Genomic DNA, 144179 nt, shown 5'->3' with positions numbered 1-144179 from the left:
CTCAGACGCTCCTTGCACTGGAGTTAAAATCACAAATACAGAGGCAAACATCTTAACTTATAAACGCAAACTTGTCACGAATTGGAATATAAACCGAAATACAGAAGTTAATTCAGAACAAGGGAAGACAAACTGATCACATGTCGATAAATAAAAAAAATAAAACTCTAACAATACAAGAACGAAGAAGTATAAAGCTATTGCAGGTAGATTTATTAAAGACCAACACAGATTGAGAAGTTTAAAACACAATATTTTCACTATTTGATATATAAAATGAAGAAAATACTCTCCGACAAAAGCTGAAATGTCATAGGCAAAGGTATAAAAAGGATAAACATTAGACTGAAACAGTCGGAGCTGTATGAATTGCTAATAAACGGAATAAGGACATGTTAGTACCGCCCACTATATATCCCTCCCCCGCCACCATGTTTGGATTCGAAGTGATATCAAGTAGCAAGTATCACGAACAGGAAGATGGAAATCTTTTAAAATGTCGATCTTGTAGGATTTCTTACATGGTTAATATGTCTCACTGGGAGGATGAGAAATTTAAATACAATAATGATAACCCAATCCGTAATATTGACAGTAAAGTTTGTGAAGTCTTACACCCTGTCGCCCTTCTACACAATCTTCCTGCATCAGGATTTGCGTTCATATGATACATCTGTTAGTTAAATCGCCATTAAAAGCAGATGTCGACATATCAATATCATTGCTGTTCGGTGTGAGTCAAGGCTCCGTTTTGAGGCCGTATTTTGATCTATAATTGTTAACTTTTAATACATTGTGACTCGGATGGAGAGTTGTCTCATTGGCACTCATACCACATCTTCTTATTTATATAGGTACGAAATAGATATTTCTGTCTCTGGAGTATTCTTAATATAAACATCACATAGATGACACACAAAAAGAGAATATGATAAGAGAAAGAGGCAACTCAAATCAAAGCATTATAGATAAATATATAATCCTTTAGAAATTCAGATACTAATTTCAGACGCTTCAATACAGAACTATCATAGGTAGTTAAATAAACGTACAGAAATACAAAAGTCAACCTGAAAATGCCAACAGTAATTATTGATGAAACTATATTAAATCAACCAAATTGAGCGGCCGCTAATAGTGTTTGCTTAAAACAAAGTGCGATACTAATTCCTAATTAACGTAAAAGAAAGAAATTTCTTGACTCTGGTTAACAAGACATTGACATTTTAATTGCCGTGTTTGTGAATATTGTTTACCAGCCATTATGCTGTAATTTTATTCTTTCCAAACTGAAATCAGAATAATATCCGTGTGACAATTGTGTTATTTTTATCGTATGTTTAAAATATATCACAAAATAATAGACAAACAATGCAACGGAAATTAAATATGAAAGTATAAAAATAAATGTGATATGATTGCCAATGAGACAACTCTCCACAAGAGACCAAATGAGACATACCGCACAGTCAGCTATAAAAGGCCCCGAAATGACAAATGTAAAACAATTCAAACTAACGGCCCAATTTATGTACAGTATAATTAACGAAAAACAAATATGTAAATAAAGGCAACAGTAGTATACCGGTGTTCAAAAGTCATACATCGATTAAGAGAAAACAAATCCGGGTTACAAACTAAAACCGAGGGAAACACATCAACTATAAAAGGAAAACAAAGGAACAACAGGAACACTGAAGTGCAACAAAAACAAACGCCAACATACATAGAAACGAACTATTTGATAACAACCGCCATATTCCTGACTTGGTACAGGATATTTTAAGAAAAAAAAAACCACAGCAACAAACGACAACCACTGAATTACAGGCTTCTGACTTGGGACAGGTACATACAGAATGTGGCGGGGTTAAACTAGTTTAGAGGCGCCAAACCCTCCCCCTTTCCTGGGACAGTGATGTAACAGTATAACATAAGAACAAACTATAAAAATCAGTTGAAAAGGCTTAACTCATCAGATACAAATAGAAATACATCTAACAAAAACACAGAGTGGACGTGGACGGATACTTGTACATCCCAACAACAAGAAGAAACTAAGTACAGATATGAGAGTACTCGCAGTTACTGACAGCTAGTTCAAAGCCAATAACAACTAATAATACAAAATCATGCATCTAAGACTAAATTATCAATCAGTACACATCCAACATTTATTTCAAATTTTAAGTGAAATTAAAACATTGAATAAGCGTGAAGTTAATGTAAAAACAGAGTTAAACCCCAAATGGTAAAAACGATTCGTGGATACTGATCCCAATTTTTGTTTTACCTTTCTTTCCGTGAAATATATTTTCGCATAAAAATTCACCTTTGTACGAATATACAAAATCAAAAATGTGGTGTATGCGAACAGATAAAATGGTTTGGTTTGGTTTTTTCTTTGCAAAACATTTATCATTGATATATATTCAGTTGTTTACCATGTTCGTTTAATTTACTTTAATCCAATTTAAAAGTTTGAAAAGATTGATTTTTCAGTTGTGCATCAGTTGTGTTTATCTTTGTGATGTATGTTTACACAGTTTTGAAGGAGGGATCCCAATAACTGTCACGTTTACTAATTATGTCTATTTGGGTTGCTCACCCAATTTTGTTAATTTTAACGGAATTATATAAAACTGTCATACAAGTGGGAGATTTAGCTAGCTATAAAAACAAGGTTTAACCCACCAGAAAATGTGTTTACCTTGTCAGGAATATGACGACTGTTTTCCATTAGTTTCGTTGGTTGATATATTTTAACGTTTGATTTTGACAGATTTTATATATGGACTTTCCTTTTATGGAATTTACCTTGGAGTTCGGTATTTTTGTTAATACTTTTCTACTGATATCTGATCACATATGGAATTAGTTTCCTTTTGATTTTTGTTATTTTTATTTGCCATCAACGGGATTCAAACTCCCTCCTTGAAATATGTAACGTGTAACAGATGTCTAGCACATCGACAGAACCACTCGCCTACCGATTGTTTGAAATCCAAAATATGTAAAGGTGTGAGACAATAAAAATTTAAATGACCTAGACTAAACAGAGAAGCGATAACAGTATGTTAGAAATATGTTAAAGTAAAATTGAGAATGGAAATGGGGAATGTGTCAAAGAGACAACTACCCGACCAAAGAGCAGAAAACAGTCGAAGGCCACCAATGAGTCTTCAACACAGCGAGAAAATCCCGCACCCGGAGGCGGGTTTCAGCTGGCCCCTAAACAAAAATATGTACTAGTTCAATGAAAATGGACGTCACACTAAACTAAAAAACATATAAATAAACTAAAATTAAAAAACATACAAGACTAACGAAGGTCAGAGGCTCCTGACTTGGGACAGGCGCAAAAATGCGGCGGGATTAAACATGTTTTGTGAGATCTCAACCCTCCCCCTGTACCTCTAGCCAATGTAGAATAAACAAACGCACAGCAATACGCACAATAAAAAAAATGTTTTAAACAGATTAACATTTTACACGTTATAATCTGCGTTATAACCTCATTGAAATGAGTTAAAAGAACTCGCTTACCATTAACCGAATGACAGATATCGTGTTAGTCTGCATATAATTTAAAGATAATCGCTTGCCTTTTATTCCATTTAATTGTATTATTTAAGTTGCAATCTGTATCTAAATTATATATTAAGTTCCAAAGACTTATATTTTGCAGGGCGACATGAGAATTCGGTAACACAAAGGTGAAACAATAATCATCGAACAACAAAGACTAAGCCGAAAAATTTTTTGGAACTCTTCATATCGAAGACATCAACTTTACTCCTGATACGTTGTGTGTTTCTGTATTCACCTGCAATAGTTGTTTTATTACCAGAAATGTTCAAATAATGAATGGCGGATAATCTATAAAAAATGGTTGCATCAATCCAAATTAGAAAATCTAAATTATTGAAATTCGCATATCTGTTTACCAGTAAGACAGGTATATTAAAAAAAATAATCCTAGAAACGCTATAAACGCATCTAGTCTTGTGCTGTATACCCTATACCTGGAATCATGGATTAAGAATAAGAAAACTTCAACGGATGTTATCGAAAAGATTTTATCTTATTTGTGGTATTTTACCGATAAGTTATTGGTAATGAAACTATCCCCAAGAAACAAAAATGAATAGAAAGAGAAGCAAATAGAACGTTTCATGATTTAAATATATGCATGTATGTTCAAAGAGTATTTCCACCACTGGAACGATGTCACTGCTGGTGGATGTTTTATAGCCAAGGGTATTAACAGCCCAATAGTCAACACTTCTGTTCTGACATAAAATATTATAAATGCAGTCATCCTCACATACATACAAATTTGTATCTGACAAACTTTAAATGCCAAAGACCGTTGTTCAAAAATGAATCGAGGATATTTAATTAAGGCTATCTTTTCTGGTATTCCATTGCAAATTTAATTCAATTTAGGTTTTTCAAGAACCTAAAAATAATTAACTTCTGTTGAACCAGCTATATGTCATTCATAACAAATAAAGTATATAACGTTTCTCTATTTCAGTACTCTTATAATAACACTCTACGATGAAGGGGTACATTGGTTTTACCTCTGTCCGTCCGTCCGTCTCATGGGTTTTACCTCTGTCCGTCCTTCCGTCTCATTGGTTTTACCTCTGTCCGTCCTTCCGTCTCATTGGTTTTACCTCTGTCCGTCCTTCCGTCTCATTGGTTTTACCCCTGTCCGTCCTTCCGTCTCATTGGTTTTACCTCTGTCCGTCCGTCCGTCTCATGGGTTTTACCTCTGTCCGTCCTTCCGTCTCATGGGTTTTACCTCTGTCCGTCCTTCCGTCTCATGGGTTTTACCTCTGTCCGTCCTTCCTTCCGTCTCATGAAATCTTAGTTGGATTTTTCTCAGAGACTTTATGTAAGCATGCTTAATCGTGTGCTGCTTTTTCCTAATCATCTCTCATCATCTTCTTGTATCGATAATACTTATAGCGGGGGTACTTTTGGATTGCAGTAGCTCACAGTTCGACATGATTTAACTGTTTGATTAACTTTTTGCATATAAAGATTTTATGCTGCAAATGAACGTTGAATTTATATTCATCGCTTCTAATCTATACCTCAGGAATAGATTACCTTAGCTGTATTTGGCAAAACTTTTTGGAATGTTTGGTCCTCAATGCTCTTCAACTTCGTACTTTATTTGGCCTTTTTAACTTTTTTAGATTCGAGCGTCACTGATGAGTCTTTTGTAGACGAAACGCGCGTCTGGCGCAAACACAAAATTTCAATCCTGGTATCTATGATGAGTTTATTGTATAATAGTGATACGAAATGATATAGGATTTTATGTGAAATATCTGCGTATTGACTCCAAATTTTATCGGGAACTTCCACTTGATAACTTGCTTCTTAATCCTCCTAAAATGTCTGAATTCTACTTTGCATGCATGCCATTGCTGTTGGGAGATTGACTGCTGGAGTGATGAGGTGAGTGCTAAGCAAGAAACAAATTACTGTTTCTTTCAGGATTTTAAGCCTTCAAATAAATATTCGTGAATGATATCGAAAAATATATAACATCTAAGAGAGAGTCGAAAAATACCAAAGGAATATTCAAACTCATAAGTCGAAAACAAACTGACAATGCCATGACAAAAAACGAAACACGATCAAAAGATCAACAACAGTACTAGTTTTTAAAACACACCATAGAGAACTAAAGACTGAGCGACACGAACCCCTACAAAACAGGGGGTGATCTAAAGTTTGAAGCTTCGCATGTTCTTTCTACAAAATAATGGCACAAGTCTTAGTGCATTTCGGAGTGTTCTTTACAACTTCTTCTATCATTGAATATATCTTTATTATAATTTAAACTTTAAATCAGCTGAAGAGGAAAATATTCTAACAAACTAATAAAGTATTGCTTACATCTCGTCTTGTTATAAATGTTAGCTTTCAAAGAGATCCCGGTGTAATCTATTTTTGATGTGATAATGCAGACAGAGATATACCAATATAACGGACTGTATGAAGATGATGTATGAAGTTTTAAACACATTACAGCATATAAGCGGAGTAAATATGTTATGTTGAAAGATGATAGCCATGGAATGATACATGTTTTAACGAGGGATAGTATCAAGTTATGTCTATGAGAATAGTAATGAATTCCTTTTCGATTTGCTGCCTTATATGTGATACATCTATGCATCTGAAAACGTTATGGTGCCAATAAAAATGAAAGGAAATACATTTCTATTAATCAACATTCGTCATGTATACAGCCACGTATTACGATAAGAAATAACAAACATTCTCATGAAATATTATCAACAATAACATTAATTTTCAAATTTTGTATACAAAAATGCAGCTTTTAACGGCAATATTGTTTATAAAGCAAAAAACATTTAGAAATTGTCCACAAGGCCCTTCATTTGGGGTTTATAGACTTATCATAATAGATAATCATGATAAATATGCTGCTATTTATTTATGAGTCTCATTTTCGACACATCTTATTTCTTTTATCTTTGTTTGAAACATGACAAAATATTTCATTCGTTTTTCTACATTTTACTTCAGCTTTACAAAAGACAATCTATTCACGCAAAGTTTATAATGCTGGTCTATCAAATGTGCTCCGAATTATAGCAGTCGATAAAAGGGCGTAGCATGAAATTATTTCATATCAGCATGTTAAGTACTCTCAGTTTAATCAAGCTGGATTCAAGTAACAGGAAAACAGGAGGATACTATGTATAATTAATTGCCGTTAAATACACAATCGCCTTGACAAAAGAATCTTCGGTATTTATAGATATCGCTATTATTACCATTTCTGAACTAGTAACTGGATTTGGTTTTTATACGGTATTAGATAGCTAAAAGCTTTACCTGATTTATTTTTTGTTACTTTTGTTATCCAATAGCATTGAGAGGGATGTTACTAAATAAATTAATGTTTTAAGATTTATTATTCGTTTATAGGTGCCAGATGAAAATGAAAGTACCCAAAGCAAATCCGGAAATATACTGAACTTTATCATCAGGAGACAATCGTGTTTTTATCGATTTAAAACAGTGGATACTAGTTTAAACTGGTACCTGGCCGTTATTTGAAAAGTTTGACATATTCCGAAGGCATACTGAATATTTTACGGAGGGAACCAACCTAATACTAATTAGACCTGTAAAACGTAGTGAACAAATTTTACTTACAACGGTTTTTAAGGACATGGATGACTGCTTTATATTTAACACATATAGGGTTAATAGTTTATGCATGACAAAATCGGACGAATAAACCAAAGGGACAATCAAAACTCATAAGTCGAAGAGAATCTGACAAAATCATAACGCACAACGAAAAATGACCAAAAAAAATCAACAGTCTACATATCATAACATGGAAAACTTAAGATCCAGCAATCCCCAACCATGGAGTTATGTTTACAATTTTCAAGATATTTATCGAATTGTCAACCTTTTCCCAGAGTTATATTTTCCTGATGATAAATAATAGGGTGTTTTTTTAATTTAAAACTTGAAACTGATAAACTTTTAACTATGCATATAAACGGAATAGAGTTTAAATTCATTGATATGCATTGATACACAAATATAATCTTCTATCTATGATACTAAATGAGGAGACTTTTATATGTGAAGCTTCGAATTCTCCAACTTATTATATGTATAATTGATGTGACTCGACGTCAAGAATCTTGCATGCACAGTATAATTTATGATTACCATCTTTTATTATTTAGTTTGGAATATGCATGGTATTGCTTGAATTTTTTTTATCTAAATATCCTTCCCGTCAACAAATTTCGGATTAATGTCAGTATTTTCTTTTCACATGAAATGAAAGAAAAATGAAAACAACACTTTATAAATTTCGTGCGTCCGAAGCGCTTTTCTGGATTTACCTTCATCAGGAACGTTCAAAGCCGAATATTTAAAAGCCAAGGATGTATATGGAATTATTAATTCAATTTCACAGGCAACAGTTTCACGCAAAGACGGTACACATAATAAAATTGTGTTCGACTTCTGATTGGATGAAATTATTTCTTCATGAAATAATTTCCATTTAGGTTTGAAAATTCCATGAAATTAAATTCAAATTTTATAAATTGTAGAACATAACATATATCAAATGCATATTTGTATAAAAATAAGCAGATGTGGTATGGTTGAATGAAAAAACAATGATCCAGAGCTAAAATGAAGTTGATATAAGCAATTAGGTCATTGTTTTGCCACATGATCATATATTTTTGTCGTTGTGATACACGCTGGCATTTCTGGTAAAAGGAACTGCTATCCACTCTTTCTCCTTTGTTTTATCTTCGCAAAATTAATTATGGAACACCACTGGTACCCTATAGAAAATGCATTACAAACAATTGCGCTCTTGTAACCTTCATAATAACTGGATATGCCATATACAAACAGCAAAGAACCCCAATGCACATTGATTTAACAAGATAAGAAATTAAATTAATCACTTATGATACAACAGACATCTATTATCCGGATGAAACAAGTTTAAACATAAAACAAACAACGAAATTTTCACACATAAACCGCACCACAATATATAATTATTGGAATAAACAAGATTGAACCTAAAGTCAACCAAAAGTTACAAAAGACAACGCCCCACAATGTTCCTCCGTGAAAACAGACTCGGCTGAACACCAAATTAAAGCGTTCTTAAATGAAAATGAAATTGACCGAAGACCAACAATAGTACAGCCATTAAAAACGGAAAAAAAGCAATTCAATTTGATGAAAAAAAGTTCCATCCGTCTACAAATTTCAGTAATTTCTCATATGTAAATGTTATAGGACACTGTAATTGTTGAATAAAACATGATAATTTAATAAACATATCCGTATCTTCAACCTTGTATCTTTATTTGAAGGATTTGCAGTAAAGTTTTTATCATTTTCAAACTTCTTTCTTTATTAACAAACAAATATTTATTAAGAACCCATTGATGCGATTAGTTCGAATGTAAAGCATATTCAATTGTTTAATAATGAATTTGGCTATTCTGTTATGTCCCGTTGTCATATAGCTTGTTAAGGTACTTATACAGTGTCGGCTTTCCATTCTTTATATGAGAGTTTACGGACGCCATCACGAGTTGGTTGACCGTTATGGAATAACCGTTTCACAGATGATATCGGATATGTTCCTTATGTCGTAACTACAATACCCTTCCCTTTTCACGAATGTGACTTACCGAATTAGACTATTTACCGGATTTGTAATAACATAAGCAACACGACGGGTGCCACATGTGGAGTAGGATCTGCTTACCCTTCCGGAGCACCTGAGATCACCCCCAGTTTTTGGTGGGGTTCGTGTTGCTTAGTCTTTAGTTTTCTATGTTGTGTCATCTGTACTATTATTTGTCTGCTTGTCTTTTTATTTTTGGCCATGGCGTTGTCGGTTTGTTTTCGATCTATGAGTTTGACTGTCCCTCTGGTATCTTTCGTCCCTCTTCCTGATGAAGAAAAAATCCGAAAAAAAAGCACTTCAGATGGAGCATATTTAAAAATTGTTATTTCCATTTTTTAATACAGATCTATAACAGATGAATTGAAGCCATGGGACATGTCAAGTACAATTAGGTTAATATATCAACTGAAGTAAATTATGTCCGGCAATGACCAATTTCTATTTTTGGACATACTTGTCATTTGATTCATGCTGAATAATTTGTGACGATAATCAAAACATCTGATTATTTATCTTTTTTACTTCATCTCATTACAGCAGGATTGATTAAATTGGACATGCAATTTACACATTATGTATTAATACGAGAACATAATTGAATATTATATCAGTTGATATATATGTTTTCAGATCCACTTTTATAGTCAAACAATTATTGAGATAAAAACAATCTCTACTTCAATATTCATCATTCAATTTAAAGGCAAACCTGATAAAACTTCACTTAGATAGAAACAGTATCAAATAACTTCAAATAGCAATGCTTGTATTCAATGAGTACTTTCTGTACATTGTACAATGAAAGTACATTTTAAAATCTGTTTTCCTTAATAAATGGTGCCCAATATTTACGGAAAAACATATAAATTCCGATTTATAGATCTTTACATAACATTTTTCACGAAGGCCCTTTTATCATTCCTTATATCGAACTAAAGCATTTATTCAAGAATGTATAATGACTTTTTCTGGTTTTCATATTTTCGTATATAAGTAAACATGTCTACATAATTCTTATATGATTTGCATATCTATAAATACTTGAATTGGATTGGTCAATTAGAATTTTTCTGTTGGTTTACACTTCGATAAACCATGTTCCCGAAACTACTTTCGTAATCTATTCATGCGCGATACACATGTTTGCAGGGATCCCGGGAATTTAAGAAAATTGAGATTAAAAAAACAAATGCATAACAGTTGTTTCTATTCTAATGTATTTATAACAAGAAATGAATAAAATAAATGCACTAAAGCTTCGAAAATGTATAAAATTAAAATTTAAATAAAATTCCGCGAAATTTCATGAATGATTTGGCGAATTTACGTCATGGCAAAACACGACGTCATACGAATGAAAACTTTCAAGGGAAAGATTATTTCGCTACTTGTACGCTTTCAATTCGGATAATATCTAAATAAAATGAAGTTTTGGAGGTAGGTGCTATTTCATTTTAGATTCCGTTGCATTTATCGAACATTTATGGATTTTAGAAAGTCAATATGGCGGCCAACTCCTTAGTTACGACCTGCCAATTGTTCATTTGATGGTAATTATAGTAGCCTTTACACAAAAAAATGTTAATTAAAAATATTTGGCTTAAGAATTATAAGGATTAAACACATTTTTTCTAGAGGTTATTGATGTGTAAACCGGGTCTCTAACTCACAAACTTTACATAAAAGTCCTTCGGACTTTTATTCAGTTTGTGAGTTAATCGCCCCGGTTTACACATCAATAACCTTTAGAAAAAACGTGTTTAATCCTATAATATTTTTACCTACCAAAACATTTACTGAAAAGATCTGGGGACATATATATATATACGTTTAAATATGTGACAACTTTACGACATATGTTCTCCGTCGGATAACCTATAGTTATACAGGGATAACACTATATATTTTTTGCTGGTTTGGCATTGTTTTTGGTCCTTTTTGGTTACATCACCTTTTCTACGTTTGTATAAGGATTTAGACTTTCAAATATTTTGGCCTTGAGCATCACTGAAGAAAATTATTTGTCGACATGCTAATGTTGTGAAGTAAAATGGGTACCATTAATGTTATCATATAAACTTCGTTTGAAATGTTGCCCAACAATGTTCAATTTTCAAATTTGTGTTAGTAAATGTCTTTTATTCCCTTAGCGGGATTCAAACCCTTGTTTCTGTTACATCGTGACAACACCGCCTGCACGGGTCCAGCGCCCTAGACTACTCGGCCAATTAGACTATGTAAAAATATAGTTATCGTTATTCTAGTGATGCCTGCCACGTCAACTTTAGCTAGGGTTGTAACACTGTACATGATGTATAGTGACAAATAGATGGTACTTACTATACATAAGCATGAAGTATGCAGTCATCACACCGATTTAGTAACTGAATATTAGAATAGGGATAAGTTTGTTTGAGTTATAATAAAAAAATTAGTTAGTGAAAAATGCAGATTATTTGGCATACTTATTACTTTACTTGTCAAAACTGGCACGTTGTACAAATATTTAGAGATAAAAAAAAAGGTTAATACTCCATTTGCATGTTTGAAATGCAATAAAAGATATAACATTACACCAAAAATCGATTGATAAGTAAAATATGTTCCCGAATACCACTGCTTCCATTATCCCGTTGAATTTTGGATACCAGTTTCAAAATGCATTTCATTAGACATGGTCATACAAACATGTTGGTTCTGTGTCTTTGTCTGTTTTGTTTGTCTTCTGCTTATCAAATTATAGTCTCAGGTAAAGATGGCGAAACCGATCTTTGTAAGAGCGTTACAAATGATATTAAAAATTTGGAAAGAAAGATGAATAAAAAACTTGAGCAAATGGTGACGACACTTCAACAGAGTATAGAAAATAAATGTAGTAATGGTATGTATATATGTGTAACAATTATATGATTATATGTCAATCATAATTCATTTCAGTATAAAGTCAAAGCTGAGACATTTGGCAAGGGTAATTAAGTTTTTTCTTGTAAATCCTAGACAAAAAAAAATCTTCCGAAGAAGGAGTTTTTAGTTGCACCAGTCTTTTAAAATGTCTTATTACCTTATATATTAGTGGATTTTAAAAATTATCTTAGATTAAGGAATATATCTCCCTCATGCAAAGCTCCGATTTCTTGCTTTGTTTTTGGCTATACATTTTGTCCGTTTTTAATTAAAAGCCCTTCATTTTTTTTTATAATTTTTGGGTTTTCCAATAATTTAGCACCGCGCATCACTGACAAGCATTCATTGTCGAAATGTGCATCTGGTGCAAAAAATCGGTACCATTGATGGAATTGTGTACATGAATTTGTATTTATATAACGTGTAACATTTTATTGTCCGAATATGCGTCCCGCTTGACGTTAGTCATCCTTCATTGCCATTTGTGATTTCCATCTTTTAAAAAGTAAATAACTTTTCGCGCCATATATTTATAGATTAAAGTCTCTGTACCTTCTGATACTCATTTTCAGTAGCTCTTTCCTTAGTCTAATGTAAACGGAAAAGATCGATCTTCAGTCGGACTTCAAGAGTTCATCTCCATAGGTGGTTTTAAAAAGATTGATCATGTTGTATTATGAAATGAAAATAAATTATAATGCATGTTCGACGGCAAAAATACAGGTGTTTACAAACGATAGATGGGAAAAGAGGAGATACATGGAGTCAGGATGAGGCTGTTCTCTTAATTTTACTCTAGGGAGACTAACATATTCTGCATAAGCTTTGTAATACACCAAGTAGAAACCAGGATATTTTCAAACGGATATGCACGGATATCAAAGTCGGTTTAAATACTTGTGACATGTGAATCTAAAGGATGAGCTATAACTGCCTATGATTCCAATGAACATACTACAAGCTTTTGCAGTGTGTGGTATTCCGTGCGATATTCTATTTTTACGATTTTTGTTTATAAAATGTGATGTAATTAGGTCAAACAGATCATTTTTATATTGCAGTGTTAACGCAATAAATTAAGTAAGATCGATCGAGCTTGCGCAAACTTGATCGCGACCTGGTCTTTTTGAAGATCGATTCAAACAACGATAGGTTCAATTTCGATCAAGTGTAAACTGGGTCTTAGTAAAACAATTTGCCATCTTCATTTTTTAGAATATTTTATTATAATTGTTGTTAATTTGATTTGATTTTTTTTTTCCACTTTAATATTGAAGTTTATTGATATCTATGTCATTTTCATTGTTTAAAAACAATAACACACGTTTTACACACGACATGTCGTACACGGGCAGTTTCTTTTCAATATATTATTCATATCTAATTGGAATATTATTTTATGGATTGACCTTCAGGAAATATCTTGAAACTATAAAGGAAATAAAAAAAAAATGTATCGGACATGTTTTGCGGTTTTAGATTTCTCACAACTACTTAATAGTCGTCTGATCTGAAAATTTACTATCATATTTCATCATTCGTGACATTTTTTATTGATATTGAGTTCGAATACCCTGTGTACGCACATGGTCTCGCTTTCCTTTGCATTTGAGATTTCTTCATGGTTTTCTTTTGGTTTGTATATTGAATATGGATAAACAAGGTTTGGACATAGATACATTACTTTTGCCTCTTATATTCCATTGGATTGCCTCTTGACACAAATTATGTCTTAATACATTGAATTTGAAAACAAACTTAATTATAAAATCCAGATCCTTTTTTTTTAACATCTGTCTTATCCAAAGTTTGTATATTTACATTATACAGAAATATTAGAACCCTTATATGAAGTAGCAAAAGGAAAAGCAGCAAAGCAAAGTTCATTATATCAGGGGAAATATTATCCTGCTGGTTGGGCCGTTGATGGTAATACTGGTACTTTTTCTCACACTAATGGCGAAAAAAAATCCGTATTGGTGGGTAGATCTAGGAAGACTGTACAGAGTAACACGGATTGAAGTGCATAGCCGAAAAGGCTGTTGTGGTAAGCTCCCATTATAAAGAAAATAAATGAAAGACGGCAATGCTTTTGTGGACGTTAAGCTTTGAACAAAATTAACTTTCAAATTTCACGAGAATATGTTCCGCAAAATATCAAAAGGTTGAAATATCAATGACGTCTTTACTATAATAGCGAATAGTTTGGTTTGATTGTTAATGGTCATTATTTACTTACACGGATCAAATGGCAATTTTACAGCATTATGCTTATACAATGAATTTAGCAAATTTTTTTGTTGATTAAGATATGTTTCACTGAATAACATTTTACGTCAATAATTATAGAAGTAAGTTTTCAACTAAGGTCATGAATACTAATGATTTAGCATGTTATCTTTGTTTTGGGAAAAATCTTGAATTTTGATCTTCTAGATATATACAGTAAAATTACTTAAACGGTTTGAGACAAAATGCAATCTTATAAACCGTTCTATCCATTAGAAATACAAATTTGCTTAACGTAATAAAAGATCTAGACCTCTATACTCATCTTTGGTTTTATTGTGTGTTAGGTGAATGATAATGACATATAACCCAATAGTCTTTTATAAGTATTACCAGACTTCGATTAAATAAGAATTAGCTGTAAAATAAAATAGAAGTAACTGACATTTCATGCAATCTCCAATTAATAACTAATATTTACTTGTATGTATTTTAGGTTCCTATCTGCATGACATGGACGTTACTGTGGGACCTTCTCTTAACGAGATGTCTTTATGCACCCACTATAAAGGTCCTGCAAGAACAGGAGAACATTTCGTCTTGGACTGTAAAGCAACGTTGGTTGGGCGGTTTGTCAAACTGTCTATTACCAGTGATAAAAAAGAAATTGTGCAGATGGCAGAATTGAAAGTGTTTGCGTATCGAAACAAACAATAAAATGTTAAATAGGAATACTGATGTATTGTTAAATTACTACATATGCCTTTTCTTGAGTCTGAAATGATGTTAGTAAATGCCTTTGTTTCGTTATCATTTTTCTATTTAGGAAATTTAGTGTTGAATTCAGATCTTCGGTTATCTCTGTTAAATTCATATTGACGGCTTGACTAGACCAATTTGCTATTGTCATATTGATTAAGCACAATGTCATGCTTTTCTTTTTTGTAACCTGTGTTGCATGTTTATTTTTTAGTTTACTAGGGAAAATAACGTGTTCTTAACTATCAAATAAAGAGCAAAACATTAGTATAAACAATACAAATGTTTTGAACTAAACTATACCTGCAAAGAAACAAAATAAGGTTGATTATTTTTTCAGTAATGCATATCAAAAGTTCATACAATAAGATGAAAATAAAAGTAATAAGTTTGGTGCTAAAAAAAAAGATTAAGCATAGATCTTAATACCGAACCAATGTTTTTTAAATATATATCTTGCTGATTCTTTGTCTGGATTTAGGTGTTTTTTTATTTTTTCATCTCATCAACGTTTGCAATTTTGTAGTTTTGGATTTTCAAAAGTTAAAATGGTGAAATGTAATTCCTTTTTTTGTGTATCCATGGCAACATTCTGCATTTATTTACCCTAAAATATTGTTAAAAGGGGCATGGCAATGTCACATATTCCCCCAAAATTTGGTTCAAACTAGATATTCAATCCGTTTGAGTGATACTTTTCCTGAAACTATTGACTTTAATCTACCAAATGATCAAATAAAAATTGGGTGTCTTTTGCCTCATTTTTTCGTAAAATTGAATCACAAAGTTCGTGCGACAAAAGTTGGAAAAAACATTACAATAATTTCTGAACCAATATCTGGTATGGATATTAAAATACAGACTGTCGTACAGAAAACAGTCCATAATGCATACATTAAACAATAACTAGAAATGTATTGCTACACAGTTATGAACGTATAATGTGTTCCATATCATGTCGATAATTATATTTTGGCATTGAACATATTCCTGCATTTCGAAGAGTGTATATGAACGTCCTTTCACTAAATTCGTTGGGTGTGCAGTGTTTGATATTTTGGTCTGAATAACATGATACATACATATATTAGTTGTAATTGGATTTGAAATAGCTTTCATCAACTGCAAGTACTCTTCGATTGGTACTTTGTGTTCTTCGTCATGTTGTTAGTTGTGTTTTGTGCGTCTTGCCAATATGAGGAGTAAAGCCCTTTCCAACTGATTTTTTACAATGTTTTTTATGTTGTGCTGTGACGTAGCTGTCCCAGGTAAGGGAGAGGATTGAGCGCTCACACACATGTTAAACCCCGCCACAATTTGTATATGCCTGTCCAAATTCAGGACCCTGTTATTCAGTTGTTGTCTTTTGATGTTGTTTGCAATATTGGTTTTTCAGGTTTATTTCTTGCATAGAACATCCTATTGGCTTTTTCGTTTAAATTGTTTCACATGTCATGCTTGGTTACTTTACGGTATGGGTATTTCTCATTGTTGAAGGCTATGGTTGCTTACATCCACGTCTTATGGTATCTGAAAGACAGTTTAAGTTAATACCGCACCTCATTATATGCATTTAGCCAGGTTAGGCACAATGTTTTTGGAATTTTTGATCTCAATGCTCTTCAACTTAATAAATTGTTGGCTTTCGAAATAAATTGTTTCAAGTGTTGTAAGTTTTATTCATACGAAATGTGCATAAGACGTATTCAAAAACGTATTAAACGTATTAAACTATAAGCCTGACATCATTGATAGCTCTATTATTATACCTACTGTAAATAAATTTAATATCAACTATATATATATATATATATATATACATCTTTTGAGCAGTAGAAAAAACTAAATAGGCTGATAACATGCACTTGTATCCATTATACAACGAGAGGAACTAGCTTCATATCAATTTCGATTTGTACAGACCAAGTCGTTTTAATGATTGTAGAAATAATAACAATGGTTCAAACACTCAAAAACACACAAAAGTATACAGGGTTATTCATTTGTTGAGTCAAGAAGAACCTTTTCAATATGTCGTACATTGCTGGTTTTTAAAAAGTGTTAAAAATATTTAGACCAAGTATTATATAGAATAAACACGACATGCATGTATACTTAATGTGCAAATCATTTAAACACCACACGATCAGTAATCAAATTAGGTACCCGATATCCTTTAGAATTCATATCTTTTTAAACCATTTAATCAGAATGCACAACAAGTACTAATTTCCAACATTGAAAATTGATTTTCAAATATCTTTATTGTTTGTACATCATAATGAAATGGTTTATATAAGATATGAATAACAAATGATATCAGGTACTGATCATCATCATGTGGTGTTTGAAATAATTGCAAGTGAAGTTAACATGTACGTCGTGCTTATTTTATTTTATCAAGGTAACAAACAAAACCGGGAGAATCGAAAAGGAGCAAAGGAAGTGAATAAATCACCAAAACCAACATTCCCGCAGCACCTGTATATGGAATATACCTCTTTTGTGTTAAAACGATGAGGTTCTGCGTTTTCTGAAATCCTTAACAAAGGATTGCCTCTTATAACCAAGGAAAATAGCATTCATTAATTGTAATTATCTCTTCGAAAGATTTGTTTCATCGTTTTGGAATATCAGTGTCATAGATTACCCTTGTTATATTTCACTTGTCGATTTCAGTCAATAAGGTGTTGTGCCGAGGATAATTATGCCTACTTATATGTACCTGCTATTTTTTGTGTAGACGTATTGGGATAGTGTTAACAAAACTATCTCAAAATGTGTACCCGTGTACTGGCATATGTTTTTATTAGAGCTGTTGCAGAACTCGTGTATCGGGGACGTATCCGTATATGACGGAACGTATATGAAGTATTTGTGAATATGATAAAATAAGTATTACATGTATTCGTAATATACACGATTTTTCATTCCATTGTCCTTACATGAAGGATTGAAGTTATGTAAAAATAAGACGTGCCACTCGATAAGTGTAGTAACTGTTAAAGTGTTTTAAAGTATATCGTCGACCTTTTTCACGATTAAAGCGATCATTGAAAATTTCCTGAATAGGCCGTTTTAATTCTATATCTTCTATAATGAATTATCGTAAGTCAGATTTGTAACTACATTGCTTATTTAATTTTTGCAGTTTATATATATCTATGTTGTGTAACAATTAAACGCAGAATGTTTGCCTGAGTGTTTGAATCGTCCGGTATTAGGTCTTATGTATGACAAGGTAAATAAACAGTAATTGAGAAAACGAGTTGACCGGAAACTGGTTCGATGTTCTATTCTTAATTCTAAACGGCATAATTTAAATATGAATAGAGATTATCTTGGTCAAGGGTATTCCATTCGTATTTTAGCGAATTGTATAGCTAAGAATAAACGAATGGCTGTTGTGGTAAGACTGTTAAGTATGAATTCACGACAGAGACCTAAATTAAATAAATAGACAAAATCTTATGAAAAGAAATCACAGTTCGTATGACAATCAGAAAAAATGGAATATAAAATTTAGCTACATGTTCCATATATGAAAATCGGGATTTTTTATTGCTTATTTTGAAGATTGATAGAACTCAAGTGGACCATAAAAATAAATGATTATGAAATTAGAACACAACAATCCCTTTATACAAGAGGCGGAAGAAACCAAAGCGACATTCATAAGTCAAAGTTAAACGGAATGGTTCCTTGTCTAGTATAGCTCCAGTTTTGTGTGATACTTATTTATGAAATAAATATACTACATTGTATCATGACAGCTTATTATATATATTTAGATATTTAAGAACTTGTTTATATTAAGGAATTAAAGAATTTCGTACAAGTATCCAATGGTTTAGCGTCAAAGAATTTTAACAATGTGACAATGTTAGATTTTGTAATTTAAAAGAATTTGTCTTTTGGGTTTCGTAGCTTCCATTTGATTTTTTTGGGGAGGGGGCAGGGCTAGGATGCAATTTGAAAAAAAAAGACAGAACAGGAGTATTGAGTAAAAAAAAAGGCAGGATGACCAACTTAGCAAAAAAAAAGGCAGGATGACAATTTATGTAAAAAAAGTCAGGATAAACTATTAATAAAAAGTCTGGAACTAATAGAGTGAAAAATAAAAAGGCAGAACAGAGATTACAACTTGAAAAAGAATACAGGACAAAGTTTTTCATCCTAGCCCCCATAAAAATCAAATGGTAGTGTAAGTGATAAATTTGTCCTGGTAAAATATGTCCGGGTGGACACATATTACTAGTATAAAAGTCTGGCGGACAAATTTTACTACCGGACCAAATTTACTGTTACAGTAGCTCCCTTACATTTAAAGGGGAGGGCGAATTTTTATGTTAAATACACGCAGGTTGTTATATTCACTGATGGTAAATCATATTTTTACATAGATATCGTGTATGTGAGAGTCAAACCTAAAAGGATAAATTTGACCACTGAAATCGACAGTTCGTGAATTGAGATTTTAAGTCGATGATTAATGTCCATAGAAAAAAATAACATATTTATCATGTGAAATCCTGAGCAAAAAAGAAGTATATCACTTCCTAGATACTTGAAATAAAAAAAAAGAAAAAGTTTCTGAAAGCCACTATATGTATAGATTAATCAAAAAGATGAGTACAAGTAGTTAACGTCGATCTAGGTCCACTTGATGAGCACGACAAATACACAATGGACTTTCCTAAGAAGCTTCTATACGTATCTAACAGCCAATGAAATAACAGCATCAACAATGGAATGTTCCTCCGACGTATCCATAAGGTATTATAAAAGGTGTGTTCAACTTTCCGAACTTGAAGATTGAGGCGTGTTTGAGTACAATGTTAATCCAACATATAGATACTTGTTTTTCTCTCACTTTTTGTGACGTTTAATTTCGATTTTATTACATAAAAAAAAATATCAAGTGAAACATAAACCAAGACACTCCATAGAAAATTAAAACAGAATATTCCAGAAAATTTTCTCTAAACCAATATACGTATAGCTGAACTAATCAGATGACGAGTACACTGAAGTTTGAGCAAGGTCCGCTTGATTAGCACGACAAGTAAAATGGAACCGTCCTGTGAAGTTTCTGTCGTATTGAACAGCCAATGAAATAAAAGCATAACAAATGGAATATTCCTCCAACGTATCCGATGTATCTACAAAGTTTGATGTTTAACTCAACCAATCATACAATTATGTTGTACATCTCAAGTAGAGTAAAATGGAATGTTCCCCCAACATATCCGATGTATCTACGAAGTTTTGCTGTTTAACTCAACCAATCAAATGTTGTACATCGAACGATGAGTAAAATGGAATATTCCCAAGACGTATTTGACGTATAAACCAATCTCTGAAGTGAGTGTAACTAGGGGCTGTTAAAATCATCATAAACCGTTTTAAAGGGAGGGTTATATTTTAATTAATATAAGAACACAGACAACAGAACATAGGGGTGGTGTTTCAGGTATGTTACATTCAACACTCTCAATGATAAGAAGAAGAGCAAAAAATAGTTGCTCCTTTTCAGCACATCCTTTAAAAAAAAAGCGCAAACAGTGAAGTTAGCAGCAAGTATATATGTACATTTATTAACGAACCTTTAAAATTCAGTAAATCCCACTGTGTGCATGATTAATAACTGTTTGTTTAATGTCTTGCCAAATATTTCATGTTCAGGTCGAACAAAAATTATCAATAAATACAATAGATATGTATTTTAAAGGTATGGGTAAACTTGTATAAAGACATTGTTGCACTTGTGAATTATAGAGCGAAAAAAAATTTACGATAAAATTGACGTAAATCAGTTTTGTTTTGAAACATATACACACAATCTGTCATCTGAAAGGCTATTACATTAAAATATTTGCACAAGTATTTCATCATTGTTCTAAAAATATAAAAACAAAAATTATCCCCCCCTTCGATTCTTTTATTTAAATCATTGTAGAGTCCGCAATTTTTGTACTTTTATATTCCTGTATGTAAAGAATATATGTGTTATGAACTTGAACAAAATTCTTCGGTAAATAAAAAAAAAAAAAAAATACAGTATAGGAAGTCGTATTTGTCTTAGTTTTCTCCATCAAGAAAACGGTAGATCATGTAGAGATTACTATTCACATTGCTTCATTACGTATATTAGTGAAAGTTATATTCGACAGATGAAGGTTTCTGCATATAACATATGTGTGTGTCTTTATAAATATAATATGATTGTATAATTGCTTGTCACGACGAATTTTTGAAAGTTCAATAAAACACTATTATTCGGCTCAAAAATTGTATGAAAATATTTCTTGCAAGGGTAAACAAGAAAATTTCAGAAGTTGAAGGCTATAAGTTACTGAAAATATCTATAAACAAGGATTTTTTTTAACTTATGCTATTTAAAAATCCAGAAGTAAAAGCTCGCCAAGTTTCTTGGCATAAAAAGGGAATCCGACTTCTATTTTAAAGATCACATTCAATAAGATAGTTAGTATGCAATAATCTTATTCTAATAATTGGTCATATTAAATTAAATGCAAGCACTATGTTATTTTTATATTCAAACACGCCTGCCCTGTTATGATGACGCATTACAAAGATAGTTGACCCATATATTTTGTTTTCTAGTTATATGAAATTTAAATGTATATATATACATATACTGGGGAACTTACATTAGTCATACTGCATATCTTAACAAATGATCTGAAAACAAAAGACCCAGCCACCTGTTTAAAGGAAATTCAACTGCTCATTGCAGATATCCAGAAGAAATGGGAAAAGGTGCTCTGCATCATTTCGCTTGCAACACCACGAATTGATGATGTAGTACATCACACTAATGGGCAAATCGTCAATGCAATGCTTAGACAAGCATTTGCTAAATCATTAGAGGTCTATCTTGTTGATCATAGTTATATGTGCCATGAAGGTATGCCCATATCCGAGTTCCTTGCCGATGATGGATTTCATCTGAATGAAAAAGGTACCTCTCAATTGGCTGCAAACCTGAAAAGAATGATTCATGCCACCCTTAACATTCCGTTTCCGTATAGAGAGAGATCAGACAGGAGTAGTCACACAACAGACGAGGCCGAGGACAAGGTCGTGGGCGATAATAACTTATACATTACACTTAATTTTGAGTAACAATAGTAAACGTTGATTATTGTAAACTTACATAGCTCAATTTGAAACTCTCACTACATTTTTGATTTTTGATATATAATTTTTGAAGTGTGAAGAACTAACTTCACTAATATAAATCATTGACCAGTGAAGGTATTCACTGAAGCATAATTTGTTTAGCTAACATATTGAATTTTTTATTTCTAGTCTTGAAAAAAGTCATTTGTTTATTGTGATATTGTATATCTATTAATTTGTAAGTTCAAGACTTTTAATCAGGTACAATTATGAAAATCACAAGACATAGATCACTGAATATGTGTTTTTGGAATGTTGGAGGTTTAATATCCAAAAATTTAGACAAATACAAGATCCCTATTTTTTAAAAGAAATAGAAAAATTTGACATAGTCTTTCTAGCAGAGACACATATTGGTCCAGAGGTAAATATAGGGCATATTGGGCCTTTCAGATTTCATACAGTATGTAGAAAAATAACTGAAGGTAATCAGAGATATTTTGGTGGTCTTGCAATTTTATATAAAAAAAAACATAAAAAAATATGTTAAAATTTTACCAAACTCAAATCCTGATTATCAATGGGTAAAATTGGAGAAGGCATATTTTGGTTTTGAGCAAAATTTATTTATTTGTCTTGTTTATTTCCCACCCACTGTATCATCATATACCCAAAATTTGCAGACTGATATATTTGATTGTTTAGAAAGGGATATACTCAACTTTAAAAATGATGGTAATAACTTTCTTTGTGGGGATTTTAATGCCCGAGTTGGATCTGAATGTGATTTCATAGTTGATGATGACAGCAATTATGTTCCCATTTTTGACACATATCAATCGGATAGACAGATTTTACTTAGAAAAAGTTATATGAGACTGAAGTTAACACAAGAGGAAAAGATCTAATTGATTTGTGTATTAGTCATCAATTAAGATTTTTAAATGGTAGAATTATTGGTGATTTATTTGGTAAATATACATGTTACAAACCAGTAGGTGCAAGTGTCGTTGACTATGCAATCATGTCTGAGAGTGCTCTCAGCCAGGTGTTATATTTTAAAGTTAATGATTTTATACCTACATTGTCAGATTGTCATTCAAAAATTGAATGAAAAATGTCAGCTCATTTTACAACAACTCATGAAGAGGTAAATGATAATATTTTGCCTTTATCATGCAACTATGTATGGTCAGATGATTCTTCATACAAATTTCAAGCTGCGTTGTCTTCTATTGATATTCAAAATATTATTTTTGACTTTGAAAAAAGTACTATTCAAAATTCACCAGACTCTTTAAATGCTGCTGCAATTAAATTATCTAACATCTTCATTAATGCTGCAGATAAATCTCTTCGAAAACCTAGACCCTAAAAAAATAACAAAAAACAACAGCCACAAAATAACTGGTTTGATAATGATCTAAACAAAATGATAATTAATCTTTTTAATTATATATATATAGTAAGGTATATTCCAAATTTCCAACAGATCCATATGTAAGAAATCATTTTTATAAATTAAACCGTGAATATACAAGAGCAAGAAAAATTAAAAAGAAAGAATTTTAAAAATCTATACTTTTAGAGTTAGAAGGATTACATGACAATAACCCAAAATTGTATTGGAAGCTTATAAACGATCTTCAGAATAAAAGTACATGTAATCTACAGAATAACATAACTCCGACTCAATGGATAAAGCATTTTCAGGACCTCAACTCTTTCAGTTTAGAATTTACAGATCGTTTAAAAGAACTTGATAAAAAGCTAGAAGATGCTGAAAAAAATAAATGTTTCAATGAACTAGACTTTCCAATAAAGGACTCAGAAATATAATCTGCTATTGGTAGATTAAAAAGGGATAAAGCTCCTGGGTTGGATCATATTAGCAACAACATGTTGAAAAGTGGTCAAAGTTTCTTAACAAAATGTTTAATTAAATTGTTCAATACCAGTTTATTATATGGTTTATATCCTAAATCATGGGCGGAAGGATATATAAAACCTCTGCATAAAGGTGGTGATAAAGATGAGCCAAGTAACTATAGAGGCCTGACAATCACCAGCTGTGTTGGTAAATTATTCAATTGCATATTAAACTCTAGATTGGATAATTTTTTAATAAAGCATAATCTAATAGATGACTCTCAGATTGGTTTCACAAAAAAGGCTAGAACATCTGACCATATGTTTATCTTAAAATGTATTATTGATAAATATAGTTCACATAAGGATGGTAGAGTGTTTGCCTGCTTTGTTGATCTAAGAAAGGCTTTTGACACTGTAATTCATACAGGATTACGACTTAAACTCTTAGAAATAGGGGTTGGTACTAAATTTTATAATGTTATTAAGAATATGTATTCTGTAAGTAAATCTTGTATAAAAACAAGTAACACTGCTCGCACTGAACTGTTTGAAAGTAAATTGGGAGTCAAGCAAGGCGACAATCTAAGTCCTAACTTGTTCAAAATTTTTATTAATGCCCTTCCATTATTACTGAAACAAACATCGGATCCGCTTATACTAAACTCTCGGCCTATACATTGTTTGATGTATGCAGATGATATTTTTCTGCTCTCTTCCTCATCGCATGGTCTTCAACAAAAACAAGATATTTTAGATAAGTTTTGCAAACAGTGGTGTCTTACTGTAAATTTATCTAAAACAAAAGTACTTATATTCAATTAGGCAGGCAGGCATCTCAAATATAATTTCAAATACAATGGAAAAATTGCTGAATGTGTAACAGAATGTAAATATCTTGGCATTACTTTCTGTTCATCTGGATCTTTCTCCTACGCTCAAAATGAACTTTATCAGAAGGGCCTAAAAGCTTATTTTAAACTGTGCAAGGAATTTATTTCTCATTGTCCTTCACCCAAAATCTCATTACATGTATTCGATCACACAATTATGCCAATATTATTATACGTTTGGGGTTACTTTAATCCCTTTACGACAAGATTGAAAAAAACCCTGATTTGTCGTTTGATGAAATTTATAAAAGATTAAATGCGAAGATTTGCATGTTAAATTATGTAAATTTGTTTTGGGTTGTGGGAAAAAGAGTTCAAATTTTGCCTCCTTGTCAGAGCTTGGCAGATTACCCACACAGTTTAATGTTGTCACTGCAATGCTTAAATATTGGCACCGCTTAGAAAATTTAGATAATCAATTTCCTATTTTAAAAGATGCCTATTTAACTTCCATAGAGTTGTACGAAAATAAACATCCTTCTTGGTATGGCTCTTTGAATATACAGAAAAAACTAATTTTTGACAATCAAACTGACTTAAAGTCAATGAAAACAAATAGTTTTAAGAAGACATGTAAAAAATATATGAAAACTCATTATATTAATCTTTGGCAAAAGCAAAAAACATCATTATCAGATGGCAAACTGTGTACATACTTCAAGTTTAAACAAAACTTTGGATTTGAAAATTATTTAAATATTATAAAAGATTTTGGGCAGAGGAGAATTTTCACCAGATTCAGAATATCAGCTCATATACTTCAAATAGAGTTAGGAAGATATCAAGGTATTATCAGGCAAAATAGATTGTGTACTCATTGCTCATCTGGCGAGGTAGAAGATGAGAACCATTTTTTACTGACTTGTACAAAGTATAAAGTTGAGCGTTGTGATCTGATTAATGCTATTAGTATGCAATGTCCTAATTTTACCCGATTACAAAATCCTGAAAAATTTATTTGGGTGATGAGTAATGAAGAAAATGAAATTTTATGTAAAATTTGTTGCCTGATAGCCAAACATGAACATCCTAATTAGGGAGCATTGGGACTTCACTTGCACCTGCTACTGTTATGTGAGAGTGTTGAATATGTATATATATGCATATGAATATATAAATATATACGGTTTACAGCTATATGTTAATGTTTTGATCTCAATGAAGATTTTATTTCGGTCAGTTAAAAGTTTTTAACATTATATCTAAAAATATTCAATAAATTTTGTGGATTGCTGCCACTGCTGAATGCAGAAACCACTTCCTTGAATGCTTTATAACAAACTGTTATCACAGAGATATGTCTCGCCTTTTTGTAATTTTGATAATGCAAATGTTGAAATTAAAATAGCAATACTTTAACATTTTAGTTATGCAAATATTCAAAGTCGATGAACCATGACTGAAGGTACATGGATAAACAATCTCCATGGAATGAGATGTGCCAATGCTAATACAACTGCATACCAAATACCATTGACTTATTATAAGTCGTTCCCTTTAAACAAACCTAAACACAAACATTAACTTGCAAACTATGTAAAAGTTTCAAAGTCAATGAACCATGATCAGGGGTGGGGCTATATAATCTCCATGGAAAAAATACTTGCAAATGCCAATAAATTTGCATACCAAATATCATTGACTTAACATAAGTAGTTCATCTTCAACTGATCTAATCACAAACTAATACATGTAAACTAAGCAAAAGTTTCAAAGTCAATAGACCATGACTGAGGGGGCGGGGCCAAATATTCTCCATGGAAATGAGATGTGCTAATGCTTATACAACTGAACACCAATTAACATTGGCCTACCACTAATGGTTCCCCTTGAACTTACCTAATCACAAACTAATACATGTTAACTTAGCAAAATTTTCAAAGTCTATAGACCATGACTAAGGGGGCGGAGCCAAATAATCTCCATGGAAATGAGATATGCTAATGCTTATACAACTGCATACCAAATATCATTGACCTACCACTAGTGGTTCCCCATAAATTGACCTAATCACAAACTAATACATGTAATAGACCTTGACTGAGGGGGCAGGGCCAAATAATCTCCATGGTAATGAGATGTGCCAATGCTAATTCAACTGCATATCAAATATCATTGACCTACCACTAGTGGTTCACCATGAATTAGACCTAATCACAAACTAATACATTGTTGACGCCGTCGCCGACGCCGGAAACAGCATACCTATGTCTCGCTTTTTGAATCCGTCAAGGCGAGACAAAAAGTGTGTTGTTAAAAGTAATCATTATATTTAGACAAATAGATGCCTTAACCTTTTGGTATCATCCCTTGGTGATTTTTGCATTAAAGTGATAAAAAAAAATTACTTTTGTGCACTAGTCACGAGGAGGTTAAGACGGTATCTAAAATCACACTTGCTAACATGTCCAAGTGCATTTGCCCTTGGTCTATTTTCCATTATAGTGACTTGTATTATTTATTCCTTCAACTTGCTTTTCTGGATAAGAGACAAGGTGGACCTCTGTTAGCAAACTATATGATGAAATTATTAAATTATTTGTATTTGCACTCTGGCATGGCAGTTAAATCTAAGATATGAAATTTTGAAAGATCTAAACTAACTTATAAATAATAACAATAACAATTGTTTTATGTTGTGATATTTGATATGATATATTCTATGATAATCTCATCTACTTCATGTGAATTTTAATTTTATCTTCATTTATATGTTTATGTGTTATGAATGAGAATGTATTGTGTATTGTTGTCATTATGTCCCGTCAGGGGCCCTTAATTGGAAAATAAAGAACTTTGAACTTTATAGCATTAAAATATATCAATAATGAAATTTGAAGCGTGATGATATACTCTTTGTTACTGTATTAAACATTTAATGGACAAAACAGGCGACCCAAACAAGCTTGAATAGAAAAAGGTGTACCTGACTTTCTTAACATGATAAGATTGTTAGAAATTTTATGGATTTTTTTTCAAAATACTGTTACCGGTCAATGCTTTTTACATAGCAATCTCTTACGTTTATGTGGAAACTCATGTAAATTTATGCATGAATCTGCATGATTCAAAAACGATATAACCTACCAAAATCAGTAGTTTTGTGAAATGTGTATTTAGTTAAAGCTATTTTAATTTTTTTATGAAATCCGTCGAAGTCAAATTACCATTTAGGGATAAGAAATAAGCAAATAAACATACTCAGTGACACACATTGTTTAACGAACATAAAGATGTATCGTAGAATCGCAGAGCACTGCAAAATGTAAAATGCTCAAACTTGCATGCCTGCATGAATTATAAATAGCCAACTACTAGTATAATAATTTAATTTACTTCGACAGGGTTTTTTTGGGGTAAAAATACATATGGGAACGACCATTTAACTTCAAGGGGGAGGAGGGTTATTTTTTTTTTTATGAACAAAAAATATTCTGACCCCAATTTGATGCATCAAGATGTTTAATATTGAAAAAAAATCATTTGATTACTGAAAAACTGAATAAAACTAATTGCGAAAAATTTTGTAACTCAGACAAAAAACCATACCCCCATTTTTAAGTTAAATGGTTGCTCCTTAAATGACATTGTTCTCCAAATCCTGCTTAATATATTAATACATAAGTAAAACGGAAGATATTTTATTTACACAAGTTTTGAGTCATTTTTTAGTAGTTAGAGAGCACTCGAAAGAAGTAAGGTGCACTCGAATCTTGAAGTTACAATTTGATCTGATATATATCTTTAAATATCCTTTTTCAGTATCTCAATGTTTTGTTTATGAATAAAGCATTCAATAGAAACCTAGTACACATGACAATATTCCACTTTGTCATTTAGTCAATATATTAATTGATTCATCGGATCAGAAAAAACTTACTCGTTTTATCTGTATCGCACGTATATGAATACTTCGATACGTATATGTATCCAAATACTTCAGTTCTGCAACATCTCTATTATCAACGAATAAATACACTGTTACATCGCCTGTATAAAATACCTTCACATGCTTACATGTTTACATCGTTCAAAATTTAAGATGATACCAAAAGGGCTATAAAACTTACTATAATCTTTGCAGACACCCTATCACCGGGATTAATGTAAATAAAACAAAATAAAATAAAATCGCACGAAAGTTCACTTTGCATTCTACGGAAGAAAATCATAACAATTGTATATATTTAGTTGCTTCGGGTATTTGCCTTGTCGAATTATGGTTGTTGTGCTCTAATTCTGTGAGATATAACCAATCATGGGTTACTTTATGCACCAAAAAATGTCAGAACTCTAAGAGACTTGAGCATAATATGATGACTTGTCAGTGGCTCTCACCTAATTGTGTTTTTATTGAAATGTACTATTTATTCCCGTAATCATACAGTGGAGACACAATCTCTTTTGATTAGCAAACCTCAAGACAGATGATCCTTGAAGATAATTAGATAATTAAAATACTTCCAAACTTTATAGACGCCGTCGGTTTTCTGACCGTTGTGTAACATCTGTATCACGACGATGATCCCTGATATGTTACATAATCATTTCAACAACCATCATGGCCTCCTTTCCTCCTTAATGACTTGTAATCAAATCCGATTAATCACCAGGTGTTTGTTTATCACTGAGAATAACACGGGTGCCAATAAGGACAGTCGACAGTCTGTCTATCTTTCTAGTATCTGCTTTAACTCCGGAATACAGTGTACTAGTATGTTGATTTTTTGGTACGTATGACGTATGTGCATAGTACTATACAAGTAATAAATATTTCAATTATAAACACACTTAGACAAAACTTGAGAATGCATATATACAGGTTCATTTAATAGGCGTCTGGCATTAATCAAATGCAATTACATCTAAATAAACAAGCTTATTTAAAAACCTTATGGTTCATGCCTGTACAGCATCCATTCTGTTACTTTGTTAAACAAACGACATGGTAAGCTTTATTCCAAAGTTGTACACCGATATACTAACATGGTGATCCTTACAGAGCGTTTTACAAGTTTTCTTGTTTGCTTCACATTTACAATTCATGTGTTTGATGCAAAGTCTTGCAAAGGGCGATCATGTGCTGTACGGATGCCATTAATAGACAATATGAAGGCTCCACTTGTAGCAGAACTTGACGTCTCCGAAGTTAATAGAGAATTGAAACAGTACATCGAGATAAGTATTAATTCAACGTACAATGAGAATATTGAGGAAATGATTATTAAAAACTTAGGGGTGCTCAAGTCTATGATGTTAAAGGAATATTCAGACGAAAAAAATAGGACAAAACACATGTATGATATTCAAATTGTTAATATGATTGATAGTCTTCAAGCAAGACATGACTATCTACAAACGGAATTAAAGGAGTATTCCTCTAATTTATCTATTTCTGCGGAACACTTTGAGCAAAAATTGATAGATTTGGTACGTGATGTCGAGGGAAAATTCGATGCAATGTTTCTTAATATGACCAGCCATTACAAACAAAAAATCAATATACTTTCCGAACGTTTGAAGAAAGAATTCGTCGATTTTCAAAACAGTACAGATGAATGGAAATATAACGTCACTCGAACATTATTAGGTAAGCCGATGTTACTAACTTGAATAACATTAATTTTCGATTAAAATAAGATGTGGAATTTACGTTAATGAGACAGCAATCCGAAGACACACAAAACAAAGATATTTTGAGGGTAACATACGGTTTATAACATTTAGCAAATATCTATACAACTTGTAAAGCTCTAAAAATTGTCCTGCCTGTAAAAAGCTTTGAACGAATTTAACAGAGACAATAACAAAAAAAAGGACGCCAACACCGATTTTTCCAAAGACAAAAAACAAAATCCATAAAATTTTTTTAATTATTTGTATCATGCTTATTTCAAAAATATAATAAAAATTATGGGTCACCGGGCTTTTTTTCACGCTGCAGATTGTGCAATATTGTCAGATTTTGTATAGATTATGTATGGGAAACCCAATATTTTGTGATAAAAAGAAAATCACACCATAGAATTTTAAGATAAAATATGAGAAGATAGCTCTAATAATATGCTTTCACATAAGAAAAAGAAAAAATTTGGTCACCGGAATCGTTTTCTTGCTACATAATAAAATATGTAAATTCACAACACATTATATAAGTTACTTTATCTGAGTTATCTCCCCTTATGTGGAAAGTTAAAAAAAATGAATCAAACAAAAATAGTCTGTTTTTTTGTAAAATACAGCCGTAAAATATGGTAAAACACATAATTTTCTATGTGAACATGAAAAGTTTTACACATGAATAACAAACTACTCTCGAAATTTGCACATTTCATTAAAGAACTATACCGATTGTTATCTGCTATTTCCAAATCCAAGATGGAGGAAGACACCCCAGCTACCTTAACTTAGTTTTTTAGATCACAAAAATTGACTTGTCAATTGCTACTGATTTTTCTCATTGTTGAAGGTCGTACTGTTGCATATAACTGCTTACATTCACTTCATTTGAACTCTGGTGAATAGTTGTCTCATTGGAAATCATATCACATCTCCTTATTTATATGTTAATAAAAAATACAAGAATTAACAATAAAAAGAAGTATATGAAAAGCATTTGGCAAAATATACAAAAAACGGACAAATCTATAAAACAAAAGTTTTAAATAAAAACAATACGTTACCAATACCAGAATTTTATTTATCAAATTTGTTTAATCTTTTTGGTAATTGCAATTATTCATTCTCTTTGTATCCAAACATTATCTAAAATTATACCAAAGAATATATATGATGTCCCATTTCAATAAACATAACAATTTTTGTAGAGACACAGTGTCAGTTTACATTCAAAACTTATAACTCTGGAGTATCACAATTGTACATTCAACTTGATGTCATAAACTATTTTGAGAGATATTTTTTAAGCACGAAATTCTTCCGTCCACTTTAAAGTTGGGTGTATATACAACAATGGAAAAACGTAAAGATCTATGCAGATTTTGTTATTGCACAATGAAATCTTGAATTATATTATCATCACACAACACGAATGAAAAGCTTTACAATGTCATGTTTACCCTCAGTTGAAAGACCATTATGTCACCTGTTTGATTATAACACTTTTTACACCAACAAAACCAAACGGGTGAGTAAAGCAAAATGATAGAGTCTACCAAAGATCTCCTGTTTGTTCCTTTCAAAGACTACAATAATTAATACTCGATTTGTGAAATAATAGTTAATCTAGATATTTCACCTTTCCCGTGTATGTAATTGATGTTTGCTATTAATATATATTGACTGATCGTGATACTTCAATCCTACAAAAAGCTTTCAGCGTTGTCCAATGGTATCATTTTCTAATTCTAGTATATTTCTTAACTTACTGTACATGTATTATTGTTTTTAGAACATGAAATTATTGAAGTGTCTTTAAATGGCAGACACACAGAGCAAAGTTCAGAATATAACTCCAGGTATCCTGCACGTAATGCCGTTGATGGTGATCTTTCAACATTCTCACATACTTCATCACAAACAAATCCATTCTGGTTTGTTGACATTGAAACAGTGTATACAGTGAAAAGAATAGAAGTTTTTGTTCGTATAGACTGTTGTGGTAAGTTTAAAGAAAAACTGTACAAAAATTATTATTGTGAAAAATGTTGAAAGGTATCATGATAATTTCTTTCTATACCATTTAAAGACATACGTTTATCCACCTGTTGTAGGTTATATATACAATTATTATTCACTTTGTCAGTAACTTAAACTTTTTTCTATTTGAGTGGTAAATTGACGCTCATCGTTGCAATGCAAGAAGCTGTTGATTTTAAAGTCTAAAATTTTTGATATTTTCTCATATATGTAGCACTCAGAAACGTTAACAATCCTCCAAACGTGTCAGTGAACTCACAGACATGTCTAGTAGCTGAAAGACGTCAAAACGAGTCCACCTTAATTAACAAGTGTTTCGTTATAAAATAGGGTTTCTTTTAGATAAAAAAAAATCCAGGCGCACATTATTAAATGTATTTGTTTTATATATATATCAAATTCAATACATAACTGATAACAAAAATATGCTCATCCAGTTATTCATAGTAAGACATACACAAATTTAATGTTGTAAAGTCAAAATATTTATGAAACATCTTTAACCTTAAAGCTTTCGTCGTAAAGCATCGGGTAAAATATTACCAACTTCGCTTTTATCATTCTAAGGGAATTTTCTTTAAAACCCTTGATTTTTCTCCCCGCCTACAATCTACATTTCAGACATTTCTACAGATAGAACTTAGTCATAAAACAAGCGAAACATCTTATTTCTTGCAGCTGCTACTCAGACTTTATAAAACGTCACCAGTGTCTGAGCAGAAAATTGATGAACCAGGGTTATGTCAGAGAACGTCTCGTCCATTTTCTAAAAAAAGTTCATCGGAAGATACCAAGACCTTGTTGATAAATATTCCGTATCAACTTCACAAATAATACATGATAGTCTTGAAGTATAGATTTTAGGTACTGACGTTGTTTATCATCTTAATTACGTGTAATAGCTTTCTTTTTATTTGTCTTTGTATATTTTCATTCTTTTCTGTTTAGTCCATTTTTCGTAATATACTTTTGGCGTGGCTCAGAATTTATACATCCAGCCATTGTGTTATTGTGCTCTGGTCATTTTTTGTATTCTTGTCTTTCGTTTTTGCTTATGTACTTTGTCTGTAGAGTATCTATATGCTTTTTTGCTATTTTGCTATATGCTATTTTGTTTTTCTTTGTTGAAATAGTTATTTGGTTTTTTTTAGTGATTAAGATTATAACCCAATGTTGGCTGCTGTACCTCATTTTTTGACAATTTTACCTATTATGTCTGTTTGTTTTGCTCAAACATTGTTGTCAATAAAATGGAATTCTATGCGACTGTCATACAAGTGAGAGGTTATTCTTGCCATAAAACTAGGTTTAATCCACCATTTTCTACATAATGAGATGCCTTTACCAAGTCAAGAATATGACAGTTGTTTTCCATTCGTTTGATGTGTTTGAGATTTGATAAAGGATTTTCTGTTTTAAAATATCCTAAGAGTTCGGTATTTTTGCTATTTTACTTTTTGTTAGCTTAATAGTGACAGATAAATCTGTGAGTTGCCGTCTGTGGATAAATGTTTCACTTATTTTTTTTGGAAAAAGCCAAAAAATTCACCGTTATATGTCTTCGTGCTAGTATGTGTCTTTTGGTCGTATGACTCGGTATTTATTCATCCCGCTATTAGGTTTTTTACTTTAAATTTGGGCATTCCTGGTGGGTCCTGTGGTACGATTCGGATACAAAGGGTTTTTACTGTGTTGTTTCTATTTTGTTTACTCTTGTATTTATATCTACCGAATTTTTACTTTATCGAGAAAGTGTATACTATATACGGTATGTACTTTCAACGTCAAAAACTTTTTTTTGTTGACGTCATTTTCAAATTTATTATCTACTACACCTTTGTTGTTCGCGTCTTTGTAAGATTAATTTGTATGTTTGTTTGAATTCTTTAGTCAGTTGTGTTGTATGTCTGTGGGAGTATGTTGAAGACCCATTAGTGCCCTTGGGCTATTTTCTGCTCTTTGGTCGGTTTGTTGACTCTTTGACACATTCCCCGTTTCCAGTCTCAATTCTATTACACAGTTTTGCTTGCTGGATCCCAATTCATGTCACATTAATCTATAATGTATGTTGGTTGCACATCTAATTTTGTCAAAATAACAGAACTATAAAAAAAAGTTAAATCACAAAAATATTGAACTCCGAGGAAAATTCAAAACGGAAAGTTCCTAATCAAATGGCAAAATCAAAAGCTCAAACACATCAAACGAATGGACAACAACTGTCATATTCCTGACTTGGTACAGGCATTTTCTTATGTAGAAAATGGTGGATTGAACCTGGTTTTATAGCGCTGTTACAGAATAAACAATTGTCATACGAGTGGAAAGTTCAGCTAGCTACAAAACCAGGTTTAACCCACCATTTTCTTCGGAGAATGCCTGTTCCAAGTCAGGAATATGGCACTTGTTTTTCACTTGTTCCGTTGATTGATACCGTTTGATTTTGTCAGTTTTAATGGACTTTCCGTTTTTTGAAATTTTATGTATTTTGTTATCCTGTTTTAGATATAATATTGTATTTTATTCATTCATACAGTATAATTAGTAACTACAGATAACATATGCGTTTCGCGATTGATTTACAAATTCTATATAAGGTTAGCGTACTTTTAATTAAACACACGTGTAGTCTTGTGGATCAACTTTAGTTTGACTTTTATTCAGATATTGAGCTGATATTTTGTATGAATTGAGTTGTGTTTCGGACACACCAAACTTATATCGTGTTATTTTCATTTTGAAGCACTTGGTAGATACCGCTGTTGGTGGACTGTAGTCCACATTTGTATCATCGGCTAGGTAGTGGGTGCTTCTGTGTTGACATGATTAATAACATACATTTCTTAAATTCTCTGTTGATAAATGCATAAGAAAGATTTGGCTATTCTTTGTAATTCCGTTTTGGTTGTAAAGTCCTAGCGAGTTCAAGTAGTTAAAATGTTGGGTTTTAGCGTTAGTTAAGTCAGTAAAGATATTGTTGAAATCTTAAATTGCCAAATTAAAAAAATTTATCTCAAAAAGATCAAGATAGCATGTGCGTTTTACAAAGAAAGAATACATCTTTGCAACACCAGCAGTTTCTTCTTTTGCATTGTTAATAACAATCCATAGCTCGAGTTGATTGTTTTGTTATTAAAAATGTTTTTAGTTCTCGAATGTGTGTGGTCTACCTAAGGCGTTGTTTCTGGATAAGGAGTGAAACATTTATGTTTTCTGGATTTCTTCGCACAAAGATTCACTATCATTGTTCTTTCTGGGAAAATGTTTGTTTTCTCTAGATAAAATGTGAAATATTTTGGGAAATTGCTTCTTCCGTTGATGCTGCTTTTTTTTAAAATGTTGAAATGATGAAATATCTTAAAGAAGCCTGATAGGCATATGCAGACACAGCGTACAATGAGGAAGACATCATTGACTTCATGAAATCTGATATAAAATCAAGTATCTAAAAAATTAATGATATGATGTGTGCATAGCGGGGAGAAGGTTACCCTGTCGACGCTCTCGGTCTCGCTCTTTTTAGGGTTTAGGCGATTCCATTATTTTTCGTTTGTGACCTTTATTTGTATTCTTAATCGATACACAAGGTTTAAACATCGATTTACTGTTGCCTATATTCATCTACCATCCTATTTAAAAATTGTATCTTACTTGTTCAAAAATTTAGATATTAAAGAGTATGATCAGTATGCCATAAACAAATTAAGACATATTGGTAACAGTTTTAGTAACAAAGCAACTCACTCCACTAACAGGTTGCTTTAAAGAATTTTGAAAATGTATATTATCTATTTTTATATAAAATATCAAGCAACTTTTAGCAGCATTATGACAAAGCAAAGTTATACCATCTACGTGAATTCAGAGGATAACACAGGGAATGTAATTTAAATGTAATTTATATGTTAACATGAAATACTTGGTAATCATATGTGATACAACGAACCAATTCATTTTCGTTTAAATACTAGTAATCGATTTTGTTACAAAGAAAGAAAACCCAGACTTACACGATAGCTAATTCGAAGAAACTTCAAAATGAAACCAGAGTGGGATGGAGAAAGAGGACTTTTATGTAAAATAACTACATACATTGTTACCTGGTTGTTCAAATAAATAAAAAATTACAAAAAATCTAATTAAAAGGTGATATCACCCAAACAGAACCCTTAAATGTTTGAACACCAAACTCAATTGACAATACTATAGTATCAATAGAAAATTAAAGAGAACCACATAAATTCTCTTATTTACCACATTAGTTGTGTATGAAACTGCATAGAATCATATGCCTGAATATGGGACTTCATTCCCATTTAAATATAATTTAAGTTGTCATTATTTCGTTAATATTATTTTCATTTTAATACAAAATAGTGTGTTGAAATTACTCTGTAAGGCAATAGTGTAATTTTATTTTATATTTTATATTTTATTTTGACTAATCCACACCGACATAGATTTGTGTGCTTTTACAGATACTTATGTCAATTATTTTCTGTTTATTTCTTTAAAAGGAGACTACATTCATGATATGGATATCACAGTTGGGCAAACGACTAATAATATGACAATGTGCACACATTATAAAGGACCTGCTAGTACCAAGGAACAACTCATGTTAAAATGCAAGAAACCTGTAAATGGTCGATTTGTCAAACTATCAATATTTGGAGAAAACTCTGTGATGGCACTCGCAGAAGTCAAAGTATTTGCTTTTGTTTGAATATTTGATAAACGTGTAAAGATAAACTGCATCCGAATGAACAATTTCAAACTGTCTACATCAATGTCATAATATATTTATATACCTGTATTGAAGAAATTGTAAAGTAGTGATGCATTTTTATTCCTTGTAGTTCTTTTATAGTGATTGGAAATTCCTTTTTTGTGGAAACTAATTCCCCAAAGTTGGTATCCAACGATTAAACTTGATATGTAGATATGTATGACATACATGTCTACCTAGAAAAATAAATTTAATAAACAGTAAAAGAAAAATAGTTGATTAGAATCTCATTGAGAAGCTGAAGTTTATAACTACACATCATTAGTACAAGCAAAAGTATAACACAAATACGTCTTAAACTTGCAGCGAGGTGAGATTTTTTTTTTTTATCCGTGTTGAAGGCACCACTGTGACTTTGAGATGTAAAACAGCAATAAAAGCGCTGGTTTTTTTTTTTGCTATGCATCTACTGATTTTGTGTCATGGATGGATACCCCTTATCCTTTGTTTTTTCTAATTAAAAAAAAACACAAAAAACGATCATATGACAAATAACAGTATTCAAAATACAACATAGAAAACTATATACTGAGAAACACGAACCGCACAAAAAAAACCGGGGGTGATGTAAAGTGCCCCGGAAGGGAAAGCAGATCTTGCTCCACAAGTGACACCCGTCCTCTAAAATATGCTGAGTTATATAAAGAGATTTGGCATCACGCAATGGCGGATTGGTAATTGACTCTTATCTTACCCTAAGACATCATCATATTCATAAACCATCGCTCACGTAAACTTTCAAGTCCTGAAACTTGACCGAATGCGAAAATTCAAAATTGAATCAATTTTTTTATGGCAAAGTATAGCCAAGACTGTAACCGGTATAAACATCACAGATATTCAAACCATAAAAAATACAAAGAACAAAAATCTAAAGACAGAGCAACACGAACCCCTTTTTAACAAAACTAGAGTTGATCTCATGTACTCAGGGATAAGCAGATTCTGTTCCATATGTGGCAACCGTCGTATATCTTAAATGCTAGTAAATAATTCATAGTTTTTAGGCATTGGATCATTACATTAAAACATGAATATATTATTCTGGACATTTTCACTTTTATTTATTTTATGTATAAATACTCACCAAAAGGGTATCCTTAGTAACAATGTCGAATACTGTATCAATAACAGAAATATGAGAGCATTTAATCTCAAAGATATAATACAATGCTTCTCTCCATAAAAAGGGTACCAAACGCTACAAAATTATTGTTTTAGGAATCAATTCGGCATCTTTTGTTAAAAATAAACCCGCGGATGGAACATGCTGCCCCGAAGAGCAAGTGATCAGCATGTTGGAGTTCCTCTTTGACAACATATTAGTTCAACTTGGGGGTTGAATTTTCCAGCAAGTTGTCGGCATTCCTATGGGATCGAACTTTGCGCCTCTCCTTGTCGTCCTTTTCTTATTTTTTTATTTTCATATGAATTGGAGTTCCTTCTCGCATTTGTAAAGACAAGAAGATAAAAGAAGCTAGATCATTTAATTTCACATACACGTATTTTGATGATGCTCTCTCCATTAACAATCCAAACATTTTGATTGGGTCCCATAAATATATCCTCCTAAACTAGAGTTTAAAATCCACAGACAAAGCTTTCTCTGCAATATTTTTAGATATATACCTCGAATTTGAAACCAACGGTTACATTAGTGGCAGAGTCTGTGAAATTATAAATTGTCCTCACCTTAGCAGGAAATTCTAACTTCTACTGCGTATGGAATATACATATCTCATCTCATATGATATTCAAGAACTTGCAGCTGCTACTCAGACTTTGTAAAACGGTGTCTGATCAAAAACAATAATGAGCCAGGATTTACATTTTGTCAAAGAACGTTTCGTCCTTTTTTTGTTGACCTCTTTCTTAAGTCGCTTGATTAATTCTTCCAGTCGGATGTTATCCGTCTCTATATCCATAAAAATATCATACATAGAATCACAACGCCTTGACTTCCTGGATTCTATATGATCGGTGTCTGATCAAAAACAATAATGAGCCAGGATTTACATTTTGTCAAAGAACGTTTCGTCCTTTTTTTCAAAACGTTTATCGAAAGGTCCCAAGACCTAATAGATAAATATTCTGTGTCAACTTCACAAATAATACAGGATGGTCTTGAGTTTTATATTCCAGGTGCTGACGTTGTGTATCATTTTATTTACTTTGTAGTGCTCCCTTTATTTGTCTTTGTACTATTCTGTTCTTTTTGGTCGTATGACTAATGACGTGGATCGGTATTTGTGTATTCAGCTTTCGGATTTTGGCTTTGGGCGTTCCTGATGCGTGTTGTTCCAGAGGTGCGATTCGGACGCATAAAATATTCATAGTGTTATTTTCATCTGGTTACCCTTGTATTTATATTTTACTTAATTTGAAATTCACCAAGAAAGTGTGTATATGTCATTATGTTTAATTCACTGTACTAACAACTACAAAAACCTTTTTGGTTTTTGGTTCTCTTTGTGAGATTTATTTGTATGTTTGTTTGAAGATTTTTTATGTCATTCGTGTTGTTTATCTTTGACGTATGTCTACAAAATTTTGGCTGATGAGTCCGAATTACTGTCACGTCAACCAACTATGTCTGTTTTGGTTGCTCCCACAATGTATCAATACGATGGAACTATAAACATCCGCCATATTTGTGAGAGGTTTAGCTAACTATAAAACCATGTTGAACCCACCATTTTGTTCGGAAAATACCCATACCAAGTCAAGAATATGACAGTTGTTCTCCAGCTGTTCCGTTGGGAAATATAGTCGTTTGGTTTTGTCAGGTGTTATTGACTTCCCACTTTTTGAATGTACATTGGAGTTCGGTATTTTTGTTAATACATTTTTTGTTAACAGTTTGGTTAGAATGCTTGTAGAATATTCACTTACGAGCTGTATAGAACTTATATTGGAAGAAAAATAAAGCTTATGAAATAGTTTTAGGAGGGATTTTATATAATCCTAAGACAATGTAAATCTCCAGAAGAAAAACAACACAAGACAAAAACTGAGTTAGTTAGAATTAAATGATAAGCATCGAAACAAGTAGGTATATTATATGTCTAAATATGCGTCAGCTTTACGACAGACGTTATCCATCGATAACGTGTGGGTATATAGAGCTAACACAATAATTTAAAAAGTAAAATAACAAAAATACCAAATTCCAAGGAAAATTCAAAACCGAAAGTCCCTTGTTAAATGACAAAATCAAAAGCTCAACACATCAAACGAATGGAAAACAACTGTCATATTCCTTTCTTGGTACAGACATTTCCATATGTAAAAAAATGATGGATTAAACATGGTGAGATTTATTTGTATGTTTGTTTGAAGATTTTTTTTGTCATTCGTGTTGTTTATCTTTGATGTATGTTTACACAATTTTGGCTGCTGGGTCCGAATTACTGTCACGTCAACCAACTATGCCTGTTTGGGTTGCTCCCACAATGTATCAATACGATGGAACTATAAACAACCGCCATATAAGTGAGAGGTTTAGCTAGCTATAAAAAAAAATGATGGATTAAACCTGGTGAGATTTATTTGTATGTTTGTTTGTATGTTTGTTTGAAGATTTTTTATGTCATTCGTGTTGTTTATCTTTGATGTATGTTTACACAATTTTGGCTGCTGGGTCCGAATTACTGTCACGTCAACCAACTATGCCTGTTTGGGTTGCTCCCACAATGTATCAATACGATGGAACTATAAACAACCGCCATATAAGTGAGAGGTTTAGCTAGCTATAAATACATGTTGAACCCACCATTTTGTTCGGAAAATGCCCATACAAAGTCAAGAATATGACAGTTGTTGTCCAGCTGTTCCGTTGGGAAATATAGTCGTTTGGTTTTGTCAGGTGTTATTGACTTCCCACTTTTTGAATGTACATTGGAGTTCGGTATGTTTGTTATTACATTTTTTGTTAACAGTTTGGTTAGAAAGCTTGTAGAATATTCACTTACGAGCTCGATAGAACTTATATTGGAAGAAAAAAAAGCTTATGAAATAGTTTTTGGAGGAATTCTATATAATCCTACAGACAATGTAGATCTCCAGAAGAAAAGCAACACAAGAAAAAGCTGAGTTAGTTAGAATTAAAAGATATGTATCGAAACAAGTAAGCATATTATATATGTCTTAATATGCAACAACTTTACGACAGACGTTATCCATCGATAACGTGTGGGTATATAGAGCTAACACAACAATTTAAAAATTAAAATAACAAAAATACCGAACTCCAAGGAAATTTAAAACCGAAAGTCCCTTATAAAATGACAAAATCAAAAGCTCAACACATCAAACGAATGGAAAACAACTGTCATATTCCTTACTTGGTACAGGCATTTCCTTATGCAGAAAATGGTGCATTAAACCTGGTTTTATAACTAGCTAAACCTATCACTTGTATGACAATAATTTAGATTTCCATTACATTTAGAACAATGTGTGAGCAAGACATAATAGGGAAACATTTCAAAAATTGGGGTACAGGTCAACATTGTGTTATAATCTTAATCATTATAAATACAAATAACTATTTCAACAAAGAAAAACAAAATGGCATATAGGCACTCTATAGACAAAGTACATAATCAAATATTAAAGACAAGAATACAAAAATGACAATAGCACAATAACACAACAACAACGTCAGTACCTAGAATCTATACTTCAAGACCATCATGTATTATTTGTGAAGATGATACGGGAATATTTATCATCAAGGTCTTTGGTATCTTCCGATGAACTTTTTTAGAAAAAGGACGAGACGTTCTTTTACATAACCCTGGTTCATCAACTTTCTGCCCAGACACTGGTGACTTTTTATAAAGTCTGAACAGCAGCTGCAAGCTCTTGAATACCGAATGAGTTGGGAAATGTATATCCCATATGCAGGCGAAGTTGAAATCTTGCTGCTAAGGTGGGGTAATTTATAATTTCAAAATTAAAACCGTCTCGTTTGTCATTGATTCTGGTACTGAGATGACCACTTATGTTAAATTCGAGGTATAAGTCTAAAAATGAGGAGGAGGAAGCCGTGTCTGTTGTTTCTTTAATTTCTAGTCCTTGAGGATATATTAATGGAACCCTATCAGAAAAGTTTGGATTGTTAATGGAAGGAACATCATCAATATATCTGAATGTGAAATTAAATGAGCTTCTTGTTTTTGATAAGTGTCTGAAGGAACTCCGATCATATGAAAATAAGGAGAGGCGCACAGTTCGTTCCCATAGGAATGCCGACAATTTGTTGAAAAAGTCTACCTCCAATTTCAACAAATATGTTGTCAATAAGAAACTCCAGCATACTGATTACTTGTTCCTCTGTGTAGCATGTTTTACTTTTTTGTTCACGATTAACAAAATATGCCGTATGGTATTCCAAAGCAATACATTATACCGTATACATCGTATACATTATATATATACTTCGTCTCAAATGTAGCCCAACAATGTTAGATTTGCAAATGTTACCCTGACATATGAGTCCACGTACAAACAGTCTTTTGACATGAAGAACTATATCTTTCCATTTACTCAAGTAATGAAATTAACTCACAGTACTCATATACTTTAATGAAAACGCCTTTATTGCAACAACCATATCATTTTAAATATTGTATGTATATAATTCACTGTATGTTAAACTAACAGATGTCTTCATTGCTTTCATTGTGTAATTTACCAATTTTCAAAAAATGATAAATAATTCAAAACAACTTTGAAGAAGTTTCTGGAACAGTTGTTTTTGTTCCGGTTTACTATATTTTATATATTTTATGTAGAAAAGGATTTTGAGGTCACTGAATTTGAGACTTCCAATCTACTGCATGTTTTCCGAATTGTATTTTTCTCTAACAGAACACAATTATTGTTTTCTGGTTGATCTCCAACGACATTTGTGCCTACTACAATCTATGTTATGAATTTTTCATTTGTAAAGGTAATAAAACAAAACTAAAGAATGAATATGTAGATTAATTTGATGGGCGTCTGACATTAATTAAATTAATCAAATGCAATTAAATATAAACAATCTTGGTTTAAAACCTTATGGATCATGCCCGTACAACATTCATTCTGTTATAGTTTTAAACAAACTACAGGGTAAACTTTATTTCAGAGTTGTACACCAATATACTAACATGGTGACAGTTAGAAAGCGTTTTACAATTTTACTGTTTTGCCTTATATTTACAATTCATAGGTTTGATGCAAAGTCTTGCAAAGGGCGACCATGTGCTGTACGGATGCCGTTAATGGACGATATGAAGGCTCCACTTGTAGCAGAACTTGACGTCTCCGAAGTTAATAGAGAACTGAAACAGTTCATAGAAATAAGTATTAATTCAACTTTCAATGAGAATATTGAAGAAATGATTGTTAACAACTTAGGGGTGCTCAAGTCTTTGATGTTAAAGGAATATTCAGACGAAAAAAATAGGACGAAACACATGTATGATACAAAAATTGTTAATATGATTGATAGTTTTAAAGCAAGACAGGACTATTTAGAAACGGAATTAAAGGAGTATTCCTCTAATTTATCTATTTCTGGGGAACACTTTGAGCAAAAATTGATAGATTTGGTACGTGATGTTGAGGGAAAATTCGATGCAATGTTTCTTAATATGACCAGCCATTACAAGCTAAAAATCAGTATACTTTCCGAAAGTTTGAAGAAGGAGTTAATCGATTTTCAGGAGAATACAGATGAATGGAAAAATAACATTACTCAAACATTATTAGGTAAGCCGATGTTACTAACTTGAATAATATTCATATGCGAATAAAAGGAGACGTGTAATTTACGTCAAAGATACAGCAATCAAACGACACACAAGAAAAAGATATTTTGACGGTAACATATGGTCTTAAGGAATAATCAAATGTCTCTAAAATTTTCAAAGCTCGTCCTGCCTGTCTTAAATTGTGAACGAATTTAACAGATACAATAACAAAAATAGGACGCCAACAGTTTAAATTCAATACTGATAAATCTCGGGTAATCACATTCTACATTCAATTCGATTTCAGCAACTGTTTTGAGAAAGATTTCTAAAGCACGAAATCCTTCTGTCCACTTTAAAATCTTTTTATATAAACTTATGTAAAAATGTCAAATTTCTTTGCAGATATTTTTTTTACACAATTGCACTTTTGTATGAAAATATGGATGTTGTGTGTTATTAAAAGTTGCTGTTGCAAAAGTTTGGAAATTATTTTGCATTAAGGAATGTATTTCCCTCATGCAAAGCTATTGTCGCACTTAACGCTCTTCATCTTTTTGTAAGCTTTGGATTATCAAATATTTTGACCTCGAGCATCACTTGAAATTGATACTCGAAATGAGCATCTGGTGCAGAAAAAATGGTACCGTTTATGTTATTTATTTTGTAAACATTGTAATCCGTACACAACACACATTGAAAGCTCTACAATGTCATGTTCACTCACAGGTGCACAAACCATTATGTCACCTTTTGAATGAAATAAAACATTTAAAGAATAAAGAAAAACGGGTAAGCAAAGTCATAGACGTGTACAAAAGATCTCCTGTTTGTTCCATACAAAGTCTACAATAATTATTATAAGATTTATGATATCATAACACAAGCTTATCTAGATATTTTCCTATATACGCGGATTTAAACGATGTTTCAAAAACTATTTTCTTACGCTTTGCTATTCCTATATTTTCTGATATGTATTCCTAAGAAAATCTTTCAACGTTGTCTAAGGGCGTCATTTTCTAACTCGAGTATTTCTAAACTTTATGTTCATGTAAAATTTTGATTTTAGAACACGTAATCATTGAAGTGGCTAATGGCAAAAACACAGAACAAAGTTCAGAATATCCACTCTCTTCGTTTCCTGCACGTAATGCAGTTGATGGTAGTCTTTCATCATTCTCACATACTTCATCACAAACTAATCCATACTGGTTTGTTGACCTTGGAACAGTGTATGCAGTGAAAAGAATAGAAGTCTTCGCTCGTATAGACTGTTGTGGTAAGTTCAAAGAAAAACTGTAATACACAAAATATCATAATAGCTTCTATCTATACTATTTAAAAATATGTTTCTACACCTGTTGTGTGATGTGTTTAGAACTATGTATTTTTTTCATTTTGTCATTTGCGTTGACGATCAAGATGATTTTAAAGTCTCAAAATTTGGATATTTCTCATATATATGTATCCATATATTTCCTTTTCTTTATATATGACCCTGTTGTCATTGTAAGCGTTCCTCACAACTTTGTCCAGGCTGTCCATAGCAAAGCATCGGGTTAAATATGACAAAATTTCGCTTTTATTATTCTAAGGGGATTTACTTTAAATCCCTTAATTTAGTCCCCGCCAACAATCTACATTGCAGATATTTCTATAGAAAAAACATAGGCATAAAACAAGCTAAATATCTTCATTCAGATAATCAGGACAGATAATCTGTGAGTTGCATTTCTAACGACATATTTTGCATTTAATTTCGGACATGTGAAAAAACATGAAATTTAATGTTAGATAAAATATCAATATTTTATGCATACTTATATTATAATTAGTAACTACAGATAACATTTGAGTTTCGGTATTGCTTTACAAATTTAATATATAACTACCGTCCTTACAATAAGAAAAATGAAAAAAAAATGTCTTGTGGATTAACATTTTACACAGTGTCCCATTCAATCAGAATTTGGAATCGGGAGAGAATGTTCATAAAAAATAAACAAAATGCAAGACATGGACAATTACGTATGTAGTACTGTAAACCAACTTATTTTCGCGAGTTGAAAACTAACGCAAAATTAAATCGTCGCTCCGATGTAAAACTTAGATATTTCCTTATAAAAATACATTTAAAAAATACAAAATCACGAAACTTAATCGTCGTGATGTAGGGTAAAAAGGCTAAATAAACTCATCAGTGATACCAGGATTAAAATTTTGTACGCCAGAAATAAAGTATCCGCGAAAATAAATTGGTTTACAGTATATTTGTTAACATGAAATACTTGTGGAACTCATATGAGATATCACGGATCAATTTAACTTTCGTTGGAATAACCGATGTTGTTACAAAGCAAAGCAAATCCACTTACAAGTCGGCTTCTCCGAAGAAACTTCACGTTCCCAATTAAAGAAGTGAAAACTAGAAAGAGGACTTTTCCTGTAAAGTTTGAAAACCGGACGTTGCAAACTTAATTGACAATAATATTGTATCAATATAAAATTAAAGAGAACCACATAAATTCTTTTATTTACCACATCAGTTGCGTTTAAAACTTTAGCTTTACATGAAGAGAATTCATTTCCGTTTAAGTAAATTTAATTTGTCAACATTTCGTTAATATTATTTTCATTTTCATACAAAATAGTGTCTTGAAATTACTCTTGTCAGGCGATCGTTTAATTGTACTTTTTTGACTCATCCGCACCTATACAGATTTGTATGTTTTTATAGATACTTATGTCAATCATTTTCTGTTTATTTCTTTTTACAAGGATACTACATTCATGATATGGATATCACAGTTGGGTCAACGACTAACAATATGAAATTGTGCACACATTATAAAGGTCCTGCTAGTACCAAGGAACGAATTGTGTTAACCTGCAATAAAACAGTAGATGGTCGATTTGTCAAACTATCAATATTTGGAGAAAAATCTATAATGGCACTTGCAGAAGTGAAAGTATTTGCTTTTGTTTGAATTTTTTATAAACGTGTAAAGATAAACTGCATCCGAATGAACAATTTCAAACTGTCTACATCAATGTCATAATATATTTATATAGCTGTATTGTAGAAATTGTAAATTAGTGGTGCATTTTTATTCCTTGTAGTTCTTTTATAGTGGTTGAAAATTCCTTTTTTGTGGAAACTGATTCACCAAAGTTGTTATCCAACGTTTAAACTTGATATGTAAATATGTATGACATACATGTCTGCCTACAAAAATAAATTTAATAATCTGTAAAAGAAAACTAGTTGATTAGAATCTCATTGAGAATCTGAAGTTTATAATTACACATCATAAGTACAAGCAAAACTTAAACTTGCAGTGAGGTGAGAGTTTTTTTTTTTTGTCCCGTGTTGAAGGCATCATTGTGACTTTGAGATGTAGAACAGCAATAAAAGCTCTGTTTATTACTGTGCATGTACTGATTTTGTGTCATGGATAGATACCCCATATCCTTTGATTTTTCTGATAAAAAAAACACAAAAAAACGATCATATGAAAAATAACAGTATTCAAAACACAACATAGAAAACTAAATACTGAGAAACACGAACCACACGAAAAAACAGGGGGGATCTAAGGTGCACCGGAAGGGAAAGCAGATCTTGCTCCACAAGTGACACCCGTCCTCTAAAATATGTTGATAAGTTATATAAAGAGATTAGGCATCACTCAATGGCGGATTGTTAATTGCCTCTAATCTTACCCTAAGACATCATCAAATTCATAACCCATCCTTCACGTAAACTTTCAAGTCCTGAAACTTGACCGAATGTGAAAATTCAAATTTGAAACAATTTTTTTATGGCAAAGTATAGCCAAGACTGTAACCGGTATAAACATGACAGATATTCAAACCATAAAAAATACAAACAACTAAAATCTAAAGACAGAGCAATACGAAACGCTTTTTAACAAAACTTGGGGTGATCTCAGGTACTCCGGAGGGATAAGCAGACCATGTTTCACATGTGGCAACCGTCGTATATATTATAAATGCTAGTAAATAATTCATAGTTTTTAGGCATTGGATCATTACATTAAAACATGAATATATCATTGTGGACATTCTCACTTTTATGTATTGTATGTATAAATACTCAACAATACTAGAACCAAAAAGTTCATCGGAAGGTCCCAAGACCTAATAGATACATATTCAGTGTCAGCTTCACAAATGATACAGGATGGTCTTGAGTTATATATTCTAGGTGCTGACGTTGTGTATTATTTTATTTACTTTGTAGTGCTCCCTTTATTTGTCTTTGTACTATTCTGTTACTTTTGGTCGTATGGCTAATGACGTGGCTCGGTATTTGTGTATCCAGCTTTCGGGTTTTGGCGTTCCTAATGCTTGTTGTTCCAGAGGTGCGATTCGGACGAATTAACTATTCATAGTGTTATTTTCATCTTTTACCTTGTATTTATATTTTACTTAATTTGCAATTCACCAAGAAAGTGTGTATATGTCATTATGTTTAACTCACTGTACTATCAACTCCCAAAACGTTTTTGGTTCTCTTTGTGAGCTTTATTTGTATGTTTGTTGGAAGTTTTTTTTATGTCATTCGTGTTGTTTATCTTTGATGTATGTTTACAAAATTTTGGCTGCTGGGTCCGAATTACTGTCACGTCAACCAACTATGTCTGTTTGGGTTGCTCCCACAATATATCAATATGATGGAACTATAAACAACCGCCATACAAGTGAGAGGTTTAGCTAGCTATAAAACTAGGTTGTATCCACCATTTTGTTCGGAAAATGCCCATACAAAGTCAAGAATATGACAGTTGTTCACCAGCTGTTCCGTTGGGAAATATGGTTTTGTCAGGTGTTATTGACTTCCCACTTTTTGAATGTACATTGGAGTTCGGTATTTTTGGTTAATACATTTTTTGTTAACAGTTTGTTTAGAAAGCTTGTAGAATATTCACTTACGAACTGGATTGAACTTATATTGGGAGAAGAATAAAGCTTATGAAATAGTTTTAGGAGGGATTCTATATAATCATATAGACAATGTAGATCTGAAGAAAGACAGAAGAAAAACAACACAAGAAAAAAACTGAGTTAGTTAGAAATAAAAGATATGTATCGAAACAGTAGGTATATTATATGTCTAAATATGCGACAACTTTACGACAGACGTTATCCATCGATAACGTGTGGTTATATAGAGCTAACACAACAATTAAAAAGTAAAATAACAAAAATACCAAACTCCAAGGAAAATTCAAAACCGAAAGTCTCTTATCAAATGACAAAATCAAAAGCTCAACACATCAAACGAATGCAAAACAACTGTCATATTCCTTACTTGGTACAGGCGTTTTCTTATGTAGAAAATGGTGAATTAAACCTGATTTTTTTAGCTAGCTAAACATCTCACTTGTATGACAGTCATATGGAATATAGAATTCCATTATATTGACAACAATGTGTGAGCAAGACATAATAGGTAAAAATGTCAAAAATTGGGGTACAGCAGTCAACATTGTGTTATAATCTTAATCACTATAAATACAAATAACTATTTCAACAAAGAAAAACAAAATGGCATATCGACACTCTATAGACAAAGTACATAAGCAAAAATGAAAGACAAGAATACAAAATGACCATAGCTCAATAACACAATGGCGGGATGTATAAATACCTAGCTACGCCAAAAGTATATATACCAAAAATGGACTAAACAGTAAAGGTTAAAAATATACCAAGAAAAATAAAACACTATAACACGTAATTAAGATGATAAACAACGTCAGTACCTAAAATCCATACTTCAAGACCATCATGTATTATTTGTGAAGATGATAACGAATATTTATCAACAAGGCCTTGGTATCTTCCAATGAACTTTTTTTTAGAAAAATGGACGAGACGTTCTTTGACATAACACTGGTTCATCAACTTTCTGCTCAGACACTGGTGACTTTTTATAAAGTTTGAGTAGCAGCTACAAGCTTTTGAATACCGAATGAGTTGGGAAATGTATATCCCATATGCAGGCGAAGTTGGAATATTGTTGCTAAGGTGGGGTAATTTATAATTTCAAAATTAAAACCGTCTCGTTTGTCAAAGATTCTGGTACTGAGATGACCACTTATGTTAAATTCGAGGTATAAGTCTAAAAATTAGGCGGAGGAAGCCGTGTCTGTTTTTTTTTTTTAATTTCTAGTCCTGGAGGATATATTAATGGAACCGAATCAGAAAAGTTTGGATTGTAAATGTAAAGAACATCATCAATATATCTGAATGTTCTGGCTTGTTTGATCTTCTTGTTTTTGATAAGTGTCTGAAGGAACTCCGATCATATGAAAATAAGAAGAGGTCGGCAAGGAGAGGCGCACACTTTGTACCCATAGGAATGCATACAATTTGCTGAAAAAGTCTACCTCCAATTTCAACAAATATGTTGTCAATAAGAAACTCCGGCATACTGATCACTTGTTCTTCTGTGTAGCATGTTTTATTTTTTTGTTCACTATTAACAAAATATGCCGTATGGTATCCCACAACAATAAATTATAGCGTATACATCGTATACATTATAAATACTTCGTCTCAAATGTAGTCCAACAATGTTAGATTTGCAAATGTTACCCTGACATATGAGTGCACGTACAAACAGTCTGCTGACTTGAGGAACTATATCTTTCCATTTACTCAAGTTATGAAATTAACTCACAGTATCTAACGAATAAAATGACAACATCCAACGGTAAGTTTTTGCAGTCACATTTTAATATGAATCCCAGAATTGCTGGAATGAGAGTTAATGGAACATCTTGGTGACTCTCCACGAGAAAATTCACTACAAGTTGATAGACTTGGACCACGAAAATAGGGTTGTCTTAGATGGCCGTTCAGTAGCCCTTCTTTTTCCTGGTCTTCAACACTCTCTAAAAATATAATCATTATGTGAAATTTTGAATTATGATGTAAGAGATAAAATTATTTATAAAAGAGTCTTTGAAAACAGCAATTGAGAAAAATAATAGGCATAGTTTTGCAATCAGGAAAAAATTATTCAAATCTTATTTTTTTGCAGCGCAACCTATAAAAAAATATACTAGAAACAGATAGAATTATGACGTAAAGCAAACGCACAACAAATTGTCTCCGTCAGGGCCGGTCTTTTTGTTCCTAGAAAATAGTCTCCTGAGTACATGAGGGTAGAAAACCCTCCGTTTTACAAATGATTTCAACATTTTATGAACAATAAATTTTACAGAAACTGAGCGCATCAAAGATTGTTCGTGTCAGTACAGGAGTGCAAATACCAGTTGCATCTTATCAAAGAGAAAAAGATAAAGAATAATCAATATAGAAGTATTCGTATATCTTTCCTTCGATAAGTTGACGTTACACTTTAAACTGTAAATTAAACATGTCATATGCAAAATGCAGAAATATGTCAAAACTTATCTTAAACGGTTCAGTTTTTGTTCTAGTAACATGACAAGGTCTAATGTCCAATCCGTTGTTCTAGTAATGACTGAAATATTTACTTCATTTCAATTTTGTGTCAAATTTTGATTAAGGTTGAATCAATGTTTTATATAAAACCGCATCCAATCAAACATTGTTTTTCAGTGGTATTTTTGAATAATAATATATAAACTAAATGTTTATAGTTAGGGATCACTACATTACTTACCCTTCATTTGCCGGGGTTCTCATGTCACTGAATGTATTTTTGGCCAAATATTTATTACAAATTTAAGAGCACAAAATAAAAAAAGAAGCTGGAGACAATATTCATACACTTATCATTTATGTTATCTCATGTTTACAGTTTTTAAACCTTAATATTCATGTCAAAAATATTTGAAAAGTCACTGTAGTTAATAAATCAAAAACTTTCCACAGGAAATCGTGTTCTCGTATTGTAAAAAAACTTATGATAGTCTTGAAAAATCAAGAATCTATAATTAACAATTTTAATCAATTTGTGTTGAAAAAAAAATGAAAACAACACGTTAAATAATTTCATGCGTCCGAAACGCTTTTCTGGATTTACCTTCATCAGGAACGTTCTAATTTTGATCTGACGTCACTGATGAGTCTTTTGTAGACGAAACGCGCGTCTGACGTATCAAATTATAAGCCTGGTACCTTTGATAACTATCAAAACCGAATATTTGAAAGCCGAATATGTGTAAGAACCGAAACAGTTGAAGGGCTATATAACAAAAAAAATACCTAAAAAGCTCATGAAAATTCTATTAATAGGTTTAGACAACTATCATTTTTTGTATTAATGAACACGTACCATCTATATACACGTCATCATCTCCTGTATCATCAATGATAGTATGTGGAGTGTGAGACGGACTTTCATCTCCAACACCAGCTACTGTTTTACGTAAATCCTGTATCGCTTTTAGAGAAGATGAAACACTTGGTAGTCTGATGTCAACTCGTGATCCTTTTCTTAATGCTACCTACAGAATTGTAGAACAACTTTTGATACTCTTTTCTAAACAATGGCTTAAATTTATCTCGATATTTTAATATTGACAGAGCTTTTGTTTAAGGAATATTTCAGTAATGTTTTGTTTTAGATTTGTTTCAAGTATTGACATTAAAATAAATATCTAATGAAATTCGATACAAAAAATGTGTCAAGTAAACAACGTTCAGTGTATCCTTTACTCTTTTGTTCCACTGCTGATGAACTTTTATTCCAAGCATAAAACACAACTGACAAGACCAGTTTTACGCTTGCAATATCTATGTCTTTGTTCCAAATAACATATCTTTTCAAATCTAAATACAAAAACATGTAACGCATGCTACGATTATATTTTCATTTGTTTCGAGGGAACCAAACTTGCCTTTTGTTGTAATTTCAATAATTAAGACATTTTAAGAAATAAACGCAAACACAAAGCATTTGTATAACCTTCGAAAAATTTTCAAAATCGTGTAAGTATAGCTAAAAGCCACTGTTACCTTTTCATTTAAAGCATACAGTTTGTTGGTGATATCTCGACCTAATATAATGTTGAATACGTTAGCAAGGTAAGATTCCTTTATCAACAAATATTCCAAACTGTGTCTTGACCAAAATATATATCGACACATAGATCCGGCAAAGATTGATACCTACAAAGCGAAACATTGCATTCAATCATATAATCTTACTGTGCAAGGTTTCCAATATATATATATATATATATATAAAAGGATATTGTTGATGTTGAATTTCTGTGGTCATATTTTTATGAAATGTTATTCTGTGTGAAGTGTAAAAATATAACAAAATACAAATTGACTGGGAAAAACGCTAGACGGCTAATATATGTCCTACGAATATGTATGTGTATCTGCGGACTATTATAGGTTACCTACTGTGCGAGACATGTCTGTATGGAACGACTATGAAATAGATGACTACAGACCTATTCCGCGCCATTGGAGATTTATCTAACACGACGGGTGCCAAACGTGGGGCAGAATTGGTTTACCCTTCTGGAGCAACTGAGATTATCCCGGTTTTGTGCGGGTTCGTGTTGCTTAGTCTTTAGTTTCTATGTTGTGTTTTGTGTGCTGTTGTTTGTCTTTTTTCTTTTTTTGTCATGATGTTGTCAGTTTATTTTCGACTTATGAGTTTGAATGTCCGTTTGGTATCTTTTGCCTCTCTTGTTTAACTGTCAGACTATTTGCTGTGTTTACCATTTTATCTTTACTTTTGGTCATGGTGTTTCTGACATTCTTTCCCTTATCGTTTTTTATTATTTCGTTGGTATTATTTTGTTTGACTAAACCTAAACCTTGTCTCAAAACTATTGAAACCTACTATCGATTATCAACAAAGTGTAACATACACAACTGTAACTTTTATCCTCGTTTGGATAACTTGGAATTTATCATATTGTTAACCATATCTTTCTTTTAGTTAATAGTATTATTAAATGACTTGATTATTACCTGGTATTTCTCGTCGCCACCAACACCAGATTCAAATTCAGGTGAGTCAATAAATTCCTTTTCGTGTATTTGGTGAAGGAGGTTGTTATGACTGTAAACATTCATTCTGTAAACAAAAAAATGAAACATGACACTGTGACTTGTTATGAATAAAAATGGACGTGGAGTAGACTTAAATGCTATGAACCTTTAGTCAGTAGCAACAAGCTTTGTTACGGTAGCAAGAAAACTGGGATGTCTTCAGGAAGGCAGTGTACCTTCGGTCAGTAAAAGACAAACATACAAAATCATGGAAACTACAACATTAACTGGTAAATTACCAACCTTTTAACATTAACAAACAAACTTTATTTTATAACTAAAGCAACAGCAGTGCCTACAGGTAAATGACCAACCTCTGGTAAGTAATAGATAAACTCTCATATAATAATTAAAACCGAAGTGCGTACGGATAAATAGCTTTTATATATTTATATATTTATATATTTAAGTATACTAAAGTGCTTAGTAGTACATGTAGTAATAAAAAAAAACACCGACACAAAATTTAATTTGACAAAGCCTTTTGCTGAAATAATATATATAATATTTTAAGAACACCAAATACTGAAAGTTTGAAGTCCAGGTATGCTTGAATCATTTTTTAAAGTTTAAAATACCTCAAATGAAGGCTTGACATAACACTAATGTAAAATTTTAAGTCATCTCTAATTCAAAGTGAATATGCAATGTAAAGTTTAATTCTTGTAGTAGATTTATCAAATTAATGCGGACTAAGACATTTCACTTCTTTAATGACAACTTACTTTCCAGACATCAAAAGACCAAGTCTGTCCGTCTTACTAATCCCTTGTGTAGCATAAGCCTCACCTTCATGGAGCGATGTCAGAGTACAATAATCCGTAGAAACCAGTTTCTTGAACAAATGTCTGAAACATGAGTTAATTGATTATTAGTCATTCAATGCCTAGTGGCAGATATTACATTCATATTATTCGCAAAAACAAGTTAACAATAGTTCAGTTAGTATCATCTGAAAAAGTATTCGACCTTGAAATTGTTTGACTCCACTTGAGAACAAGGGTGTATTTGTAGAAGTTAGAACTTCAATATTACCACAGATAACTTAAGGTCCTCATCGACAATTCGTTCTCCATGTTCTTCATCGCACTGAGAGCTTAGTATAGGCACACACAGAATGTGGTGGAATAAAAACTGTAAAAATCAATTGCAAAGGGCTTGACTCATCAGTTCGGTACTAAATACAAAAAAAAAAAAAAAAATAAAAACTACACACAAAACAATCAAGGACAACCGATCTAAGAGTACTCGCAGTTACTATAAGCTAATTTAAGGCCTAATTTCAACTAATGAATAATAAACTACGTTCGCCCAGACTAACATGTTAATCTGGGTTTTACGTTAGTAAACCATTAATACATGGTACACCGATTATAAGATTTTTGTATTGGCTAATATCCAATTGAGGCCTCACTAAATGTTTAACAAATAAAAAAATGAAATATTAAGTGTATACTGTGTATTCCGTAGGGGATGATAGTCCCAAAATGAAAATATACCTATCTTGGCGTATGCCTAGTTATCTCAAAGGTGTAACTTTTATGAGTGTTAATACTCGGGAACCGTTCCTGGATTGTCGGGCTTTCTCTTTTAGGGGTTAAGGTGTAAGTGCGATCACCCTTATGACCACAATGGTAGCTCTTCATATACTGTCGAATAGATATCTTGCAAATATACCTAAGGACAACCTGATATACGATTCACCAGATTGTATAATTCGAAACAATAGTTTTATAAGCTAACTGGAAGTCAAACATTATGACGTAGGTGATTTTTCAAGGTCTTAGTTATTAAGGTCAGGACAAACATTGATATCGGAACAGAGCAGGAATATACAGGTGAAGGGGAGACCGATAAAAATAACTTTCATTTCAAAACAAAAATTCAGAGTATTGTTCCAATATTCTACTTTAACGCGATCCCGATCATATGATGAGCAACCCACCATATGCTTTATGTGCCTGTCCCAAGTCCGGAGCCTGTAGTTAAGTGGTTTTCGTTAGTTCATGTCTTTCATATTTTCTTTTCGTAAATTGTTTGTTCTAAATTAGGCCGTTACTTTTCTCATTTGAATTGTTTCATATTTTTCATGACGGGGCCTTTTAAAGCCGATTATACGGTATGGGTTTTTCTCATTGTTGAAGGCCGTACGGTTGCCTATAATTACTAACATCCACTTCATTTGAACTTTGGTGGATAGTTGTCTCATTGGCAATCATACCACATCTCCTTATTTTTATATCATATCACTTTCGAACAATTTATATGTTTTTCAAACATTTATCGCAAAGAAGATTAAATCGGACATCGTCTTCTATTTTATACAGATCAACAGTTTATTCTATACATACCTTGGTATTTTCATGGGTTGAAAGAGAGCCACATAAACTTGTTCTAATTCATCACAAAACTTCACTGGTCTGATGTGGTACATCAGGAATAATGTCTGAATTGCATTTAGGACCATAAAAGAAAAATTCCAGGAAAAGAAATCAGGAGCACAAAGTACAACCCATGACCATACCGATAACAGTAAAAATCCTGTAAAAGATATATGAATTGAATACACAGTATGAACATGTAAAAACACTTCTGATATTTTCTCTGCATACAATAATAATTTCAGGGTTGGATTTGGACATTTTGCCATAAACTTTAAAAAAAAACTGTAACAGAGTAATAAATCCTTGAAGAAAATTTCATCAAATGTGTATTTCTTGCTTTGCTATTGCATAACATTAATTGACGATATACTGTAAAAGAGAGGCGAAAGATACCAATGGGACATTCAAACTCGTAAGTCGAAAATAAACCGACAACGCCATGGCAAAAAAGAATAAAAAAATAAAATACAAACAACAGTACACAAAACACATACTATAAGCATACTATTAAAATGAATGTAATGAATTTTTTAAATTTAAAAAGGAACTGTTAGCGAGTAATATTTTGGTAGTCGAATTAAAGAAGATAACGATGGGGATATTACCCAAAACAAAGAATCCATGCATGAAGAGTATTCCTTTCTTTCCATCTGGGGCAAACAGAGCTATTAATAGAACACAGTTTGCTAGCTGAAAAAGAAAATGATTGGGTGATGTCCAGGTGGAACAGCCAATCACAGGGTTTGTCCAATTTCTGAAGATGACGGTTCTGTTTTCAATATGTGATATATTGTCCCATGCCATTGTTGTATGATTTTCTCCTGTCCCCATGCTGAACATCCTGGGTTCTATTCTGAAATAGATTTGTAAAATAATAAACAAATAACTTCGTGTGCTTGATGTCTACGTTTTGTTCTTGTCCAGTTTTTGCAAAATAACTTTAAAGAGATGTGAAACAAAATGTAAAAGGCACACATTTTGCTAATTGGTTGTCCTTAAAAGTTAGTAAAATGTTCATTTTTATGATAAGGATATTTCATACACAGTTAAGCCATTTCAATTGATATTTCATAGTGTGTCTTTCTATGTTGTGATGTTACACTATTGTTTCAGATAAGGGTGAAGGTTGGTACCTATTAAAACGTTTAAACCCGCTGCATTTGTTTGCAGCTGTCCTAAGATAGGAATCTGATGTTCAGTAGTTGTTGTTTGTTGATGTGGTTCATAAGTGTTTCTCGCTTCTCGTTTTTTATGTAGATTAGACTGTTGGTTTTCCCGTTTGAATGGTTTTACACTAGTCATTTTTGGGGCCTTTTATAGCTTGATGTTCGGTGTGAGCCAAGGCTACGTGTTGAAGACCGTACTTTGACCAATAATGGTTTACTTTTACAAATTGTGACTTGGATGGAGAGTTGTCTCATTGGCACTCATACCACATCTTCTTATATCTACATCTAAGAACACCATTAGCAGTAGACTACGTCGATATAAAGGGCGAGATTGACTTCAGAATTATGGAGTGTGGTGAGGATCATTTATCCAAGATTATGTTTTTTTTGTAAACTTTCGAGTTTTCTTATTTAAATTAAATAATACTTTTAAAAAATCTAATTGCGTTTTTATTTGATGCAACTCATATTAAGCTTTCTTCTGTAATGAAATACAGATAAATATCCAAGATATACTTAGCGAAACTTTGATGAGATGACTTAAGTAGTAAATTTTTCAGCTTGACTAAAACTATTTATGTTCAGGCAATATAGTTTATCGACAGGTTCTGTGTTTTCCTATGGGCAACAATTATGCCATTTTAATAGCAGACTTGTTTTTGTATTGTCATGAATCACAGTTTCTGGTCAAACTCAATAAAGATCCGTTTTTATTCCATTTAATTGATGAATTTAATAACACTTAGATTTACCTTGATGGTATTTGTAGCTTAAAGTAATCAAGAATTCTCTAAATATACAGCGGAATTCACCCACAGGAACTGACTTTAAACAAAACTAATACTAAATACAAAAAAACGTCCTTTTCTAGATATAAGTATTTCAGTTCCACACGGGAAACTCCATACAAAAAGTGACAAAAGAGTCGATTTTCGTTTCATCATGCTAATTTTTCTTGCTTGCACAGTGATGTTCCGTGGCTCATTCTAACGGTGTATAATATGCTCTTGTCTGTAGTTACGTTTTAGATTTTATCGAACGTAATATTTGTATAACACGTTAAGTATAAAGTTAAGGATTTCGTTACCACAAATGAATGAATATAAAAATAAGGAGATGATGTATGATTGCCAATGAGACAACCAACCACCAGAGACCTAATGACGCAAATGTAAGCAACTTTGTGTCAACGTATGGCCTTCAACGAGGTGCAAAACCTATACCGTATATTAAGCTATGAAAGGCCACGAAATGACAAAATGTAAAACAATAATTCAAAACCAAACGGACGGATTTATGTACAAAACAATATAACGAAAAACAAATATGATTGACAGCTACCAACAACAAACACAGAACTACAAGCTCCTGACTTGGGAAAGGAACATACAGAATATTGCAGATTTAAACATGTAATACCCCCCATCACACTAGGACCACGATCCCGCTACGACCTCAGAAATTATAAAAAAAATTTGGAAGTCGTAGTAAGATTGTGGTGCTCGTGGTAAGGACGTGCCAAGGTCTTCATGATCGTGGAGGTCCACGACCAACTTTGAACACGCTCAAAACATTCGTAGTGCAGTTGTGGTCAAAACTAGTCGTAGTAGAAGCGTAGGAAGGTCGTAGTAAGGACGTAGTAAGATCGGAATGGGCGTAGAAGCATCGTATTGAAAATCGTGGTGCAATCGGGAAGCCAACGGATTCGACCTTACTACGATTTCACTGCGACTATCTCGATTTCACTACGTCTTTATTACGCTTCTACTACGATATTGATACGAGTATACTACGATGAAGAAGACAATAGTACGCTGCTACAAGGCGCTTGCCGTCCTTAGTACGACCTTACTACGATACTACTACGTCCCAAACACGATAATTGCATGACCTCTGTTGATATAAAAAACAGATGCAATAAATTCTACCTGTAGTTCAACCATTGACACACATGAGCAAAACCTACTTCTGCAATCTTTAATTCAGCTGCACTGTATCGATTTGGCTGATCGGGCTACACATTTTTTGTTATAAGAAGAAGGAGAAGACATACTAGACAACGTAGGTCCTGTTGGGTGCGCCCTTGGCTTTCTGTTAAAAGAAGACTCCAATTTGGGCATTACGACTGACTTATGAAAGAATTAAGGATGGCGGATCAACAGTCATTCTTTATTTTTTCAAGGATGCCTCCAGAAATGTTTTATGAATTTTTGAACAGAGTAAGAACATAGACACCTGATTCAGAAAGGCACTAGATCCCGGTCTGAAAGTTGCTATTACCTTAAGGTACTTAGCTCCTGAGGTTTGCCAGGCAAGTGTACAGGAATATAAAGATGAAGTAATATCATATCCAACAGAACCAAATGAATGGCGAGCTATTGCCAAAGAATTTCAGAGAAGATGGAACGTGCCACACGCTTTTGGCGCACTCGATGGAAAGCATGTTGCTATTAGAAGCCGGGCCAAAAAGCGGATCATTGTTTCATAACTGTAAAGTTTTTTTTTTCATTAGTGCTCCTTGCCTTGGTGGATGCAGACTACACATTTTTATGGATAGATGTAGGTGGATATGGATTCATGTCGGACGCCCAGATTTACAACGCGTCAGAATTAAATGATTGTTTGTAAGATACGACTATTGGATTTCCAGAGTCAGATCCCTTACCTAATGAAGACCCAAACATGACATACTTCATCTTGGGTGACGACGCATTTGGGTTGAGAACTTATTTGATGAAGCCATATTCTAGAGCGCAGTGACAACAGAGTGGAAACGTAGTGAAGTCGTGGTTTGGTCGTAGTAGACTCGTATTGAGATCGCAATGCGATCGGGAAGGTCTTGGTAGAAACGTACAGATGTCATGTAAGTTGTGGTAAGGTCTTATTAGACGTAGCAAGAGCGTGACAAGATCGTAACTACAACGTGTTACTATCGTAGCGGAATCGTAGCAGGATCATAGCAAGGTCGTGGAATGAACTTGAAAACTATGAAATATTGATTATTCAAGCCGACCAAACTACGATCATACAGCGATCTTTTTTTTTATAGATCGTAGTGGGATCTTCATGGTCTTGGTCTAGTGTGACGGGGGCTTTAGCGAGCGCTCAACCTAACAAATAAACTTAACACTGTAGTATGATGATGATAATGGATTGGTGTTTAACGTCCAGTGACAATCATTACATGCATATAATAACAAGAACATGTTAATATGATATGAATGTAAACCCTGAATTGTAATGGATTGATACGCTTAGAAGGTTTTCAACGTGCTTGTTCATAATGTAACTGTCCTTAGTAAACATGTCACCTTATCCTGACACGTTATTCTGAATCCAGGCCGACCAACCTTTGATCTTACTCATTAATGCCGCGTGCTGAGAGGAGGAACAGCAAATGCTTATTATCATGCCATCATTTTCACTTGGCCAGTGATCAAACCAACGACATCTCTTACTCAAGGCGAGTTAATACCACGAGACCACCTAGGTGGTTGACACTGTAGTAGGATCTTTGACTCTTTTTCTTTATCAGTACTGATTTTGTTTTAGATTTTGTTTATAAATTAGAATGTAACAAAATAATTATTGTTATACAGTCATGAACACTTATGACCCTATATCCTGTACTTATATCCAAAAAAAATCTCAAAATTTCGCAGAGTCAAAAATATGTTCATTCATAACAGGTCATATATAACGTTCTGTTAACAATTATGTTTAATCCTTTTTTTAGTATTGTGTTTATGAGTGAATATTTGTCTATCAACGCATGCAATGATTTATATGCAAACGTATAGCATTGTAATAGTATCGAATCGCGTAAAATCGATGGAAACCTCAATATAGCTTTCAACTCGTTGTTTTTGATAATTATCTGACAATTTATGAATTGCAGAAAACATTTCAGAAGCTCAATAATTCGTTTTATATTAAATATAACGTAGCACATACCTTTATCAATGGGTATTTACTCCATCAGCAACCTGTCGTCTGGTGTGTCTGAAAATGTCCGCAAGTCTGTAGGTAAGGAAAGACAACCATACTTTTTGATTGATAATAATATGCGACAGCTAAAAATATATTGGAACAAAACAAATATATTAAATATTACTAGTTTTATCATACGTGAAATAAACAGATTTGTCTGTTAATGTCGTTAATGCATTCAATACCAGCAGTGGCGTCTTTTATAGCTTTATTTTTTTTCCTGGAGACCTATATATAAAAAAATATTGCTTTGTTTTGATTTTATCATAAGTCTGTTTGAAGTTTATTTGTTTTTTTCATGTTTAGATTGAGTTAAAATTCAAGTTACCATATAGCTCTCAAGAAAATCCTAACCTATACTACGCATTTATGTTCATTAAATTCATTGACAACATGTTGAGGGCGAATTAGAATCAAAATTTTACCTTTGGAGGTTGTATGGGGCCTCTTGATGCAACAAGATATGTCTCTCCTTGTCTAAAGTTGTGTGATTAGCCATTGTGTTAAACATCCTTTACCATTCTTGACTTTGAAACAAAGACTTACGGAAACTTAATGATTCGTTTGTATTTTAAGTTGATATGGTTTAGCAATATATTGAGTCAATTCTGGCTATTTTTATTATCATTATATCATATTTTTTGTAATGCCCTACTGTCCTAAAGATTTGCTAAAAAATGAAAGAACAGTGTCAAAAGAGAAGATAACGCGGTATATGTAATGGGTTAGGTATGACAATTAATGATGTTTCCTTCCTATGGATAACGACAAGATTGAATAGCAATATTAAAAAATCAGAGTCCTTATAAATCATAAGGTTTTTATTTCTGAAACAAGCAGTTTAACAGTATGGTGTTGCGATGAAAGATATGTTTTATTTATGCTTATCTGACTTTCAAATTGAATTTTCCAAGACCTGCATGTCTTAGAAATAGAACACTATAAATGAATATGGTATTTAACGTCCAGTGGCAATTACTTCATGGATATCATGGCGAGATACGAATATGAACCCTTTGTACTAAACAGACACGCTGAACCGGACATTAAAATTGGTAGTTCACAAGGTAACAGTCCCCATTAAGACATGACTCCGAGTCAACCAATCTTTGCTATAACTCCTATCTGCCGCATGCTTAGTGGAGAAACAGAAAATACCAATTTCCAAGTCTTTGGTTCGAACTCACGACCTCCAACACTCAAGCCGAGAACGTTACCATAAAATGTCAAACTGTTAAGTCTAGAAAGTTGTGAAGAAATTTAACATAGAAACAACAAAAAATCTGCTATCTAAAGACTATCATTTTGTTTTTCAAATATAAATAAGATGTGGTATGAGTGCCAATGAGACAACTATCCATCCAAGTCACAATGTGTAAAAAGTAAACAATTATAGGTCAAAGTACGGCCTTCAACACGGAGCCTTGGCTCACACCGAACAGCAATCTATAAAGGGCCCCAAAAAGACTAGTGTAAAACAATCCAACAGGAAAACCAACGGTCTAATCTATATAAGAAACGAGAAACACTTATGAACCACACCAACAAACGACAACCACTGAAAAACAGTCTCCTGACTTAGGGCAGGTGCATAAAAATGCAGCGGGTTTAAACGTTTTAACAGGCGCCAACCTTCACCCTAACCTGAAACAGCGGTATAACATTACAACATAAAAAGACGCACAATAAATTATCAATTGAAATGGCTTAATTCGATCAAAAAGACAATACACAAAAACAAGTAAATATACACTGAATGAATAAGTTCGAACTATGACACAATATAAATAAAAAAAGATGTTTCAATGTCAAAAAGACAACTTTAACTTAGGACAAAATGGCGTTAAATAAAGTAACGTACAAAGGTAAATTTAAATATAATAATTTTGTTTTTACAAAATAAATTTGTTATTCATAGTACGAGTACAGAAGTAAAATTTTGTTCGTCATACTAAATACTTATCAAAGGTGGTACATATTAAAAATAGTAAGTCGAGATATAACACAAAATAAGTAAACATTGAATAACAGAAATGCATTACAAATTGTGTCAGCAGGTCAAATTAACATTAAAGTACGATTTGAGAGTACTCGCAGTTACTGAAAGCTAGTATCATTTTGTTTTTCAAAGTATTCATGTCCTTTTCTTACCTAATAAATAAGTAAAACGATACTTTACAAGATTGATGCGTCCGAAGCGGTTTATGGACTAACCTTCATCAGGAACGCTCCCAAATCAAAAGTTTGAAAGCCAGTCATTGGAAAAACTTGAAAAGCTATAGGACCAAAAGGAACCTGAAAATAATAGACAAAATCATTCATGATCAACTTTGCCTCTTAGTTTATTAAAAAATACAAAATTTTTCAATCGGAAATTTAAGGAATGTATGCTTATAACATGCCTTTTATTTGTCAATGAAAAATGTGATAATTCTTAACCGTTTTGCTTTTGTATAATTAAATACCTTAGTAATGGATCTTAGATAATTGAGCTGCATCGGATAGAAATCGACATTATGCAAATGAATGTCAATACATCTGTTATCCTATCTCGGGTTAAAAAAAATCTCTATGCAAAGTCTGTAACTGTTTGAAAATTGAGTTGTTATAAGAACCAAACAAAACAGACCAAAATTCATCTTTCATTTCGTATTTTAATGTTCCAAAATCAATCAAAGTCTTATACATGTACATGTATATGTGCACTTACATAAGGTCGATTTCTATCCGACGCAGTTCAATTATAGCTCAATTAAAGTTCGATGTAATTGTCAAGAACAGCGACAGTTCGTTTGAGTACAGTTTAGAATATGTTTCTGTACTTGATGCTTATTATTTTATCTACATATCAACAGTTCCCTTAACATGTACGTCAGAATAGTTGACCCCTACATGTACATGTATGGTGTTCACGACCAGACCTTTTGTTGAACAAACAAACTTTACAATATATGTCAATATGTCTTGAGTTCAATAAAGGTAAAATTAGGGCATAATTGATAACAATTCAATGTCACACCTCTCCTTAGATGTTAATTCTAACAACGGCGAAATTCGTACGTTAAAATGGACGGATTGACACACAGGTCGTGTTTGTCATGGGAGATCTTGCTCGGTGAGGGTACTTCAGTTACAAATTTTATCAAAATATGATTTGTACTAATTCCACTACAATTCCATACCAAACGCAGTAAATTGAAGAAGAGGCCTTAAATTGGGGTTGATTGGATTAAGTTCTGTCCAATTGTTTAATGGAAAACATCAAATCCATTAGTTTATGATTGAATGAAAGCAAATTACTTCCAACATGGAGATGCTACTAATTTATAACTACAGTAACGTAAATTCATAATACAGACCCTTATGGTCACTATTTTCTTTAATCTTTGTTTATTGGTTATAAAAGATCGATGCACTATCTTTCAAATTAGTACAGTTCATGATCCCAATACAGAACGGTGCAGTTCCTCCAATATAAGGTTTCTGTAAGCAGCTCTTGGTTCATGGTTTAAAATGTTTTCGATTATTTTAGTATTGCTTGCAGTGATAACGTTAGTAAATGGAGCTACTTTAGGTGTTTCGGATGCTACTACTGAAATGTACGCTAGTACTATGCCAGGTTTGTATAGATATGATTATATACCATGATCAGTTCATGGAACCCATGCAGCTGAAAAATATAGTGTATGTTTTCACTGTATTTTTTTGCTCACAGAATCAAAATCTAAAAGTTTTTAGAAGGAATTTCCCGTCGATAATTGTAGAAATTATTTAGAAACTTAGGTTCCAACTTCCTCGGGCAAGGTTGACCTTACAATTGGCTATTATATGTAGGCCCCTTTTTGGTCATATAGCTCCTGACGTTTCAACGATTTTTTTTACATCCCTGGCTTTCGAATGTTAAGATTTGGGTGTTCAGATAAAGTGCTATTTACATTTTGAACCCTCAAATGGATTTAAATATCAAGAATCTATATCATATACTTAACAAACATTCAACAGTTTTAGATACTTCAGGTTAATCAAAAGATTATTCAGCGCTCAAGACATTCTGATCATAATTTGCAAATTTTATATGTTTTGGTAAAATTTTGCATCGACGGATATCTTTTTTCAAAATTTATTAATCTATATACGAAAGACAATATATGGTTTTACTTCCTGTAGATTTTTGGTTTTGGTAACGAATGTCTTTCTTATATATTTTTGGATAAATACTCAAAATTTGCCAAAGACGCGGTTTTTGGTTAACTCCAGGCGTTTATAATTTGGGCATTTGTTTAGAAATAAGCCATAATATTATACGAAACTCAAAGAATGCATGCATATGGATTTGTGATGCTGAAAATATGTTAGTAAAAATTGAAAGCCCTGGTGGCAAGCGAAATTGGACCTACCGATATGTTTGCGTTCAATCTATTTATGTTTTGATGTCTTTAACCTTCAACAGTTGCTATGACATAATTTATGTTTTTTTTTGTCTTCAGAATGCAGCGACAAATTAGATCATTGCTTCGATTTTAGCGACGAATCGTGTGTGGGCAGATATGCACCATGGGCCAAAGAAAATTGTGCTTACAGATGTGGCTATTGTCCAGGTATAAAATTATGTGAAAGAAAATATTTGTTTTGTTTGATATAGTTGTTGAATAAATATTGGTATTCTATTTCTATTATCTTTATAATATATGATATAAGTAGCCACTGACATCATAAAATATGAATTCCAGAGACAACTATTGTATTTTCCCTATTGTTTCCCTGAGGTTACCATCCAGTAAGTAGCCAATGTTTCGGTATTTATTTGATTTAAAAGATACATTTTGTCTGTAAATTTCCAGTTCATAATACCACTGTTTGTGTACCGCTGATTCTATCAGTCCGGACTATCAGTCTCTAAAGCTACATAAAGGTACAATCTGCCTAATAACAAGTTCTTGTAAATTTCCAGTTCATAAATTATATAATTGTGCTTAAATGAGGTCACAACTCCCTCAGGCAAATTTGACCTAAGATAAAAATGAGTTCTGTTGTTGCCTGTTTGGTTTTTGTGATTTCTAAAATTATATTTTGGCCTTCATATTTTGTGGTCTTAAGCTTATTTATGAAGAAATAGTGTATGCAAGAACATCATGCAGTCATACTTTTATCACTAAGTATATTTTTCTATGAACAAAGGGCAAAAGAGATCTCTTGTTGACTTTTCCATTACATTTTGACACGAGATTAAGTTTGATATCCACTATCTAAATATGCAAAGAAAAGGATATCTTCATGACTTATTTTTCGAGATATTTCGGTTTCATTTTGGTCTGTCTGAGGTAAAAACATTTTTTTTTATATTTCTATACCTCGCCGAAAATATAGCAAATCTTTCACTTTTTTCTTTAATAACGAAAAGATATATTTTCACCCGTTTATGTTTTTTTTTTCCTTAACGGCTTCTTAAGGTAGTTTTCTAGTTAAAAGTAAATGAGACAAAAATTGACAAGAAATAATGCAATTTTCGGTGACAGAGAGCCGTTGACAACTGTGTTGCCTATATAAATACATGCATGCATGTAGAGAAAAATCTACCTTTGATTTTTTTCTTGCAATTATGACAAAACATTATTTAAGTAGTACACAGTCGATCGCAATGAAAAACAAATGGGGGTCCAGGTGCTTGTTTTTGGCTAAATAGAAAAACCCTCATTGGTTAATGATATAGATGGCATTATTGTTCTTGCCCCCCCCCCCCAAAAAAAAAAAAACAAAAAAAAAAAACAACGTCGCGATGTTTTGCCACATCACATCGTCGTGTAAGCATTACCGCCGTATACCACAACGCCAACGAATCTCTAAATTTATTGAATAATTTTGGTTACAAAAAATAACCAGTGGTTTATTGTAAATTAGCTTTATTTCCCACAGTAGATTTTACGTAATAATTTGGATTAAGCTTTTCCGGAATAATAAACCAAGTTGATAGGGGATAAATTATATCAATCAGAGGGGAAGATTGCCTGTATGTTCATATTCTGGAGCATCAACGTTTTCTCAGCGTAGATCATACTCATTCAGTATTCACCAAAACATTTTTTTACGAGGAGCATCCATTTCTATTCATACCTGGCTATACCGCTCTTTAGATATTTGATTTGGTTAGTGGCGTGCAAAGTAAAATAATCGAACGGACACTCTCAACGTTATTATGTTTTATATTTAAAAACAGGCAATTATCCACCCTGCCAAGATCAGATTACTTATTGTAAAGAACTTGGGAGTGAAGTTTGTAACCAGAAGCTGTATAGTGGATACATTCGTCTCAACTGCAGAGAAACATGTAATAAATGTGAAGGCAAGTCTTAAATACGGACGATACTACTTATAAGAATAAAGTTTAACATACAAAGAAATCATATCATCACCTGTTACAACAAAGGTCAGTTATATTATTTGAAAACGTCTCGTTAGCTGAAGCAAACAAAATGAAATCTCACTTAAGTTGTAGTTAAAAAAAACATAAATGCATCATATCCACTTAAACAATATTATGAAGGGTAATTTTGTATAAGTTATACCCTGGTATAACCTGAGGGTATATCTTATTGACACCATGATATTACAGTTGATGTAAAATTATAGCTTTTAATGATTTAGAAGGTCTTTATTTTTGGAATCTGACCTTATTTTAAGATAAATCATGACATATTACATTTAATAACACCATGGTGTATATATCTCAAAAAATTCAATATAATGTATAACCTAATCAACTGTAACAATCTTAGGATAGAAAAAAATATATAAACATGAATTGTCTTGTCAACTAGAACAGTTGTCCCTAAAACTATACGGTATGGGTTTTTTGCTCATAGTTGAAGGCCGTACGGTTGCCTATAATTGCTTACATCCACTTCATTTAAACTTTGGTGGATAGTTGTCTCATTGGCAATCATACCACGTCTCCTTATTTTTATATGAATTGTCTTGTCAACTAGAACCGCTACAGCTCCTACATTTGAGAATGTAAAAGGGACAATGATGATAAGTTTGAATGTTTGCTTAGTGAATCATGAAATCCTTATCTATAGAGATTGCTTTACATTATCAGACCTTATAGCAAATATTGATAAGAATCCAGTGTTTTTGATATATCATTGTTGCCATCAACATTTATACTGAAATTATCTTGTAATTATCTTTTAGTTCCTGCTTTAACCTACGTGCCTGGAAACAACACTGAAGTTCTTCCAACAGGTTTGTTTAAAAAGATCTTTAGAAATTTGTTATCAAATGACATAGGACTAAGAAAAGCTATAGAAGCAAAATTCTCGATAGCACGGCCTGATAAAAACTGCAGTACTTAAGCTACATCTGTTGAACTGCCAAAAGTTTCCGAATAGTTAGTAGTGCACACAATTTGTCTTTATATTTAGTTTATAAACTAATTGGTTGTTGTCAGTTAGTTCTAATTGTTTTACGTCTAAATTATATTATATTCAATATAGTCCTTAAAGTTTCCAATGTATTTACATATCTCTGGGTTTCAAAGGTTTAAGTTTGAATGTTCCTGACGTTGATAAATGCAGAAAAAGCGTCTCAGACACACAAAATGTATAAAGTGTTATTTTAATTTGGAAGACAAGTAGACAATATAGTAATCACTTTGTCGGACTTGAAATTAATATGGGGTGGAAGAAAGAGGCAGGGAATAAACAGGCGAGAGCATTTTGCAGGAACGATTTAAAACACAAATAAGACCGTTTAAAACTGATGTTAGTGAAGGTCCCTAATGATATGTAAAGAGATTAATTATCCCAATAAATGCTTTGAATTTAAAAATGGACAAGACTGCTCATGTAAACAACCCACACATCCTGCAGATGTCACACAGTAAGGAGATTAATGTTGTACGGAGAAAATCAGCAATATCTCTACACTCATTACATTTCTATCAAAGTAATAAAAAATAAAACGAATGAATAAAAAATTGAGATAAAAAAATGTTTTACTTTGATATTGAAAGCAAAATTTTAATTGTCACTGGATTTGTTTTTCACAAGACAAGTTTAGACGTTTTCTTTACGTATAAGTATTTATTTATTTTTTGTAGTTATTTTTATTGATGTGTTTGTATTGCATTGTAATACACTTTTGAATTCCTTTATAAGAAGATTAGATAATTCTAATTAGCTGATTCGAAATGTAGAACTTTGTCAGTCAGTCTGTCACAAACATACATGATACATATGTAACTTTTTGTAGATCTGGTTCCTACAAAGCCAACAGGGATCAAGCCTACGGTAGTTCTAACAAACGAAACATCGAATGAAACAACAGGGGAACAGACAGATCTGACAACAATGAGGAATACTAACCAAACAGGTATGCATTAGGGTGAATTGAGTTGCTTACATCTATGTCATTTGGTCTCTGTTGGATTGTTGTTTCATTGGCAATCATGCCATATTATCTTATTCTTTTATTAGTTATAAACGTGGAATAATGAAAGTCAAAAACAGACAAACAGCAGACTTGAACTATTTAAAAAGAAAAACGAAATGTATTTCAGTGTTATTAACAATTTACATGTATATGTTGTTATATCGTAGAAAAACACGGAAAAAATAAGACATTATTATTTTTAAAAGATACACGTCAGCTCATTAAACCATCATTGTTATTGTTAAGTGGTTCATTTCATGCAATTGTACATATAGAGGATTTATGCTAATTTTCTGTTATGTTTTTTTCTTGCATACAACACGTTTGCTTACAACTACGTCCTTATGTCTCTGTTGGATGGTTGTTTCATTGGCAGTCATACCAAATTTTCTTATACTTATATTAGTTATAAAATGGGGATAATGAAAGACAAAACAGACAAACGACAGACATGAACTATATTAAAAAAAGAAAAACGAACTGTATAGAAGTATTTACACTTTTGAGTATTAAGCTGAATTGCTCCGAATTACCTTAGATCTGTCTCCGAATTACCCTAGATCTGTCTCCGAATAACAATCTGGCTGCATGCAACAATAATCATCTATCAATTAAGACGTCGAATGTCTTAAATTGACTATATAAAAACGTCTACATTTAATAGTTATTAACAATCTACAGGTATATGGTGGTATATCATAGAAATAGAAGGAAAACATAATACATATTTAAAAGATACACCTCAGGTCATTTAACCAGCATTGGTATGGTCAAGTGGCTCAATCAAGGCAATTACACATGGAGTATTTATGTCTAATTCCTGTAATGTTTTTTTTTTACTTGCATAAAACACGTTAGTCTTGTATGTGCCATCTGATTAAGTCATTGAAGCACGATATTTTCCTTTCCTCAGTTACGATGAAAGTTGATTGCTAATTGTTTGAATAATTAAAATTATTTTTTACTCCATTCTTTTTTCAGAATGTGGTGATAAACGTGATAACTGTTTTAACTATGGTGATGAACAATGTATAGGCAGATATGCACCATGGGCCAAAGATAACTGTGCTTTTAGATGTGGTTATTGCCCAGGTATACATTTATCTTTCCTTAAAGATGTGGTTATTGCCCAGGTATACATTAATCTTACCTTACAGAGTTGGTAATTGCCCAGATTAATCTTTCCATACAGATGTGGTTATTGCTCAGATATACATTAATATTGCCTTACAAAACATGTTAGTTTGATATTTTCATATACAACTTTAGTTAAATGCATTCAATGCAAAAGTTTATGAGAAGGCTTACAACTTGAGTATAAAACACATGACTAGTGTGTATTTTTTTTTAGCTAAGAATACCTTCTGTGAAATTTTTGATTCATTTACAACGGTCTTTTCGTGATGAAAATGAATGCAGTAAGAGTTACGTTCTACATTTTAGATCACCCTCTGTATCTAGATCAGATATAGTTTTAAGCGTCATGATTATATGATTAAGTTCTCTATTAGTTATACTTATATTTCTTATCGTGTCTCGCCTTAATTAAACGAACATTTAGACTACAAAATGTATTATATAACACCAAATGCCATTGCGGCTACAACAAAAAGCTTTATGATTTGTAAAAGAGCGGCGAAAGATACCAAAGGGACATTCAAACTCATAAGTCAAAAATTTACTGACAACGCCATGGCTAAAAAAGAAAAAGACAAACAGACAAACAACAGTACACAAAACACAACATAGAAAACTGGGGGTGATCTCAAGTGCTCCGGAAGGTTAAGCAGATCCTGCTCCACATGTGGCACCTCGGTCGTGTTGCTCATGTAAGTACAAAACCGGAGATAAGTCTAATTTGGTAGGTCACATTTGGGGAAATGGGGACGGGATTGTAGTTACGACAATTGAAATATACGCTTTAAACTTTTTAATTGTCAATAGTCATATATGTGTTTTCTTAACGTTTACTTTCAAACGATTTTAGATAATCAGTAATCTGTTCCCGTTTTTGTGAAAATTGTGAACTACGATCTCTTTAAAAACATGATTTTTTTTTGCAAGTGAACCAAATATTTTGAATTGCGCCGAGTCAAGACTTCAAAGTGAGAGGTTGCGTTTCTCTAGTCAAACCTTACTTGATCTTTTTTTGGTAGGACATTATCCACCTTGTGAAGACAAGATAGATTATTGTAAACAGCTCGGGAGCGGTGCCTGCTCCGAACATCAGTATGCTGGGTTTGTCCGTCTTAATTGTAGAAAGACTTGCGATAAATGCACAGGTATGTACCAGGTAAAACAACACCTAACTTACGATAACAGAAATGTAAGGTGGGTGTATAATCAAATAATTAAATTGAATATGATCATTTAACGCCGTTAAACAAATATTTTTAATATATCATTTCTGTCTACTCCTAGTTGCAAACATACAAATACAGCATATCTGAAAAGTACTAATTTATTAAAACAGGTAAAATCCTAAGTTATCCAACATGCCTATACAGTAATGAGATAGTCCTTGATTTGATACATTATTGTAATTCGTATTTTGAGATTTAGGAATGTGTTTTATTATCTGTTAAATTTTGTCACACCTTGTCTTGATTTGGTATGATTTAGAGCATGAAACAGTATACTTTTTTTTATTGTTTTTAATGTTTTATTATGATAACTGTCTCATTGACATTTGGCCCTAAATATTTAATTATTCATTTATATCTGAATTTTCTCTCGTGAACGATTTTTTTTATAAACGCTTTAGCAATTATATCTCATCTCCTTATTTATATTTCATTTTCATATTATATTTTTCAGTTCCTGCCTTGAACTATGTAACTCCAAATAACACAGTACTACAATCAACAGGTTTGTAAAAGTCAATGTAGCAATATTCCATATTTTAAATAATCTCATACATGGCAAGGAATATGATCGCTTAAAAACATTTTAAAATCTCGAAAATTTCGTGCACGTTGGATAAATTCAGCCGATGACGCCCAGACTAATCAAAACGTCCGAAGCAGTATCGTAATGAAACAAAATTTCTTATTAGTTCACCCATACATAGATTATAAAAAAGTTTAGACAATCAAAGACATTTAAGTATCTTTGTTTTATAGTGTTGTTGTGTTGTGTTCCATTGAATTTTACACCACATCTCGTAGTATCCTATTGAATATTATAAAACATCTTTAGTCCAGTTGTTCCAGTTAAATACTAGAAAATATTTAAAACTTATTTTGCTTCATGCCACGCCTTTTATGTACTGTTATTTAAATTAAACAAGTCTTGAAGAAATAACCGTGTTAAACGTAGTAGTGTCTTTACTTCACTTCCATCCATATGACGAGCAGATAACTATGAGGAGCGGTGAAATGTCATTATCATCCAGATAAAATAATGTTTTGTTCAAAACTTTGAATTGAACCACGGTTCGAAAATTAATAGCAATAGAAGTGTGGATGCAGGATTGGTTTCAGTTAAAACGTGTAAAACCATAACGTATGTAGATTCCATTAATAATTTTAATTTAACTAACGAATAGTCCATAAATACAGGCTTTGTTAGTGAGCCTAGGCAAGACTTTGGGGTTAAATTCTATCAGTAAGAATCATTAGACATTTTATCATTACAGCATTGGTTCCAACAAAGCCAAATGAGACTAAACCAACAGTAGCACAGACTAATGTAACAGGTATAGTAATACTGTATGTAACAAAAGTCAGTTTCATGGATTTTATTTCATAGATGTTATGCTTAAACCAACACTAAGTGACTAAAGGCAGATAAAATAAAACCACTACAACGAAGAGAAATCACTGAAATTGCATTACATCAATTCTTTTCACAGTTAATGTTAATTTTGTATTTCAAAAGACCATTTCTACAATGGGTATCCCGATCCGAAACCGTGGAGACATCCAAATCTCGACGAGTAATCAATGAAAAGTGTGAAACTGTAGGAAAGTAAAACCTGGATCTAATTCCCACGGAGGAATTATGCTCCGTGGGAATCGGATCCAGAATTTACCTACACACCGTTACAAACTTTTCATTAATTGCTCCTTGGGATTCGGATTGACCAGGATACCCTATGTGATTTCGGACATACATAAATAAGAATAATAAGTGAGGGAAATCAATTTGAAAAAATAGAAACACGTCAAACAAAGCAATAGTTAGTAAAATTCCTTAATATTCTTGGATATATTATAATATCAACAAAGTACACTTTAATCCTATTTCAGGGTGTGTGGATATAAAAGAAAACTGTTGGAACTATGATGACAAGAAATGCTTGGGGATCTATGCGCCTTGGGCAAAAGTTAACTGTCCATATAGATGTGGCTATTGTCCTGGTATGTGCATATTGACAACTCTTACCTTTAAATCCAAAAAACTCAAAACTTTAGTTGTTTCTTGTGTTATTTGAAATAACATGATAAACCTTCATACTCCAATTATTTTAAAACATTGTTACACGAGATCTCATTTTCGTTTGTTTTAACCAATATGCATGTAACTTATTCTGTGAAAATTCAAAATAACAATCCATAATTTCTCCTTGACCATCGGATTTCTTCTTTTTTATTTTAATCGTTTGGTATAGTTTATTCACGAATTGCGCAGATGGCCAACGTAACAGTAATTTCGTTTTCATGCTGTATTGAAAATGTCAGACTAAGAAGAAATGTGTATAAGATTTCGGTTAGGTGGTACCTGTCTTCAGTACACAATAAACCGCCTCGGTGGTCTCGTGGTAGCGTGTTCGCCCCAGCCGGGGCAAATACTGGTCAGCTGGGAGCCAGAATAATGTGTCCGGGTAGGGTGACATGTCTTCATATAGACTGTTACCTTGTGAACTAGCACGTTAAAAATCCGTTTCAGCGTGTCGGTCTATAGTACAAAGCAGGGTTCATATTTATATATCGTACTAACATATTCTCGTCCTAGATATGTATTTAATTTGCCTCTGGCCGTAACAGCCATCATTCCATCAGTAAACAATATGTAAATCCCTATGCTGGAGTAGTTTAAAGCAGGGGATTTCGTATTATTCACTACACTGTATCCTGAAGACAGGTGCATGGAGGCATATTTCTGATTTTCTTCACATATGTTTATGATTCATTGATTTTTTTCGTTTGCTCTTCATCCAGTGACAAATATTTCATGCATATTCAGGATGAGCTCGACATCTTGCATAGACATTCAAACCGGACGTGGCTTCGTATTTATACATCACACACAGCCAAAAGGACACAAATATGTTTACAAGTTTACAAGTGGTTGTTTTAATTCCAATGTCATTCGTCTGATCCACTCATTTTTCAGAAGCTACGCAATTACTCGTTCTGTTGCAGAGTATGCATGTAGCTTTGTATTTAGTGATTAAGCAATAAATGAGGTGTGGACGAAAATGAGAATCCTCACACCTAGTATGAAATACTAGAAATATGTATGGTTTATAACGACATCTGTAAGTTCTATATGTTGTAAGAATTTTGGAAGAAACAAAATGACATCCAGTGTTAGTTAACAATCCAAATTGACAAATAATCTACCCAGCAACATTGCTACAGTGCGATCTTACTTTTACTAATTCATAGATAATATGTTCCTTCCTTGAACAAAGCCTTATCTCTCTCTCTCTCTTAGATACACCACCATGTGTAGACAAGCTTCCTAATTGTGACGAGTATGGAGACAATGTTTGTACTGACTCGTTTTATGCTGGCTGGTCTAGGACTAACTGTAGAAAATACTGTAATAAATGTGAAGGTATGTTACATCTAAGATGAAAAATAACTCTGATAAATCCGGGGGTACGTATAATATCTGAAACTACGAGGATTCACTCTGATAATTGTAGGGATATGTTTAAATAATTTAACGGGATGAGGGATAACTCAGTAATGGTGAGACATAATTAATGTCATGGTTTGTATTATATATTTCTTAGGTTGGCTAAGAATCAAAGGATACGGTTGCCATTGATAAGACAAGTTGAGATGCATTTGATTAATTACACTTGATTTGAAGGTTGGCTGTCAATTCAGTTTGATATTCACCCCTTGACTATTTTTTTTTTGGAGGGGGGGGGGTAGGGGGGATAACATATCTATATATAACCTAAGACTACATAATATTACATGCAGGTTATCTGTGTGATACACGAGAAGTGAAAGTTATTAATTGTAAAATTTCTCATTCACTTTTAACTTCATTTATTGAATGCATATTAATTCGAAATCCACAGCTAAGACATTTGGGTAGGTTTACCAAAGCAAGGATTCAACAACATCTTGTTGCTTTAATCTTACAGGTACCACTAGTGAAGATTGAACTTTTACCAGTGCTAATTGTATATGAGTAATTATTTTCGTATATGTCTATTTCGATTAAAAAGAGAATGCAAGCATATATTTGATTGTTATTTATCTTGACGACTTTCACATTATTTTATTTTATTGGACATCGTTTTATCTATATGCACTTCAATTATAACTTTACCATATGTATGACTTTCAATTTCGAAATCTTTGAATTGTAGTGCCATACCACGCTAACATAACAGAGTCGACAATACCAACAATACAGGGAATCACTACACAGGGGATAGGAAACGGTACCCGGATGACATCGTTATCAACAAAACATGTTACACCTCCGACAGTCCACACAGAGGAGCCAAATACACTCAATACCACAACGGTACCAGTGCTTCCTACTGGTGATGGTAGGCATAGAGTATAATGTTCTCTAATAATTTGTTTTATAAATGTAAATAAACAACTGAAGTTTAAAAAACTGTATTAGGAAACACGAATTATTGTTTTGAGGTCTGGGACAATGAGTTGCTTGAAAGGAACCAAAATAAGAATATGACAAAAAAAAAACATTGTAAAGATTTCCAGCTTATCAATGTTTGAAACCATTTGCAACACTTGACTAAATCAAAATGTGTATTTTCGTTTCTCCGCTAAGCACGTGGCATTTAGAAATAAGAGAAAAGAATAGTCTGGTCGGAATTATAATAATGCGTCCTTGTGGTGTGGAGTGTCTTCCTTGGGAACTAACATGTTAAAACAACTCAGTGTCGACTAGTACAAAACACGACATGCATTCATGTCCTCGTCCTGATCTGTGTGTAACTTTTATCATTGAACGTTAAACCCCAATCCTTCCATCAATCATTCGATCCAAATAATTTATGAATACTTCTCATTAGTAGAATATTCTCATATTTGAATACTCTTTATTAAAACAGCATGCAAGGATAAAAGAGATGATTGTGCAAACTATGACGACGAGGCCTGCAGTGGGGTTTTTACAACATGGGCAATAACCAACTGTGCCCGCAGATGTGGATATTGTACAAGTAAGCTTAGAAATTTGAATACTTTAGTATTACATCATTATGATTACAATAACCCTTTCAACTGATAATATAAGAATGAACGCTTTTGAGAATTCACATAAGATTGATGTAGATTGGTAGTCAGTTAATTTCAGTTATTTCTTTTTATCATTTGTGAATATATGTACAGCATTGTGCTTACATTTTAGTACAAAAATGTAAATTTTTTAAGTTTTCAGAGACGAAAATAAACGGTTACTTCTGGCTGAGGGGTGATTTTGTTTTGCGAGTGATGCATGTATGAAAAAATGTGCTAACTATGTGGATGCACCTGATCTCGCTCCATTTGGAGTGCATGTATTTCCCTCAAGTTTTCCCTTGATTTATGTATTTATCACTTATAATTAAAAAAAACAGGAATTTATGAGGTTTTACCATAGATAGATTATTGTTTCCTCATATTAGTTTAAGTATATCAGTCAATGAAAACAGGAATATACATGCAAAGGTATGTACCAAAAGCATTATAAACCTTGAACCTTAAACAAAAGTATAGGATGAAAATGCTTTCAGTATTTTGGAATTACAATGTACTCTTCGGAAGACTAAGATATTTTTAGGTTGAATATATTTAATAAAAACATTTTTTTTTTTTCAAATTTACAATCGATTGAAGATTCAGAATATTTGAGCACACTTATCAAGCTACAGTTACAATTATGAAAGAATATTGAATACATTTCAGATGAGCTGATGTGTAAAGATTCCGTGAAGTGTGGCAATTTACCAAACAATTTATGTACAGCTGAAGAATTTAAATGCATAGCCACAACATCCTGTCGTAAATTCTGTGGACTTTGTACAGGTTGTATTTTCATTTTCATGTTTTCAAAGTATGTTCAAACATTTACCAAAAAAATGTTAATAAAAGTAAATTTTAAGTTGTTTACAAGTTCGTTCTCTTCAATTACGTTTTCACACTGGATCGAAATATTAAAAAAAATATATAATTGATTATTACATTATTTTCGGTATATGTAAATCAGAAGGATGTTTTATCCTAAATATTTTACAAGCTTACTTCTCAATCATTTATCTGCCAGAATATTTGGATAACTGTTCTTATTCCTGATTTTTTTCAAGAAAGTCAACCATGAATTACCTCCCATGAATTTTTGTTAATGTAAAATCTATAGAAACAATTCTTTCAAACCAAAAAAATCTAATGATTCAAATGCTGATAACAAACTCGCTATTTTTCTCCCATAGTTTTTATATATTATACATTTTCTTTTGATAATAGATTTCATTTATGAAAATGTTTTTATTTTGAATTTAGCAGCAAACACATCCTTATAAACAAATAATACATTGCGGAATCTTTATAGATGTATATATGTTTTGGTTGAGTTCAATGTATCTATGTCATTTTCTTTAACATTCATTCATCTAACTGTGTGGTGAATACAAATTACAACGAATTATATATCTAAATATATATATCGTGTTTAATCGAGACGTGATATTCCGTTGTAACAATTTTGTCATATTGGGGTTTATAAAGAGGAAGTACATGTTCTAGGAATGCCATTCATTACCTTAAGGCCTTAATCGTCGCACTTCTACCGAATACGTATGGAGTCGCAGATGACATGGATAGATATAGTAGCGTCCTTTTAAAATAAGAAATGGTAAGATATTCTAGATTTTTCATTATAATTCATTTTTTAACTTTTATTTATGCATATGTCTCTTAATCTATTTACTAATTTGAAATGCAATTATAAAAATAACAACACACAGTAATAATAATACTAATAATAATTTTAAAAAAATATTATGATAGTACTAATAATAAAATAATAATGATAATAATAAAAAAAACAATTATCATGATAGTACTAATAAAATAATAATAATCATCACTGATGTATGAATGGCACTAATTAACATTTACATAATAAAAACTCGATCTTGTTGCAGAACTTAGAATCCAGAACATAAATGACAAAGAGCTATGCTGTGTTTGTATCTTTCCATACTTGCAATATGGAAGGGAATTTTGTGTATTCGAAGAAGGAGACGCTCCAAAAATGATATCGAGTTAAAAACTATCTGCGAAAAGGATGTCATTGAAAACGACGAAAAACGAGAAAAGAAAAAATGTTCCGGAAAACATTTTATGCTCGGTCTTGTACAGTTCATCCTTATCTCTGGAACTATGACCTTTTTTATTTACATGATCAACGAGCGAACGGAAAAGTCCTGTGGACAACTTGAAATTCCAGATAAATGGAAGTGTCAGTTTAACCATTTTTTCAATACTAACCACGACGAGAAAGTAAATCAACATTTCAACTGCCAAAGCGTGACCAATAAAACATATGAAGAAAACTTGAATGTTATTCATGGATACGCTAGTAATATGTCGGACAAAATTAAAAAAGTGTTAAACGTAAAAAAATCTCATTCTCCTTTGCTTGCTCTTTTCGAAAATAAGACTAAAACTACATTGGAACTGAATTCTACAATATCTAAAAACGAATCGAACGTAGACGACAAATCACATTTACCAAAAATGATCCAAAACGAGGTTAAGAGTTTCCTGTATATCATCCATAAAATTGGCAACTCTCCACGTAAGTCTGACTTTGGAAAACAATCGAATAAACCGACATCACCGGCTATTGTTACCGCCATGTCTGATGAAAACATAAGCGAGGGGAAAGCATTTTTGAAGAACGTAGTACGTAAAATATATCCTTTGCAAGACATACAGAGATTAGTGATCTACGATTTTGGACTGTCCAAAGATCACATTGATTATCTTACAACCAAGTGTTCCTTCTGTGAAATAAGAGTATTTCCTTTTAAAAAATTTGGAAATCTGACTATTCACTATGCGTTAAAGCCTCTGATGATAGGACTTTCACTTGAGGAATTTAAGACCGTTATTTGGGCCGATCCCTATATTCGTTTCCAACCCGTGTATTTGAGTAATGTTGTAAAATCTGCACAGAAATATGGTATCCAAGCTGCTAAGAACTATGAAAATGTACGAATTACTAATCACGATGTCCGGCGCAACGTTATAAAATATTTGGAAGAGGAAACATGCATGGATACTTTTGATGAAATACAGTCAAAATTCTTAGTTTTCAGTGAGGACAGATCGGCGTATGATATCGTATTGCCATGGATACAATCTTCAGTTGGATATGGAGAAATGTTGAAAGAAAATGTAAATCAACATGCAAAGTCTATTTATAATCCCGTGGAAGAAACTATTTTAGATATAATACTCAACCGTTTATACAACAGAAATATGTCCAGTATCTTAATGGATATGAATGATTATGTTTATATTGATAAACATGTTATCTACAATGCCGTTATTCATTAAAACAGTAATGTTTACCTTCTTTGATTTTGTCATTTGATTTGTTTGGAAGGAGAGTAATATAATGAGTTAAACATTGCCATACGTTCATTTTTTTTACTTAGGACAAAAATCCTTCATTTTTTATTCGAGCGTCATTGGTGAGTCTTTTGTAGACGAAACGCGCGTCTATCGTACACAATTTAAACTTGGTATCTATGGTGACTTTATTCACCAAAATATGATACTAATAGTCGAGTCTTCCCTTTTCTTATGTTCCATGAAACAATAGAGACGCTTTTAATCGTTTAATGCACACGGGTAATTTATCTTATCTTCATTTGGAATTTCAAGCAGCTTTATTTTATAATGTACTAAACGTCAAGTGATAATAATTATTTAAAAAGTAAAACAACAAAAATACCGAACTCCAAGGAAAATTCAAAACGGAAAGTCCCTTATCAAATGGCAAAATCAATTGTCACAAACGTTTAAAGGGATTCGCAAGAAGACTTGTTTTCGGTTATTTTCTTTGGATAAGCTCGAGTTTTAACCACGAAGACAAATGACTACCCATTTTCTGTCGATACACATCAGTTAAAACAATTAATACTTGCATTGTTTTTGCTGTTTTAAGAAGCAACAAGTCCCATAAATAGTTTAACAACAATGATTCTTATTTAAATTGCTTACTTTCTGTAATGTGTTAATATAAATGTCAATTTTTTTCAAATGATGTACTGTAATGACACAACTAAACCTAAATTTAACAAATATATTCTTTCAATTGGTCGAAATCGTAGTTCAGTTAAAGCATATTTTATTTGCTCCAAATGAAATGGACTTGGTTCAAGGAAAGCATGGTTAGATAACATTCTCTAATAACAATATACATTACTATAAAATATTGAGCATCCATTATATCGTATTTATGTAATTACGTTGATAATACGAAATAAAATTAAAGCACTAAACAGACAAATAGAAAACAAATCCTAAAAATTACGAAAACGATTCGTGTATTCACTTACATGTGTTAAACTGAATATCAAAAGAAACCTTTGATCTATTTATTAAGTTTAAACGTTAGATATTGACTGTTTGCACGTTTTGACTATGGTATATTGTCTTATTTTTACTGTTCAACATCAAAACCTCCAGAACGTTCATCCTTTAAATATTGAATATATCTTGATCAAGTTTTAATGTACAAGTCAGATTTGGAGAAATTCTACATTTTACCTGAAAAGATTCATGAATATATTTGGATATGATATTATTCAAATTGATGATTTGTTACCAAATAAACTCTATACATTTATTTCACCTAGTACGAAGTTCATAACCTACAAAATATTTTATTTTACAGTACGTACTATATGTCTTAAATATACATTCAATGTAGATGTATAAAGCTTCGACATTAGGCAAATATGAGAGCATTGGTCGCATAGTTGCCCTAAGCGGTGTTTTTATTGAAATTATATTACATTACAACGTTGTTGCTTGTTTTTAACGTTAATAAGTCTCTTTGGTTAATTGTCCTAACGATACTTGTTTTTTTTTAAATATAACATAGCTTTGCTGTATTTCATATGCTATTCTATTCGTTTCACAAATTATGTAGGCACTCTTATATCAATCAAATTTTTGAATTGTTTTCAACCATGTTTTACTCTATTTTGGAACAATGCTCTTCAAATCCGTACTTTATTTGGCCAATTGAACCTTTTTATTTGAGCGTCTGAGTCTTTTGTAGACGAAACGCGCGTCTGGCGTACACATTTTTAATTCACTGCTGGTAGATGTTGTCTCACCGAATCTTTCACCAACCCAGTAGTCAGCACTTATGTGTTGACATGAATAATCATTGATATGGACATAATTATAAATCAACTGCTTACAAAACTTAAAATATTTCGTAATTCTAAGGATTTTTTACCCCTGGGGGGGGGGGGGGGGGGGGGGGGGGGGGGGTTGGCGTCTTAATCTTTCTGTAAGACTACAGCATATATTATTTCTTTTATTATCTTTTTTTAATATTAGTTTCTGATAAAAAGATCAATGGAAATGATTGATCTGCAAATTGTTTAAGGATGTTCGCTCCTCTTGTTTTTGAATGTTTGCCAGATATTCGGATTCCTCTGGGATTAACCATGTAGTGCCATTAAAAAAAAATTCCCACTAACCCTACTTTTCTTTTCATAATTTGATTAAATATATTTTGAAATGCCATCTTTGAAAATTTTATTAAATCCTTGTTATTTTTTCATACTTTTAGACATAAAAAAGGTGCCAATGTTAAATGTATGGAAAATCTAGAGAGAATCATTTCCCGCCAAATTTTCAATGGCTTCTATCTCGAAAACAAGCACACGGACCCTTCATTTTTTTCTGCTTTTTTAGTTCCTTTATTTATATACTATCAATCTATAACAGTCTTTTAAAAAGCTTGTTATTTTAACACAGAGGAGCGAACATCCTTAAATAACGTTTTGGTAATGTAAATACATATGACTTCAAGTCGTTGTTAAAAGTCGTTCATGTGATTCAAAATGGAACAGAGAGGGCTCCAGAAATGAAACTAGACGGACTTAGACATGGTATATAAGATGTGTATTAACCAAAAAAAAACACAAATATGTATATAAAGATATTTTTTTCTTTAGAAAAGACAACCAGCTACACAACACAAAAGCTGACAGAGGCGTCCTCTGTGTCAATATTTCCAACAGAAGCCCCGACTTCCTCCGTCCAAGCATCAACTGTTTCAAGTTCGGAATTGCCTACAACAATGCAACCGAAAACTCCACAGCCGACAATTTCAACAACGTTAGCAACCATCCAATCAACGAAATCTTCGACTCAAGCTGTTACAAAATCAGTTTCAACGACTGAGCAGATCACGCTATCTACCGCAATGCGAATCCCAACTAAGCCTGTCACATCAGATTCGTCATCTATTCAAACAACACCACCAACCTCATCAGTGAAACAAACATTGTCAACAAATCCACCAACCAGTCCCCCAACACCAGAACCTACCAGTGAACCAACAAAAGTATCTACAACTGACCAAAAAACACCAGAACCAACCAAACCATCTAGACAAGTAACAACAAAACTATCAACGTCAGAACCAACTAAGCCATCAACATCAAAACCATCTAAGCCATCAACACCAGAACCAACCAAACTATCTACACCAGAACCTACTAAATTGTCTACTCCAGAACCTACTAAACCATCGACACCAGAACCAACTAAACCATCAACACCAGAACCATCTAAGCCATCCACACCAGAACCTACAAAACTATCTACACCAGAACAGACTAAATTATCTACTCCAGAACCTACCAAACAATCCACACCAGAACCAACAAAACTATCGACACTGCAACCTACAAAATCATCCACACTGGAACCAAAAAAACCTTCAACACCAGAACCAACAAAATCATCTACATCTGAACAAACAACACCAGAACAAGCTGCCCAGTCTACTATAGAACAAGCTACACAAGAACCTACCAAACTATCAACTCAAGAATCAATTAAACCTTCGACCCCAGAACCAACTAAACAATCAACTTCGGAGCCATCCCCGCCATCAACACCAGAACCTACAAAACCATCTACATCATCAACGCCAGAACCAACTATGTCATCAACACTCGAACCAACAAAAGTATCTACACCAGAACAAACCAAACCATCCACCCAAGAACCAACTAAAGCATCCACACCAGAACCAAAAACACTTTCTACACCAGAACCAACAAAACCTACCATGTCATCAGTATCTACACCTGAACCCACAAAACCATCTACACCTGAACCAACCAATGCATCTACTCCTGAACCTACTAGACCATCTACACCAGAACCAACAAAACCATCAACACCAGAACCAACAAAACCATCTACATCTGAACCAACCAATGCATCTACTCCTGAACCTACTAGACCATCTACACCAGAACCAACAAAACCATCAACACCAGAACCAACAAAACCATCTACATCTGAACCAACCAATACATCTACTCCTGAACCTACCAGACCATCTACACCAGAACCAACAAAACCATCAACACCAGAACCAACTAAACCATCTACATCTGAAGCATCCAATACATCTACTCCTGAACCTACTAGACCATCTACACCAGAACCAACAAAACCATCAACACCAGAACCAACAAAACCATCTACATCTGAACCAACCAATACATCTACTCCTGAACCTACTAGACCATCTACACCAGAACCAACAAAACCATCAACACCAGAACCAACAAAACCATCTACATCTGAACCAACCAATACATCTACTCCTGAACCTACTAGACCATCTACACCAGAACCAACAAAACCATCAACACCAGAACCAACTAAATCATCAACACCACAACCAACAGAACCATCTACATCTGAATCAACCAATACTTCTACTCCTGAACCTACTAGACCATCTACACCAGAACCAACAAAACCATCAACACTAGAACCAACAAAACCATCAACACCAGAACCAACAAAACCATCTACTCCTGAACCAACAAAACCGCCCATGTCATCAGTATCTACACCAAAACCAACAAGACAATCTACACCTGAACCAACAACACCAGAACCAAAGAAACCCACGCCATCACCAATAAATCCAGATTACTCAAAAGAACAACCAACACCATCCCCAACACTTCCATCATTAAGTTTGTCATCGTCTGGTCCAAAAGGTAAACAAATTATATGATTTTAATTTGAAGTAGCTGCCCTTTTTGTCTGATATGATATGAATCACAATATATGCAAAACAATATTAGCACATTACACTTCAAAATAACCTTAAATAACTTAAGATATAACACAATATGTTCGTCTGATATAACCCAAATATGCCATGATATTTAGAAAATGCATATGATTAATAGTCAGCTGTAAAGAAAAGTATAACACATATGAATAAAATGAAATGCGGGGTTTTAGGACACACAATTTATAAAATAAAAAATTATACAAAACACGAATTGATGTTGAGCAGATATTAATCAAACACAATATTTCAGCAAACTAGACTTCGTTCCATGTCTGTAAATGTCTATGGTAACAATAGAAAAATGTCTATCAAATTAGTGAGGCACAAAATACTAATAAAAAATGAAACAAAACACTAATTTATTAATGTTGGTGAGAAGTTATTAATCAACACAACATTTCTGGACTTCGTTCAATGTATCATTAATATTCAAACACCAAATACATATAGTCCTATTTGAATTAATTTTTAAAAATCGTGTTGACGGTCAAACAGATAATAACTCAGTTGGTATATAACAGTTTCTATATACTAAATCTAATTTATTGACTTCTTTACAGTTTGTAGTACAAATTTTGCGGAACCTGTTCCAACGTGTTGTAAAGTGTGCGCATGTCCAGGTGCACAAGTGTTTGGACGAGTAATAAATGAACTCGGTGAACCCATTTCTAATGCTGAAATCTCCTTCTCGGGTTGTGAATGTGTACGATATTTAACAGATCCATCTGGAAATTATGAAATCCTTAACATTTGTGTTGAAGGCCATGAAATGTTATATGAACATCCGGGATATATGGCCTCAAAAGTTTTACCAGTTCCAGTAGTACCGGGTGGAAAATTCTGGAAGGCAGATAACATTCTAAAAACCAAACCGATTGTTCCGGGACTTAATGTAACAAAAACATCTACTGGTTGAAATATGTATGGACAAATCTAAACCTGTAGAAAATAATTGATGTAGCGATATCTGTGATAACAAACTGGTCGTTTTGTTAAGTGAATGTCGTTTTTTCATCTGTAGTATCATGTAGACATTTTCATTTTAAGATGTTCATTAGATTGAGGACCTATTGCTGTTACACTAGAAAATTCATTCCTTGTCTTATAGTGGATAGTTGTCCCATTAGAAAGCATACCTATAACGTTATTTTATACTAAAAAGATTACGGTCGTTTAATACGGTCATAATATGACACAATGTTTGATTGAATTAAAAGTATATTCCCCTTTACTTTTTGACGTATAGAATTTGATCCTATAATGAACGGATGTCAAGTGTTATTGTGGGTTGGAGACAAGTAGAATGAAATTGTTAGCAAAAGAAAACTCGGCAAGTAATAGTCAAGTAAGGCATGCCGTCAAATAAATGCCATCCAACTATCGTCATTTTATTGATTTTATGGTTCTATGTATATGTTCTGAACAGTTATTTGATTCTCAAAATTGGTTTGATTAATTCTATAATGTGTTTGTTCCCATTTCAAACTCTCCCAGGGTAACCAACTGTGCTCCTCTTCTTGTCTACTTATTCCATTATTCGCATGAGGAAGACTTCATAGAGGAAAGTTCAAGAATAATGAAAACAAGTTATCATTTTCCTTTAATTTAACGTTCCAATATAATAATGATGTCCTCTCACTGAATATGTTAACATTTATTGACGATTTGGCTATCCTATTGCACTTGAAATAAAAAATACCATACCTGCAATCTGTTCGATATCTTGACTTTCAATAAGATAATTGACAACGAGGGTCGATAAAGAACTATACTTTACAACAAATGATTTCAATTGTCCTAATGTTTTTTTCATTTCTGTGTAGCATAGAGAAGCGAAGGATACCAAATGGATATTCAAACTCATAAGTCGAAAACAAACTGGCAATGCCATAGCAAAAAACAAAAAAAATACGAAAAGACAAATAACAGTACACAAAACACAACTAAATACTAAGACCGACGAATCCTACAAAAAAAACCGGGGGTGATTTCAGGTGCTGCGGAAGAATAAGCAGATACTGCCCCACATGTAGCACCCGTTGTGTTGCTCATGAACGTTTTATGGACGTCATGTTTTTATTGACCGTTATGGAACGTATGTGACACAGATGACCACTGATACGTTGCCCTTGTCGTCGCCACAGTCCCTGCTCTTTTCCTTGATTGTGACTCCATCGAATTTTTACTTGTAATGAGCAACACGATAGGTGCCATTACTGAATGAGGAACCGCTTATCCCCCCAAAACACTCCCGGCATTTAGTGCAATATTTAGTTTCCTGTGTTTTGTGAGTGGTTTGTCTTTTTGTCGCCTATATATTGGTCATGGTCTAAACGTCTTCCATGAACGAAAGACAAATATACCAGATAGCAACCAACCACAACCACTGGTTCTGCTTGGGACAGACACATATTCGTTTACAGATTACCACAAATATGGAAATCCTGTGCAAGTATGAAACATGGAATCTTCTGTCATGTGTTGCTTTTATATGTTTAACGGTTCTGGAGTATAAATTAAAGGAGATGCTGGGTATACGCTAATAAGACAGCACCCTATTGCCACAATAAATCAAAAGCATCTCACGATAGATATAAACGGTCTTCGAAATAGACACATGTCTATACAATATGTCAAGCTCTTAATTACCTCAGAGTTTTAACAAATTCTGAATATAGTTAACAGAGACGACCAAATTTGAATTAAGATTAGTGGCAATTAATGACTTGATAAACTGTCTATTGGATATTTTGTTGTTGCTATCTCATTGTTGCATATCCCTAATACATCATAAACTTTTCGCCATTTTGTTAATTAGTTTGAGGACTTCAGTTATTTACCTCTATCCCACATCTCTTTTAATTCAGATGTATAGACTTTCTTTTGAGAACAGTATGATGAATTCTAGATGCCTTTTGGTTTTGTGTACCTTAAAATAAATTTTCTGACCCAAATAATGATAAGATAGTAATTTCAAACTACATCAACATGGTCTATCCCGGTTTGAATACAAAATTCAACAGACCTTGTAACAATGCTTGTATTCTCAGTACCAATAATTGATGGAGGTGAAATGGACAAAGTTGACTACTGACAAAACTAGTTTAGTGACCGTCTTAAGTCTAGGACTTAAGTACATCTCTAGTAAAATATAACACTGGAGTTCAAAACTGTAAACCAAATCAGTCTTGTTGTATACATAAAGGCAACAGTAGTATACCGCTGTTCGAAACTCATAAATCGATAGAGATAAAAACAAATCCGGGTTACAAACTAAAACTGAGGGAAACGCATCAAATATAAGAGGAGAACAACGACACAACAAAAACACAACATTAAAATGTAACACAAACAGAAACGAACTATAATATAACAATGGCCATTTTCCTGACTTGGTACAGGACATTTTAAGAAAAAAATGGTGGTTTGAACCTGGTTTTGTGGCATGCCAAACCTCCCGCTTTTATGGCAATGTTAAATATAACATTGAAATGACAACATTACATGACATGACTACAATACAAATAAATGGGAGAACATATAGGACAAAGAAACACACGAATAATAGCTAACAAAAGGTACTAGGTTTAGAATTTAATACGCCAGACGTGCGTCTCGTCCACACAAGACTAACCAGTGATGCTCAGATGAAAAAAGTTTGAAAGCCAAAACAAGTACAGAGCTGAAGAGCACCGAGGACCAAAACTTCCAAAAAGTTGCGCCTAACACGGCCAGGGTTTTCCGCCTGGGACAAGAACATCCTTATTATTTAGAATAATATATACTTTTGCAAACAGTAAATTTTATAAAATGACTATAATAGATATGCATGATAAAACCGAAGTGGGGATTAACTACAGAATAAAAACGGATACATTACATAAAACAACTTAATCCAACACATAAAAATACACAGCCGAGTTAGCCAAAGCCTCAACGCACAAAGTGACGTCACATTTGAAATTCTAAAAAAACACACAAAGTGACGTCACATTTGAATTTGTAAAAATATTTCCCAAAAATAAGATAGAATTAGGATTGATTCAAGATTAGATCTGTAATACTGACATTACATTTATTAATAACAATGAAAATAACAATACTATTAATATCAAATTGTGGTAGTAATTAGATAATTAATTGTATTATCTAGCTATGTTGGTGTTTCTTCTGAATCAAACTGTAAACCAAATATATCGTATAAATTTCGTTGAACCAAACTAAAATCTAATAAATGAAGGGGGTGATTAATTACATTTACCATAACACACGAATATAACAGAAAAGACGTTAAGACATTTGACAAAATCCGACGAGAATAACAAATATAACATCAAAATTAAATACATGAATTTGGGATAGAAAAGTACCATGACACGTCTTACAGCAATGCGGTTTCACACTCAGCAAAACAGTCACAATCGGGAATAAGTCACGTTCGGTAATTAAAAGATCAGACGACGTAATGACAAACCACAATCTAACACGTGGTAAAAATGTCCTTAGTTAGTTTGGACAAAGACACATCGTATGGATCAACCATTTCGTGAGTGTCATTTTTAATCTGTCCTCCTCATAACTTTGTTGGAGCAGTTTCTGCGTAAGAAGCACACTCCTGTATATGAAGTCCGTATAGTGTGAACAAGCACTAGAATAACGTATCAATTGAGATATGTAAACACCATACGAAGGGGCAGAGGGTATGTTACTGCTGAGAAATGGGAAATTGATAATTGGGAAGTTGAAATCGTCCCGTTTATCATAGATTTTCGTGTGAAGTCGTCTATCTGTGTCAATATTGAGGAAAAGATCAAGGTATGAAGCAGTCCTTCTAGTATCAGTAGTATCCTTAATTTCAAGTTCACTGGGATATATGAGATGTAAGTATTGGCTGAAATATGGGTTATTCAATGATAGAACATCATCAATATATCGGAAAGTAAAATTAAAGAATTTCGCAAGCTGCTTTTTCTTTTTGTCTTTTAGAAGGTTCTGAATGAATTCTGCTTCATACGAGTACAAAAACAAATTGGCCAGTAGGGGTGCACAATTAGTTCCCATTTGAATACCGACTGTCTTTTGAAATATAAATCCTCCAAACTCAACAAATATCTTGTCGATCAAAAAGTCCAGCATTTTGATAATATCATCTTCAGTATATTTTCTGGTAGATTCAGTGTGGTTTTTCACAAAATATGAATTATTGTAACCCAAAACAAGAAATTTGTATCTACGATTCCCATTTTTATAGAAAAAGCTCTGTTTAATGAGATGGTGAAGTCGATCTTTCAACTGAGCATGGGCAATTGTAGTGTAAAGCGTAGAAAAATCAAAAGTCTTTATGTTGCTGCAAAATTGCAAAGATTGTGATCGAAGATTAAGCAGTATATCTTTCGAATTTTTGAGAATCCACATCTGGTTAACACCACTGGTAGAATATATCTCATCACAGTATTTTTTAAGCCCATCTTTAACTGTAGAAAGAATAGTAGTCAGTGCTTTAGAAAGATGTTTAGTCGAACATTTTGATGACCCAGCTATGTATCGTTCTTTATATGGATTTTTGTGTAGTTTTGGTATCCAGTATAATGATGCTAAATTTTCTTCGTTTTCTTTGATGTTGATACCAAAAGAAATAAGGACAGATTTGTGATTTTGTAAAATTTCGTCCTTGGTAAATGATGTTAAAGAATATGCACCATTGATATACATTATTCTTCCTGGCCTCTTTGGTTTTTAACTGATTGACTAATTTTTCTTACATTCCGAAAATTATTCAAGAAAAATAAAACCCCAACCATATTATTTAAGTGATCAACATTAATGTAGTACTCATTAAAACATAAATTTCAAGAATTACATTTTCCATTGCTGATCTTTTCCTGGGTACTTTATTCCATTACTATCTATCCCCTTTTCCATACTTCAATTTTATAAAGTATGATATGACCACAAATTATAAGTTTGCTTATCATTTATTATAAAAGGTAGCTTTTTTGTTTACTGTACATAATCTACATATTATACATTTGTACAATTATTTACATTTCATTCATACCTACATGTACTACTGGTCCTTTTCCTCCATTCTAACTTATATAGTAAAATCTAACTTTACATGAGTTATAAATATTATCGGTTTTAAAATGTCAATAAATAATCTGAATAACTCTACAAAAGAACAAGTTGTTAAATATACGTCAAAATGCATACTGTGGATTTACTTAATTTCTTGGGTATCAATTTTGGTTGTGCCAAAGTCTGCATACAAGCCCATAGAAAATTTGTAGACTTAAATTTGTTCTTCAGCTATACCATCAAAATACACGAAAATTGGTACTCCATGAATAATGATGAATTGCTGAATACTTGATGTTTAAGATTAAATGTGAATAATAAGAGATGCGGGGATATGTTAATGAAATAGAATTAAGAGGTCAACAAAGTCTTTCAGCTATTGACAGGTCACCTAAAAAGCCCTCAGTAGCTGTGAGAAAGTTTATTAAGAGGCTATCCAAGTCATGCCATCTTTATTTAATAAAAGCTCATTTTTTGGGGGTAATATATCCACATGAACAGAGATAATGATATATATATATATATAAGCTGTCATATATATGAAAAATTTCACATCAAAATGAACCTCTGTACATGCATGTGTTAAGTTTGAAGTAAATGTGACAATAAATTTATCCTTAACAATGTTAAACCAAAACTTTAACCTGATACAGGACAGATGAAGGGACAGAATAATGGAATGATAGACTTACAGACCAAAAAACATCAAAATAAGGACATACTAATGAAATGACAGACTCACAGACCAAAAAACATCAAACCAGGGACGGACTAATGGAATGAAGGACTCACAGACCAAAAAAAAATCAAACCAGGGACATAAATTCTTATTTTGCTACTGGTTAAGAGCAATTTAATAAGGAAATGTCCTTTCAGTTAAACCTATACACATCTGATGTAAAAACAAATTACAAATTCTAAATCCAACCTAATTCATCTGGACAACTGTGAATTCTAATAAAAGAAGGGAATTGAATAATTCACCAATTCATTCAATGCAGGGTCTTCAATAAACTGTTATAAACCCATTATCTATTTCTCAAGTTATTAAAACAAAATTAATAACAAGTATCACTAACAAATGTTCAAATAAAAATAATAAAACTCACTGTCTTTTTCCTGAAGAACTTATATGTAAATGCAATGTATACTTCAAACATGTACCAGTTAAGATTAAATAATACCTATAAACATATTGGAAATATCTGACTGGCAAATATGCAAACATTCAAATGAAATAATTGCAAAGTTGTAATGAAAAAATTACTGCTAGGAATAATAATATAAATTTTAGTAATTTAAATTTTGTCTTGTTGATACATAAAACATCTAACTAATGTTGAAGTAGTAGATATTAGTTTACATGATGATCAAACATGCTTTTTAATGTTCAACAAAACTGATATAGCCTGCTTTTAAATTTCTAATGAAAAAAGACCACTCTTCATTATAGTAACATAAAAAAAAGCTATTATTATAACCTTTAAAAAAATGTAAATGTACTTAAATTAATGTTGTTGTTTGATTAAATTTGATAATCAACAGCAAAATTGTGAATTTCCTATTAATTAATTTGATGTTGACATTGATGATAAAGCACACATAATTTTGCACCCTGTATGTCTTAATACCTGAAAATGAATATCTTACACTATAATGACTAAATGCACTATCAGTATCATGTACAGAGCTATATAATTTTGTCATTATTTTTTTATAGACCTTGTATCTTCTATTGTCAAATTATTTGATGTTTTAACAGAATTTGTGAATAACAAGATTAAAATAAGTTTAAGTCAGTATGAGACTGTAAACAAAAACAACAGAATTTTGCTTCTAATTTTGAAAATTTATATCATGTTGTTTCTTAAATTTTGATAAAAAAATGTCACTGGGCTTCTTTTTGCACCACAAGATGAACAAAATTCATATATTCTAAAAAAAAATCGAAACAAATATATGGTGGAAACATAAGTTTGTGAACAAAAACAGAAAACATAACTCTTTCAAGTCTTCTCAGAAAATCAACTAGATTTGAATGCACAAATTAATGGCATCATTTGACAAAAGAATTCCATAATTTTGTCAAAAGAAAGTCATCTATCATATAACTCATAATTATACACTTATAAAATCAGTTTCTTATCTTAGGTTTAACGAAAAAAAATTTGCACAAAAGGAAATCTAGACAACAATTTGATTTAGAATGATATTGGCAGACATGTGCAATACTATATGCTCTGGCATCTAATTTGAAAAAATGATGTCGCTGCCCTAATTTTCTTGCTACATATTGAAAATATGTTGATCATCATAGAATGACAAAATTTTACACATCATCCTTAATAACTAAATTCTACATGTATTTTGAATACTGCAAAAGTTTCCTATATACGTTAAAAAATCATGAGATAAAATAATATAATATATTATAATAAATCTTTAAATCAAATTGCGTGCAAAATTATCACATTCCTATAATAAAAGTATTAAACTGTACCAAGTTTACTGCAAAAAGGCATATTTTAGTAAAAAAAACTATATCACTCATTTGAGGGGAAAAAATGGCCAACCTGTGAGAGTCATATTTTTTTAAATAGTGCATAAAATTTATAATTTTGAATTTATCATTAAAATCATAGAAAAAAATATCTATTACATAACCTTCACTATCCTTACTGATATCAATTTTATATTTCAATCAACACATGGTCTTAGAAAACATAATTCTTCAAATTGGTTGCAAATAACGAAATAGACCCATCTACTTTTAAAGCATGATTACAAAATACTGAAATTACTTTTTGTTACATTTGACACTAAACTTTGCACTTCATTGACCTTACAAGTACAAAACATAAATATCACATGGGATAAAAATTAACCATGGTGACAGATTATAAATATTTAACAATATACTTAGTACTAAAATATGGACGGAAACAACAAGCACTAACAACAAACAATTAATCACAGATAAATAGGCTGCCATAGTTTTATAAAGGATTTCTAGTCTGTTCTCCTGGGTTATCATCCTCTAGTCTTTGGAGAGCGGCAACAGTTGTTCATTTACAACACATTCTCTCCTTGTATCACAATATCGTACATGAAAATGACTGAAAAATATATATACATTTTACTGATTAATATGTAGAGACATTTCCGTACCAATTTATTTTGGATACATTTATATTTGTACACAACTTCAATTTTACTATAAATATATAAAACATTAAAAAGGGGGAGGCATTGATCTCTGAAAATAAAACTAGTTTAATACCACCATATATTCATGTGCCTGTCCCTAATCTTGAACCAATTCAGTAGCTGGGTTGTTTTTTATTATCATTTTAAAAGGTTTTTTTTTAATTTGGGGTTTTCAGTATCGATGGCAGATTTTTAATTGTGCTTGTTAAATTTATTCACAACTTTTTCTTTAGCAATTAAGAGTTTGACTTCTTGTAGAGATTCCTGGCTATTGTTGAATACCATGTGTTGATCTCTGGATGTCTTTTACTTATTTGTATTGTTGTGTTGTTGTCTCATTGGTGTATACCCTACACATATCTTATTTCTATTATAAAATAACAGGTATCTACATCATAAATATTATTCTAATGCAGCACATTGACATCTGAATGGTACTAAATTAAATGTGTCATGAAGCTAAATCCTGATCAATGAATTTTTTTTTTATCAATATGTTTATATGGCCATGCACAGATTTACTTTCAACATCTTCAATATATAAGTGAATCAAAATATATATTGATTCTCCTCTAAACATTTATCTTTTCCTTTTTTTTTTTTTAGTTAAATCTCTTCATTTGGCTATCTAGTAATTAAAATAAAATACCTTTTTCTGATTTGAAGGCTTTGGGTCCTCTTTTTTGTCTTCTTTCTTTTCTCCATCTTTTTCTCCTTCCTCTCCAGCTTCCTTTTCATCATCTTTGTCACCTTTCTTGTCTTTATCCTTCTTTTTATCTTTTTTGTCCTTTTCCTTCTTCTTATCTTTTTTCTTGTCTTTTTTCTGGAATCCAAATGACAAAACACATGAATAGGTGCAACCAAAATATAGTTTTCCTATTCCTCATTGTAACTGAGATAATTCAGTCACTGTACAATAAAAATGAAGTCAAGGATAAAGCATATGTGACAGATGAAAATTTAGGAGCATTAGAAATGTGTTTATAAGCTATTGATTATCAAGCCTTCTTCTGCCTTTTGATATTCTAAACTTTTATAGGATCCGTGTTGAAGACCGTACTTTGACCTATAATGGTTTACTTTTATAAATTTTGCCTTGGATGGAGAGTTGTCTCATTGGCACTCATACCACATCTTCTTATATCTATTTATACAAATATTAGCTGTCAGATTAAAATCTTCTGTGTCTTGCATTTTACGAAATTACTCATAAGTGAGACAAAAAAATCAAATCTACAGGCCTTTCAGATTTCATTCAATTACCTCATCATCTTCTTCCTCATCATCTTTTTCATCTTCATCTTCATCCTTATCTTTTTTCTTGTCTTTCTTTTTATCTTTTTTATCTTTCTTCTTGCTCTTGTCTTTTTTGTCTTTACCCTAACATTTTATAACATTTATAATATTATTCTAAAGTTTTAATGTACAAGTCACATGATATTACAAACTTAGTAAGTAAACTGATCACAGGCAAAGTTTTAAACCACCGAGTAGTATCCCCTCCAAAGGAAACCATATACAACTATACAACTGTATAAGATAAACTTATTTATTTCAAGTTATCAACATACAGAATGGAAAATTTAAAGGATACTAATGCTATAGCATACCATTTATCAATGATGTTATATAAATACTTCAATAAATATTAAAAATGTTAAGTCACTGAAGCGTAACCAAAGGGCAGGCATGGCCTTATATATTGCAATTGAGATGCAAGGATGTTGAAGCAACTGTTTGCTATACATCCATGATTTTTTTTAAACACTGATTATGAAATGAATCAATCAGAAAACATCACACTATTGTTGATATTGGATAGCCTCAAGTTGACAGGCTAAAGAAACAGTAGTGAAACTACTAAAATCACTCTGTGATCGAGACCCCCCCCCCCCAAAAAAAAAATTTAAATAAATTAATTAATCAACATAAATTAAAGTGAAGTTTATAAAGAAGATTGGGCTTATTATCTGATTAAGACGTTGAAGAAAATTTAGGTTGTATTGTGTATTTTTCAATTGCTTAATTTAATAAACAATACCTTTTCTTCTTTTTCTGATTTTACTCCTTCATCTTCTTCTTTGTCTTCATCCTCTTCTTCATCTTCATCATTTTTCTTCCCTTTTTTCTTCTTCTTATCCTTATCTTTTTTATCTAAAAAAGTCCATTTGTTTATAAAGTACAAAGCGACAAAAGAAAGGATAAACTTAAATTTAATGAATTATATCTGTTGATCATACTTTAAGCTAAAGAATATTCAAAAGTTAAATAGTAAATCTTGGTCACTTAAAAGCAAATGGACTTATTTGTATAGCTTCTACTTATGACTTACACAACAAAATTAAAAGACATTGACATTTTGCTTAATTAATCTTTAAAAAAAGAAAATTCAAAGGAAACGTATGAAAAAGAATTCAAACTGTCAATTACTGTGCAAAAACTAAGTGTAAATTGGTCATTTTATGTCATAAGTTAATCTTGACAGGCTCATTAACATCACAACATGCACTTAAGGTACCTTAGTACTCACTTATCAATACAAATAAGAAGGGATTTACAAAAGAAATTATAATTTCAGGTATCAAATAACAGTTTTAGCCATATCTCCTCTCTTCATCTAAATCATTCAATACTGATCTGTTCAACCAAAAATCCTAAAAACTCAAAAATACCATTCCACAAAGGTTCAAATGGCTACCTTTCTTTTTATCTTTTTTTCCCTTCTTGTCTTCTTTATCTTTTCCTTTCTTTTTGTCTTTCTTCTTCTTTCCGTCATCTTCTTCCTCTGACATCTCTTTTTTCTTTGTTTCTTCAACATCATCTTCTTCATCCTCATCATCTCCTTCATCCTCATCTGACAAACCAGTTGTTGTACCAAAAATCTTAGTTTTGGATTTCTTTCCTTTCTTTTTATCTATAATAGAAAAATGCTTTGAAGTAATATGTCTATTTCTAACTTCAAAGTTACTACCTGTGAAAATTTCCACGAGTGAAGATACTTGCACAATACATGAAAAGTGTAATGAATATAAATGCCAAAAGTTCATCTAAAAATTTATCATATACATGACAATGTTGAGTTTCAAGTTCTGTTGACATTTCACAAAAAATAATTAAGATCCAAAGCAACTTGCACAATCTCACTCTGGTGTCATCAACATTCTTATATGTGATTTAAAATCTGTTTTTTTTTTTAATGATATAATTAATTTTATAATCATGAACCTCATTGCATTCCAAACCACCCAAACACTGTACATTTGAGACTGACCAACCTGAGGAATGATTAAACAGCATATGCCGTAACAAAGACTCTGAAAGCAAGGAATATGCATATTCAATACGAAACATGTTGGTCAAAATTACAAAGTTTAGCCTGTAGAAAATTCTGCATAACAATATTGACAATTTAGGATATTCTTCTTCTCACAGTATTATCCCTAATTGTATTGTTTTGGCAGACAAACTTGTTAAGTCTTGTCTCTGTATTTTCTTTATAAGACTTCGAAGAGATTTGGGGTAAAAATTGAAACCTGATTATCTTCACCAAAATAGACCACTAGACTTTTAGTGAAACAAATAGAAAAAATATATTATAAAAAAATTATTCTTAATAGTATCAATCTAACCTTTCTTATGTTTTTCGTCTTTCTCTTCATCTGATTCATCCTCCTCATCTTTTTCTTGTTTACCTTTTCTGGGCTGAGGAACAGGTACTGTTGGCAAGGTCTGTAGACATAAATTCTTATTAAATAAACTATTTTTTCTAATTGTAATTTGACTGGTACAGGTGTTTTGCAAATAGCCATAACTTAAAGATAGTCTCACCTACTTTAAAGCCAATCTTAGACAAACTTTTTATGCCATAAAATTCTACTACTATGACAACTCTCATATTTCACTGCAAAATACTATAAATAAAATGCTTTGCTGAGCGCAGTCTGATACGACCGCAGAGGTCGAACCCTGAACAGTTGGGGCAAATTTGGACACAATATTCAAGCTTGATACTGTCTGAATTTGGATTGTAATTAAATTTTTGACACAATATATGTTTCTAACACAAAATAAATGTGGTCAAAGATCTTACAAATATATTGCGCAATACTGTGCAATTTAAGGTTTCTTCTTTCTTCCTGAAACTTTTCAAAAATTTGAAATTTGTAAAAATTTTGAAAACAAAATATGAAGCCCTTAAAAAAATTGGAACCCCCACCATTTTTGAATCCCTCCTTGAAGCAATTACCTCCAAACTCAATCCCAGCATTTCCTTTGTAGTATGGAACCTTGTGGTACAATGTCAGAGAGATGCATACACTCACACACAAGTTATTATCTTGAAACTACAAAAATGCTTGTTTTTGGCCCCTTTGTTCCTAAACTGTTGACACCATAACCCCCAAAATGAATCCCAACCTTCTACTTGTGGTATTAAACATTGTGGTACAATTTGAGAGCAATCAAAATACTTATACACAAGTTATTATCCTGAAACTAGAAAAATGCTTGTTTTGGGCCCCTTTTGGGCCCGTAATTCCTAAACGTTGGGGACCATCATCCCCAAAATCAATCCCAACCTCCCTATTATGGTATTGAACCTTCTTAAAAAATTTCATAGAGATCCATTCACTTAAACTAAAATTATTGTCCGGAAACCAAATATGTCTTCGGACGACGACGCAGACATCATACGATCACAAAAAATTTTTTGCGGTCGTATAAAAATGGCCAAAACTTGAAACTTCAGCTGATATTTGATGATAAAGATATGTAATGAATAATATCTTTTTTAAATTTAGCAGTATATTACTAAGGAGTTAGACCTCAGAGTCTTCTTGAAATAGAATTTTCAGATAATATCACAATATTCCAAATGTCAATAGTCCATCAAAAACATCTTTATGTATACAACTGAATCAGAAAACCTACATTAGTGCAATATGAAAATTCAAAAATCCATAAATTTTTTGAAACCATGACGAATAGTATCAAATGTATCAGCATATTAAATATCAAAAGTCTATCATATGAATAGTATCCTATGTATCAGCATACCAAATATCAAAAGTCTATCAAATGCATTTCTTTAACTAAACTTTTATTTATATTTAGTCATGTTAGTTGCAATCTTATTGAGATTTACATTATATTTTTTTTTCCTTTTGAACAATGTGAAAATTCCAGAATCACTGATGGAATAGTATGCCTAACCTACAGTTTGTTTCAGGAGATATATGAATGCTAATGTAAGAATTTACCCAAATTTCAATAGTTTAAAAATGCAATGTTGTAATATCAGAGGCATGATGTGTGTATATACACTTTTGTCTTCTGAAACTTATCAATTATTCAATTACTATGGATTAAAATATTTTCATGGGTATCCATTTTAGTGGATTGAGGAATAAACTGCTTCGCTGAGCGCAGCTGGATACGCCCGCAGAGGTCCAACCCTGAACAGTTGGGGCAAAATTGGACACAATATTCAAGCTTGATACAGGTCTGAATTTAGATTGTAATTAAATATTTGACATATTATAGGTTTCTGAATAAATGTAGTCAAAGAACTTGAAATTGGTTATATAAATTGAATTTATATTTAATTAAAGATTTCTTGCTGTTGTGCAATACACTGTGCTGTTGCGCAATACTTAGTAAATCTGTTGTCAGACTATAAACAAATAAAGTTCAATTAATTCTCAATGTCATATCAGAAATTTATGAAAATGTAAAGGGAGCTTACATCAATAGATATAAAAAATTCACTAAAGTTTCATAAGAACTGCTGAAGTTATTGTCCGAAAACTGGAAAATCCCCCCTTTTTTAATGAATAAAACCCCATAACTCAGAAATGATAAATGAAAAATTTATAAAATTCTAAACGGAGCTTACATCAATAGATATAAACAATTCACCAAAGTTTCATAAGAACTGCTGAAAGCATTTTTGATTTTTAGTGTGAAAACTGGAAAATCCCCCTTTTTTTATGAATAAAACCCTGTAACTCGGAAACGCAAAATCTAAAATATATAAAAATCGAAATGGAGCTCATGTCAATAGATATAAACAATTCACCACAATTTCTTGCAAGTTGGTGAAAGCATTCTTGAGTTATTGTCCGAAAACTGAAAAATCCCCCTTTTTTTAATGAATAAAACCCAATAACTCGGAAATGTAAAATCTAAAAATTATAAAAATCGAAAGGGAGCTCATGTCAATTAATATAAACAATTCACCACAATTTCTTGCAAGTTGGTGAAAGCATTCTTGAGTTATTGTCCGAAAACTGGAAAATCCCCCTTTTTTTAATGAATAAAACCCCATAACTCGGAAACGTAAGATCTAAAATTTATAAAAAATGAAAGGGAGCTCACGTCAATAGATATAAACAATTCACCAAAGTTTTATGCAAATTAGTTAAAGCGTTTTTGAGTTAATGTCCGACATGTTGAAGACGGACGGACGGACAGACAGAGGTATACCATAATACGTCCCGTAAAAAACCATATTTTTGTGGATATTTGATTTTGCGGTTTTGCTGAAGTCTGCATACAAGCCTGTAGAAAATTTCTACTTAATTGAACATTTGTGAATTTTTGGTTCACCTATACCCACGAACTCCACAAAAATTAGTATCCCACGAATAATAGTGAATCCACAGAACTTTTAAATTCTAATTTCTTCCTATATATCATATGATCTTTTTTTAAAACTAATATGGCTGTAAGACATGATAAAAACCTTTCTAACAAACATATTTACCCTTAATGTTGATGATGTTGATGCTTTAACTTCTTCCTCTTCTGAGTCTGCAGATTTATCTTCTCCCATCTTTGGTAAAGATCTTTTCTGTAAATTATAACATAAACTATGATTTTTGTTTAAAAAACTGTGTTTGTCCAACACATTTTTTAATATAAGAGATACACTTTTTCCCTACATAAGATTGAAACAATACTTACGGTATATTACTTTAACTCGAAACCTTAACTTGACCAAAAACAATGCAAATATTAAAAGCTAGTAAAAGTAAATGCAACTTCATATATGAAATACCATTCCCTTAGGACAAGCTTTTAACATTTGGTAACATAGTGTAGGTTAAGACATACGGTTGGAGTAGGTTTAGACATATACCATTGGTGTAGGTTTAGACATATCCTTAGTGTAGGTTAAGACATACCGTTGGTGTAGGTTTAGACATACTTTGGTGCAGGTTTAAACATTCCGTTGGTGTAGGTTAAGACATACTGTTGGTGTAGGTTTAGACATACCGTTGGTGTAGGTTTGGACATATCATTAGTGTAGGTTTAGACATACCGTTGGTGTAGGCTAAGACATACTGTTGGTGAAGGTTTAGACATATCATTAGTGTAGGTTTAGACATACCGTTAGTGTAGATTTAGACATACCATTGGTGTAGGTTTAGACGCATCATTAGTGTAGGTTTAGACATACCATTGGTGTAGGTTTAGACATATCATTAGTGTAGGTTTAGACATACCGTTGGTGTAGGTTTAGACATATCATTAGCGTAGGTTTAGACATACCATTGGTGTAGGTTTAGACATACCATTGGTGTAGGTTTAGACATATCATTAGTGTAGGTTTAGACATACCATTGGTGTAGGTTTAGACATACCATTGGTGTAGGTTTAGACATATCATTAGTGTAGTTTTAGACATACCATTGGTGTAGGTTTAGACATATAATAAGGGTAGTTTTAGACATACCATTGGTGTAGGTTTAGACATATCATAAGTGTAGGTTTAGACATACCGTTGGTGTAGGTTCAGACATATCATTAGTGTAGGTTTAGACATACCGTTGGTGTAGGTTTAGACATATCGTTGGTGAAAGTTTAAACATACCGTTGGTGTAGGTTTAGACATACCGTTGGTGTAGGTTTAGACATATCATTAGTGTAGGTTTAGACACACCGTTGGTGTAGGTTTAGACATATCATTAGTGTAGGTTTAGACATACCGTTGGTGTAGGTTTAGACATATCATTAGTGTAGGTTTAGACATACCGTTGGTGTAGGTTAAGACATACATGTTTAGACATACTGTTGGTGTAGGGTTAGACATATCATTGGTGTAGGTTTAGACATACCGTTGGTGTAGGTTTAGACATACCGTTGGTGTAGGTTTACCATATCATTAGTGTAGATTTAGACAAACAGTTGGTGTAGGTTTAGACATACTGTTGGTGTAGGTTTAGACATATCATTAGTGTAGGTTTAGACATACAGTTGGTGTAGGTTTAGACATACCGTTGGTGTAGGTTTAGACACATATCATTAGTGTAGGTTTAGACATACCGTTGGTGTAGGTTAAGACATACTGTTGGTGTAGGTTTAGACATACCGTTGGTGTAGGTTTAGACTTTGTCTCCTCCTCTGAGTCTTCTTCCTCTTCCTCTGATTCAGTTGGTTTGGATAATTTTGATTCAGACTGTTTCTAAAATAAAATTTTTACATTCAGTTTAAATAAAAAAAATCTTCAGAACAAACTAGAGTGAAATAAATTTCAATTCATTATGTAAGTCAATATTTTTTTATGTAAAAATGAAGAATGTCATTGTGATTATAAGCATTGTGTATAAGTTTCATAACATTTATTTGAGGCAAACTAAAGTTAGAGAATGGAAACGACAGATTTAGCAATTTTTCCATTTATAAAGGGGCATAACTCTTGAACGGTAAAAGTGACACCACCCAATTTCAAACTTGATCTGTGTTTTGTGGTAATAAGCATTGTGTATAAGTTTCATAACATTTATTTGAGGCAAACTAAAGTTAGAGAACGGAAATGAAAAATTCAGCAATTTTTATGTGTATAAAGGGGCATGACTCATGATCTGTAAAAGTGACGCCACCCAATTTCGAACTTGATCTGTGAATTGTGAATTGTGTATAAGTTTTATAACATTTGGTCGAGGCAAACTGAAGTTAGAGAACGGAAACCAATTTGGGGGACGTACGCGACAGACGTGACAGAAGGGACAGATGGACAAACGGGAAGGACAAGGGTTTTACTTAATGCCCCCTCCGCTACGGCGGGGACATAAAAATACAAGAGCGATTTGAAAAATGTATATTTATAAAAACAAAAAATGTTTCAGCAAACCTCAAGTAAATCTTGGGAAAAGTCATATAAACAAAGCACATTTAGTGATGCAGTTTTGTTCATTAACTCTCAAACTTTTACAAACTAATGTTTGCAATTAAAATGTATGTGATAACATACAAAATAAACTGCTTCGCTGAGCGCAGCTGGATACGCCCACAGAGGTCCAACCCTGAACAGTTGGGGCCAAAATGGACACAATATTCAAGCTTGATACAGGTCTGAATTTGGATTGTAATTAAATATTTGACATATTATAGGTTTCTGAATAAATGTAGTCAAAGAACTTGAAATTGGTTATATGAATTGAATTCATATTCAATTAAAGATTTCTTGCTGTTGTGCAATACACTGTGCCGTTGCGCAATACTTAGTAAATCTGTTGTCAAGACTATAAACAAATAAAGTTCAATTAATTCTCAATGTCATATGAAATTTATGAAAATGTAAAGGGAGCTTACATCAATAGATATAAACAATTCACCAAAGTTTCATGAGAATTGCTGACAGCATTTTTGAGTTATTGTCTGAAAACTGGAAAATCCCCCCCCCCCCCCCCCCCCCTTTTTTAATGAATAAAACCCCATAACTCAGAAATGATAAATGAAAAATTTATAAAATTCTAAACGGAGCTTACATCAATAGATATATAAAGAACTGCTGAAAGCATTTTTGATTTTTTGTCAGAAAACTGGAATATCCCCCTTTTTTTATGAATAAAACCCTGTAACTCGGAAACGTCAAATCTAAAATATATAAAAACTAGAAGGGAGCTCATGTCAATAGATATAAACAATTCACCACAATTTCTTGCAAGTTGGTGAAAGCATTCTTGAGTTATTGTCGGAAAACTGGAAAATCCCCCTTTTTTTAATGAATAAAACCCCATAACTGGGAAACATAAAATCTAAAATTTATAAAAATTGACAGGGAGCTCATGTCAATAGATATAAACAATTCACCACAATTTCTTGCAAGTTGGTGAAAGCATTCTTGAGTTATTGTCCGAAAACTGGAAAATCCCCCTTTTTTTTAATGAATAAAACCCCATAACTCGGAAACGTAAAATCTAAAATTTATAAAAAATGAAAGGGAGCTCACATCAATAGATATAAACAATTCACCAAAGTTCTATGCAAATTGGTAAAATCGTTTTTGAGTTAATGTCCGACATGTTGACGACGGACGGACAGACAGACAGACGGACAGACGGACAACGGTATACCATAATACGTCCCGTAAACGGGCATATAAAAACTAGTCAATATAAAATGGTTTTTGATTTTGCACAACTTGAATTATTGTAGGAAATTGACCCTTGATTATAAACAAAACATAGGAATACGTACTGTGGGAGTTGGTTTATCTTCTTCTTCTGATGACTCTTCATCTGATTCATCTTCTTTTTCCTTCTTGTCTTCTTTTTTCTATTTTCAAAGTAATAATTTGTCATATGTTTGGTTAATTAACAGCAACAAATATATATTTTTCCAAATTCTCACTTTTTGTTCAGAAGCTTGTGGAAAAATTTGAGACCATAATTTTTGCACTACTCAGGTTTGTTTACATTCTTGTTGCTCATATACTGTTCATAAGGATCTTCTTATTTACACATTTTCTCCAAATATCATATTTGTTGTCAAATTAAAATTTCTATCAAATATCTGGGGGTTTTTCCAACTTATGTTGTCAAATTAAATTTCTACCCAATACCTGTCTTCTTAAATTTTAACAGTTTTTGCCAAATAGATTTTTTTATCCATTTCCATTCTGATGATACTTCTTATCATATCACTTTATTACAGTTTATAGTTTTTTTCAGGACTCTTGAAATTATATAAACAAACAAATAATTATTCTTTCACCACTGTGCTATAATGTTAAAAACGATGACTACCTTCGTTCTAAAATAGCTTCTTGGAAAATCTGAGAAATTATATTTCTGAACTGAAAAGAGTGGAAGAATTTTTACAAACTTCAATATTCAGAAAGACATTGAAAATAAGACTGCAGCTTTAATACTGAAACAAAAGGTTGGAATCAAAACAAGTCTTTATAATAAAAACAGAAGTTTGAAGTAATTGGTTTAAAGCAGAAAAAAAAACACTTTTAATATTGGTAAAACTTTAACTGAATGTCTTCTGTTTTGTATTAATTAATGAGTAGCAAAGTTAGCATAAGAATTACAAAGCATGTTGACTATAAGTCAGAAGTAGAGATTTCAATAAAACATAAAAAGACAAACAAAGTATAGACTTTTCTCTATAATACATATTTTCTTGCAATTATTTGTTACAAGAAATGATAAGTGTTGAAATTAACATGTTTAAGAAAAACTCTGTAAAGAATAAGGTAAACTCATCTGAGTCATGCAGATTAACTTAAGAAATTTGGGTTTTAGAAGAGTTTTGTGATAATTTGAAAACTGTTGACTACTGTACAGCAAACTTCATGCAGAGATCAAGTTTAACATGCAAATAACCTGATATATATACCAGATTTGTCAGAACTACACAAATACACTAACCAGCAGCAATTAAGATGTGGATTAGACCTAATTCCTTTAGATTAAAACCAGAACTAACATAAATTCAGTCTGTAACTTATTTCTGTATACAATGAGACATTCAAGCTAAGAACTTAGAGGGACAGCAACTTTAATAGGATTTTCTGATCATATTTAGTTTTAAAATTCTACAATTTAGTTTTCTTTTTAAATCATATAAAAACTTTTCATGTATATTTATCATCTGAAGGTAACTGAAGGTAGTTTTTACAATAATATTTAAAATTGCAAACCACATTATCACAAAATATTTGTAGGAAAACTTTGACTTTTAACAGCCAGTAACAATTAGAATGATATAATTTAAACATCATAAGATGATTACTATGAACTTTTTTGCAGCAAAGAATGTTAGAAATGAAAGAAAATTTAGAAAAAAGTATATAATGCCATGAAAAAAGAACCTTTTTATTCAAACAACACACAAATGTGATATTAGCGTAAATATTAAACAGACACCCAACAACTTCATGCATTGTAATAAACATTAAAATTCATGCAGTAATACCTGTACATCTTCTAATGGTTTCTGTGTAGAGGGGCGGGGCATTGGGCGTGGTACTGACTGAACCCTGTTTGTTTTGACTTCCTGTTTATATAGGCATTGTGTACAATTAATATTCAGTTAGAACGTTCATTAGCATTTGTTTTGAATTGTAGCACGACTTGAAACATGTTCAAATACACAACACATGTAAATATAATAATACATCTCAATACAAAAAATGTTATTGCTAAAGTTTTGATAATTATATGCTGCAAAAACCCACAACCAAAAGCAGCATACAAAGTAATGCAAGAAAGAAATGATGTATATCTGCTTTTTCAAATATGTTACCATAATTAATCACCTTCAAGCCAATTTTCTCCTCTGTACAAATAAGGACTACAGTTCTTGAAGGGTGTTTCTCTGATTTTTAATTGATTAAAATCTTTCCTTTCCTACTCTTACTTTGTACCAAAAAAAATCAAGTTTAAACAATATTCACTGTCTGAATAATTTGATATATAAATTCTTCACCTGTCCCACACAGAAAATCCCAAGTGGAAAATGTCCTATCAGACTAAAAACAATAGTTATATGTACCTCTATATGTTTATTTACATGGGAATCTTCCTCCTCCTCGTCCTCCTCGGATTCTTCCTCACTGTCCTCATCTTTTTTATGTTTAGATTTATCTCGCTGGTCGACTGTGTTGTGTAGTACTGTAAACATGAACAAATTTCAATAACCATCTAAGAGTGTATTGTTATGTAGATATGTTATTTTTTTGTCCTTGCTTAATAAGCAAAAACTTTTTTGTATTTCGTTCATTTTTTTTTTTTTACATAAATCAGGTAGATAGGTTTTCTCATATGAATTGTTGTACATTTGTTATTTAAGGGCCTTTTATAGCTGACTATGCAGTATGGGTTTTGCTCATTGTTGAAGGCTGTACGGTGACCTATAGTTGTTAGCTTCTATGTCATTTGGTCTCTGGTGGAGAGTTGTCTCATTGGCAATTATACCACATCTTCTTAATTTTATAATTAATGGGCTCTCTTTTCAGTTTATGTTTTTATTGTTTATACTTATGTCCCTGTCACAAAAGACGCTTTCCAATTATTGTTGTAATCTATGAAAACCTATTAACATTAACCTTCAGATTACAGAAAACCTTAAGGAATAAAATTGAGAATGGAAATGGGAAATGTGTCAAAGAGACAGCAACCCGACCAAAGAGCAGAAAACACTTAAAAAATATTTATTATTTTAATTTATGAAAATTTGTCTGAATATGTATCTTCAAAAGAGATATATGAATATTTCTATATGGTATCATATTCTATATTCACTTTTGCCAATGATTATTGAAGTGTACAAGAAATCTGTTTAGTTTTGCAAAAAATCAGTTTAAGACATACTAAATATTAATTACACAAAGCTATGACTGCAACAAATAACTTAAAAACATAACAGTACAAAGCATTTTTTTTTTTACAGCATATTACTTCATGATTTCCTATTTTTTTACAGAATAATTACTTTTGTTTTCACTCTGTACACCATGTATTCTTTCCTTAGCAAGAGGAGTTTCATTGGGTGGCAATGTGGCACTTAATGGTGGTGGCTTGTTGTTATTCAATTCTGGCAACTGCCTCTTGATTATAGATGGACTCTGAAATGATAATTGACATACATGTCATTATGATATTTTCTTTATACAAGTTTTCACATGTGGTAGAATCATAACAGTTCCTAGTGTTTTGGCATTTTGATTTTTACCAATATTTACTTTATTATATAACAAAGTTTATGATTATAGTTTAACCTCCTTCTTCAGCTGAAACGAGTGATCTAAGTAGTTCATCTACTGTATCACTAGCCTGGCAACACTCAGGTTGTCGTATCACCAGAGTAGCATTTCCTTTTAGTATTCTAAATTCTTCAATAAATTTAAAATTCTCTACTTGGTTATATTAAAAGAATATAACTATAAGATATACAAGAAATCTGTGGAACTTGATCACAGATTTAACAACACATGAACTATACACTATAGACTATAGATGTCATATAACAATCACTTATGCATTTTGGTGTCTTCTCTAGTGGCTACAAATTTAACAGGAATATCCATGATTTTTTTTGGTGTCAGATATTTTCACTAGTATTGAGAAAATTTAACAGGAATATCCGTGATGCCCAGTTATGGTGGACAAATAGCGCTGCTCATTTCATTTAGAATCTAGAGTAAAATGTACAGAGAGCTTTTGGATTTTTTGAGAAATAAGGATATTCATGACCACCATCTGAAAATTTTTTATCCAAGAATTGCCCCAGTATTATTCACTGAGCTTTATTTATGACTTCTACCTTACATAACATTACTTACTTTACTTAATGTGTTTTGTCTACGTTTTTCTCTTGCTGTAAAGCTATTATTGAGATCTAACGACCCATCAGCTTTCAGAGATGCGTTTAGTAGATTCTTGTTGACAATTTCTGGAGATTCCTCAGTCTCCTCTTCAGAACTTTCCTCAACCTCTGTTTGTAACCTCTTATGGCCTACTGCCAACATATGGCAACCTCCACACGATACCTGAAATTAAACATTGTAGTTTCAAAATTTCTTTGTTTCATGTACATTATAAACCAAATAAAAAAAATAGGATTGTAGTTATAGAAATTTTAGAAATGAACATAGCCTATTAACTCACAATGGAATAAACAAAAAAGAAGTTTAACATCAATTTATTAACTACACTTATAAATAACTTTTAATATCAATACAAAGAAATGCAGTGGATTTTTTTATATCAGTTAATAAGTGTTGTCAAAAAAATAAATTTAAAAAAATGTCTAATAAAATTCATAATATTAGCAAATATTAAAGAATCTGCACTGATGAATAAATCTTAATGTATAAGCAAAGTATGTACCTGAGTAACATGAAAGTTTTTAAATCTTTCAATTAGCGTAGGAACATAGATATTGCAGTAGCTTTCTTGACCTTGACCTAGTTTACCATGTCTTCCATCTCCAAAGGTGAACAACTGGTCTTTTTCTGAAAAAAAAGATATTCAAAATGCAAATGGATTTGTAGAATATTTTGCATAAGATTTTTTTGTTTGGTGAAATAAATCAATATGAATATATCTTTATTTCTTTATTTCAAACTCAAATTTATTTTTGTTTAATCCCAGTTTTTATGTGACATAGATTGCTATTGTTTCAGTTCTTCAGTTTTGACTATTGTAAATATGAATTGAAAAAAAAAGAAAATTTGAAAACAAACTTAATAACACAAATTCACAAAACAAGACAATCCTTGCCAATATTGCTGACAAGGGACAGCCACAAAAATAATCTTATTTTTTCTTAATACTCAACACTTTCTTCTTATTTATTTTAGTACTGATCCTATTACTTATCTCCTATAATTTACTATGACATTTGAAATTCTAAAAATGTTTTGAAAAATATACCGAAGTAAAATTTCCTTGAACTAACTTCCTCTATACAATATGTGAACAATTCTTGCCTTACAAAGTTTGAAAATAGAAATTCCCCCAAAAATAAGAAATACAGTGAAGATTACCTGATATAAGTGCTGTATGACTGTCTCCACATGAGACTTGTTTGATTTTCTGTTTACAAAATATTTGTTTTGGTGATGGTGTTTCCAGAGTTCTTGTTCCATGTCCCAACTGACCATTGTTACCATCACCAAAGGAATAAGCTTTACCAGATTCTGAAAAAATGACAATACTTTAGTTTTTAACTTTCCACATATACTTATCTTGTATATAAATGGAGAATGTGTCCATGGGACACAGATGATGCCCTGGCTTGCATATAACATTATAAAGGGACATAACTCAAGAACAGTAAAAGTGACGCAACCAAAATTCGAACTCAATCTGTGTTTTGTGGTAATAAGCATTGTTTATATGTTTCATAACATTTGGTTGAGGAAAACTAAAGTTAGAAAACAGAAACTAATTTTGGGACGGACGTACGAACCTACGTACATACGAACAAGTATAACACTTAATGCCCATTTTTTCTTAATTTTTTTTAACCAGAAGTTGATAATCCATATTCTTAAATTAAATGTGATTTTAACACATCAAAATGGCACATATTACTTTAATTTAATCTATTTTTTTGGGTTGATATGACTATGTGAAGACTGATAGCCCCCATGTTTACCATTTACCCAGTGTTTCAGTATTGACAATAAACTTGTCATAAACATTTCCAAAAAGTCTCAAGTGTTAAATTTTGTAATTTTTTCAAAAATAAAGTCAATCCATAAATTAGCACAGAATAGACCATAACCAGTAAGTTTGGTTTACTTTGATGACAATAGGTCAATACAATTCATAACTTTTTTAAAAATAGAAATTGTGGCCTAACTATAGGTAACTGTCTTAAATGTGACAGACCTTGTGGAGGTCTAAGGAATATCTTTTACATCATACTTTAATGATAATTTGTAAATCATACAATAAGGCATAAGTTCACCAAAATTTGTACTAAGAAAGAAACTTGGACATTGTCATTTTAGAAAACTTTGTCCCAGTAAAACAAAAATGAATTAAAAATGTAAAATGTCTACACGATTATGTTTTGGTAGTGATTTTTACATTTGTCATTAATTACCCAAATATGGATGTACAAAAGTACTGACACAGGAAATGGAAAACTTAAAAAATTGTTTTTTTTGTAAATGTAAAATGGTTTGTTCAATCTAGCAAGAACTAAAACTAATTTTACCTAATAAAACAACTGTATGAGTATTCCCACAAGATACTTGTTTGGCTTTCTCTGGAAGTTCCACTTTTGTAGGTACAAATGCTTTGATATCTCCATCCCCTAGTCCTAACTTGCCTCCATCACTCTCACCAAATGTGTACAATTCACCGGATTCTGGAATTAAAAAAAAGATAGCTGTAAATGCTCATTCAAATCAAATGTTCCATAGTAAAAACTTAAGCATATTTTCAATTCATGTTGGCATGGTCATTTTTAACTAAAGGAAAACACACAAGTTTACTCTAAACGAATCAAATACAAACTATTTATAACAGAATGCCCATACATGGATAGCTTTCACAATTAAAAAAAGTTTAAAATAAGAGAAACTAAAATTTAACTATCCTTTGTAAACAAAAGATGTAAAGCAACAAGCATTCTGAGAGTATTGCATGGCAATACATAGTCCCCTACCGGGTAAAAATTCATTATACTGGAACAAAATGCTAACTTGTTCTATAACTTGTCATGATGTAAACAAAAAGAAAATATCAAGTCAATATCTTCAAGCATGACTAAAAACAGTGTGGAAAACTGAATATATGAGTGAATTTTTTCAAGTCCAAGGACCATAACTCTGCACAAAATTATCAGACCGAAACAAAAATTTGAACTTGATCTGTAACTTGTCATGATAAAACTATTTACCAATTATCAATCAATATCTTCAAGCATGATGAAAAAAAGTGTGAAAAACCTATAACACTCTAACATTAGATATGATGTAATAAAATGTATATCTATTTTCAAATTACAATCAAATATAATTAATAGTTCAAAATATTTTTTCTTTCATTTGTCACAAACTAATATAGATTTGTAACTTACCTATAAAATGTCAACAACTTTTATCTACACAATGTAATGTAATGAAATATATACCTTAATAAAAATAGATTATTATCTAATTAAAGGATTTCACTTAATAAAAAAAAATATATATATATATACATGTAGCATTCAGAAAATTAGTTTATACAAAATAACATATAAACCTGCCACAAAATTCCTCAAACAATTTTCCAAAGAATGTCTTTTAAAAAATGAGTTATCTCCCTTTGTACAGATTATATGGTTTAACATAGTACTCTAACATTAGTTATGGAGTTTTTTCATGGACCATAACTCTGGACTAAATCATCAGACCGGAACAAAATTCGAACTTGATCTATATCCTGTCATGATAAAACTATATACCAAATATCAAATCTGATCAATATCTTCAAGAACGAAGAAAAAAAATGTGGAAAGCTGAGTTGCCGGACTGACGGATGGACAGACGGACGGACAGACAGACGGACAGAGTGCAAACCTAAAGTCCCCTTCAACTTCGTCGGTAGGGGACTAAAAAGCAAAATACATGTATCTAGTTTAGCCTGTGTAACAAGATAATAACATATTTAAAAAATAAAAATTCCTTCAAAGGGGTTGCAAGCCTATTGGATCACTACAACTGTATGGTTATAACCAAATGACAGACATGTGACTATATTCTTACTAGTCACTACAGCTGTATGGTAATAACCACAAGACAGACATGAGACTTTTTTCTTAAAATCTATCACAACAGCAGGGCCTAATCTAGGATTTTGAAGAGGGAGAAGTGACTTCTCCTTCCATGAGAGAGAAGGGAGAAGTGGTCAACTTCTTGGAGAAGTGAGATTCCATTACCGTTTCGGTTGCATCGTGTTTTCATGCTTATCACATGTATCACTAAGGAAATTGTTCAAGTTATATTCAATAAAGATATACTTGCAGTTTTTTCATATGTTATTGTACACAATGTATATATATATATAGAAAGTTCTTAATAAAAAGGTTTAGACAATATATAGTTGTTATTTATTTATTGATACCATAATGTGTTCTAAATAAAATTTGTTGATTGGGACATGAAGGAGTAGCCTAGTAATATTATCAAGATTATGATGCATTAAATTCATGTGCATCTGCCTCAATTTATTTTTAAAACTCCAGAAAAATATGACTCCCAGTTTACCTGATGAATTTCACATGACTGGGAATTTAACTTGTCATTATTTTGTAAAACATTATTGAATGTCCAGCACATTTATGTTAGTTGAAAATTAAGATTATTGTTAAAGATTGTAAGTCTATAAATAAAAATATCTTTCAATCGCAAAATAATTATCCGTTAAAGAGCTAATTTCTATCATTTTTTAAAAAATATCATCCATATCAACGAAGTGGTCATGAGAAAAAATCCACTGCTGATTACTATCTGGTCGAGTGTCGTACGTTTGCAATCACATTATCCATCAGCTGTCTTTCTACCTTTTATATTTCAATTTTTATTCAATGAATATAATAAATCTACCTTTAGTTTCCACCCTTTACCTACCGTAAAGTAAAATTGATCGACTCGTGTAGGTAATAAAAATAAAACAAATCAGCTGAGTGATTACGCAACATCCTCAGATTAAAATCATCGTAAAACGATAACTTAAACAGGCGGTCAGTATTCCGTTTGAACAGTTTTGAAAGTTATATCCGAGGATGTTCAAAGTCGCCGTTGTATTTATCTAATTTGATCGTTTATAGTATTAGTCCTGGGTCGTTTTGAAAATCTCGATTTTCCTTGTCAGCCGCCATTTTTTTACCTGTGAGACTTGTCAATCACAAGTTGTCTCCCTTTTACCGATTTTGATAGCGATTTGACTTCGCTATGAAGTCAGTCGGCCGGCGAGATTTAGCGATTTTCAAAATTCTTTGGCGACTTAAATCGTCATTTCGCCGGCAAGATTATGGCCTGAACAGCTTTATGGTAATAACCATATGACAGACATGTGACTTTATTCTTACCTGTCACTACAGCTGTATGGTAATAACCACACGATAGACATGTGACTTTGCCTTCTATATCTAACAGTTGTGGCTGTGGACATTCTGTTTCATCCCCAAGACCAAGTTGTCCTTCACTTCCACCTCCCCAAACATACACTTCACCATCCTCTGTAAAAAAATCATTGAGCTATTCTATTGTTTTCAGGATATATTAAAAGCTAAATTTACAAAAATTAGATAACATTTTACAGAAAGAATATCCAAGTTCAAAGTGTTAACACTTTCATTGCCATAATACTATACAGTCTTAAAATTTGATGATGTAGACAGATGGACTAATATTATCAATTTTTTTTCTGTGGCAGCTTCTTTGAAAATTTATCCCAAAAACCTTTATATCTTTACTCATTTATATGGGTTTGCAGCTTAAAACAGAAGTGTCATGCTTATTTTTATCACAATGGGAAGTACAGTATGATTTCTGCTGCTGTATCTTGTCTATTTTTATTACTGTGGGAGGTAACATTTGAGATCTGCTGCTGTCTTGCCTATTTTCATTACAGTGGAATGTAACATTTGAGATCTGCTGATGTCTTGCCTATTTTTATTATGATGGGATGTAACATTTAAGATCTGCTGATGTCTTGCCTATTTTCATTACGGTGGAATGTAACATTTGAGATCTGCTGATGTCTTGCCTATTTTTATTACTGTGGGAAGCAACATAGGAGATCTACTGCTGTCTTGTCTATTTTTATTACAGTGGGATGTCACATTTGAGATCTGCTGTTGTCTTGTCTATTTTTATTACGTTGGGATGTAACATTTGAGATCTGCTGATGTCTTGTCTATTTTTATTATTGTGGGAAGTAACATATGAGATCTGCTGCTGTCTTGCCTATTTTTATTACCTTGAGCACTGCACATAAATAATAAAAAAGGGGTACCTGCTTTTAGTTATCAGCTTCTCTTACTGTGTTCAACCAAAAGCCTTCAAACTTTCAAAACTTTGCAAATTTTTCAAATAGTGAAAGGAAGTAAATTTTCAACAACATTTTATATAGAGTGTTTTTATTTTATGTAATCAACTTCTCCTCAAGTTTCAATTTACAGCCTTCAAATTGTATAGAATGTATAAAGCTTTAGAGTCTGCCAGAATAATGTATAGCCTTACTGGAACATAACAAAAATGTATTGCAAAATAGACCTATTTTGTGTTGTTGGCTTACTGTCTAATTGACACTGACTCCAACCTGCTTTAAATTATATTAACAACAAAAATCATGATATATTTAACAGTTTAAGATATCAACCAATCTACATCATATTGTTTTACCTGTCAATGCTGCAGAGTGATCTGCCCCTGCTGACAACTGTTTATATTTATGTGTAGATATTCCTGTTATTTCTCTAGGTTCATTACTACTAGAACAATCTTCTATACCAAGCTGGCCTTCTGAATTAGCACCAAAGGAATAAAGTTTACCAGATTCTGAAAAAAGACAAAAATTCAAATTCAATTGTAAATCCTGATTATTATAAAATATGATCAATACATTGTCTGATATATTCATCTGACGATTCCTAATCAACCAAAAACCTAATATGAGTAGAACATTTGCTTTCTCTTTATTTTGTCTTTGTCTGAAATGCAAACATTTCCTGAATTTTGTACTTTAAACATATCAGATATATACCACTATGGTTCTATTTTCAGTTTTATCTATTCATTCATGTTTTATGGGTCTTTGTATGGCATCAATGCAGTTCATTCTTTCCTGTTCTCTACTTCTTTTGCCACTCTGAAGGAATAAAACAACAGTTGACACAATAAATATGGCTAAATGCTCTTGTCAGCTCACAGGTCAAATGAATCTGTCATTAGCAAATGTTCATGTATAGGTACATGTAGTTAATTCACATACAAATATTTTCCACTTTTCAGGTAAACTTCTGAGCTACTTGTTAAATCTAAAGTCTTTAATGAACACTTGAAATGAGGTCAAGGCCATATGACATATTTCAGAGGCATATGTTCATCACAACTACCCAACTAGCAACTATTGTTGACCTATTATATGCATAGATAAAAACCAGGGGTTGAACGTTTTTCTAGCCAGGTATATACCAAGGACTGTATAAATAGAGGCAAAAGTGAAAATTAAACTTCAAATGCAATTCAGGGTAGATAGTAATGCTGCATACTTGTATGAACCTACTCATGAGAAACTATAGTTTCATATATGAACCTACTCATAAGAAACTATAGTTTCAATCTTAAAATAGTTCTTACCATTTTGAGACATTTCAAGGTGAATTACTCCAAAACAGTAATGATGCAATTGGATTTCACCAGCATTTCATGGTACATAGTAATGTAGCAAAAGGCAAGTCCTACTCCTAAGCATCTGATGACATATAGTTTTTGATGGACAGATGCTGACACAGACATTACGCTTCAATAACTTTTTGGGGAGCATAAAATCAAACATAAATCCTTTTTTTTCTATGTATATGAAATCTTAAAATTTCAGTACACTGAACAAAAGTCTGGCCATCATATTCGTGTAGACATTTTACATTTTCAATTCATTTTTGCCTTACTGTGACAAAATTGTCTAAAATGACAATATCCCATTCTTATCAAAAATTCCTGGTGTGATTGTGCTAAAATCATGAAAATGTTCCTGTCATAATTACCTGTAGCTACTATTGTATGGACTCTACCACATGCCACTAAATAACTTTTTTCTTGTTTCAATTCTGTAAAATACAGGAAAAGAGTACAAAAATTACAATCATTCTCTACAGCTAGGTGACAGAAGTAAATAAAGCAAACTTCTATAATACACAGGTTTAAAAAAGCAGGTTTTAAGGGGTGACAGACATTGACTATTAATAAAATAGCTGATCTTTTGAATTCAAATCACTGTATCATATAATAAAATGAACAACACTTCACGAAAAATAAATGCACTTATTAACCCCAAAACAATACCAAAAGTGTAGTTTTAACTAATGCATTAAATAATGAATCAACAGCTGGCCAAAATACAACTACATATTACAACCACAAAAAATCTAGAGGTTGAACAAATACAGCCCCATGATAATATCTGAATAAATATAGATGTAGAGCTGTAATTCTATGGAAACTGTGCTATTTCAATTTGAAACTACTGAGAAGAACACAATATAGTTCTAAATTCAACTAGCTGACTGACTTACTTTTAACACAAGTTGGTTTGTATGCAGGCTTTGTATGATCTAGCCCTAACTGTCCCCAGTCATTAGCACCAAAGGTAAAAACTCTTCCTGTTTCTGCAAACAAAGAAACAATTATCTCTTATAACTATTATAAATAAACTGTATTGTATGTTCTGTAAAAAAATGGCATGGCAATAAAAAGTCAGTTCATTTTCTTCCTGGTAAAAGAGGATTTCAGACTTTAGTTGTCAGTATTCATCTTAAATATATACAATGTATATACATTGATGTCGGTACAGGTAATTATACTTAACAAGTCATGTTTACTCTATATGTAGATGTTTCCTATCTGGTATAAATAATTTAAAATGACTTACTGTAACATTACAAAACTACTGAATTTTATTCTCTATTTTTAACCTGCAGTGTCAAATTATATACAGATACATGATTTGTATATTGAGTCACAGTAATCTACATCTCCCAAAAAATCTTAGTTAATTTGAAGCATATTGGTGTAATGGAAAGTTTATTTTGAAAAACCTATGAATTTTTTACATGGTAATCTATATTTTCTCATCATGCTGCCTAAGATCAATAAGTATAGTATATAATACAGTTACTGTACCTGTATGGAAAAATTACTTAGTAATATAATAATTAGCATATGTGACAGAAATGAGTTAACCAATTTTATCATAAAATCATTTCTACTCATTGCCACCATTCCAGTACTTTTACTTGTACATTTGTGTATGTATCCTGCATGCTTATTCATAAAATGTCTTATTTTATTTAGCATGTTTATCATATATTTAATCTGTATAAGAAATTAAACTAAAATAAATGAAATGATCACTTTAAAGGGTTGAACTAGTTATTTTTTTATGGAAAATAACTTTCTTAAGGTTTTTGATTAACCAGGTAAATATTGATGAGTTATATGACTATGGACTTGCTAAATAAAGCCTAGATAGGCATAGTTTGGTCTGTGATATCTTATCACAAATGGCAGGACTTGGTAGATAAAGCCTGGATAGGTATAGTTTGGTCTGTGGTATCTTATCACAAAAGGCAATCATCATGATTATGTGAAGGAAAAACATATTTGTAAACCTTTCATATGCACTTAAAGCTTCTGCTATACAATGTATGCAAATTTGTTTAACACTGAATTACTTGAGTTTTTTTTGCATAAATGATTTTAATAAAATGCTCCGCAGGGCGCAGCTTGATACGACCGCAGAGGTAGAACCCTGAACAGTTGGGGCAAGTATGGACACAACATTCAAGCTTGATACAGCTCTGAATTTGGATTGTGATTAAATATTTGACACAGCATAGGTTTCTGACACAGAATGAATGTGGTCTAAGAACTTAAAAATTTTAAATTGGACATTCACCTATTATGGTCCAATATCCAAAATCTAAATACATGGTTAGATTCAGCATATCAAAGAACCCTAAGAATTCAATTTTTGATGAAATCAAACAAAGTTTAATTTTGGACCCTTTTGATCTCAATGTGGACAAAAATGATAACAGGGCCCAAAAATCAAAAATCTAAATACATGGTTAGATTTAGCATATCAAAGAACCCCATATATTCAATTTTTGTTGAAATCAAACAAAGTTTAATTTTGGACCCCGATTTGGACCAACTTGAAAACTGGGCCCATAATCAAAAATCTAAATACATGTTTAGATTCAGCATATCAAAGAACCCTAAAAATTCAATTTTTGTTAAAATCAAACTAAGTTTAATTTTGGACCCTTTGGACCTTTATGTAGACCAATTTGAAAACGGAACCAAAAATTAAGAATCTAAATACACGGTTAGATTCGGCATATCAAAGAACCCCAATAATTCAATTTTTGATGAAATCAAACAAAGTTAAATTTTGGACCCTTTGGACTTCAATGTGGACCAATTTAAAAACGGGGCCCAAAATCCAAAAACTTAATACACGGTTAGATTCAGCATATTACAGAACCCCATATATTCAATTTTTGTTGAAATCAAACAAAGTTTAATTTTGGACCCCGATTTGGACCAACTTGAAAACTGGGCCCATAATTAAAAATCTACATACATGGTTAGATTCAGCATATCAAAGAACCCCATATATTCAATTTTTGTTGAAATCAAACAAAGTTTAATTTTGGACCCCTATTTGGACCAACTTGAAAACTGGGCCCATAATCAAAAATCTAAATACATGGTTAGATTCAGCATATCAAAGAACCCCATATATTCAATTTTTGATGAAATCAAACAAAGTTTAATTTTGGACCCTTTTGATCTCAATGTGGACAAAGTTGATAACGGGGCCCAACAATCAAAAATCTAAATACATGGTTAGATTCAGCATATCAAAGAACCCCATATATTCAATTTTTGTTGAAATCAAACAAAGTTTAATTTTGGACCCCGATTTGGACCAACTTGAAAACTGGGCCCATAATCAAAAATCTAAATACATGGTTAGATTCAGCATATCAAAGAACCCCATATATTCAATTTTTGTTGAAATCAAACTAAGTTTAATTTTGGACCCTTTGGACCTTTATGTAGACCAATTTGAAAACAGAACCAAAAATTAAGAATCTAAATACACGGTTAGATTTGGCATATCAAAGAACCCCAATAATTCAATTTTTGATGAAATCAAACAAAGTTAAATTTTGGACCCTTTGGACCTCAATGTGGACCAATTTAAAAACGGGGCCCAAAATCCAAAAACTTAATACACGGTTAGATTCAGCATATTAAAGAACCCCAATTCAAGAATAAAACCCCATTGAAATTGATCAAGAAATAAGCAATTTATACGAAGTATCTTCTTTTGCACAATACTGTGCAATTGATTATTTCTTGCTATTGCGCAATACTGTACAATTGACAATTTCTTGCTATTGCGCAATATTGTGCTATTGGATATTTCTTGCTATTGCGCAATACTGTGCAATTGAAGATTTCTTGCTATTGCGCAATACTGTGCAATTGAAGATTTCTTGCTATTGTGCAATACTGTGCAATTGAAAATTTCTTGCTATTGCACAATACTTATTATATAATAATTTACACATCCTGTTTGGTGTGTATCTCCTACCATATCATTATTATTTGCTTTTAAATATAAATCAGAAATAACCAACTTAAAATGGAAAATTTTAAAAGAAAAAAAAAAGGAAAAAAAGAAAAAAAAAAATCCCCCCCCAAAATTTTTTGAACCCCCTTATGATTCATCACCCCCAAACTCAATCTCAGCCTTCCCTTTGTGGTATGGTACCTTGCAGTACAATTTCAGAGAGATCCATACACTTGAACACAAGTTATTGCCTGGAAACTAGAAAAATGCTTATTTTTGGCCCCCAATTCCTAAACGTTTCGGGCAATTACCCCCAAACTCAATTCCAGCTTTCCCTTTGTGATATGGAACCTTGTAGTACAATTTCAGAAATATCCAAACACTTACACACAAGTTATTGTCATGAAACTAGAAAAATGCTTGTTTTTTGCCCCTTTTTTGGCCCCTAATTCCTAACATTTTGAGGCAATTACCCCCAAAATCAATTACAGCCTTCCCTTTGTGATATGGAACCTTGTGGTACAATGTCAGAGAGATCCATACACTTACACACAAGTTATTGTCTGGAAGTTACAAAAATGCTTATTGTTGGCCCCTTTTTGGCCCCTAATTCCTTAACTGTTGGTACCATAACCCCCAAAATCAATCCCAACCTTCCTTTCATGGTATTGAACCTTATGGTAAAATTTCATGGAGATCCATTCACTTAAACTAAAGTTAGAGTGCGAAAACCAATGTGTCTTCGGACGACGCCGGACGACGACGACGACGACGACGACGCCAACGTCATACCAATATACGACCAAAAAATTTTCAATTTTTGCGGTCGTATAAAAAGCGGTCCTGTCTTTCAGAACTTTCTTTAAATGACCACATAAAAGTTTAAAAGTATCCTTAATATATATATATACTAACCATTAACTATAGCTGTATGCTCGTCACCACAAGCAACGTGTAATACTTTATCATTTTTTACCCAAAATTTGCTTGGTAAATTGTCTGCAAACTTGCTCTTTCCAAAGGTAAACACGCCCCCTGTTTCTGCAATATAAAGCAAGGTGAGTGTTAATTATCAACAAACATTTTTGTTGTTGTAGACATCAACAATAACAGGTCCTATCTGACTCAGCACGACTCATTATATGCATTATAGTGTAGTCTGAATACAAGTCTTATGCAATCTTTATTTAACAATTTTTTTCTTTGGCTAAAATTTACAGTCAAGTGTCATATCTAAGGAGTTAGTTGCAATATTGAATTGTTGGAAACACAATGATCGATTCATACACTATAATTGAAAATAAAACAGCACCAACTATTATCCAAATTTGAATAGTTTAAGCACATGTACATGTAACAATTTTGAAAGTTTCATTTGCATGATGTCATGTTTTGCCATGATGTTTATGCACCAAAAACATCATGAATTTTTGTAGTATTTTATTTTAAATTTACGTTTTTTTTTTAAGCTCAAAAGAATTATTTCATTTGTTATGTATTAGAATAGATATAACAGTACTGTACATGAACATCTTTGTAGTTGACGAGTTGTCACCTTCATTTAGGGATTTGACAGTAACAAATGTCCACTTTGTTGGCTCCCATCACCAGTAAAACAGCCTTTAAAACAGTTATCCCTTATTGACAGCGACAACTTTTCAACTAAAGTATTTCATTCCTTCATTAAAGGAGATATGGTTAGCATAATTAAGACTGGTTTATTTTGATGACCATGTAATATACACCTTATCGCTATTTGTCCGCCATTACTGCACATCACACAAGTTCCCGTAAAATTTTGACGTCATAATAGAAAATGTCTGACGCCACAATGGAAAAGTGATTGTTGTATGACGTCAAAAGTTCGAGCGGGACAGATTCTCGGGTCAAGCGGGAATAGCGATAAGGTGTATTCAAACATGTCAACTGAATAGATTTTAACACTCAAAATATATGTAGTTTCAATAATTATCTGTATATAACATGTACTCTTTAAAAGAATGGTAATTTAAACCGATTATCCAACACTTCTGTCATAACTTTTGAGTTATTGGCAAACTTAAGAGGGTCTTGGTAGTGGGTTGGGGAAGGGGTTTAGGTCATCATTTTCTGTATTCTTTATTTTTTATACAAATTTTCTCTATTCAGTAATTCTGCATATTCAAGCACCAACTATTTGCACTTCTTCATTAATTGCCCATTTTTTCTCTTCTTTATTTTTAATTTTAAAACATTTTATCTATTCTGTAACATATACAGACCATAACTCATTATCAGGACAGGAACATTGATCAATTAATAGAGTCATTATACAAGTCCCATTAGTCCCTGTTTTCAGATATACACAATAAAATAAAAACATACAATACATGTACATGATATATGTATCTTTTGAAGAAAAACAGCTGTTTTGTTTTAATCTTTATCTTTATATTTTTATTTGTATACTAATGGAATACTGACAAAGAAAATAAAAGGACACATGTCTTTTCATATATTCAACCCTATGGTAGGGGTTTTTCTGAGTATTTTGGGAAAAAGGATCCTGGGCAGTTTTGGGAATTTTTCATGCAATTTTCAAAGAAATTAGGAAAACCCACCAAATATACCAGATGTGAGTTTTAATGTGTATAGTTCGTTAGAAATTATCTTTTTTTGTGAAAATAAAGTAAGAAACTATAGCAGCTGGCGGTGTTTCTGGCTCCAACGGTTAGGAGCCAGAGCAGACCCTGCAATTCTTGTGTCATTTCAAAATGTTATGATAGCCTTCCAAGGAGTCATAATTATTTGGGCTAATTATAAGTAATTATGAAATTTTCATGCTGAAGTTAGGGAACAGGTGAGCAACATGCAAGATGAGACATGAACCGATGATCATTCTGAAAAATAAGACGGAACCCATTATCAATGGAGTGAACTTTTCGATGTATTTTATTGTTTTTGTACTAATGCTAGTGTGCATTTGTAAACAAAATGTAAACAAAATAGAACGCAAATAGTTCTACCTGGAACATCGGAATCATCTTCGGCGGCCATGTTTGTATCCTAAACAACATTTCAATTACCCGGATGTTGTAAATAGTGCTCCATTGATAATTCGTACCTATGTCAACTCGTACCACAAAAAGCAAACTCGTACCTTCTTATTTGAAGGCACTCAAATGGTGTTAAATGTTGAATATATGTTTCAATTTAACCGAATAACTCATAAGTCTGTAAACAGTGTGATTTGAAAGTCACAACATTTGACCAATTTGAAAATATTTGGGAATGGAAAGGGGAAGTTTTCAAATTTTCAATACATCAGATAGGGGGGGGGGCTTCCAATTTTTTTAACAAGATGTGAGAAGTTCTGTATTCAAACATGCAAAAATTATAGCTAGTTTGATGAATACTCTTAAACATTATCTTGATTATTCAACAGAAGTGTCTACCACTCGATTCAGATGTCATATCTATATCTCTTGTGTCATCATTTTTGGCTTTAACTTCATTTCAATGTTTTATGGATGTGAGTCATGACTTTATCTTCTGTTTGTTTATTGGACATAAAGAATGATAATAATAGGGAATGATGGTTTGATGTTTTGCAGGTTTTCTAGAAGGTTTTCTTTGTATTATATCCCTTGCCATATAATTAAAACACTGTCAATATTTACAGTTGTTTCCTTACATGATTAATATCTTTAACAAAACATTTGATTTTCAGAAAACAACAACAGAAAAAGTAGCAAAAATTATTAACAAAATTAACATTAAAAAAGCTACTGGAGTAGATGGCATACCAGCAAAAGTAGTGAAACATTGTAAACCGATAATTGTGCCACAGTTAACAACACTTATAAATCTATCTGTAGAAACTGGAGTATTTCCTGATAGACTCAAGTAGGCTCAAGTAACACCACTGCACAAGAAAAACAACCAACTTGACAAAGCCAATTATAGGCCTGTCAGCGTTCTACCAATTTTTTCTAAAATTTATGAAAAGGTTTTTGAAATTCAACTTTGTGATTTTTTTTAAATTATTTTTCATCCCTATCTGTGTGCTTTTAGGCGTGGCCATGGGTGTCAGACCACACTGTTACGACTGCTAGAAGATTGGCGTGCAGCATTAGACAAAAACCAGTATATAGCTGCTGTTTTAATGGACCTTTCAAAGGCTTTTGATTGCCTACCACATGAAATTCTGCTTGATAAATTATCAGCATATGGTGTCTCTGCTCATTCTATTTCACTACTTAAATCTTATTTGACAAACAGGAAACAACAAATTAAAATAAATAGTATTCTTAACAGTTGGGCTGACATTCATAAGGGGGTTCCCCAGGGTACTATCCTGGGCCCCCTACTATTCAATGTTTTTATCAATGATATATTCTTATTTATAAAAAATGGAACTCTGTATAATTATGCAGATGACAATACTTTATCTTACTGTAGTCCTGATTATGATGTTTTGATTTCTACTTTGGAATCTGAATCACTCAAACTTATTGAGTGGTTCAAAATAAATAAAATGCAGGCAAACCACGACAAATTTCAGGTCTTAGAAGTTGGGAAAAAGACATATAACAAAAATCCATCTTTACGTATCCAAAGTGCTGATCTTTCGTGTGAGTCAACTGTCAAATTACTTGGCATTGACATAGATTATCAGCTAAATTTTGATATTCATATTGGTAAAATATGCAGGAAGGCATCTCAGCAACTAAATATTTTGAAACGTTTGGGAGCTTATCTGAACAAGCTAAGTAAGCTTACTATTTTCCATACATTTATTTTGTCAAATTTCATTTTTTGCCCTTTGGCATGGCATTTTTGTACCGAGAACAATTCAAAAAAATTAGAAAAAGTGCAAGAAAGAGCACTAAGGTTTGTGTACGAAGACCATTCAAGCTCATATCAACAGTTGCTTGAAAAGGCTAAGATGCCTTCACTGCATATTAAAAGGCAAAGATCAATGGCAATTGAAACTTTTAGTATAGTCAATAAATTAGCACCTGTCTGTTTACATGATTTATTAAATGTAAAAGATTGTAAATATTCTTTCAGATATAGTAATATACTGGATATACCACAAGTAAAAACTACACAGTTTGGTTTGGTAAGAAAAGTTTGAAATTTGCAGCTGCTACTCTGTGGAACAGCCTACCTGACCATTTCAGGACTGAAAATAGTTTTTCTCAATTTAAGAGCCTTATACAGTCTTGGAATGGTTCAAAATGTTGTTGTTCTGCTTATAGATAAGCTTTTTCATATTTTAGAAGTTGCTCTAACATGTTATTATGCCTTAAATTTTTGCATGTGTGCTATATTTTATTTGTGCTTAATTTTAGTTGTGCTTAAATTTTAGTTGTGCTTCAGCTTTGCCTTAGATATGTATTTTAGTAGTGCTTTGCATGTATTTCAATATGCCTGTGCTGTTATATATCCTGTCTGCATGTTGTGTGTTTTAATGTTGTGTTTGTGTTACCTTATATTCGGTAAAAAGCTCTTAAGAGCTTATGTTTGTATTGTTATATGTGAACCGAATCAAAATAAAACTTTCGTATTCGTATTCGTATGATCGTAAAACTCGTGATTGATAAAATTGAGAATGAGCATATATTTCAATGGTTCAAGATGATATCTAGGAGTCAAGTGTGGAATTTTTAATATGTCTTTATATGAATAATTTTCCATTATGACTCGAAGATGTGGAGTCAGGTGACCCACACCCAATGCTTCCCGTTACACTTTAAAAAAAATATATATATGTAGGACTCTGAACCGCGATGGCACTCCGAACCGCGATGGTCACGCTGATGTGCGATGGTAAGACGATGAAGTACGTTTTTGATCACGCTGAAGTGCGATGGTGGCATTGTTACGATATCTTGTTGATAGCTACGCCGAAGTACGATGGAGGTTACGCTGAAGTGCGATGGGTTACATAAACTATATTTTTAGTGTTTTTCATGTTCACATGTCGATGAAGAAGTAAATATGTTTGCTAGAAGCAGCTTTATTGTTTATTAAGTAAATCATCAAGAATATTTCCAGTCATAATTGTAACGTTGTAGTTTACTTTGGACACAAAGAAGTCAACATTCATACAGACGCTACATGCAAAGATTTTCTTTCCATTAAAACCAGTACTTATTTCAATGACTGAAAATGTGATAGCTGTTTAAAACGCAATATAATAAGTGCCTAATGAACTTATCACCGTATGTGGTTTTTACTGCAACTAGAGAAAATATGGAATGTTTTTGTATATCCAACATGAATACAAGTAAATAAATTCTTAATACTAACGGTAAAGGGAAATGATTAGTAAACAGGGGAAATTTAACCTCATGTAGCAGATACTTTTTCGAAATTTACAGAAGTTTTGTTTTTTACGTACGATAGTGCTTGGAAATCTCTAACTACATAACACACATAGTAATCTCAGATGAGGGGAACATATTAAAGATAAACTGTCAAAGCAAACTTAACGAGCTCTCATTTAGTGTGAAATGATAACTAAGGACATATATAGACCATCGCACCTCAGCGAACAGACCATCGCACTTCAGCGTGACCATCGCACCTCCGAATCCTACATATATATTTTTTTTATATAATTTTTTTTTTTATGAAATTACAGGTATAAACATATATTTATCTTGTGGCACAATAATCCGGCAAGTGAAATAAATAAGCATAATATTATAAATAAGCATAATATGGTATAACAGTATGTAATCTATGGATTAAGCATGATAATAACACATTTTCATTAATATAATAATAGTACTAATGTATAATAATGCAAGATCATATATGAACATACATAATGGTATAACAGCATTTATATACATTTAAATATACATATACACATAAAATATACACACGTATGTACAAGGATTTACACCATTAAAATTCTACAGTGACCTTAGCCCAGGGGTTCCAGTACAAGTTACATTCTTCCACACTAAATTTTTTTAAAGAAATATGTTTTTCTAAAATCGAGTTTTCTTTAATGTAATTTTGAAGTCCTTTTATATGAGGTTTTACATCTTGCATCTTAGATCAGTAAATGAAGGACTTTGTCTGTAAAATATCTTTATTTTTGATAAAATTCAATTTATAATTTTCATAGAGGCCAAACATATCAATATCCAAATTTAGTGGAATTTAATAAGTACTATATCAAAAATCAAAGAATTCAGATTGTGCCAGATGTCGGCTACAATATGAAAACCCCAAAGTAAATGCTCTATAGATTCTGGCTCTTCCTTGCAAAATGTACATACATTACAGTTTACAAGGTTCATTTTAAAGAGTAGAGCGTTTGTACCCAACATATAATGAATAATTCTATATTGAAACCAACATAGCTTAGTGTTTTTTGAAACCTTGGTAACACAAAAGTTATTTTTTTTCTCCAATTTCTACAACCTTATTTAGAATACCTTCCCAATTGTTTTTTTGGATGCAAAATCTATAGGTATATAGGTATGGTACCTTGGTTTAAAATAGAATACATGTCCTTTGAACCCTTTTCTGACTTGAAGAAAATACTAATATTAAAAGGCATAGTAGCTTGTTGTTTTTTCTCTCTTTCAGTGTTGATTCCAATGGCTTGCAACCACTTTTTTAGTGCTAGTATAAGCCCACAAAACTGTAAGAACGTGGACTTGAAATAATATGTTCTTTCAAAATTTTCATATGTTAATATATTTTCATGTTCATCTAACAGGTCATTTACGGTCCGTACCCCATGGTGTGCCCAATTTTTGTAGTAAAAGCTGACATTATCAATTTCAATATGCTCGTTATTCCATACGGAAGCCGAAATGATTTCCTCAAAATGAGAAAGACGTCTGAGTTTTGACATATTTTCCCAGGCATTAAAGACTGTATTCCAAAATTTTTTTTTTTTTATTTTAATGATTCCAAAATAAGCCAACTCTGTAAAATTTATATTTTGTGTGGAGGTAAATAATTGTTTCCATTTAGATTTTGACTTAAATAATCTTCTAACCCAAGTAAGTTGTAACCCTTTTATAAAATTTCTCAAATCAAATTATTCTATACCCCCTCTGTAGTATTCTTGACATAGAAGATCCCGCTTTATCTTGTCAGACTTATCATCCCAAAATGAATGAATAAATTTTACTATTAAGTTGGCGTATCATATTATTATCTGGATCTGGGATGGACAGGAACAGATGATTAAATTTTGATATAATTAAGAGACCTTATAATTGTTATTTTATCAAATGGGGGTAAGTGACCATTTTTGTAGTATATTTTCTATTTCTTGTATTCGAGGAGCATAATTTAGGTTTAACATTCTATTTCAATCAACACAAAAAGTGATACCCAATAGTTTGAAGGTACTGGAACATCACTTCAGTCCTCACTTTACACATATTTTGTCTTGACTATGACTTTTACTACCTATCCATATAACGTTTGTTTTGTCTAAGTTAATTTCCAGTGCTGATATCTCAGCATAAAATTGTAACATACGGAGTGATGCATCCAGTGAGGAAGGCGATCCATCTAAAATAAGTGATGTGTCGTCTGCACATTGAGACAAGATATACTCTGAATCATCTATAGTAATACCCTTTATCTCATCACTTTCCTTACTAAAATGCCTAGTATTTCTGCACATAGCAAGAAAAGGTAAGGTAACAAAGGATCCCCCTGTCTACAGCCTCTCTCCACACGGAAAAAGTCTGACAGACAACAGTTCTGGGTGACAGTTGATGAAATACCATTGTAAAATGTTATTATCCAGTTCATAATGGTATCTCCAAAATTTAAATACTTAAGTGTTTCAAAGAGAAATGCCCATGATATAGAGTCAAAAACCTTCTCAAAATCAATAAGTAATAATTTACCAGGGATATCATTTTCTTCTGTGAAGTGTAAAATATCATAAATAAGTCTACAATTCCCCCCAATAAATCTACCCGGGATGAAGCCTGTTTGATCAGTGTCAATAATTTTGTTTAGAACTGACTTTATCCTCACAGCTATACAACTAGAAGCTAGTGTCTATGTTGAGTTCAAAAGTGTAATTGAACGCCAATCTTTTTAAGAACTGTTTTGACTTGCCTTCTTTTGGAATACATGTGATAACTTCCTGCCTCTGTGTGACAGACATTCCCCCTATAGCTATTGGATATGTATAATTTATTGACCTCAGGACATGCTTTCCAATGTCTATCCAAAATACTTTGAAAAATTCTGCAGTAAAACCATCTGACCCAGGACTTTTATTATTTTTCATCCTTTTTTTATGCTTGTTAAATTTTCTCCTTGACAACATTTATGTAAGTTTCGGTTATAAAGTTTATCGACAGATTGTAGGTATTCCTATGGGTACCAATTGTGCCCCTTTAAAAGCAGACTTGTTCCTGTACTGATATGAATCACAGTTTATGGCCATACTCAGTAAAGACCCGTATAAATTCCATTTAATTGATAAATTCAACAACCCTTACCGTTATTCTGATGATATTTTTCGTTAAATCATCAAGAATTCTCTAAACATACTGCCGAAATTTACCCACAGGAACTTACCTTAAATAAATCAAATATTATCAGCAATAAGTGTCCTTATCTAGATTTAGACATTTCAGCTTTACACCAGAAACTATACACAAAAATTTACGACAAAAGGAATGATTTTTTTCCTTATTGTTAATTTTCATATTTTGGACGGTGATGTTCCTCATTACACCATCTTACGGTGTTTTTATATCCCAACTCGTTCGTTATGCCCGTGTCTGTAGTGACGTTTTGGATTTCAATGAGCGTAATCTATGTATTATTGGTAAATTATTAAGTCAGGGACTTCGTTACCACAAATTACTTAAAACCTTTACTAAATTCTTCCATAGATACAAAGATTTGGTTTGCAAGTTTGGCTGTACCTATAGAAAACTTATTTCAAACGGAATAACACATCCTAAATTTTACGGTGATGTAGTGAACCAAGCCCGGAAATTTATGTACGATCCGAGTAAACTTATCAATCCTTTGAATAAACCTATTCTAAAAGGTTACCTATTCAACACTGCGAGTTCTCTCACAATCTAATTAAAATATAGAACTCGGATTTCGTTATACTGCATACGAAATCCGAGTTCTATATTTTAATTAGATTGGTTCTCTCAGATCTGTCTTTTTTGTTGTTAGGGATGAGGGATGGATATATACCCTGCCACGTCCTGTCTGTGTTTTTTGTTTAATGGTTTTTCTTTGCATCGATCAGTTGAGTTAAGCCTTTTTCAACTGATTTTTATAGTTTGTTCTTATGTTGTGCTGTTACACCACTGTCCCAGGTTGGGGGAGGGTTGAGCGCTCACAAACATGTTTAACCCCGCCTTATTCTTTATGTGCCTGTCCCAAGTCAGGAGCCTGTAGTTCAGTGGTTGTCGTCGTATTTCTACCCACAGACTTTAATCAGCTTCTAGATCGATTGAAGCTGTGCGCCGCCTCTTGTCGAACTGATAACAATGGTGTACGCAATGAGATCGTAGCCATCCTCGACGCAATGGAAAGGAGTGGCTTTATCAAGCAAATTCATCGTAAACTCCTATAAATAAATGTTGCAAATTAATAAAGGATACCGTCGAAAGTATGTGTATGGTGATAGGGGTCTTTTTGACACTATCACCAATTTAGTTGGACGAATGTTTACCTCTTCTAACGCAAAGACATTGGGGAGTAAAGCCATGACCACTGCCACCAATGCAGTTATTAAAGGTGTTGCAAAAGAAGCCACAAAAGCTGTGGGTCATGTGGGTCATGTGGGTCATGTGGGTTATAAAGTGAGTAGGACTCCTCAGCAGCAAGCCCGTTTCAACAACATCATCTCACCTAAAAAACAAAAATACTCCTTAGCAGCAAGCCCGTTTAAACAACATCATTGGCAGTGGTATTGCAAACATTCATGACTTCGTCAAACGCTATAAATGAATGAATGATACACTTCAAATCAGTGAAACTTTATTTTTTCATGAAAGTATTCAGGAGTACCAAGTCCATGAATACGAGCCCCAAACTGTAGCATTTTTAGTTCCAGCGCTGAAATACAGATCAACATCGAAACCCAGGATCTACTATCCATCCGGCTGAGAGTTATCTTTTGGTTGAAGGACGACTTCTGAAAAACGACAACACAGTTTATGCAAATACAGATCTAGTATCCCTTGTAAACAATGATATCATGTATCTCTGCAAAAGCATCGGATACAAACTGTCCGGTCAGCAGATTGAATACCTAAATGATCAAGGTATAGCGACTACTATCTTGGGGTTGTTGACTTATCCCGACGACTTTAGCAAATCGCAAGGTCTTAACCAATTGTGGTTTAAAGATTCAATTATCGAGGCTCATGCAGTCAAAACACTGGCTTTGCAGCTGGTCATGGCTACATCATCACAAAGCCTACAACCAAAGGAACGTTTTCATTTACCATACCTTTAAAACATACCTTCGGTTTCGCTGAGGATATAACAAGATAGTGTATGGATTTAAATACGAACTCACACTCGTACGAGACTCTGACGCAAACTCAGTGTTAAGAGCAGCGGCAGTCAACGATCCAGCAAAAAATATATTAAGTGAACTATCTTGGTTCGTTCCTCATGTGGTTTCCTCCGATGAAAACAAAATGTCTCTGTACAAAATAACACAGAGTAAAAGCAAAATTAAGTGTGGTTTCCGTATCCGTTCCCTAAAGTAGAGAATTCACTTGGCGATTATCTGCCAAGAGTGGACGGGGGAAGCCTAGATACATCATCGTTGCCTTCCAATCCAACAAAAGTAACGACCAAATTCATAACGCAGCCATGTTTGATCACTGTCAATTGCGAAATATCCATATCATCCTGAATGCACAAAGTTATCCTGCCGTAAACGTTAACACCACTTTCACCTAGTGTATCTAGGTTATACAAAGAAGCCGCCGACTTTCGTAAAAAAAATGGCTGTCCTGTCAGCATCCGCTTATCGCATGACATGAAATGTTGTTCACTCAGCGACAAATACAAACAATCCACAAGCTAAAAAAGAGTGGTAGTGGTGGTATGGTCTTGTAGCTAACTGTAAAACAGTTACAACAAAACATACAAACAAAGGGTGGATTCTTACCCTTGTTGGCCGGTTGGCTATGAGAGCTCTTCCCATGTTAGCAAAGAGTGTACTCCCTGTTTTTAAAGTTGGTGCATTGAGTGGTTTAGGTAGCGCTTCCATGAGCAAAGCCATTCTTTTTGGTCTTTACCTTAAACGTGGAGGAAATGTGTGTTGTATGAAAGCTCACGGTAAAGGATGTATCTCACCACAGATCAATTACCTTCTACCTATGGAAATGGTTTGTGCTTGAAACATTGTAATCAGTTGTATGATTGTCAAGGGTTAATTCTAGGTCCTAATAGTCCCTTCAAAACATTGCTCTGCTAGGGATGCTCCTTTAAGTTATAAAAATAAATGGACGGTAAGTAATCGTATCGAAAAGATAAAATTCGATCCGCTGAACACGAGCTAGAGGTAGAGATGCATAAATACACTCAAATATTGAAAACATACAACAGACTAAACAAAGTAATTTCCTTCGCATTAGGAACTTGTTCTGTTCTAGACGTTATTTGTACGTCCGGCGCACTCAGCACAGTTACAACAGGAATCGGAGATTTATTGCTTGCATTCCTTTGAGTTCTCTAGCTATCATTAATTCGTTGGGAATGATGGGGTTAACGGTGTTAAACGTATCAACAAAAAACGAAAAAAAACCATAAAGATACTGTACACCTTATCAAAACCTCCAAATCTAAGATCGAAGATGCAGTCAGCAAAGCTTTGGATGATGATGACATCAGTAACATAGGGTTTACAGGTATTGTTAAATGTTTGGACTTTTACTACGATGAAAAACAACACCTACGACAACCTAGGAAGGACCTTACGGCGCATGCGCTGTAAGGGAAAACGTTCCATCGCCACTACACACGTCACTTCGCTACGCTTCGTGATTATGCTCCGTTAGGTGATGAAACGTTTTCACAAACCACTTTTAAATAATTTCTAATCCAGCAAAACTCTGGATTTGAAATTAAGTTTTTTTTTAATTTTCTTTCTAACAAGATCGTATGAAAAATACTCATTGTTGGTCTTTTTACTTGTCTTTAAAACCTTTACTTTTTACCTAGGTTGTACAAATGTTTTGTACCAAAGGTTATGTTGCATTTTGGAGGTAAGATGCTGAACTTCTACTATAAAATTGGAAGTGCCGCAGAACCGGCCTTTCTACACTACTGAAGTCAAATTACGGTAGAGATAAGCGACAACAGTACAGAATCAATATGTGTAATACGACTAGCAAGATGGATATAAATGAACGATTATACCAAGTTTTGATGGAACAAGATCTCCCACAAATAGTCAAAACCATTGATATGGCTGGAGTAGATGCAATGAACTTCAAAATTGTGTGAATCTGTGATTGCAAATATAGATAGAACAAAAAGAGTAGACATTTCTGCTAAAGATCGTACATACTTAGAAAAAACGAGTATACAGTCGAGCCCAAGCAACACAAATAAACAAGAGAAACAACAAAAGGGAATCGAAATCCCCTTCAAAACAATTGACTTCTCTGTAGTCTAGAATAATACATCACAAACTAATACAAGCATTTGAAATACATCAAGAATACTCTGTCCAATCTGTGAAAAGAATGTTATCAATGAGGACTCTATAGAATGTGCTACATGTAACACATGGATCCATAAGGAATGTTTAAATCTATCAGACAAGCAATTTTTGCGACAAATCATCAATAAAAATATGATATATAAATGTGCGTTATGTGACAATCTTGACCAAGATATAGACACAGAGAAGGTACTTATACACCACTTGACGTCTCGTTTGGCACCTGTGGTGAGGAGACAACGATAGAAACAACCCTGTCAAACAGGAGAGAACTATCTGCAGCTTGAACTTGAATGACCTAAATATCGAACCACTCAACGTCAGCACGAATGATACATCTGAACAAAAAGGAGGAAGATAACACGAAATTGGTTAACCCTCAACATGAGAACAGCAAAGAAATCGAGCGGTTAACAAAATCCTTGCAAGAAAAATAGGAATGAAAAGATACAGACAATGAAACGCATTTAAAATCAACAAACATACATCTGGCCATGGTGAAAGAGAACAACACAATAGCAGAGGAAATAAACGTAAGAGCAACATACGTACAATCTCCCATGGTGAAAGAGAACAGCGTAGTAAACAGTGTACTGCAAACTCCTAATTTGAAAGTAAAGACAAAAAAGACAATGAACTAGATGAACACATGTTGGCATATAAAGCCTAAATAATTATGCTAGAAGAAAAGAATAAGATTATGCCAACACAATAACACTACTACATATGAAAAGATGTACACCAAATGTAGAAGAAAAGTCAAAAGTATTAGAACCAGATAATGATGGACACATACATAGTTTGACCTAAAGAATGCAAAACCTGCAAGATTCAGTGTCTTGAGCATCATGAATATAGAGATGCAACATAGACTAGGTATACATGAGCTAAGTATGAAACATTAATTAGAGGTTAATGAACTGAAATCCAAAATCACTTCTCCATTACAAGGATATTGACAGCAGACGACAACACCAGGTCACTATTATACAGCTCAGCAAAAACCAACCTATATACAACCTACTATGCACAATGGTCAGGATATCATTAGAATATGACAACATCAGGATATCTAAATATTCTACCTCAAACATCAGTGTAAAACCTAAGGCAACCTATGCATATACAACATGGATTTATAAGACCGGCTGTCCCAGTAATTAGACACCAGACAACTACACATGTATTACCTCAACAATACAAACTTTCGAATACAAGAGCGTCATTCGAACCAGCCTTACTTTTATAATGCTAGCCAACCAAATATAAATCTTCCCTTGCATGCATGGAACGCCAACCAAAATTTAAAAAGACATACCTATAGAGAGAGGCAAGGGTGTACAAATAATCAGTCCGGTATAGGTCAGAAGATAAAATCTAGAAACAAAGAAAACATCATATTGTCTAACCAGACAAAAAGACCATAACTCAATGTACCGGTATATATAGACGAATACACAATAACACAGCAGACTGCAATGGCACACTACACTCAATAGATAATGATAGAACAATTGACAATTCTAGTGCTTCAAAGTAGGCTAAACAGAGTGAATTGCAACAAAATCACTCACATAAAGGCTCATTTATCGAAACATAAAATACCGTTGACACCACTGCAACAAGAAACTAGGAATCTGCTTAGACCTGAAATAGATGAATCAGTAAATCGGAAATTAGATACCTAAATCACAGGAATACACAAGAGAACAACAAACAAAATCCTGATGATAATCATACAGTCAGAAAGCATGTTTTAAAACACGGCCGAGCATCGACCAACAAGGGAACGAAAAGGAAATCATTAAAGGAACATTAAACGTTCAAAATGCAATCTTTAATCAGTTATATTTGAATCAAGTATTGAAAAGATGTGACATTTTGTGCATCCAAGAACACTGGTTATACAGCTTTAAAATGAATAAATTACAAGATGTTTCTACTACTCATAACGTTGAGGCCAAGTCTGTAGATAAAAGAACAGACACGGAGAAACGACTTAGACCATGTAATAAAATTTATGCCTGATGGCAATGAAAGAACCACAGTTTTAACTTTTAACATTAAAGATGCTCCATTGTGTATTATTAACACTTATATGCCCTCTGATAACAAAAACAGTGATGAACAATATAAAGATAATTCATCTCAGCTAGAAGAAATGATACCAGAAAAAGTACGATATTTTATTATGTGACTATATGAATGTCTCACTCACAAGAGATAACAAGTCGAGAGATTTCATTTTTAGGAAATTCAAGAATGAAAACCAACTACATTTAGTCGAGAATTACCCGAATAGAAATACTTTTTATCATCATAATGGATTATATGAATCCCAGATAGATTACTTTCTTCACAGAACCAAGAACAAAACACTAGACTATTAGGTAAACATTCTAGATATTAAACCGCTAAATGTCTCAGACCATACACTAGTATATTGGGTCATGAAAACAGAAGCTATGAGGATTGTTAGAAAACCAGCAAAAATGCCAAACTGGAAAAGATGCGATAAAATAAGCCATCAAACCTCCATTGTGAAAAATCTGTCTGAAATAGACACAAATAATCTTAAGTCACCAGCTGAAGAAATCGAAAAGCTAACTAATCTTTTCCATCAGGCAGGAAAAGACTCAATACCAAATTATAGAAAACAAAAACCGTAGGGAGGATAATCTGGAACGATGAAATCAGCCAAGCCTCAAAATACTCAAAACAAGTGTTATCTGAATGGAAATCTATTACATAGACAAAATAAGGGAAAAAAGAAAGACATGATAACAGCTTAAAGACATTTGAGAAGTACACAAAGAAGGGCAAATGCATCCAGAAAAAAACCACTTTCATAGAGTAAATTATGTTGTCATCACAGAACTACAATAAACTATTTCACCAACTTGTACAAAATCAAAGGAATGTCAGAAAAACAACTACAGACATTACGATCTTTAATCATAAAGAGGAGACAGAGCTTGATAATATAGTTGAGGGGTGGAAAAGTTACTTTGAAGATCATTATAAGTGTGGAACAACTGACAATGAATCTAACTACAATACTGAAAGGCTAACTCTGGTCACACTTTAAAAATGAGATCATTGAACAATTAGAAACTGAGAGAAATGAAGAAATAAAGCAGACAACAATAGAGGAAGTTAAAGTGTCTTTGAAATCTGGAAAGAACCCTGGTGCAGACGGAAAATCGTAAGAACGCTATAAAAACATGCCATCAGAACTCCTACAGTATATTATCAACATCATAAACCTTATCTTTACAGAGAAAGATGTACCCCCGATAGTGAAAGAAGGCCTACTTACACCTGTTTTTTTCAAAAGCGGGAAAGATAAAAAGTACCCCGAAAACTACAGAGGCATAACCGTTACAAACTGCTTCTCCACATTACTAGAGAGTATACTCAAGGACAGAATAGAACCTGAATTACTACCACATCAAAGTAAACTCCAACGAGGTTTACAGAAAAATCATCTTCATTGAATGCAGCTTTTATTGTGACACAATGTGCTGACCACTACAAGGAAATACTAATACAGCTGGTATTGTTAACATTAGATGCACAGAAAGCATTCGACAAATTGAGCCACGAAATAATCTTTAACAAATTGTTTCACGAATATATAAATGGAAACATCTGGATTTTATTGAGAAATATGTATAAAAACGTAACAGTTAAAATGAAATAGAATAATACATTGTCAGAGCAGTTTATTCAGTGACAAGGAGTAAGACAAGGTGCGAAACTATTAACCGTACATGGATACATGCACGAAAGGGAATGTTTGTCAGTTGTTTCACTAAAAACATGGCAATTCTACGCAATACCGAGGAGCCTGTATGGTATAGAGAATTACACATCAACTGACATAAAAAAAACTGGAAAGACTACAACTACAGGTCTGTCGCCTAATACAAGGACTACCAAACTGCACATGCAGCCAACGTTGCCACCTATGTTATGCTTGGGGTTTAACCGATGCAGGCATTTGTTGTCTAAATGCTATCAATACAAAAAGGAATAGTTTATTCTCATCAACATAATGTTACAGAGAAATTAGCATACAATTATAATATAATAATAATAATAGTGCGTGCGTAAACAAATATGAAACAAAGACAGTAAATCTAATTGTGTATATTCAAAACAATTCAACTAACTAGGAGGGACGACAATAGATATTACATGTTTAATAAATATTCCAAGTTTTTCTAATACAACAATATCAGATGATGAAAATAACTGATTTAATTTTACAGTATTTGCATATTTTTTTTACAGTATTGTGGTAATAGTTATTTCCTAATTAAAAAAGGTACAAACTAGAATATAATAGTACGCATCACCTATTTCATTTGAGTCACATACATTACAGGTTCTTTCGTCTCAATGAATTTTATGCCATCTGTATGATTCAATGGGCAAACGATGACAGCCCAATCTGAATTTACATAAAAAATACATAAGATATGAGGGTAGTATTGATAAATAACGCACTAAACAGAACTCATTCTTAAATATTCTATAACAAATTGTTTTATTTGAATTAAAAATGTCAGACGACTATTCTTGATTAAATTTGTCTTTAAGTCTGTTTTACAGTTTTCTATCCAATCTGGGTAAACATGACACTTGGATCTTCATACATTTGATAGACCACAATTATCAAAAATACTTTTAACAAATTTCAACCATTTGCTTTCAAAGTTATAATTATCAAAATATACAAACAGCAATTTATAAAGATTTGAATAGAGCTTTTCCTCTTCACCATGTACTAATCTGCAACAGACTTTTATCATTCTCATTTAAACTGGTTTAAATTGGAAATCGTCCGAGTTCCCCACAAATAATGTTATTTGGTGTTGTCTGCTTTAGGTTCAATAGGATCTTTGAAAATCGCAAGTGTACTTTTTCTAAAATATCCAAATTCTCAAAACCCCAAATTTCTGAAATGTAAAGTAATGCTGGTAAAATTTGCTCATTGTTGAAGGCAGTACGGTGACCTATAGTTGTTAATTTATGTGTCATTTGGTCTCTTGTGGCGAATTTTCTCGTTGGCAATTATACCACATGTTCTTATTTTCATATTATCAAACATATCTAATTGACATTCAATTGATAAATTATATCTTCGACATTTTTTTAATAAACTATACATTGCTTTTGTTCCCTGGTCTCTTAATGTTTTCTAGTTGTTACAAAAGCCACTTCTAGCAAAAAATACACCAAGATACTTGTAGTCTTTAACAATTTCAATTAAGGTCTTTGTTCCAAAAGTAATTTTTTTTATTGAAATTCTGCCTCTAGAAAATATAAGAATTTTTGTTTTTTTTCAATATCAACTTTCAGTTTCCAATTTTCACAATAATTTGCAAAAGTGTCCAACATAAACTGTAAATCCTTGCTTAATTCTGATAACAAAATGGTATCGTCTGCATACAAAAACAATAGACTTTTAAGATAAACCATTAACTCATTTTCTATATCGCAACTACTTCTTAATATGATTAAAGATCATTGAGATATACAACGAATATAGTACAGGAGATAGATTTTCTTCTTGTATAACTCCTAGTTCACACTTAAACATCCTGAGTATTAATCTTTATGTCTAATATATGTTGTAATCCCTTCATACATATTTTGTTTAATACGTAAACATCTACCATTTACATTATTTTGTAAAAGTTCAAAAAAATAACAAATTTCTATGAACAAAGTCAAACGTCTTTTCAAAGTCCACAAATGCACAATGGATTTTTTTTTCTTTTAAAAACGCAATAGCTTAAATAAAGCATACAAAGAAAAATGTGATCATTTGTAGAATAACCACTTCTAAAACCACCCAGCTTGATTTTGAAGTAATAACAAGTATTCATCAAGATAAATATTTAATATATAGTTAATTCAATACCGAGGTAAATATTTTTCCAAGAGCAACAAAATAATTGGCCTGTATTTTTTTGTTTTTTGATTTTTTTATCTTGCTGGCCGCCTTTGTTCTTAAAAATTGGAATATATAAAATAAATTGATTGAATACCTGTAAACCAAGTCTAAGGTGCATTCACACGATACGATTTTCCATTCGATTTTCATTCGATTTTTACCTATGCACCTGCTTTCGACTAAAATCGTACCGTGTGAACACTAAAATCTGAAGTCGAATGTCAAGTCGAAACGTCGTTTTGAAATCGAAACGTACGCTATTCCATTCGACTTTTTAACTGGAATCGGATCGTGTGAACGCCTAATCGTCTAAATTTTTGATTTGTGTAATGTTTCATTTACCTAGACAATATTTTTTTTAATTTTTTACATTCACAGACATTTCTTGGAACTGGGAAAAAGATGAGAGAACACCACCAGAAAACTGACGTCATTATGTCATTATATATAAATCCATTCATAAAAAAGCTAGTTTCAGTGTAGTACATAAATCTGTTATACGCTGCAGTATAATTAAATAACTCTAGAAAATAATTGATATGATGTGTCTGGGCAACAAGGAAAAGATCAATAAATGACGGATCTGGGGGTGGGGGTGTTCCGGGGGGTTGAACCCCCCTTTTTTTGACGATCAATGCTTTTGAATGGGGACATATGGTTGGACCCCCACCCCTTTTTCCCCTTTTAAGAATGGATCCGCCCCTGGAACAAAGCCTTCAACCTTTCACCTTTTTTATTAAATAAAATATTTTTAAATACGAGAAAACATCATCTCATTTCATTGTCATAATCAACTTCGCGGTTAAAACTGTTAAAATTTACATCATGTGCTCCATTTTGCAATGATGAAATAACTCCAAATACGTAAGAAAAATGTTGAATGTTAATTATGTAAACAAGATAAGGAGTGACGTGAAATTCTTCACACATTCATGTCACGGCCTTTAAGTTAATGAATGTGTCTGGGTCACATTTATTTATATCTCAACCAAAATAAACAAACAAATTCTTTATTTGCCAATCACGGGGCCCAAAATGAGCAGAATAATTACAATATAATTTTCAAACATAATATATAAAAGTAAAATAAAAATAGGTTAAACAAAGTATAACATGATTAAATTGGATTTAATTGATTAACATATAATATCTAAGTAAATGAAATAAGTAATTTGTAATGATAAAAATTATATAATGTAACCCATTTTTTGAACACACAACTTTTTCAGATAATCAGGAGTTTTAACCAATTTAATCTATCAAAAAGTTCTCTCGATGGTGTAAAAAAAAGGGGCATCTAACATTATTCTTGCAGCTCATTGTTCAACTTCTTTGAATTAAAACAAACCCATATTTCTGAACCATAATAAAACTGGTTTCAATGTGTGATCAAAAACGTGCATCAGAGTGAAAAAATTAGGTTTATAATTAGTAAGATATTTAGTATATTTTAATAAAGAAACCTTTTAAACCTTTTTTATAACATATTTTTTGCTTCTGAAAAGCTGCAATATGCACTGAAAGTTACGCCAAGATAAGTATAGTTTGATATTTTGGAAGTATGTGTCTTTATATGAGAGCTGTGCATCTTTAATACTACGACCAGATGTATTAAAAACTTGGATTTCGTTTTTTTTTTATTTAACTTCTAAACCCAAATTTTCAAAATGGATTTCTAGCTTATCTAATGCATTCTGTAAGCCTTTTTATTCAGAAAACAGTTAAAGATCACCAGCATAACGAAGACAATTTAATGAAATATTTGATGGCAATACTGGGTAACAAGTTTCCTCTAATTAAGATTTAAAATCATTTACTAGTAAATATTTTAAAGAGACTAGGGATCAGATGATCTCCTTGTCTTACTCCAGTACATGATCTAAAGTCCGCTGTTAAAATGGTTTTTTTTTATATATACATACTATGTTATTAGCAGAGGCGGATTTAGGGTGGGGCGGGGCGCCCAGGCCCCCTTATTTAGCTTTGTGTAGGGTAAATCCTGAATTTTTACCGTTTCCAGTACAAATTTTATCTAGTGGGAGAAATGTAGAAAAACCATATTTCAACACCTCATTTAATATTTGGTCAATTCTGCATGCTTTTTTAAATTTCAAAGATTTTAGTGCATCAAGAAGTTCTTTTTCAGAAATTTACAAATCTAGCTCATTAAATTGTCTACATTTCTCTGCATCAGCTAGTGATTTATCTAGATCCTGGTTATTTATGTTTTTAAAAATAAAATAATATAAAGTGTTTTTTTTTTTTTACAGTTAAAAATACAAATTGTTCTATAACCTCAAATGGTCAGTAAAGACTCTACTTGTACCACAGATACAAATGTATATATAAAGTCAAGCAATCTTATAATGTGTACATGTATTAGTATTCTTATTTCTATATAAGAATTTCATAAGATTATATCAGTGATGAGCATGTACCTTACCTTACCTTACCTCTGTATCTTTAACCCCCTTTGTAGAGGAACCATAGCTAGTATGTAGAACTTGTGATCTGCATTCTCTATGTACAGTGATGCCTCCACCAGATAAGAATATGTTGCAGTGCTCTATATATATACAGTGAAATCCTACTCACACACACTTATATTAAAAATCCTTTATTTTACAATTAAAAAGTCTCTGTACTTATCATACGATGATTAAAAGTCAAGTCACTATAAGATTCCTTTCTTTCTTTATACATATACACATGTTTCACGTTTGGTTTCGGTTCCCCTAACCGTTTTGAATACGTTGCTAGGTATGTTTTAAAAGTATAACTCATTTCTTTAAGATATCAACAATATTATTCCATAAGATCATTAGCTTTCGTATCACAGTAAAATAATAAAAGAATGAGTGCCTCTTCCTCATGATTTAAAAGCTATATTTTAAAGTATTTTCTAAAATTTATATTCGGTTCTTCTAAAAAGTCCTTTTTGTGATATAACCCATAAATTCTGGATTTACCCAACTTAAAATTCTGTTGGCTGTATATAATTTAAAATATTTTCGATATAAGCTCGCACAATTTAATAAAATGTCACCACTAGTATGTATATATGGTAAAATTGGTTCATTATTTTTCACTCTGTAAATTGACTAGTATAGGAGAATTAAACTTGAAAGTTTTGTGGCAAAGATATCGTTTCTTCTATTATGTAAGTGATTAAAGTATATGAATGTAAAATAAGAACTTTTTGTTTCAAAGTTGTTTTGATTGTGCCACTATTTATAACAAAAAACACATACGTGTTTACATTTAGTTAAAATATTTTTTTTAAAAGTGCATAAAATATGA

At 32.3% G+C, this 144179-nt stretch overlaps 6 protein-coding genes and 3 long non-coding RNA genes across 23 annotated transcripts; 7 read left to right on the top strand and 2 right to left on the bottom strand.

The window, feature by feature from the left end:
• Positions 1-11854: 11854 nt before the first annotated feature.
• Positions 11855-15115, top strand: LOC127725794 (uncharacterized). The gene is made up of 3 exons (XR_007993156.1): positions 11855-12131; positions 13985-14201; positions 14880-15115. It is a non-coding gene; the product is annotated as an uncharacterized LOC127725794 (long non-coding RNA).
• Positions 15116-29965: 14850 nt separating this feature from the next.
• LOC127725793 (uncharacterized) lies at positions 29966-37894 on the top strand. The gene is made up of 3 exons (XM_052233079.1): positions 29966-30640; positions 32462-32671; positions 37227-37894. Exons 1-3 carry the CDS (start codon positions 30037-30039, stop codon positions 37433-37435), a joined length of 1023 nt encoding a protein of 340 aa, XP_052089039.1. The 5' UTR covers positions 29966-30036; the 3' UTR covers positions 37436-37894.
• A 5673-nt stretch (positions 37895-43567) lies between these two features.
• Positions 43568-47671, top strand: LOC127725792 (uncharacterized). Of its 2 annotated transcripts, XM_052233078.1 has the most exons (4): positions 43569-43618; positions 43719-44260; positions 45314-45523; positions 47023-47671. In XM_052233078.1, the coding sequence occupies exons 1-4, from the start codon at positions 43572-43574 to the stop codon at positions 47229-47231; spliced, it is 1008 nt and encodes a 335-aa protein (XP_052089038.1). In that variant the 5' UTR covers positions 43569-43571; the 3' UTR covers positions 47232-47671. The 2 variants fall into 2 exon arrangements, with proteins under 2 accessions (XP_052089037.1, XP_052089038.1); XM_052233077.1 differs by having other exon boundaries at positions 43568-44260.
• A 3037-nt stretch (positions 47672-50708) lies between these two features.
• LOC127725924 (popeye domain-containing protein 3-like) lies at positions 50709-61873 on the bottom strand. Its single transcript, XM_052233231.1, has 8 exons — positions 61790-61873; positions 57272-57519; positions 56634-56823; positions 55008-55130; positions 54202-54307; positions 53224-53376; positions 52541-52712; positions 50709-51167 (listed from the first exon to the last, which is right to left on the bottom strand). The coding sequence occupies exons 2-8, from the start codon at positions 57504-57506 to the stop codon at positions 51001-51003; spliced, it is 1146 nt and encodes a 381-aa protein (XP_052089191.1). The 5' UTR covers positions 57507-57519; positions 61790-61873; the 3' UTR covers positions 50709-51000.
• Positions 61874-65437: 3564 nt separating this feature from the next.
• Positions 65438-87532, top strand: LOC127726015 (proteoglycan 4-like). Its single transcript, XM_052233312.1, has 15 exons — positions 65438-65444; positions 66313-66423; positions 69017-69067; positions 70076-70195; positions 71237-71347; positions 72412-72537; positions 73073-73123; positions 73893-73952; positions 74506-74616; positions 75917-76039; positions 76812-76997; positions 77529-77639; positions 78364-78483; positions 83667-85742; positions 86383-87532. Exons 1-15 carry the CDS (start codon positions 65438-65440, stop codon positions 86736-86738), a joined length of 3720 nt encoding a protein of 1239 aa, XP_052089272.1. The 3' UTR covers positions 86739-87532.
• LOC127725791 (uncharacterized) lies at positions 79224-81040 on the top strand. The gene is made up of 2 exons (XM_052233076.1): positions 79224-79309; positions 79602-81040. Exon 2 carries the CDS (start codon positions 79636-79638, stop codon positions 81019-81021), a length of 1386 nt encoding a protein of 461 aa, XP_052089036.1. The 5' UTR covers positions 79224-79309; positions 79602-79635; the 3' UTR covers positions 81022-81040.
• A 4246-nt stretch (positions 87533-91778) lies between the features above and the next one.
• On the bottom strand, positions 91779-124308 carry LOC127725788 (X-linked retinitis pigmentosa GTPase regulator-like). 4 transcript variants are annotated; one of them, XM_052233070.1, is made up of 22 exons: positions 124218-124308; positions 122128-122253; positions 118142-118234; positions 117614-117676; positions 116250-116405; positions 114932-115081; positions 112070-112222; positions 110889-111041; positions 110230-110354; positions 109683-109889; positions 108833-108965; positions 107894-108012; positions 107315-107395; positions 105590-105667; positions 103479-103571; positions 101871-101957; positions 98737-98836; positions 97806-98021; positions 97149-97261; positions 96371-96487; positions 95757-95930; positions 91779-95016 (listed from the first exon to the last, which is right to left on the bottom strand). In XM_052233070.1, exons 1-22 carry the CDS (start codon positions 124246-124248, stop codon positions 94993-94995), a joined length of 2592 nt encoding a protein of 863 aa, XP_052089030.1. In that variant the 5' UTR covers positions 124249-124308; the 3' UTR covers positions 91779-94992. The 4 variants fall into 4 exon arrangements, with proteins under 4 accessions (XP_052089030.1, XP_052089031.1, XP_052089033.1 ...); XM_052233071.1 differs by having other exon boundaries at positions 105590-105649; positions 124218-124268; XM_052233073.1 differs by lacking the exon at positions 107315-107395 and having other exon boundaries at positions 105590-105649; positions 124218-124268.
• LOC127725789 (uncharacterized) lies at positions 100514-104526 on the top strand. Its single transcript, XR_007993141.1, has 2 exons — positions 100514-100552; positions 104405-104526. It is a non-coding gene; the product is annotated as an uncharacterized LOC127725789 (long non-coding RNA).
• On the top strand, positions 102394-103497 carry LOC127725790 (uncharacterized). 11 transcript variants are annotated; one of them, XR_007993149.1, is made up of 5 exons: positions 102687-102715; positions 102923-102945; positions 103084-103129; positions 103304-103349; positions 103467-103497. It is a non-coding gene; the product is annotated as an uncharacterized LOC127725790 (long non-coding RNA). The 11 variants fall into 11 exon arrangements; XR_007993142.1 differs by having other exon boundaries at positions 103061-103129; XR_007993153.1 differs by lacking the exons at positions 102687-102715; positions 102923-102945; positions 103084-103129; positions 103304-103349 and adding exons at positions 102394-102416; positions 102992-103037; positions 103213-103258.
• Positions 124309-144179: the final 19871 nt, after the last annotated feature.

This window comes from Mytilus californianus, unplaced genomic scaffold, assembly GCF_021869535.1.
Source record: "Mytilus californianus isolate M0D057914Y unplaced genomic scaffold, xbMytCali1.0.p SCAF_15, whole genome shotgun sequence".
In the NCBI taxonomy this organism is placed as follows: domain Eukaryota; kingdom Metazoa; phylum Mollusca; class Bivalvia; order Mytilida; family Mytilidae; genus Mytilus; species Mytilus californianus.
This window is presented reverse-complemented; position numbering and strand designations above follow the sequence as displayed.

What these genes read in the sequence shown, in the direction of transcription:
- LOC127725793 (XM_052233079.1), top strand. Translation starts at nt 30,037, where the DNA reads ATGGTGATCCTTACAGAGCGTTTTACAAGTTTTCTTGTTTGCTTCACA. An exon ending in CGTCACTCGAACATTATTAG is followed by an intron (nt 30,641 to 32,461) that starts GTAAGCCGATGT and finishes TATTGTTTTTAG; the next exon opens with AACATGAAATTATTGAAGTG. An exon ending in TGTTCGTATAGACTGTTGTG is followed by an intron (nt 32,672 to 37,226) that starts GTAAGTTTAAAG and finishes TTTCTTTAAAAG; the next exon opens with GAGACTACATTCATGATATG.
- LOC127725792 (XM_052233077.1), top strand. Translation starts at nt 43,657, where the DNA reads ATGGTGACAGTTAGAAAGCGTTTTACAATTTTACTGTTTTGCCTTATA. An exon ending in CATTACTCAAACATTATTAG is followed by an intron (nt 44,261 to 45,313) that starts GTAAGCCGATGT and finishes TTTTGATTTTAG; the next exon opens with AACACGTAATCATTGAAGTG. An exon ending in CGCTCGTATAGACTGTTGTG is followed by an intron (nt 45,524 to 47,022) that starts GTAAGTTCAAAG and finishes TCTTTTTACAAG; the next exon opens with GATACTACATTCATGATATG.
- LOC127725924 (XM_052233231.1), bottom strand. Translation starts at nt 57,506, where the DNA reads ATGTTCAGCATGGGGACAGGAGAAAATCATACAACAATGGCATGGGAC. An exon ending in CAACCCATGAAAATACCAAG is followed by an intron (nt 55,131 to 56,633) that starts GTATGTATAGAA and finishes CTCATGTTTCAG; the next exon opens with ACATTTGTTCAAGAAACTGG. An exon ending in GGTCTTTTGATGTCTGGAAA is followed by an intron (nt 54,308 to 55,007) that starts GTAAGTTGTCAT and finishes TTTTGTTTACAG; the next exon opens with AATGAATGTTTACAGTCATA.
- LOC127726015 (XM_052233312.1), top strand. An exon ending in GAGGAATACTAACCAAACAG is followed by an intron (nt 70,196 to 71,236) that starts GTATGCATTAGG and finishes TTCTTTTTTCAG; the next exon opens with AATGTGGTGATAAACGTGAT. An exon ending in ATACTGTAATAAATGTGAAG is followed by an intron (nt 76,040 to 76,811) that starts GTATGTTACATC and finishes TTTGAATTGTAG; the next exon opens with TGCCATACCACGCTAACATA.
- LOC127725791 (XM_052233076.1), top strand. Translation starts at nt 79,636, where the DNA reads ATGCTGTGTTTGTATCTTTCCATACTTGCAATATGGAAGGGAATTTTG.
- LOC127725788 (XM_052233070.1), bottom strand. Translation starts at nt 124,248, where the DNA reads ATGGCCGCCGAAGATGATTCCGATGTTCCAG. An exon ending in CAAACCAACTTGTGTTAAAA is followed by an intron (nt 117,677 to 118,141) that starts GTAAGTCAGTCA and finishes TGTATTTTACAG; the next exon opens with AATTGAAACAAGAAAAAAGT. An exon ending in GACAAAACACATTAAGTAAA is followed by an intron (nt 108,966 to 109,682) that starts GTAAGTAATGTT and finishes TTATCATTTCAG; the next exon opens with AGTCCATCTATAATCAAGAG.